This window comes from Pleurodeles waltl, chromosome 11 (assembly GCF_031143425.1).
Source record: "Pleurodeles waltl isolate 20211129_DDA chromosome 11, aPleWal1.hap1.20221129, whole genome shotgun sequence".
Classification (NCBI taxonomy): Eukaryota; Metazoa; Chordata; class Amphibia; order Caudata; family Salamandridae; genus Pleurodeles; species Pleurodeles waltl.
In genome coordinates, this window is record NC_090450.1 from 492,872,942 (window position 1) to 493,017,120 (window position 144,179).

Genomic DNA, 144,179 nt, shown 5'->3' on the forward strand with positions numbered 1-144,179 from the left:
GTCCCACAGCGTTGACCCTGCTGCACCTGTGAGCCAAATAGCTGTGGCTCTACCCGTAGGATTTCCTCCACCATGACCCGGAGCTCCTCCTCGGAATACCGGGGGTGTCTTTGGCATGACATGGGGTGTGATGTGTGGGGCGGTGTCAGTGTTGATGTGTGTGGTGATGTGTAGTGGTGTGTGGTGTTTTGTGCGTGGATGTTGTGTGGGTGATGGTGTTGTGTGCCTAATTGTGGTGGGATTGTCTATTCTGTGCTGTCTCTCTGGCCTTCGTGACTAATTTTTGGTCGTAGGTGTTTGTGGGTGATGTGGGTGTGTGTTTTATATTGTATTGGGTGTGTGGGAGTGGTGTTTGTATGTGTATCAGGTGTGTGTATTTGGAATTGTCCAATGTGGCGGTGTTTTGGAGATGTGTGTGTATTTTGAGCGCGGCGGTGTGTACCGCCAATGGAATACCGCGGTTGAAAGACCGCCTGCTTGGATTCGTGGGTCATAATAGCATGGGCGTGTTTCTGTTGGCGTGGAGGTGGAGGTTTTGTTTTCACCAGTTTAACACTGACCTTTGCTGTGGCGGACTTGTGTGGGTGTCTGAATTTCGGCGGATTCCGAGATGTGTGTCATAATTGTGGCGGAATTCCGCGGCGGTGTATTGGCGGTCTTCTGCACGGCGGTAAGTGGCTTTTACTGCCAATGATGTAATGACCACCACTATCTTTATTACAAGGGGTACTAGAAGGGCTGTCCCTGCTCGCCTTTACATTTTGCCCGTTACATCAATCCTTTAATTAGGAGGCTTTTTTACAGCAATTTGATTCCGCCCATGGCAACGGTAGAGTTAGATTAACGGCTAACTTGGAGCAGATTGTTGAGACAAATTTTACCCCCGTACTTGCTAAAACTAGGAAAGAGTTGTTTCACATGAATAATCTACATTTGACGATTATTGAGCAATGTAACATCATTAAAATGCTATTTATTTACCTAGGGTTTTGTATCTTTTTCGTACCATCCAATTGGAAATTAGCAAGGATTGGTTTAAACATATGGAGAACCTAGCAAATAGTTTTAAATGCTCTATCTCCAAAACACGGCGGGCATATAAGTACTTAGTGCTCCCTAAAGAGAAAGGTGGGTGGACTGCTCCTAACTTTTTATTTTATTATTGGGCAATCGTTTTGCAATTTCTTCAACCGCTAATTACTCAATATTTGGACAATGGAGGTGCTGGGGAAATGTGCCCATCTATTTATAATATGATTTGGGGAAGTCATGCTAATGCAGCTTTTATGAGAAATGTTGAGCCCAGCTATTTAAAAAAAGTTACGTTTAATACTGTCTGGGCGGCCTTTAAGATGTGGGCCAGCATTAAAACCCATATGGGAATAGAACAAATACAGTTTTACACCCCGATTATGAATTCATCTATACTTCCTGATATTTTTAAGGATAAACAATGTGCCAAATGGGGGTGGTTTATTGGTGATTTTTATGCAGGTGGCCATCTTAAATCTTTTGAGGAGCTGATGAAAGAATTCAAACTTGATAGTAAAGATTTTTTTAAATTCCTACAAATAAGGGATTCTCTGTTGAAAACTTCCACCTCTGTACGTGGATCATTGGGGGACAGAATCCCGATTTTTGAGGTATTACATAAACATTCAAAACGGCGGGTACGGTCTTTGGACCCTCTTTTTTTGGAATTACTCCTAGATGATCTGGGTAATCATGCTGAGAGGTGGGCCCGGAGCACTGGGGCTTCCGAAGATACATTTTTGGCCTCTTTAGATATGGGTCAGCACTTTTTGCTTGCGGCTGGCCCCCAAGCACAGCATTATAAAACAGTATTTCATTGATATTACACGCCGGCCCAGCTAGCTAAATGGGGTAGCTTGAGGGGGGTGGTATGTCCCCGCTGCAAGAGTGAGATGGCTGACCTAGTACATATGTTTTTTAGCTGTTGTAGATTACATGAATTCTTTAAGGTTGTGACTAACTTTGTCTCTAGGCTCAGTCATCAGGAGGTGGTGATTACGCCCCAGCTTGTATTACTCAGAGTTGACGGAGCTGTGTATCCGGATCAGCTACGGAGGTTTCTGTTCTTAGCTATGTCAGTGGTGTGCTGCTGTATTACATCGGATTGGCTAGAGCCGATACCCCCATTGTTTAACCGATGGCTGGCCCGGCTATGCTCAACGCTTTACCTTGAGATGAGCTCCTATGCGTTTAAGGACTCTACCCGAAGGAGGATTGGTAATTCTATCTGGGCCCCACTCGCACAGTGACTTGATGATAGTTGAGTATGGGTTGCAGGCGATTTGCACTAAATCTAATCTTGCACTTTATCTGCACTTGATCATCTGTTTTTACACTATGTAAGGATGGTTTTATCGAATCTAATTATTAATTGCTGTTTTGTATCTATGGATGAGATATTGTAAATGTATGTATTTGTATTTTTATGCCTTATTATTTTTGCTTTGTGCTTTTTATCTGGTGTGTATCTTCATCAATTACTATTAAAATAAAAATAAAATAAAAAAAAGGACAACACAGTACACATTGAGCACAACCCCAAAGATAATCTCACACACAATCAAACTGAAGCAAAATATGCTGCTATTATTACAGTATTTAAGCGACCCTTGCCCAAGGGTCACTCCCCAACACACAAAACTGAAATCCGTGCTGTCTAGTAGCCATCTGCCAACCTCCCCAACCCCCATATGGCAGATTGGCCTAAAGTGAGCAATCTGCTCTGTGGGAGGGGCAGAATACATGATTAAATGCCCCCCAAAAGTTGCTATCCACAATCAATGAAAATCCTAAAAATTCCTGGTTTCTAATGGGTTTCAGCCCCTGCGGGGGATGAATCGGTCTAAAAGTGGCTGAATTAGCCCCCGGGGAACCAAAACACAGATGTAATGTTCCCCCAGGGAGCGACCCTTACCTATGGGATTGCTCCCCTAACAATAAAAAGGAAAATCCCTAGTGGCCTTCCCACCCGCCCCCAGATGGTGGATTGGTCTAAAAGCGGCCGATCTGCACTCTGAGAGGTGCGGAATACATGCCCCCAAATATCACAAAAGAAGTCCCTGGGGGCCCAGTGGTGTGGATTCCTGCTCCATGATCACAGCACCACCCATGATTGTGGAGCAGGAATCCACTGTTTACAGGTGCAGGGGGAAAGTCCTTTCACCCTGCTTCTGTAAAACCTAATCCCCGAGGGAAGGACTCAAGGACTCACCTTTGCAATTTCTCACTGGATGAGCTGGAAGCAAATGGCTTCCAGTACTTCCCCGGCTGCATGTGATGATGTTAGCGTGCCAAGCTCATGAGATCACGGATGGGGGGTTTGGGAGTGGCATCAAAAGCACTTATGTTGCCTTTCCCTGTGGGAATGAAAGTGGGCTGCCCACGGGGGGAGCACCAGCGCTTCCCCCATGGGAACGTACGAGGACGGAATGGTTCCATTCTCAGCATACGCCCACAGATGCTCATGACCGAACCATTCCATTGTGAGCACCAAAGGGATTATGTAGTCGAAGATCTGCTGCAGCACAATTTTATCATCTTAGACAGTGGTAAATGGTTGTTTGTCAAATGAACCGTCAAGGCATGTGCTAGATTTAGCTGGAAATATGGCAGCATTTGTTGACATATCTAAAGTAAACAACAAAACATAACTCAATAATAAGCACAAATCAACATAGCAACACATAAAAGAACACAACATAACAGCTGCCGTACAATAAAATAAGATCACATTGCAATAATGCAGCACAAATGCACACCAGAATAAAACACAACAGACCACATTAGCACAATAACAAAATATCATCACAAAAATATGCACATTGTTACACATTAAAACCCCCAGAATTTCATTTTCATTACACAGTGCTAAACATGAACTAGTGCCAATCAAAAATGGTCCCAGGGTTACAAGCCTAACTAAAGTCCCATAAATCCAATTTAGTTGAGGAAAGCAATGGGATTCCACAGTGTAGCAATGATACTCGGCAGAGGCAAATTGATTGAAGAGTTTTATTTAATATCCAGAAAGCCCACATTGCATCACGTCCTGGATCCTGGCAGCAAACTGGTCGCTGTACCGGAATCCTTGCTGACCATTCATGAAGCACTTGGAGAAGTACATTAAAACACAACAATGCACAAGTGTACACATGTGCACACAGCATATGCCCAACGTTCTCAAAACCTTTGAATAATGTATTACTAAACATTCATCAAATCACCTCCCCCTTCAAAATTGAAAATAATAATAATAATAATAATAATAATAATAATGAAATGCAAAGGACATATGTAGATATATATCACAGTAAGATTATATCCAGAATAACAACAATAGGCATAAACAAGTCGTCAAATCTCTAGGTAACCCTTCTGGTGAGGAATCCCACAGAACTCATACCTTCCATGTGCACATTGAATCTACTGCACGGGTGCCTAAGTCTAACTGATCACCCATTGGCTGTAACCACTATGACCAATCTGCATTGAACTTTTCCTCTTGCCCATGATGTTTACCTACTCTGACATAAACTTCACTAACTGCCTCCTGTTCCACCAGTCTTTTTTCCCAAAACAAGTGCAGCACCTTTACTGACTTTATCCATTTGTACAGGCGCAGAAGACTTGGACTCACCTTTCCTAGTTTTGATGGGGTTCTTAATCATTGCCCCGTTACCTACCTCAAGATCTGCTTCCATTTGACCATGTTTTTTGCTTCATGTAAAATTGTTGTACTCACACCTTTAAGGATATATCATCTCTGGTGCGATCGGAATTCATACTTTTGAGGACTCTCAACCATGAGGGAAACAATGATGGGTGTACCTCACTATCCCTTAGTAATGAAAAAGGGCTCACCACGTGGTACAATGTGGGGACATATTATAACTCCAAACCTTCTGAGTAACAAACATGCCCACATCTAGTCCTGACACTAAAGCAGTCTGTACACCCTTCTTAATGATTTTGTTGCCACGCTCAACCAAACCATTAGAGGTAGGTGAGTACAGGGCTACTTTCAGTTGTTTAATATCCATGACAAAAATCTTCTCGTACAATCAGACACAAAGTATTCACCGTTGTCTGTAACTACAATATTCGGTGTACCTTCCAACAGAAAAAATGGGTTCCAAGAATTAGATAATTGTCTCAGTGTCAGGGGATTCTATGAATGAATGATACATTTACTTCGAGAAGAAATAAATAAAAAGCAAGCTGTACCTCATATTACCTCATATTACCTAGTAGTGTCGGGTAAGGACCTGAAAAATCTAATCCTACTTTCTGCCATGCATTCTAAGGAAAAGTTATAGTGTGTAAGGTGTATGCATGATCTTTCAGTGCTTGTCACCCAGGACAGCTATCAATCTTGAGCTTCACTTGACTGTTCCAAGCAGGTCACCAATAGTGTTGTTTGAACTTCATGCATGTCTTTGTGGCCCCCAAATGACCTAAATTGTCCTTGGATATTATGAAATTGTGAAATTTTGTGGGTGGAACAAAGCAATCTCGTCTGAGTAGAACTCCATTACCCACAGACAAATCATCAGCAATCTGAGGAAAGGTTTTCATATCTCCTTCTAAACACCTCCCCTTTGGCCAGCCATGTACAATGTACTCAATAACTTTTCACATGAGGTCAACTTCTGCATAAGCATTTGTCTAGTCTTGCTCACTCATACTCAGTCCTGCATCTACCAGCGGCACACACTCCTCAATATCCAGTAAAGGCTCATCATCACCATGTATTGCCATGTGAGACAAACAGTCCGGGTGAAAACTTTTTTCACCTGAAAAAGTTTAATGGTGGAACTGTACTCCTTCAATTTGGAGATCAGTCTGGTGAGCCTAGCAGACATGTTACTGTGAGTGCAATTTGTGGAAATGTGCACTAGCGCTTTATGGTATGTGTTCAACTCAAACCTGCTACCCCATATATCTGCCTTAAACCTTTGTGCAGGCCCATATGCATGCCAGAGCCTCCCGCTTGATAGTGCTATACTGGCATTTGTATGATCTTAGAGACCTGGATGCAAAAGCAATTGTTTTTACACTGCCTGCGACCTTTTAATTCAAAACAGCACCAAATCATGAGTGCTAGCACCCACAGTGATAATAGAGGACTGGCTTTCACAAAATGCACTTAAAGCTGGAACTGTAACAATTAATTTTTGATGTTCTCAAAGGCTTTAGACAATTTATCTGACCATGCACTTCTGTACCCTCCTAAGTAACACCCTTGTAGGTTCAACAGCCTGTGGGTACCAGGGAGAAAGTGTGAGTAGTATTCCACTAGCCCCAGGAATGAGCATAATGTATCTTTATCCACTGGTGCCTTTGTGTCCTTGATTGTCTTAATGAGGGACATTTTAGGTTTTATACCATTGCACGACAGAGTATGACCAAGATATTCTAGTTCGTTGGTGGAAAACTTGTAATTCTCCAGTCTGATTGTAATACCTCTTTGCATCAAAATAGACAAAACCGTTCTCAGGATCTTGTTTTGTTTCTCAAAATCCTTAGCAAAAACTAAAATGTAATATTGGTACGTCTGCACACCAGTGACGCCTCCAAACATATTGTTGATGATTTTTTTGGCTACAGATGCTACACCGAAGAGCAATCTAAGACATATTTAGGCACCATAAGGCATCAAAAAGGTTTTTAAATCCTGTGACTCAGTAGTCAGGGTAACTGGATGATAAGTGAACCTTAGGTCAATTATGGAAAATCACATTGCGCCACCCAGGCTGCCTGTTAGATCATGGACCTTAAGAAGTGAGTGGCAATCCACTATATTGCTTTTGTTGAGGGCACGCAAGTCGGCACATAATCTGATCCCACCAGACTTTTTGTGCACCACCACTATGGGTGTCACCTATTGGAAAGAATCTGTGGATTGAATGATATCTTGAGGCAAAAATTCATCAAGTGGTTTCTATAATACTTCTCTTTTACCTTGTGAGCTATTGGTTGTGCATTTGGAATCAACTTGATTTGATGTTCAAACCCTTTGACTTTGCCCACATACTTACTGAAAAGAGGTTTAAAATCTGCTAATATGTGGGCTACAGTTTCCTCTACATCACCAACAAATGAGACTAGAATATCTTCAACCACTACAGGGTTGCTCAAAATTTCATTCCAAGAAAACTGAGATCCTATTTTTTTGGCAATAAGTCCTCTCCTGGTGCCAGCATTTGGTGGGTACGCCTCTGTCACTTGTTCCAATGGTTGGGAATCTTAGGATAAGATTTGATTCTAATCTCTTGTTTGAGCCACAAATTAAGCTTCTATCCTTCTAATGGTTTGCTACCTTGAGGGCTTTTCATAGGATGCTTCACCTGATTCCGGAGGATTGCCAGAAAATTACTGTACATCCTTTAGTCACATGTAAACTGGATTATGCCAATAGTTTATATTTAGGTCTGCGTGCTTTCTTAATTAACTGCTCCAAATTATTCAAAACTCTGCTGCCCATTTATTCCTGAAGCTTCCCCACTACATGCCTATTTCTGATCATGTACAGCATCTTTATTGACTTCCTATTGCTATGAGAATTCAGTGTAAAGCTCTTACTCCAGCCTTCAGAGCCTTCTCCCACAAAGGTCCGCTGTACCTGAGGTGTAGACTGAAGCCATATTCTCAAACCAGTGCTTTAAGATCGAATATTATGAATCTGGTTTTCATTCCTCACATTCAAAATCCAGGAGAGGAGGGAGCTCCTTCTCATACTTTGTTCCCAAATCTCTACCACTCAATCTTCGCTGTAGCCCTTCTGAATAAAACTTCAGGGAGAGTCTCAAGGCTATGCTCTTTGATTCTGTTCTATCATACTAACTGCCCACTCCCTCTAAAAGCCCACGATGTGTCATGTCCTGGCAGTTTGGATCCCGGCACCAAACTGACTGCTGCACCCAAATCCTTGCTGCTCAATCATGAAGCATGTGAGGACATTAAAACACAACAATGCACACTTATACAGATGTGCACACAGCATATGCCTAACATTCCTAAAACCTTGGAATAATGCATGACTATACATTCATCATACACAAAAACAGTTGTAGGTAATAATCAAGTAATCAAGGTGTATCAATTAATGATGGGATGGGGTGGTGACAACAACTTTCTATAGCTAGAGATTTCACTGGGATAAAAAGCCATTAGTCTGTAAATATGTTCTCATTCAGAATTCATGAATGGAAGAATTTGCTCATATACTGAGAAGGATTGAGTTCCATACTTGAGAAAAAGACTTTGCATAGTGACACTGAGGTGATTGGTGATATATTAGGGTATGTAAGAGTACTTCAGGAGGTGTGTGAAGTTGAAAGAATGTGGAGATGAGGTGTATTTGATTGTGTGTTTGTTTGGGTGCATCTGTATGTGTTTTGGAGGGAGTGATAGCTGGGTGTGCCTGTGTTGCAGTGGGATTTCTACAGAATTAAACAGCTTAATTGAATTATAGTTTCATGCTTTTCTATTACTCATTTGCGCTCCTCAAAATTGCTAATTTTCTCCCCAAACTTAGCAAATTTTGATCTGTTAGGCAAATGCTAAGTTTTGGAAAGAAAATCCCAAAAACATAATTTCTGACGAAATGCTTCCCTCAGCCCCAAAAACACTTTTAAAACTGTTTGCATAAAAAAAAACAGTTTGCAGGATGTCTTCTGCAAAAACGTTTATTGCTGGTTCTTTCACCTTCAACTTTACGATATCAAAATGTCAGCAAAACTATAATATAGCACATTCTTAACACTAAGAAAAGGGCAAGAGATTACCCGAGCAGGAGTTTCTCTCATCTGTGGAGGCACAGCTTCAATTTGGGTGGAACCAAAACAATCTCTCCGGTATTCAAAACTAACCAGAATGGCTGGAGAGATCCTACTGAGGTTCCCTAACACACCTAATGCCCCATGACAATACATGTGATAATTAAAATAGCACAGAGTGCCCATTACATATTTAACCTTGTAAATAATTTAAAAAGGGCAGACATAGAATTCCACGCAAGGTGCAACAGACACGAGATAATGATCTAGAATCACCATTAACTGACATAAAGTGTGACTTTGCTTCTGTACAAGTTTATTAGGTATCTAGCAATGAAAGGTTCAACTCATTCATCTTACTTTTTATATCACACACAGTTGATTCCTTTGAAATTGCTTAGGATCTACCCTGACAGATTCTCAACATGTAAGAGATGTGGAGAGAGAGAGGCCAATTTTCTCAATCTGTCATGGACTTGTAAATATCTTACTGAGTACTGGGGGGCACTGTCAACCTTGGTAAAAACCGTAACAAGTATACAAACCGACATGACTATCAATCACTGCCTCCTAAATGCTGTCCTAAGACTCAGGAAATCATGGTTCAGGTATAGGTTTCCTTTGCTGTGGCTGGTATTAGTGAAACATTGAATTGTTATTCACTGGCTTAAAAGCAAAGGTCCTACAGTGGCCTCTCATGAGAAGGACTTCCTGGAGTGGGCAGCTGTGGAAGAAATTAGGATGAAAATAGACAGGACAGATGACACACAGGTAGATGACCAGGAGATATGGTTAGCCGCTGTTGAGCATGTTCAGATTGTGTAAAGTAAGTTACAAAATTATAAGTGAAGTGTCTGAAGCTGAATCACTGAGAAATAAGTTTTGTTATTTTCATTACAGGGTCTGCGACAAAGGAAACAGTTAGGGATTACTTGGTGCTAGAAGTGGGAGTTGTCTTAAAATATGTGATGAAAGGGTGTGTAAGTGTGTGAAAGAGTGCCTTTGTAATCACATCAATGATCCTTTGTTGTTAAGTTGACCAGATTTTTTAAATGAAAAACTGAAACATTGCACAAACATAGAAGTAGGACTACAATGTTGCATAGATAGAGGGGCACAGGATAACTTAATTCACAGCACTCACAAACATAGAAAACACAGACAATGTGGCACTGAAGGGAATTAATTGAAACGTTTACACACAGTATAATCTTTCTGATAGGGACTGCTAACTAATTTGGCACTGGAACAAATGAATACCTACTGCGATGTTCAATTGACCTACTCTGAAAACCAGGACATTTGGTGAAGAAAATTAACTGCTCCAGGATATCTGGGTTGCCTGGTCACCCCACACCCAATGAAGGACATTATTGTACATCTAAAAACCCAAGGTTACATCACCAAACAAAGCAACATTCTAAAAGTCCTATTTTTTTTGGTTCTTAGCAACCTAGAGATAGATACAGAGATATGTTCTCAACAGGGCATGGCCTTTGCAAAGAAAGGACATCTAAGGATCCTTTTGAATGCCTTAATATTGGCAAATGATTACTAGAAGTGTTTGCATTATAGACTGTCGGAACTTGATATGGGCACTGTTTCTTGTGATGTCTGCTAGATGGGATCTTTATTTAAGCCGCATCTGTTGGTTCTTTTCTGAGCTTACCTGCCAGCTGGAGAAAATAAGCACAGATAGGAAAACAAAATTTCTTCCAATTATCATTGTCACTGGAATTTGAAAGCACACAACTGCTACTTTTGTGGCCTCATAATGCTGTTACCTTGCCTCAGAGTTTTACAAGAGAAGCTTGCGTAAGTACAAGAGGTGCACAGTTCAAGGGTGCTCTACATTGGATGTATTTGCAGCTTTGCATATAGGTCAGATGTCTTCCAATCTAGTTCCTGCATTCTTGATGCTCTGGATGAAAAATGTAGGTGTCTAAAGAGGTAAGATGACAGGCTAGAGATAGCTGCTTGCCTGGAGTGGTGCACTAATGTTGTAGTTACCCTGTACAAAAAGATCTAGGTGTCTTTTGCGAGTTACAGAGATTTGCAGATCGTGTCACTGAGATCTTTTAACATACTAGAATCTCAGAGAGGGCTGGTAGATGAAAAGACTCACTCCTTTATACAAGCCCCATAACTATTGTAATTCAATCAGAGATATGACTCAGGAACGATAGCCTTAGGGCATTAGGCTAGCTATAAAGCAGTAAGCACAAACACCTGATTTAGAAGTGAGAGTGACTAGCCACCAGTAAATGTATATATTGTTCTGCGTTGTCTAAGACACTCCAGCCCAGATTTATAAACATTTTGCATTGGGTTTGCATGACAAATGTGTTGCAAACCGGCCAACCAATGTTTTTGTTTTATTTTCTTCAATCAATCAATCAGTCAATTTGTATAGTGTGGCTTGTCACCAGCGAGGGTATCCAGGTGCTCTCAGGGTCCAGGTGGTCAGCCAAAGGGACAGGTCTTCAGGGCTCTATGGAACTCAGGCAGAGAAAGAGTGGTCTGGAGATGTGGGGGAAGTTTCTTCCAAGTCTGCGCTGACAGGTAGGAAAAGAAGCGACCTCCTCTTTTGGGCTGTCGGATTTGGGGTAAGTGTGGGCCATCAAAAGGGAAGCAGAGCAGAGGTGTCTAGTGGGCCAGTGAAAGTCCAAGCGGTGGTTCCTGTGGGCGGGACCACAAGTATGCAGAGCCTTGAATGCATGTGTCAGTAGTTTGAACCAACATCTTTTCTAAATGGAGAGCCAGTGGAGTTCCCTGAGGTGAAGGGTGATGTGGGTCCTTTTAGGGTGGTTTAGGATGAGTCTGGCGATGGCAATCTCAATGGTCTGTAGTCTGTAGAGGAGTTAGGCTGACTCCCTGCATAGAAGCATTGCCGTAGTCCAGTCGGCTGGTGATGAGGGCCTGGATGATGGTGCGTCTGGAACTCAGTGGAAGCCATTTGAAGTTCTTGTGAAGCAGTTGGAGGATGAAGAAGCAGGAGGAGGAGATGAAGTTGATCTGGGCAATTAAGGTTAGCTTACTGTCCAGGATGATGCCTAGGTTTCTGGCGTGGTCAGTCAAAATTGGTGGGTTGTTCGAGATCCGTGATCAACTAGTTGGCATCCCACAGGGAGTTTTTGTTGCCAACGATCGGTACCTCTGTCTTGTCTGTATTTTGCTTCAGACAGTTGTCCCTCATCCAGTTGGCGATGTCTGCCATGCAGTTGTGGAAGTTGGTCATGGTGGTGTCTTTGGAGAGGGAGAGGATTAGTTATGTGTCATTGGCGTAGGATATGATATTTAGTCTGTGGGTTTTGATGATGCTGGCTAGTGGTGTCATGTAAGTGTTGAAGAAGGTGGGATTGAGATAGGATCCTTGTGGTACTCCACAGTTGATTTCTCTGGGTTTGGATTTGAAAGGGGTTAGGCAGACTTTCTGGGTTCTTCTGGTGAAGAATGAGTGATCCATCTGAGAGTGGCTCCCTAAACCTTGCTATAGATTTCATTAAAAATAAAATCCATGTATTTTATAACCCATATAAGTGAAAAATGGGCCTAACCAAATGCTGCATTTTCAATGTGTACTTTCTTTCTAAACTCTGCATGACCCACATTTGCTTGATTTGCTCAATTGTTAACATTAATAGATTCCAAACTGCGCTAGCTCAACAGAAATGTTTAAATCGTGACTTTTGCATGGCCTTTTCATGACGCAAACTTCCTATGCTAACATAAATGTTTCTATTCTTTTTAACCACCTGCATTAGAATTCTGAAACTTGCTAAACTAATCTTAAACTTGCTTCTTCATGAATGGGCTTTTAGTGTGGAAATGTGTGAGAATCAAAATGATATAAGCTGTTTGTGTGTAAAACGTACATGAATGTTCTGTCTTTCAGAAACCAGATGTATGTGAAAATATCTGAATGTAGCAAAGTTGTTAAAATGTAGTCTATTGTTTCTTCTGTGAAGAAGACTTTGGGCCCGATTACTATCTTGGGAGATGGGATACTCTGTCACAAATGTGATGGATATCCCATCCGCCGTATTACAAGTTCAATGATAGCCTATGGAACTTGTTACATGGCGGATAGGATATCCATCACGTTTGAGGTGAAGTATCCCATTTGCCAAGGTTGTAATCAGGCCCCTTATGTCTGAAACTTACCACCTTGACGGAAACTGTTCCTGTCTCATGATGTTCTCATCCACTTATTGGTCGATTGAAAAACTTATCTGAAACTATTGTTAATATTTGTCATCATTGTATTTAGATATAAAAGTGTCCCAGTGAAAGAAAAGATAGAGACATTTTAGACCTTTAGACATTCTAGGCTGGTTGTGCGTGTGAGCAAGACTCAGAAACTCTCTTGCCTCTCAGACAGACTTTGCTCTCCACCTTGACTATTCTCTATCAGAGTCTGATACTGCATTCTTTATGAGTCCTGATAGAGTTACTTGTTAGACTAATTCTCAGATGCTTGTTCCTTTTACTATTTTCCAACTAAACTGATTTATTATTACTGATTTAAAACAATAGAATAGGGACTAGATTATGGGACACTCTTTATGCAATGTTCTATAACTTGTGTTTAATTAATAAAGATAAGATTTAAAACTAATGATTAAAAAAACGTTTAAACTTTAACTATAACTCTCATTATTAACTCCTGAGAATTTACTAAGTTTATGAAAATATGTATTGGTGTCAGAATTGCAGTTTCATTTCTCCCACTCTTTTTCGAGCTCCCCCTACTGGGTATCTAAGAGTTGCAGAGTATTTTATAAATGTAGGATTTTCTGCTCTCTCGATACATATGTTGTGCAGCCTAGCTATAAGCGTGTGGTGAGAGACTGTATTAAATGCTGCAGAGGGGCCGAGGAGAATCAGTGCTACTGTCTCCCCTTGGTCAAGTAGGGCTCAGTTGTCATCAGTGACAACAAAGAGGGTTGTCTTGGTGCTGTGGTTACTGCAGAATCATCATTGGGAGGCGATGGGAAGGTGGTGCTGTTCCACATGAGAGGAGAGTTGGTGGTTGATGGCTTTTTCTAGTACCTCAGTTGGGAACTGCAGCAGGGAGATTGGGTGGCAGCTGTTGAGCTTGTCAGGTTTGCTGAAAGTTTCTTTAGTAGGGCAGTGACCACTGCATGTTTCCAGTCCTTGGGGATGGTGGCCATGGCTATTGAGGTGTTGAACAGGCTGGTGAGTTCATAGCTGATTCTGGCTCTTCTTTGGTTGAAGATGTGATGTGGGCATGAGTCTGTGGGGACCCCTGAGTGGATCAACTTCATGATGGAGGTGGTATACTGGGTGCAAGCTGGTTACAGTTGGTGGTCTGCAGAGGTAGCGAGTGGGGCTGTTTTGTTGGTTGAAGAAGTTGGATGTTATTAGAAACGGGGTCTCTAGTTGGCAGAAGCAAACACCCTTGTCCAAGTAGGTACCACAATCCTAGTCAGGGTAAGTCACACGCAATCCAAATTATCCTGTACCCACCCTCTGGTATCTTGACACTGAGTAGTCAGGCTTAACTTAGAAGGCAATGTGTAAAGTATTTGTGCAATGAATCATGTAGTAACACAGAGAAAACACCACAAAAAAGCACCACACAGGTTTAGAAAAATAGATCATATTTATTTTATCAATAAAATAAGGTAAAAACGTCAAAGATCCATTAAGCACAAGGTGAAATATCACTTTTAAAAGGTTTAAAGGAGTCTCAATCTCATTGTTACACACAGTACCATGAATGCGTTAAAAATAACGACGCATGGAGACCGTAGAAGAGGAGATGCGTGGAAAGATAAGTCAAATTTTCTGATGCAGCAGACAATGTGTCATTTCTTTCCACACTGCAAGGGGTTTGCATTGCTTTTCGGCACGCAATCTGCAGGGATATTTTGACGCCCAGTGACGATACATTGAAAATCCTTGTTGCACTGAAAGAAGGAACAGGCGCTTCGTCAGTCTGGTAGGTGATGTGTCAAATTTTCCGTCACAAGGCAGGCACTGCATTGAATTTTCAGTCGGGAAGTTGGGGCTGCATCGTTCCGGACGGCTGTGTGGTGATTTCTCAGCCACAGTGCAGGCTTCGCCGTGATTTCTGCAGGTGTTGCATCGATTTTCAATGCCTTAGGAATTTCTTGGAGAGGTGAAGTCTTTGTAGGCCCTCAGACTTAAAAATAACAGGAGGCAAGCTCAATCCAAGAACTTGGAGAGCACTTTTGGGGAAGGCAGAGTCCTTCTCAGCAAAGTCAGAGGCCAGCAGGGCAGCAGGGCAGCAAGGCAACAGCAGGGCAGCAGTCCTAACCAGCAAAGCAGTTGAGATGAGAATTTTGGGCAGCCAGGCAGCTTCTCTGACAGAGTGCAGGTGTAGGTCCAGAAGTGTCTGAGTTGGTGGGGTTCAGGGACCCAGTTTATATACCCAAAAATGCCTTTGAAGTAGGGGAGACTTCAAAGAGTGGTTTTGAAGTGCACATGTTCCCCTTTCAGCCCAGTCCCATCTGCTAGGGTTCCAGTTGGGAGGTCTATCAGTCAATTGTGTGAGGGCAGACCACTGGCTTTTGAAATGCAAGTGGCAGGCCCTCCACCCTTCCAGCCCAGAAAGACACATTCATTCAATATGCAGATGAATGCAGATGTAACTGAGTGCCCTGTGTTTGTGGTTGTTGGGGTGAAATTCACAAGGGAGCTGTCAACCAACACAGACCAGACATTGATTGGAGTAATATAAAATCCAAGCTCACCAATAAGCAGGATTTTCTATTACAATTTTGGCCATATTAAATATGACCTGGTTACCCCTTTCAGCTCAGAATCTACCACTCCAAAAGTATATGAGGGCAGTCCTAATGCTAGGCTATGAAAGGAGATGGCCTCACAGTAGTGGAAAACGAAGTTAGGAGTTTTTTCACTACCAGGACATATAAAACCCATATGTTAATGTCCTGCCTTTTACCTACCAAGCACCCAGACCCATAGGTTATCTCGGGCACACCTTAGGGGTGACACATGTAGAAAAAAGGGAAGTTTAAGGCTTGACAAGTGCTTTTAAATGCCAAGTTGAAGCGGCAGTGAAACTGCACACGCAGGCCTTGTAATGGCAGGCCTGAGACATTTAATTTACAGGCCCTGGAAACCAGTAGTGCACTGTACTAGGGGTGTATATGTAAATCAAACATGCCAATTAGGAATTAACCAATGTTACCATGTTTAAGGGAGAGAGCATGTGTACTTTATTACTGGGTGGCAGTGGTAAAGTGCGCAGAGTCCTAAAACTAGCAAAAATAGTGTCAGAAAAGTAGGGGGAGGCAGTCAAAAAGGTTGAGGGATGACCTCCCTAAGGCTGTCAAGTATAACAGTCGTCTTGGGCTGGGGGTTGAAGTTCTTATAGATGTTGGTGATCTTGTTGTGGAAGAAGTTAGCAAGCCTATTGCAGAGTTCCTGTAAGGTGGTGATGCTGTTTGCTTCTGCTGGGGGAGTTGGAGAATTCTTTGGTGATGTTGAAGAGTTCTTTGTGATTGTTGGAGCTTGATTTGATGTATGATGCTATGACTTTTTTCTTTGAGCCTTTTAGCCGTCAGTGGTAGAGGTTGAGTGTTGTCTTGAAGGAGGTCATGACAGTGGTGACCTTGCTTGTGTACTATTTTCTTTCTGGTTGTTTACAGTGGCGTTTGGTGAGTATGAGGTCTTTGGGGGACTAGCTTGCCTGCTTTCCAGATCTCCTGTGTGTTTCGGGTGAGCTTGTGGGTTCAGTTAATGATCCACAAGTTTTAAGATTCTGGTGTTTTGGTCTAGCTTGTTGGTGGGAGTGGGGTGTTTAATGGTAAGAGCATTGGCACATTGACCCTCTGGGACATTGCTCCAGTTTCAGTGGCTTTTGCTGGGCAGGTGGGGGAGGGGATTCGTGGGCTGGTGATCTTGAAGTGGATGGTGGAGTGGTTGGTCCATGTGAGTTCTGAAGTATGGCTGTACTTGATGTGGTTGCTGAAGGTGAATATGGGGACGAGAGTATGGCCTGCAGTATACGTTGGGCTGTGGATAAGTTGGGCGACGCTGATGGTGTTTATGTTGTCGAGCAGGTTGGTGTGTTGGTATCATTGTGGTTGTCAAGATGGAAGTTAAGGTCTCTGAGGAAAATATAGTCTTTGGTGTCTAAGGTAAGGGGGCCTTGATGAAGTCAGTAATGAGGTAGCAGAAGGTTGGGCATGGTCCTTGAGGGCTGTAGGTGAGATTGCCCGTGATGGTGGTCTTGCCGTCCTTCTGAAGCTGGAAGTTAAAGTTTTCCATGGCTGGGCAGCAGTGACTAAAAAAATATAAAAGAAACTATTAGTTTAACTTCTGTGGGATGGAACAATGGTCATATACACACTCTTTCAATGTAAATGAGTCAAAGTTAACTTCTGCAAGATTTAAAAATTATTTTTTTAAACTACAAATTCCTAGATTATCACTAAATTGACAAAGTGTGATAAAAATGCAACCAAAATATTGTCTTACAGTCGGTGGCAGATTTTCTATCATTTGACAACTTGCTGTGCTGCGTCGAATGAAGAGGAAAGGAGCGTACCATATCTACTGAGATATGGCAGATTCCTGCTCTCTCTCTTTCTTTGCATGCGCACTAGTGACTGCCAAGCGCCAGTGCTGGCACTCTTGTACCATGGTGAAAGAGTGTCTGCATTGTAGGCAGGATTGTTTTGGCAGTAAGCAACATCTTCCTACACAGAGAATAGCCTTTGAGGCTTTTTCATCTTTTTATGTGTGCTGCAGAATGCACCAAATGTAGAAAGGGGAAAAACATGCATAAATAAATCTATTTCTCCTTGTTATGGCTCCTGTAGGAAGGTGTAGCACTTTGACACGTTCCCAGGTTTACTATTGTTAGTAAATGTGGGAATATGCCAAAAACATGGGAGGATGCTTGGGAACGGCTCCACTCCACCAAGTGAATGCCTTCTCGGGGCAGAGTAAAACAAGGCAACACCTAGTGCTGCCTTGCATTACTCTAGTTTTACTATGTCACGCAGAGCCACACAAGGTGGCACTTCATGTCACAGTAAATCTCACTGAAGGGCGTGCATCGCTCCTGCATCGCATTTCATGACGCACGGGCAACGCAAGACCTTAGTAAATCTTCACCTAGGTTTTCTGCAAGACTTAAAATCTACAATTTTTGACATCATACTCAGTCACGGAGATTACTTTTCCACTCATCGCCAGGCTTTCAGACACAGTGTCACTGTTCAGTATAGCAGTTCCGTAGAAATGAAGCAATGGGACCTGATGCAATCAAGAAAAATGGCCTCTTTGACTCTGTAGGGTAGTGAAGTATTTAAACTATGGGGGTTCAGTGGGCCCCAAGGGCTCTGAGCCACGGTGCCATTGCACCTACTGCACTAATGATAGCTGCAACTGCGTGTAGTTTACCCGTTAAATACACGATTAGAAGGGAGTATGCTAGGTGGTAGAAGAGTATGTATGGTTGAAAAATAATGGAACACCTTCGAAGCAGTAAAACTCTATGAAACCATGTTAAAAAAAGTACAAGAACGTTATGCTAATCTAAAAGTGCCATAAATTACGAGGCAAACATGGCTTCATTTCAGATATATAATGAATCCAAGGAACGAGTGGGCGGAGAAATAGGTCTCCAAACGGAAATCCTCCATCGCTAACTTCTTTGCCAAATTACATTGGTTTACTATTGCCAAGAGCTATATCTAAAAGTCAGTTTACTTACTTTAAAGCACTTAACGATGCTGACCCAGTTTTCTACCAGGATGTTTGTTTCCTATGCTCTACATCGGCTAAGATTCTGCCGTTGCCAGCAATGTGCACAGTTTCTTAGGCTGACACGTATTTTCTTACTTGATAGTAAGCACTGGAACCTATTGTCTCATCACAGTGGCGTAACAAAGGCCCCTACACCCCCCGCGGTGCAGAAGGGCCCGAGCTCTGTGGCCCCTTCAACACACCTGTGAGCTCCTGAGTGAGTTCAGAAGGGGGCCTCTCGAAGCATTTTGCAGGGGGGCCCTCTCAAGTTTCATGCCGCCACTGCCTCTTCAGGACGGGAGTTAAACCAGTTTACTTGCCTTCTGCAAACACCTACAACCTGGTCATGTTCCCTTTAATTTTAGCCACTGCAGGCTTCAGCTTGTGGACTCCCTAACTGGTAATCATGAGATTGGAAAATAAAATAAATGAAAAAGAAACTAAAAAGCAAGAAAAAGCTTAGAGGAGAAAATGTGCTAATATCGTAAGGAAGGAGACATGTTTTGATATCTATTTATTTATGTGAGACTTTTACATATCGCCAGATTTCATTTTACCATAGCCTCGGGCGCTAAAAAAAAGTAAGGGGTCGGTTGTGTGATGAGTTAAAACATATAGAAGTCGACCTTAAAAAAGCACAATAATATAAATAATATTTTGCTTTCCTGGAATTACTACCGAAATATATGGTAAAGTGAAAGACCAATGGGATGGAGAGGATGCATGCTAGAACATTTACAAAGGTATTTTTCTGGAGCCGGCAAAACCCGTGGTGGATAAGGAAATGGGACAGATGGACAGCGTCATAGTATACTGAAACAGTTAGCAGCGTGGTGGTAGTATCCTATGAACAAATATTGAATTACTTGAGGAACGTTGTGCGGGGCTAGAGAAAAACAAATGTAGTCTCACTCTACAAAACTGGGCACAGGTAGAGAGAAGTCTAGACATTGCTGACCGGTCTGCATGACATCAGTGACAACACATTGAACAAACCACTTGCAGAGCATAGTACAATTAAATACATTAAACAGAGAGAGTTACACCTTCTGTGACAGAGGGGGCTCACAAGAGGAAAGTGATTCCAGACAAATCGTGGAGAGAAGGGGGCAAGATGTCCCCTGTTGCAGATTTGCAAACAGCTTCACACATAAAGCGTGTAAACAACATTAGGTGGATTGTTATGGCATACGAGGTCGCAAATGTTGTCCATCTGAGACTGGGTTTCTCAGTCCAATGTCCTAAAATACACTCATAACTGATTTTGCAAAAACTGCTATACAAGGTCTGACTCTTTTAAGTGATACGTTCAGGGCAGTCGAGTAGGTGACTGGTGAGTAGCCTTTGGAGGCAGATACGGTCGATACCTGGATCACATTTTCCCTGCACTCAAGAAGTGATCACAGAAGGGACCATGACACAGGCTGTATGTCCCTTTTGATTCAGTGACTTATTTTTGGACTGTAAATGATACCGTATGGGGTTCTAGATATACCTGATGAATGCAAGTGGCTTGGTTTAGCTTTCTAAGGCCAGAAACATGCTGTTTTTCTTGATGGTATACTTAAGGTTGGGAAAATCCCTGCCGATGTCTCTTGTGTTTCAAACTTCTGATGCCCAGATCATAATAAGGCGGACTGAAAAAGACTTGACCTACACAATTTTAACTCAATTGGCAACACCCCCTGGTGAAGTACAATCTTCGCCAGTCAGCTATGGAACCACTAGACACTCACAGATTTTCTTGCTCTCATATCAAGAAGTTCACTGTGGTTGGACATCCACAGTTAGCAGTGGGCTTGATGATGAAGAATGTCACAAGATGTTATTAGAGGGTCCAGTGTCCTTAAAAAGATGAACATTTTTACAAACAATGGCAGGAAACGTGTCCCTTAATTTATATTTTTCATAATATAACAATTAGCATTAAAGGTATAGGGATCTAGGCAAATACATGATTGTTCACCACAGGGTATGGAAGAAACAGGTGTCTGATTCATAAAATGCTTGAAAAGGTGTCTAGTAGGTTGAAGCTAACGCTCATTGCAACCAAGTGAAAATAGATGCCCTGCAAGGCAGGAAAATAATATGGATGAATAACACATGATGAGAGATAGTACCTTAAACATGAAAATCCAAAAGAGGACCATAGGGTTGCCATATTGAGAAACCTCTGAGGAACATCACAAAGGGTCATGAAGAAACCAAAGGTAGACTTTAGATGAATGGTGTATTTGCTTCCCACTTAAGGATGAAGGGACTTTATGTAATATGATAGATTTCTTCTGCCAAGCACTGCTTTGAGTCAAATCTGATAGTTCCTGGAGGGTAAAAAACTCATTTCTTAAAACCACACATGGATTTAGCTTTTTAGTAGGTAAACTAAGTACAAGGCTCTTATTACCAAGAAGTAGTGAGTTCGCAGGGATGACATGACGTCCAAGGAACGTTCTATGACAGTGGTTCTTCACCTTTTGATTTCTGTGGACCCCTACTTTATCAATACTGGAACCCTAGGACCCACACTGAATCATCATTGGAATGTGGGGACCCACGTTTGAGCCATTACTCAAAGCTGGGTTTCTAATCTGTTAAAAATATAAAATCTCCTAAGCAATCACAAACTCACAGAGGAGGCTTTGCGGGCCCTCAGGGGCCCCCGGATCACAGGTTGGGAACCACTGTTCTATGACAATTGTTGAGTAAATAACACCTATATCGATCACTAACATTTCTATGCATCTCTGTAATTGATATTTTATGCTATAAGTTTAAGTCTAGGATCATTTTCGTTGTGCCTCTCCAGAAGTACTTTGTCCTGAACCTATATCTGTTCACTTTGTGGAACAGAAACATCATTCAAGTTCCTCTCTCTTTCACAAATGGATACCTGAACTCTCTAGGAAAAATCATCATTTGTCCTGAGACCTAAATAGTCTATGCTCCATTAACTCCATTGTTGTACCTTCACAATAATAAAATGTTTATCTCTGACGACTGAGTCCAAGGGATATAATTTGGGCATAATTCATGGAGCAGGGTAATTTTTTGTAACTACGAGTTGTTACGTTTTCATGAATTTGCATTGCATGAATTTTAGTTGCACTAAATCTTATCCAGCATGATATCATCAATGCATCAGAAACAGGGAAAAGAAACCCCTCTCTCTACAACTTCCATCTCAAGACACAATAGCATATCCAAGTACATTGTTTCCTTTGTCTTTTTCAGTCTTGTAACTAATTTGCTACCAGATTCTCTATGAGTCTCCACCTTCTCTTGTCCATCTTTCCAAGGCCATAGTGGTGTTAGAGGTTTTTTTGATCAAACATTCGCAGTGCCCATATTTTTGGAGGCCATGTCAGCTTCCCATATACCCCGTCCATATAGGATAGTACTGGCTTTCAGGTGTGTAGAAAGTTGCCTCTATCTTTGCCGAAGTGTTTAATCAATTGTTCCATCGCCCGTGTTTCCCACACTTGCCAGCTCGACACATACCAAGTGTTAGGTTCTTACTTGAATGTACTTCAATGGCATATTGAGTAGAAAATGTGTTGGGGTCTAACTTGATGGGGTATTATGATGCATGTACCATGATTACACGTGAAGTAGAATATAGAATTAGAATGTAGAGGGATTTGCAGTGTTACTATGTAAATAACAGGCAGTTGCTATGTTTCTGCTTTCCCTGCCAGTTGTGTACTTACATGCTCCAATAAAAAAGATTACTTACCTTAGCATACAATCATAGCATTTTTTCATCAAGTTGTACCCGTTTTTTGTTTCCATTACTTGGCAATTAGCATTCGATCTCTGAGTAGTAGTTTATATATTACCTTCCGTTTCCCCAAAAGACCTCCTTTCCACTCAGGCGGTCGCATACCTAAGATCCTGGCATTTGGGCTGGCTGGTATGGGAACTCTGGAGCCCGAGGAACTGATGGTTGTGCTACACGCCCATGCAAGTGCATGTGCTTAATTGAATGATAGGAGCCATTATGACACCATAGGTTGCAGATGTCCATTGCCTCTGATAACTCGAAGAAACAGTCATATTTCGAGCGGTTCCTTTCTCTTTAATGCAATACAAAATTGAATTAAATTACAAGGTAGTACATTATATTGTTCCTATTATGTACAGTTGAAAATGTCCATTAATTACTTACCACTCATAACTGTGGTCACACTAATCACAGATGTTTCATTGCATGACTATTTCAAACAAACATCTGGTCCCCGAGTGTGATTTTTGCTTCTTTATTGTAAAAAGTAACACGCTGTCAATGAGACCCCCTTTTTTATTTCTTTTCACGTACCTCTACCCAACAATTGACCTGACCTAACTTTCTTCCCTTATATATGGAATGGCATCTTCACCATTGCGTGTTGTAATAGCGAGGGCTACACTGTAAACCAATATGGAAGCATGATTACATATCGTGTTACATTATAACGGTGGTTCCGTTGGCATTATTCGAAGAAATGTTGACTTTGTCCTCTGCAAGTCAAGATATATATATATTTTTAGAACAAAAATACAGTTAATCAATGTTATGGTGGCAGATAGTGAGAACAGGTGAAGCTCTAGGGCGGTACCACCTGTGCCACCGCGCAGGGTGCTGACTTTGGCTGTGGGTGCCTTGTTTGCAAGTATATTACGACTTTAAAAACACCTTCTGCAGTGTTCCTTGCTTCCAGCAATTTTCAGACAGCAATGAAAATGTCAAGGTAACTCTGGTGATTAATGTTTAGGGTGGCTGGAAGGAACATGGGTAAACTTTATACATTTGACATTGGCAAGAGCAATTCGTGAAGAGCAGGGAAAATAGATTAATGCACAAGCCAGGCAAACCAGGAGGAAGACGAGTCCTTGAATTGTGGTGGGAGCAAGTATTTGAGGTCATGACGTTATTATCGAACATTGACCTGAAAACGACCATGTGCTGAGACTTTGCCATCTTCAGAAGAACTAAGAGATACTGTGACCACAAACTCAGTGCTTCCTATACATGAAAGGATACATGAAGTGCTATTGTGACAGATGGCACCGTAAGATGTGAATTGCAGTATGTAGCAGACTCCAAGAACACTGTTGATGCCTGGAACTCACATTCGGAGAGGCTATGTTAGGAGTGGTCTAAGGTATGAAATGACACCTGTTGGCGACTATCGTTTTAGGTCCAAGACCTCTTGCTAGAGGCAAAAGCAGACTTTAAAATGTAAAAGGAGGGAAGTGGGAAGGGACCAAGCTGAGGAGATCGGAATGAAAGCTAACTTATGGAGACATATGTGAAAGCTGTTTTTCACAAGGCTTCGAAGTCAGAGAAGAACTGGGCTAAGATGAAACAAAATTGAAACTGCCAAATCTGTGTCATGCTGCTGTCCTAGCCGAACAATGGATGTATGGTCATTCTCCTTTCATTACATTGCCCCTATTTTAACCTGAAATGACCTTCACTACTAATAACATTGGTGAACTTTGTCTGGGAAGAAATTCTAGAAGGGGACTATAATGCCTCATTATGTATATGAGGAAAAGCAAGGGTCTCGGAGATGCACGAAAAGGATTGGGATCACATTGAAGGGTGAGGATCGAAGGGTAACATGAGGCATGTTGATTCACTTGTGCTGTGAGGGAGACTTTAGGTCTGATGTATTATTATTATTATTATTATTATTATTTTGGTCTTATAAAGCACAAAGCTACCCCACGGGGTTTCCTGGGGCTAGACCAGACAGCATCCTTACACTAAAACTAACTAAAACAGCTAGGTCTTTAAATCCTTGCAAAATGCCATCAAAGAAGGACAATTCCACAAAGACTCTGGAAGATCATTACACAGCTTGGGGCATTGATATGCAAAATAGTGATGTTCTATAAATTCTTGGCACTTTGCACAGGGATTGCAAGGATGACCGCAGCATATGAGTAGGCTGATTAGGAATCCCCAGATCTTGTAAATACTGAGTGCTGAGCCACATCTAGCTCTGTGCATAAAGCACAGAGCTGTAAACTGCATGTGCTTGTCTACGGACAACCAGTGAAGTTACCTAAGCAAATGAGATACCAGTGCATATTTTGGGAGCTGAAAAAGTAGCCTGACTGCCGCATTTTGTACTATTTGCAAGCACCAGACGATGGCCTTTCCAGTACCCAGGTATAAGATGATTTAGAACTTGGTGGATGGGTTACTCTGTCCCAACAGTGACAGATGTCTCATCCGCAGAAATTGAAATCCCATTGGATATAATGGGATTTAGATTTTGGCAGATGGGACATCCATCACCGTTGTGTTGGAGTAACTGTCCGCCAAGTTCTCAATCAGGCTTTTTGCCTCTTATGTTTGCATGGACAGGGTGCCAGTCTCGGCTGGGCCTATGCCATTACCTGACTATGGCTCCTCTGACTTTTCCTCATTCATCTTTGTGAGCCTGTAGGAACACGAGAGGGCCTTGGTGCATAAATCACTGCTCTAAATTTTGGTTTTCTTCCACCTAGAAAGAGAAGGTGGTGTCTGGGTCTTTTGAAGGTTGAGTAAGTGTTGCCCAAATTGCTAGCCTTGGTTGCTCTTCCACTTCTTTCCACGCTCATGTGTTTATCCAGCTGTATGCAGCATATCCTATCTTCAGAAAAGGTTCATGGCAACCTCTCATGTCACTAACCTCCATCCTTGCACAATTTCTTTCAGTTGCCTGAGCACCTTACCATATAGTTTATTAGGGTTTGTCTGATTGCACCTTTTTTTTCAGGTACACAGATATAGCACCCCACCGCCTCTCTAACTAGGTGCGTTATAGCAGGTTGTATGTTTCAGTACCACTGTCCTCCAACTTGATTATCTATAAGACAGACCATCCAAGCAAATCCCTGCATCTTTCCCGAGCCTCTAGCATTAAAGAAACCACGAAACTCAACCTGGGACCTGCAAAGTAAATGATAACATACAACTAATTGCAACTGATATTTTGAGCACCAATGTCTCACACCTCCATCTCACTGCTAGGCACTGAATACTAAAGCAAGATAGCCATGCACTCGACCCCCTGCAAGCGCTTACCCTGCCATGCACTGCCTTCGGCTGTGTGTGGCATAGGGTTGAGCAAAGGCCAGATCCTGAGCCCAGCTCCCCATGGGCTCCCACTCCCCCATCACATATGACTTTTGACAAGGGCACCCACAACATGGAAATGGTTGGGGGCTCCGGGGAACCTCAAGACACCCCCCAGCACTCAGCCTGCTCCATTCCTTTGCTCCTGCTCAGGCCGAAGAAGGTTATTTTTCTGCTCCTGCTGGGCAGAAGCAAAGTTGTATTCCCTGTGTTGGAGAGTGTGGGCAAGGAATTACATTTGTATTCCCTACCTGAACTCGCCTGGGTAGGGAACAGTAGTGTGCAGGGACATGCAACAATATAAAGGGTGTTATTTTAAGTAAGGCAGTCCTATTGGATTGGTCAAAGGATCAGAGTACTAAAATATGAAAAGTGGCAGGGCTACTGGCTTTATCAAGTGTGTCAGCACATCAACATAAAAAGCAGACTTATTGGCTTTGTCAAAAAGTCATCAATAACTACAATCAAATGTATATTTCATAAATTCACACACTGCAGCAATGTTTAATAATAGTGAATATCAAATAATATTTTCAATAAAGCAATATTTTAAAAAACAATTAAACAAGCCTTTCAGACGTTTTTCGCAATTTTGTGGCCCACAAGTGCAGTTGTAGAACCAACCACAAGGAGGTCCCTTCACCACTTCAGCTGAAGAGCAAAAAGCTCCAGCTTGGAGTGCTTTGAAAAATAGGGAAAGCTGTACCAGGGTCATGGATTTAATTGCCAAGGAGACTTACTATGTTTTTTGTTGTTGCTGGGGTGCTGCTGATTCCCTGAAGCCCTCCACAACATTAATAAAAAACATGCTTGAAAAATGTTTGGAGGTATCCCGCCCCTTCTAGATAACATAAATAATTGCCTGTGTGACTCATTCCAAAGTTGGACTCCTCTGAGTCATTTGAAGGATGCCACCACCTAAAGCACAATTCCCTAGAAATATCACTTTCTCCCACAAACCAAGGGAGGGATTTTCAACGGTACAGCCTCATTTAGGTGTTAGGATCTCTTCAGGTCAAAGCCATCCAACTACTGCACCATGATGGTGTGAGTCCTGATGTAAGAGAAGTAGCATCCACTGGATCTCCCTTACAATATTCAGCCGAAGTGCTTGCATCAGCTGTTTAAATGCTCAATAACTCACAGGTCACCTGATTCCTTCAATTGTATGATCTGTAGCTCCTATTGTAATTGGAGAGCATTTGACCCTTATTCACAACTGGAAGGGTTCCGTCCGCAAGCAGTGAATGCATCCCCTGCTGCCTATGCCACCAGGAGTTCTACACATGCATCGACAACCCCTCCCTCTTAGTTTATGCAATGACGTGCTATTTCTTCAGATTGTAAACCAACTCACATTACCCTAGTAAGAATTATTATAAATTATGCAAAAAAACAGTGGGATTCATATAGTGTCTTATGTCATATGTGTTGTAAATATATATTCTGTTTTTGAGCACTACGTCGTCTGCACTATAATCACCTTTTCACATATCTTTGCATATGAATTAGTTAAAAATATGTATTTGACAGAAACTACAAGCAGTCCACTGTCTCTTGTTATTAATTTACATGAAGTGAGGAGTATTTAAATTGGGTATTAAATGGTAGATTCCTCGAAATCACTGACAGGTGTCTAAAATTAGGAGCCCTACAGGACAATTATTTATATAATATGTATTGACCCTGGTCCATGTGGCTATATAGAGTTGTCCTTGTCTTCTGATTGTCTGGCACCCCATAGCAAAGGATGGGGTGGCAGGCATCTTAGGAACCGAGACCAAGAAAAAAAGTAAAATAAAATATAAGGGGGCAGGGTAGAGAAACCCTGAAACCCTCGACCTCGTGGGGGGGAAGGGGGGGGCTGGAGTGACCTGGCTGGAGCCAAAATTGTTTTTTTATTTTATTTTACTGCAAATATGTGGTAAAACAAAACAAATGTTTGGCCTCTTGCACTTGAAATGAAACCCTCTTCCATCTCGGCCAGGTTCTGAGGGAACAGTGTGTTAAATTTATAGGTAAAAGGAGCACGTGGTCCCCCATCTCCGAAACTCTATAAGGCTCCGGAGTCCCCAAACCTCCAGAGCTTAGTTAATAATAAGGGGTGATGGGGGGCATGCAGGCCCCTTCCCTGTGCCTCAAAGAGGCCTTAGGGACCCCATTTCCTGGGACACGGTTAATAATAAGGGGAGGAAGTTTGCAGCCCCCCTTCCTATGCCCTGGGGACCCAATGCCCTAGGGCTGAATATTCAATGAAGGGGAGGGGGTGAGTGCCTCTCTCCCCTGCCCTAATATCCCCAGGACCCCATCCCACAGGGCTGTCCCACACACTGTGTCCTGGGCAACCCATCCCTGATATGCAGTAGTCTTCCCTTACTGCATTAGTATGGACAGGGAAACAGAAGTCTGCTTCCACCTGCCGGGAGCTTTGAAAATGCTCCCGTCAGATGGTAGCAGACATTTGATTCCCTGCCCGCGCTCCTTCTTCAGAAAATAGACCCCAGAGGATGGGGTCCCCAGTGCTCAAGGAGGTTCAGGTGGGGGGTGCACATGTTCCCTCCCCTTTTTTAATAAGAGAGGCCCCAGGCAATGGGGTCAACTGGGCACAAGGAGGCTTGGGTGAGGTGCTGCACGCCCCTCCCCTTTTAAAAAAAATAAAAGACCTGGGAAATGTGGTCCCTGGGGCTCAAAGAGGCTCAGGAGGGGGGCCTTGCATTCCCCTCCCCATAAATAGTAAGAAAGGTCCTGGTTGATGGGAGCATGTGCCATAAAAGCTAGGAAGGAGGGTTGCACATCCCCTCAATAATTTTTTAGTTAAAGGATGTCCCAGGTGGGCACCGGGACACAAGAGTAAATAATAAATTAGCGCCTGGAGCAGCTAATTTATTATTCACTGCTCCAGCATAGATCACCCCGTAATGCCTTGAAAGGCCTTTTTTGTTTCTTCATTTTTTAAGCTCAGTCATGCCCTAGAATAGGGTGGGGCACCGCCATGCCTTTTTAAAATGTTGCTGGGGACTGCTGAAAGTGAAGCTTTTTAAAAAGGCTCAAAGACATGTTACTTTTATTTATTTTTTAACTGATAACACATCTGAATCTTTCTTTTTCACATTTTAGCACACAAATTACAATATTAAAAACTATGTTAAAAGAAAAACTCACAGACATGCTTATTTTTTATATAACTTTATTGAAAAATTTTAGAATAATCACTTATATTAAACATTGAAGTTTGTGAATTACTGAAGTGTACACTAGATTAAAAAAACTGGTGATTTTTGGAAAAAGATAATAATACAGTCACTTTTTAGGGTCGATCCTGCGTTGCATGTGCTCGCGCATGCGTATCGCAGCGAGACTCTTTTGTATTTAGAAAAGGGCTCGGAGCCCTGTCAACTTCACGTCAGTGTTTTTTATTGGTTCGTGGGCTTCACTAATAAAATCTGCTTGCTTTCATTAGTCGAAGGTACGCAAAAGTCATGCCTTTTCCGGTGGCTAGCCCTCCTCGAGCGCAGCGACCAAGTACTGAAAACATGCGAGGCTCGCTTTTTTCCATCGGGCTCGTGGACTTTTTTTTCTCTAATTTACGAGCACGATCTCGCTTGGCAGAAGTCGAGCGCTTTACATACTTGATTTCACTTTTTTTTGCGGGTTATGTACATAAATGCACTTTTGCCCGATAGCTGAAAAGTCGGGTTAAGAGTTTACAACGCGATCAGCTATAACATGAGCAAACGCGAGACCCGTTGCATTGTAAATGCTTGTTATATTTTGTTGTTGTGATTCTATGACAAAGTCAGTAAGTTTACTGCGCATGCCAGAAGGCCAAATAATGTTTTTCTTTCATTCTTTGTTAAAGTACCTTTTATTCTCTTCTTCTTGATTTTATACAGGTCATGAGTAACCATTTCATGAAATTGGTAAATTTTGTTTCCTGGTTGAAGAATTGGACAAATGTGGGACATAGGTACCCATTTTGTCTCGTACTTTTGTGAACTAGATCATGTGCACGTCTTGTACTTTGCACAATTAATTATAGTGAAAGCAATTTGCACACACATTCACAAAGATGAAAACACAGGGTGGATGATATCATGAGTTCATTAAGTGTTACTGGTGTTTCACACACAAAAGGAAAGAAAAGATTATATGCAAATAAAACAGGTGTAGCACAGTTGCGAAAACATCCTGTGATCAAGGTCGTGAGACCGAAATATGTAGGGTTTTGTGAGCAGCCCCAGCAGAATACATTTGCACCATGAAGCCACTGGAGAGTGTGTTCCTTATTTTACTTTGGTTGAAGAGGGGTTTATTGATAATTTAAGGCATTAGCCCAGCTGAGGAGACATGCACCACCGCAAGGCGAGCAAAGTGCGGCGAACATGCCATACGGGCTATTGAGTAAAAGGATATATATATATATTTTTTTGTTTTTGTTTTTTCCCCTCAGGTTTAGTCTGTATATGGAATCAAGGCACACTTACAGAGCTGGATTGGCAAATGTGTTTTTTATTGTGCAAATGCTAATCTTATGTGTTTCGGCAAGTCAGTGCCTATAAACATACAGGATAGATCCTGCAGTCTTATTCCTTCATTTTAGTGTAAGGCTTATAGTACTCTGCAGGGGCTCCAGTAAATTCCAGACACTACATGCCTCCTGTTCCATACGCCACTACGGTTTAGTGACTTACAGGGAGAACCATGTGAGAGCTGCTGCTAAATGTGTTGCCATACCTATTCAGACCAGGGGTTCCCAGTTCACCTTCAGATGGCTTTCAATAAAGTATGAATTTCATTACTATGAGAGTTTTATTATCCTGAATCATAGTCCATATCCTTTTCTGTATATTTTAATGACTGCTGACGGAATTTCCATCACTAAGGTCCTTGTTACATATAAAGGTGAAATTAATTGATATGGAATTAAGGGCCAGATGTAGGAAGCCGTTTGCATGGTGCAAACTGCGAAAATCACAGTTTGCGCCATGCAAACAGCCTTCTGCGATGCACATTTACAATTTGCGAGTCGGTACCGACTCGCAAATTGTGAATGCGACTCGCAAATAGGAAGGGGTGTTCCCTTCCTATTTGCGACTCGCATCGCAATTCGCAGTTACCACCAGTGTCACACTGGTGGTAACTCATTCGCAAAAGGGAAGGGGTCCCCATGGGTCCCTTTGTGAATGTTGGCAAAAAGGTTTTTTAAGAGCAGACAGTGGTCCAATGGACCACTGCCTACACTGAAAAACCAAAACCAAATGGTTTCGTTATTTTTTTTATTTTGCAACTCGTTTTCCTTTAAGAAAAACGGGCTGCAAAATAAAATAAAAAAACTGCTTTATTGAAAAAGCAGCCACAGACATGGAGGTCTGCTGACTTCAGCAGGCCACCATCCCTGTGAGTGCAGGGACTCGCTATGGGGTCGCAAAATGCGACCCACCTCATTAGTATTAAGGAGGTGGGTCTTTGCGACCCCATAGCGAGTCGCAGACGGTGTCTGAGACACCGTTCTGCATCCGAATTTGCGATTCGGAAATTCGAGTCGCACCGACTCGCAATTTCCGAATCGCAAGTTCTGACCTTGCTACTTCTGGCCCTTAGCTTCTCTGTCCATTATATTTCCTGCTTTCCCCCTCTACGGAGATCTTTGTATAACGTCTTCAAAAGTGTGGGCAAATTAATATTGTACAATTTTGTAACCCTAGGGGTATTATTACACCCAGAAATTCCAAGCCATTAGGGGCCCATGTGAACCCATGAGATTTAATTGCTTCCTTGGTGCTATTTAATGCTTTTCTAACTTCCTGCCTCTTGGATTTCTGGTGGTTAACTTTAAAACCTGATACTGTATGAAATGTATGCAATCCGTCAATTAAAGCTGGGAATTGATTATTAGGATCCATGGGGAAGCAGAGAATCTAATTCTAAAAAAAAAGCCAATTTTAGTTGACCTCATTGCAGGAGACATCCTGACATTAGATGATTATTCATTACTTTTTGTAAAAGGGATTGCATAATCATAGCAAATTTTGAGGAAGAATAAGGGCAATCTTGTCTTGTTCCTCTCATTAACACCCCTGACCATGAAAACAGGGGTATTTTGCACTGTTAAGAAGGGCTAAGGCCTGATGGGTGTTATATTTCTTTGGGTCTCTGTGAGCTTTATGTTGACTCCCTAATGATTAGTGTCACCGGTCCAGTCCCTGAGAAACAATTCAATTCTATAGTCCATTAGGATGTCATTGAATTCTTTATAAAATGAATCTTGACACTCATTCAACCAAGAGACCTTATTATTCAGGAATTATTTTATTGCTTGTCTACAGTCTTCTATTGTGATAGGCTCTTCTAATTCCTCAAATTCTGCTCCTACAAAGGTAGGGAAAGTTATGTCATTCAGGTATTCAAAATCTTGGATCTGGAGATCTTGGAGTTCAGCTTCATGGAAGCTTGTATAATATAATTCAAAGGCATCATTGACTCCCTGATCTGATACCTGAATAGTCTTCCACTGCGTGTATACATTTTTTGCTTTTAGCACCTTTTGTAATAACCTATCCCCCTTATCTCCCTTTTTGCAATAGGGGTACCTCACATATAATAATTTATGAGAAGCATATTTAGTTAACAAAGCCTTCAATTCCTTTCTTACCTGATGCAGTTCATCATGAACTAGCTGTTCCAACTGAAATCTTCTGTCTCCAAGTCCACCCTGTTTGCTTTTGCCTGGCTCACAAAAGTAGTTGCTTGGGTGACGAGTTGGCTGGTGATTGCTGCTTTAGCAATCATCTGGCACATTCTCAACAAAATAATGCTCTAGAACTTTACTAATATTATTTCCATGTACTAGCTGCCGAAAAGCTACCTCACACATTTTTCACATTTTGGTAGGAGACATTTTCATAGGATTGGTATTGAGCTTCATTGCGACTGGCACATAATCAGATAATAATTGGGTATTAATCACTGTGGATAAGAACGTGTCTTTGGGTGTTGCCGAGATTAAAAAGAAATCTATGCTCAAGTGGGATATGTGAATATAAAAATGTATAAAGTCTCTCACTAGCATGTAGTGTATTAAAGTCTCTAAGGCCTTTTAGAAGAAATGGAGAGAGGCCTGTGTGCTTCTACAAGACGTTGGATCTTTTGAAGTGGGGGTCAAGTGCTATATTGAAATCCCCACTGATTATCATGTGTTTCTTAGCAAAATGCACTATTATTGGGAGAGTTTGTGAGTAAAAACATTCTTTATGATTGTTTGGGCCATGAGGGAAATGACTGTCCAGGCGGTATTATGTTTTGTGACTTTGACTTCCATCACCCTAGCTCCCATATTTCTATAGGTAGACGCTATCCGAAAGTGAGTACTAGCTCTAAATAGGATTGCTACATCCCGCAACTTAGGCCCTCATTATGAACATGCCTGTAAACACCGCACCGGCGGCGGTAACAACCGCCAACAGTTGTGCAGCCTGGACCGCCAAATTATGAACCACCTTAAAAACAGGCAGCCTGAAAACTACTCACCGCCAGCAGAGGAGTGGCGACAACGACGGCAGAGCCCGCCCACAGACCGACGGAAAAGCCCTACCCGCCCATCAAATAATGAAGCACTAGACCGCCGTCAGTTCTGGGTCGGGAACCACCGCCACGCAAAGCCAGGCTGAAACGAACCAAATATAAGGAAACATTCACTGGATGCTCACACAACACGCCAAAGCAGACATGGATAGAGAGTTGCAGATGATGCCAGCCCTGCTCCTTGCCATATACCTCCACGACTGAGACCGCTGACGAAGACGATGACAGTAAGTACTGCAACCTACTAAAAAGGGAAGAAAGGGCACAGTTACATACCCACCCACTTCAGCCACCCTGCAACGCTCCCACAACCCTTCACAGCAGCACAAGCCATACCCCCCACAGCAAGGGGTACTTAACCGACACAAGGCAAATCCAACCTTCCCAAACTACACACATGTGCTCAACACCCCCAAACAATGAAACGATAAACCACAGATCCAGAGTGTGCCATAAACAACACAGACCACACATTAACTTTTATTCTGCTCAATGAGCAATATAAGTTCATATAAGGCCAATGGCCAGTCCAGAGTAAAAGTAGTCCGATGGGCCACAATGGCCCCAACTTGACTCCCACAAGTGCAACGGTACTCCACCTCATAGGGGCAACAATGGGGCATCCAGGCACCTCAGGGAATGGGACAGGGGGTGGTGGGGGTGGGGACTTACGACTGGGAGGGGTGGGCTTAGATTTACGTTTGGAAGGTGGAGGGGGCTTGGGTTTTGTGCTTGCAGCTGGTGGAGCAGACTTTGCCTGGGGTGCGGCAGATGTTCCTGGGCCAGCACAGGGTCTTTTCCTCACAGGGGAGGTAGCACAGGAATGGGAAGGGCGGACAGGGGCGGGCTGTGACGTGGGAGGAGTGGACAGGGCAAGGAGTTGGGCACGTTTAGGGACAAGATGAGGTGGGCCAGTGGGTTCAAATAGGTCTACACGGGATAGAAAAAGTTTCTTAGGTGCAATTGGGGTGGACCTGGAGGAAGACATGGGAGTGGAGGTAGAGGGAGTGGTTGTAAGAGGTGTAGATATGTGTGACGAGGGTGTAGGTGACTGGACAGTATGCTGAGGTATGGTGGATGTGTGATGGGTGGGTGTTTTGGTGAGTTTGAGTGTGTTGGGAGGAGGGGGGTGGACACGGTGGGACAAGACAGGCTGCCAGTATAAATGTATGTTGTCTGGGTGTCTGCAAGTCTGGTGAGTGTGCTGCATGTGTCAACTAAAGTCACTGTGGTGACTGCAGGTGTGGTGTCTGGGGTGCATGAATGGATGTTTGATATCGCGGTGACTGCAAGAATAGGGTCAGCAACATTGAGGGTGCAGTGCCTGTGGGTGTGCATGTAGAGGGGACAGACATGGAGGCGGAAGAGGTGGACACACTAGGGGAAGTGGATGTTGGTGTGTGTTGGCTGTGTGTGTGCCTGTGGTGGGAGGTGTGGTGCTTGTGTTTCGAAGTGTGCTTCTTGTGTGTTGTGGTGTGTGTGGTGTGTGCCTGCATGTCAGAATGTGTGCTTTGGACGGGTGAAGGGAGTAGGGTGCTGGAAGGGGTAGAGGTGTTCGGAGGGGGGACGGAATGACCAGGGACACTGGCTACCATCAAAGAGGAGGTCAGAGCCTGAAAAGATCTCTGTAGGCCAGACACAGCACTGTGAATGCCATCCAGATTGGCATTGGTCTGCTGCACCTCTGATGCTAGCCCCTGGATGGCATTGACAATGGTTGTCTGCCCTACAGAGATGGTTCTCAGGAGGTCGATAGCCACCTACGTGAGGGCAGCAGGGCTGACTGGAGCAGGGGAGGAGGTGCCTGGGGCAAAGGAGACGCCCACCCTTCTGGGTGAGCGGGCACGGGCAACTAGGTGGGGAGCAAATGGAAGGGCGGTGATGGTATGGGGGGTGGCAGAAGATGACACAGAAGGGGTGGGCCCACTAGGGTCCGCCACCGCCAGGGAGGTCCCATCGGAGGAGGTATCAGAGTCACTACCTCCAGTGGTAGTTGCCTCCCCGTGGTACTCACCTCGCCTTCCAACCCACTGGTCCCCTTGGCGTCGGACGACTTTGCCTCTGAGGAAGCGTGGACCTCTGCATTCCCACTCGCCGGTGCCTCAGCTCCCTCATCAGGTGATGCTGATGTACACAGACAACACAAGAGAACAGGGATGGGGAGACAAAACAGGAGAGACACTTGTAAATAGCAGAATGGAGGTACATAACTGGTTCACACATACACCCACCCTGGAAATATTCCATCAGGCAGCACCTACCGCTATAAATATGGCTGTGCCCCTGACTAGTGGCCACAACCCTGCTCTAGAGCCATTCTCCACAGCACTGAAGGACCAGATGTACTGCAGACTTGACCCTTAAACCCTACTCCCCACGGGGGCCATTATGTAGATGGACATCAGTCAGAGTCCCTGCCACTAGACAGCATAAATACGACCGCACACACACACATCCATCAAGGAGCCAAAGTATGGTATTTGTACACACACCCTTGTGACTGCTGTGCAGCCTTCAAGGGCCCATACAGGTCCGAGTACACCACCGCTAGAATGCGGCACGTAAGGGGGGTCAGTGCCCGATGGGCACCCCTTCCTCATTGGGAGGACTTCCCCATCTGGGCCTCACAGATCTTCCACGCCCAGCGCTGCAGGTCCTCCCACCTCGTCCACATCTCCCTGGTGGTGGCATGCCAAAGTCCCCTCTTCTGGTGGGTGCTTACCTATAAGGGACACACAGAAAAATGAACAGTGGGGTCAGACAATGGCCAATTATATTCAGCTGGTTATATGTCCACTATGGGATGGACATTTCACACAGCCTAACAGCACACACACACACACACACAGCATGTCAGGAACCCAGGACTATACAGTGTCACATGTGCACACATGTATGCAGCCATCTGCCACCATTACACACATCCATGCCCCCAATCCTCCTACTCACCTGTACCTCGGGCTGACCGTAGAGCTTGGCCTACAGGGGCAGGACCCCGTCCACAAGCTTCTCCAATTCCTCGTTGGTGAAGACTGGGGCCCTTTCCCCTGCCACACATGCCATTTCCATGACCAGAGGCAGGACACAGCAGTACACTCAGTGGAGTACCTGCATGCACGAAATCCGGGAGTCAAGTGAAGTTGGGGTGACAAGTTCACATACGCACCGCGGCGGTGTGCACCGTCACCGCCGACGGCGATCATGATATGCTAAGAATGCCCATTGACAACCATGTAAACGAATGCATTTGCACACAGCGGTAAACACCGCCTTACGCTATTACGTCAACTGCTAGCGGTAGGAGGTCACTTCCACCACGACACTTCCGGATTACAGGGGACAGACATTTTGGCCTTAACTACGCAGTTGTAAAACCATCTTCAGCACCATGCAGGCCCTATTGTCCCCTAAACACCCATAGGCATGAAACAATATAGATTACCTCACCTGAACAGTCCTGATATATCATTGTGTTCATGTTGCTGTAATGTCACAGATACTAAGCATTTGTGTCGTCGACAATCATGCCAGCAGTGCTGAATAAGAAACAATGTGTGCAGATGTATATGTGTTCCTCACATGTGTTCTCTACTCCTCCTAGGTACAGACCCTTGTGGCGAGGGAGAGCCCCTTCGGTGTACAGACCACTTGTTGATTTGCGGACCATGGTGTAACGTCACATCATTATCAATTACAGACTCACTTGTGCTACTATTCATGAACTTTGTGCATTACTGGATCCAGCACTGAGACCGGCTAATCAGAAACAGCATGCCATCCCTACTGAAGTACAGGGGCTCTCTGCACTCCATTTCCTGGCCACGGGCTCATTTCAAGTGACAGTGGGCATGGGTGCAGGTTTTTCACAGCCAATGTTTAGCATTATACTGTCCAGATTCCTGAATGCATTTGTACGACACCTGCAGTCCTATGTGAGATTTCCCCAAAGTGCTGACCTCCCTGCCATCAAGTCGGACTTCTATGCCTTTGCCAACATACCCCATGTGATAGGTGCCATTGATGGCACCCACATAGCTATCATCCCCCCAAGAGTCAGTGAACAGGTGTACAGAAACAGGAAGAACTTTCATTCCATGAACATTCAATTGGTGTGTACTGCAGACCCGTACATCTCACATGTGAATGTCATGTTCCCTGGTCAGTCCATGATTCCTTTGTGCTAAGGAACAGTAGTGTGCCACACAAGATGGAACAACTACAAGGGGACAGAGGATGGTTCATAGGTAGGTGTTTCTGACACTTATTGCCACATAGCAGACAGTCAGGCTGTCTGCCACTGAGGGTTGTCATTGACAGTCCTGTTTTTCCCCCTTTTTTAGGTGATTCTGGCTACCCCAACATGTGTTTGCTCCTGATACCAGTGAGGAATCCGGGAACAGATGCAGAGAGGAATTACAATGAGGCCCATGGACGGACTAGGAGGGTGATAGAGCACACAATAGGCCTCCTGAAGGCTAGATTTTGTTGCCTACATATCTCTGGCTGTTCCCTGGCCTATGGGCCTGAAAAGGTATATAGATTAGTGGTGGCCTGCTGCATGCTGCACAACTTGGCTTTGAGGAATTCTATCCCCCTCTTGGAGGAAGATGGTGCTGTATATCCAGACCTGCCTCCTCAGAGAGGGGATGAGAGTGATGGTGATGATGTGGAGGGGGAAGATGTACATTCCAGGACCCAACTAATACAACTCTACTTCCAGTATCTATGTGGGACTAATCGATGAGATTGCTGTCTGTGCAGCATGCTGTCAGTGTGCCTTTTCATCAAGGGGGGGGGGGGTGTTGGGTCAATAGTCATTGCCACTGTGACCAGATCTGCATAGGACAGGTAACATTACAGTATAACAGTTTGACACATCTGTAGGCACAACAACATGTTCTGCTTGTGGTCCAATTCCTGCTACTCAGATAATAATAAATGATTTATAATACAGTTGCATCCTTACTTCACTTTGTTTAAACATAATGACAGGGGACATTGTAATAGGTGAACTGTTGTTTTATTTGGTGCAGGGATTATATTGTGCAGTTTACAGTGATGGGAGTGGGCTACTGGTGGTTGTACAATATGGCAACATGTTTGCAACATTTGTTGGCAGTAGTGGTATGTCCATCTATGTTTTCAAGTGTTTGTTGTTGTTTTCACAAGGTTTGGTCGTTGGTTCAGTGGGACACTTGGAGGACAGTTCTTGGCAGAGTCACTTCTTGAGGGGCCTTGGTCTTGTCAGGTGTTCCAGTGCCATAGCTGGGCCTGAGGGACCGTTTGGGTGCCTGGTGTTGGCCTGTAGGTGTTGAGATGCATATCTTCTGTGTGTCCTGAGATGGTGGGACATGTTCAGTTGCTGCTGCTGCTGCTGTTGTCCGGTCTGTAGCTTGGCCTGTGGCAGGGTCTTCCTGGTCTGTGTGTGCCTCAGGCTGTGTTGGGACAAGGTGAAGCAGTGCACCTGCTATGGTGGCCATTGTGGCATTGTGCAGTTTCCACTGCTCCATGGCCTCTTGGTAGTGTGCTACCTGCATCCTTTGACTCTGCTCCAGGGTGGATAATATCTGGGCCAATCTGTCCTGGGTATGGTGATATGCTCCCAGGACCTCAGAGATCACGTCCTGGCCTGCAGCATCAATCCTATGGCCTCCCCCCTGGGCCAGTGATGCCCTCCCACTGGGCCTTGCCACCTGTGCCTGTGTCCCCTGCACAGGTCTGGCAGTACCACTTGTAATGGGGCAATCGTCTTCCTGCCTGTTGGTAGGGGGTGACTGTGGCCTCTGTCCATGTGTCCCACCAGTCTGTGGCCTGGATGCACAGGTGTGGGGACAGTTGCCCTGGGCTAATGTTGTTGGCTGGGTGGTAGGGGTGTCAGTGGTATCCTGGGTGGGGCTGATGGATGATGACAGTCCAGGACTGTGCGAGGGGCCAGGGTGATCGTCAATGTCCAAGGTTCCATCCCCAGTGTCCTGGGAGGTGCCTCTGCCTCCCTGTGGGACACTGCCACTCCTTGTCCTGTCCATCAGGGTGGCATGGGTGGTGGTGCCTGTTTGGGGGAATGGACATGTCTGTTACAATTGCATGATCGGATTGGGTGCACAGGACTGGGCTGTTTTGTGCAGGTTTTCACACTTTGGGGCCATGCAGGGTGCCTTTGTGAGGTTTGCATTGCATTTTGCTTTGGATATGGGGGTGCCTTGTGAGTGGTGTAGTCCCTTTGTGATTCCTTGAAGGGGTAGGTGGCTGTGCACAGGGGAGGGATGTGGGACTGTTAGTGGGTTTGTGGGCATGCAGGGTGACTGGATGTAGTGATTGTGGGCTGGGTGGGGTAGTGGTCCTGGTGGCTATTGGAGGGGTGGGGTGGTGCATGAATTACAGGTGTGATGAATATGGGGTAAATGTAGACAACTTACCCGAGTCCATTCCTCCAGTGAGTCCAGTGAGTCCCTCAGGGTGCAGGATGGCCAGTACCTTTTTCTCCCAGTCAGTGTAGTCAGGTGGTGTTGGTGGAGGTCCTCCCCCAGTCTTCTGGACTGCATTGTTGTGTGGGGATGCCATGGACCTGACCTTCCCACGCAGGTAGTTCCATCTCTTGCGGATGTCATCCGTGGTGCGTGGATGGTCTCCCACTGCATTGACCTTGCTGACTATTGTCTTCCATAGCTCCATCTTCCTGGCGATGGGTGTGTGCTGGACCTGTGTCCCGAATAATTGTGGTTCATCCTTCAGTATCTTATCCACCATGGTCCTTAGCTCCCTTTCTGTGAAGTGTGGGTGTTTGGGGGGGGGGCATGGTGTGTGTTGTGAATGGTGTCTTGTGTGGATCTAGGTGAGGGTGCTCTTGTGTGGTTGGGTGTGTGAGTCGTGTGATGTGGCGTTCAGTGTCTGCCTCTAGTGTTGTCCGACTGGCTTCTTCTATTGGCGATGCAAAGGATTGTGGAGTGTGTCTGTGACTGTTTTATAGTGTTGTGGATGTGTGTCGGTGTGTGGGTTTCAAACTTGCCAATGTATGCATTTCTTACTGTTGGGTCCACTTGCCGCCCTTGGCGGTCTGTACTGCCAATGGTCGTTCGGCTTCCACTGACAGCCGCAGTGATTTGTGCTTCATTATTTGGAGGGCGGGGTGTTTGTGTGCTCGGCGGTGGCGGGGTGGGAGGTCCAGCATTTCTGCCGATATGGTCCTAGCGGTGACTGGTGGCAGGGAGATTTTTGTCGGTTTCTTATTTTTGCATCATTATATGGCAGGTTTCTGTTAACCGCCAATGGCGATCTTCTGTTCGCCGTCGCCAAGGCGGTCAATGGAGTTTACCGCCATGTTCATAATGAGGGCCTTAGTCTGGGACATAGAATGAAGTTGCAAAGGCAGTAAACTGGACTTAATTCTGGCCACAACTGTCAATATAAAAGTGTTTTCTGGAGCAGAATCACATCTGCCTCCATAGTATACAGCCATTTTAAAAGTGCTGTATGTTTTATTGGGGATTTCAGGGTCTGTGCATTTAGTGTTAAAAATGTAATATCTCAGTTACTTGGCTAACTCATCCTATGTGGAGTACAACAAGCCCCTTTCCATTTATATGACCGCAGTTCCCCAGCAGGTATCTAGTGAAATCTTTAACATGCGATGTTCTTTCATTTTTGCCCCTAATATAGTAACTCTCATGTTGTGCTAATCCTGTATCTGTTTCCTCAATGTCCTCTTGATTAACTAAGCTTTTAGATGTTAAATCAATACTGAAAACTAGCACCAAGCTCATGTCTGACCACATCAAAACAACTAATGTCTTTTCATAGTATCTATATCAATACCAACAAGTAAGTAGTAGACAAATAAAGTCTTTCTTGAATTCAGTTCTCTGGGAAAGCCCCTAAATCACTTAGATTCTTTAAACTGCTCCAGCGTTCATTCCAAAAATAGCCAGTTGATAACTAAAAAGGTACAGCTTCTATCCTGACACAATATGGGATTTGTTGCTAAAACATACTTAAAGTATTCCACTAGGACATTCATTGAAACCAAAATTCAACTGGAAAGGTGATTCTTCTTCTCTTACCATGACCACGGGGCATATTCTACAGTATAAAAGTAGAAATGTACCCCGCATTGTCTCGCCCATTTTAATTTTTCAATGAAATCTTGCTTAAGAGCCAGAGTATTCCATCCATGTAACTTTCAGAGGCTATTGCAAAGTCTAAAGTTCAAAAGTATAGACTAACCTGAAGTTTTCAGTGAGGGAGTATTAGAAGTCTAGAAAAGCATCTTGTACCATTTCGCTTCATATCCTCTCTTTCCTTTGTCATTTTTGATTGGCCTTCCCACTTGTGCTTCTAAATCTGCCATTGTGGTCTTTTGCCTACCATGCTCTTACTAAAGAATCTTTGTTCAGTTTCCAGATTAAGTAATTCAAAGACTTCCTCTCTGGCAGTGACTGACAGGTGTTTATTGTTAGGGTGAAAGATACATTTAAAAGGAAACCCCCATCTTTGATGCTTTGCGTTTCGCTAGGGGCAAGGCTTGTACATCCTGGAAAAGAGAGACTGTACATCCTTTGAACCCTAGGGGTTCCATCTTCTAAGTTCCAGTTGGAGTATCAATCAACTGTTTATCTGGAGCACTCAATTTAGAAACATTTGGTAGATGTCATGTGGCTTTCAGCTTATGCGAAGACAGACGGCGCAGGAAGCTCGGGGATAACACCTCTACATGAATCCTCTAGCCATATCCGTTCAGTTGTTTTTTTAAGCAACCTAAAATACAAACCTACTCCGATATTTAAGAGAAGTGCGTTACATTATTTACTGCCAAATAAGTGAAGGACTGACAGCCATATAATAGTGTATAATGTCAGTGGGCCTTATCTCTAGTGTGTGATGACACGGGGTTGTTTTAGTTTATATTTCCTAGAGCAATGACGTAATTAAATTCTACAGTGTTCAAAAATATACTGACTTCTTCAAGCAAACCAAAACAAAATTCGGAGAATAAGAGAAAACATTATTTTCAGAGCACATACCTGTAAAATAAGCCTGATGTCATGTAGACATTAAAGGATATCTTACTTTAAAATACTGTTCCAGATAAACCAAATGCCAGTCTCTCTAAGGAAGACAGCAAGCTAGAGTCACTTCCTATATGATTCATACTGGCGGTACTTCATGCTTCCACGAATTTAATTGAAAAGACACACCTCGCTCTCAATTCATGAGACAATAAAACAGTCTGAAAGCCAGTCTCCTAAGATATTCTTCTATTCCCATGTTGGAAGGAAGTATGCCTACCGGTTTTGCAATGTATTCCAAGGCTCGTTGACATGAGTCTGCTAAAATGGAACAAGTTTTGCCAAAGCTCATAGATCTGGCCTTGGCAATCTGGTGCAAAGGCATTTTTAAATATGTTTTACTGCAATGTTTATGTTACAAAATGAAAAAGAAAACATGGCATGGAGTAAACGTGGCTGTTATATGGTTGCACATATAATTGTAAAAGAACAGTAAAGGTGCGTTATAACAGGCACATACATTTTTTAAATTGTAATGCTGATCTCAGGAAAATATGATTCTTGTTGACTCAAAGAAAAGGTAATATTGTCTTTGCATGACTATAACTGGAAGGCATACTTTAAACACACAAAATGACTATGAAAAATACAAGGCTAAGGTATGCAAAGAAAACAGCTAAGGCAAAGTAAAGTTTTGGACCACCAGCCTTCATGATACTGTACCTCCCTTTAGGCGATAAGTACATATGATCAGACTATGGGCCAGATTTAAGGAAATTGGTTCCGCACCCAGTGCTGCACCACTTTTCTTGTGCCCCTTAGCACCCCCCTAACACCACGATGTGTGTACTGCACCATAGCAGTAGTTAGGGAACTAGCGTCAAACATTTGATGCTAGTTTGGAGCTTTGGAGGATTAGCGTAAAAAATGGTGACCCTAATCCTGCAAAGCCCATTGAGGCCCATTGTAAACAATGGTGTGCCTCCTTTTCACACCTGCTCTGAGCAGGCATTAAAAGTGCTGAAAGAAGTGATGCAAAGAAATCTGTAAGATTTCTTTGCACCATTTATTCGCCCCCCCTAATGGGGGAACGCCCCCTCTGCATACATTATGCTTAGCTCAGGCATAATGTAGCACAAAGGGTTACAAACTAGCACAATGCATGCATTGTGAGCACTTTGTAAATTTGGCGCAGCGATTGTGGCCTTGTTGGGCCACATTAGCACAGAACAAAATGATGCTAATGTGGCGCAAAGAGGCGCTGGGGCTCTTAAACCTGCCCCTTAATGTCATCACTCGCAATGCAGGACAGATAATAGCTGAAGTGGGCTAACTCACTGCTCTATTTTGTATGATTAGCCAGGTGAAAGCAAAATGTGAATGACATTTGAATAGATCAATCGATGTGGAGACATCTGATCCAAAGCCCCTCAATGAATGTGTTTGTGTATGTATTTTTTATTTGTAATTTTTTTTATTTACATGACTTTTGGGAAACTGTTAAGCAGTCTCTCATCCATTTTTCAAATGGATTCTTGCCTTTGTGCAGGGCCGGCTTTAGGGCAGTGCAAGCGGTGCAGCCATACTAGGTGCTGACCTGGATTGGGGGGGGGGGCTGACCTCAGGGGGTGCTGTTTAGCAATAACTTAGATTTAAAAGCATCTGCTGAAAATGTCCTTGTGCATCCTGCCTTCAGGAAACAATTAAAATGTTAAGATACCTCTGGGGATTAATGTTCCTACTAGATAGAGAGATGGGAGTTTTGTCTAGTGGCAGCTTTGACTCGCCATAAAGTAGCGTAGATGGTTAATGTACCTGCTGCAAAGAACAGAACTATCATTAATGTGGATAGGTGAGTGGATTAGTAAAGCCAGCCTTTATACACACTTTTAAACAAATTAATGAATGTGAAAAGTGAGGCTATAGAGAGATGAGGGACAAATTTGCAGGGTGGTAATGAATGAATCCAAGGAGGTGGTCATGGGGTGGAGGGCGCCAAAAAAGACTGTTGCACAGGATGTCACCAGCGCTACAGTTGGCCAGGCCTCTGTGCAACCAAGCCTCATTTTCTAATCTAGCGGTCAGCTCGTTTTATTGTTCCATGGATACAGACATTATTAAGCTCTCATCTGTTCTTGAAATTTGCACGGCAGCTTGAGGGATTGTCAGACAGCATCATCGGACATTATTCTAACCTTTACAATTTAGGTAATACATCAATTAATAAAACATTTTCACTTGCTTTACAATGGGAGTATGATCCTTTTGCAAGTTTTCTATGTATAAGTGACAAACCTTTGGACTCGTCTCCAGTGCAAGGGTTCACCTTTTTAGCTTCTATTCTGCCACAGTATAATGCTGTCATATGAGCAATACACTTCAAATTGGAAATTGTTCTGTGAGGGAGGGGTTTGCACCTGATTTCTGCTCCTGGTTCAACCTTTTACAAGTGATCAAAACATTTGATTGGTCCCACGTCGTTATAAAGGCCATTGTTTTCATGGGGAAGTGGCACCATCCAAATTAAGGTAACTATGTAGCAGTGCCATATTATAGATGCAGGGTCATGGGAAAACACTTTGCATGGATGTTGTAACTGTGCATCACCAAGGAGGAATCACAGAATAATTCACCTCTCGTTATGCCATTAGAGTTAGCAGGAAAGGACCCAGATTTCCTAAACGAATCTGCCCTCCTGGAGTCGGCATGGTAGGCACAGGGTGACTCTACAAGGACACTGAGAGGGCTGCCACTGCAAGGGCTGCACTACCAGTGTCTGTTCAGATGTACACTACATCCCACCCACTGTGACTTTCATGAGCGGTAATGTAATATTTGACTGCATTTACCCTCAGGTGAACAAACAGGGCTTCCCTCGGGAGTTGTGGGGCTCTTATGTAGTATCACAGCTTGATGGTGTGGCACTGCTCTGTGTTTCTATGCTGTCTGATGTCTATAGGACATATGCTAACTCGTCAGGCTCCAAGAGGCCCTATTCACAAAGGTATTTCAGCCATAAAAGTATGTAAATGGTTGGAAAAACCTGATTTACACCTGCCAGAAACTTAGAAAGGGATTCTGGTAGGCATACGTGGATCTACTACTGCAGATTTTTCTACCACAAGCTGGCTATATTCGCAGCCATACGTCTGTGGGAAGGGAATGATTCAAAGCATGGTTTGCTTGGAGTTTTGGGAACGCCTACAAACGTGCACATGTATAGGTATTCCCGATCAGTTATAAATACCTTTCCTATCTTAAAAATGGTCAGTTTCACTCTACAAAAAGGACTGAAGGTTATTCCCCTTCTGTGGTGAGTAAGGAAATACAATGCATACAGGAGCTCCATTCCACTTTTGGGGAATTGGAACTTAGATAGGATTCTACTAAACTATAAAGGACCCAACCGATGATTTCACATGATATTCCCTGACGTATGTTTGCAAACCGGTGCCTGCACCTGCATTCCAGCTGTATTCCTGGGAATGCTTGTGAACAGCACAAAACGTAAAAGTACGCTGGGACAGAGAAGTAAATCTACACCTGTGCTTTTATAGGTTTTTCCTTGAATAGGGCACCATATTGATTTTTGATTGTTGCTCATTGCGTCACGTATTAAAACTGCACCCGGAGAGGATGCCTACTCACATAGATCACAGTTCTGTACCATACTCCAGCCCTTGGTAATTAACATTTACTTCTGCACATTATATTTTAGAACGTTTTTATTGATTTTTATTTTGTCTCTGACTACTGTAGCTATACATTTTCTACTAGTTCTCACGTTTCAATACATATAAAATGTTTGAACAAAATAAAAACAAAGTAACAGAAGTAACATTCAAAGGTTAATTAAAAAAGCCAAACGCACCCTGACATAAAGTAAGTCTGAGACAGGCTGGTAAAATAGAAGGCGGTTAGCAATGGCACTGCCCGATGCCCATGAGTTCATAAGACCTTGCGAGTGACAAATTGATGCCCCTTTGATATTGCTATTGCTGGACCAGAGAAAACAATTAAGTTTCGGCTCATCATTTTGCAGCGAGTTAAAGGAGGCCGAGCTCATATAGAGAGCTGTAAGTCAAGCTGTTATTTCTGAAATCAATTTTCACGCTGGCAACGAGCCAGCGAAGTTCTCACTGCAAAGGAGTCACGGTTTCTCTCTTTTTTTCAGCGCATGAGAAAGGTAGGCTGCAGAACTTAGGTCTGGCTGAAGGCAGGTAATCACCACCAGAAGCAAGAATACAAATGATATGCGCCAGAATACAGTTTATTTTGGATCTTTCATGCAAATAAAACTCCTAGAGCACTTGCATGGGAAGGAAATCTGTGTCCTGATTGTGACATGTGCCTGCTGAGTTTCGGAGTGAACAGACTGGATAGAAAAGGGATTCGTTACAAGCAAGCGTTTTCTTGTTCCCTTATTTTCTGAAAAAGTGAAGCTACCTTCCCACATTAAAGCGGATCTTTCACGAGTCAATCGGTGTTGGGTTTACCTTACTTATGACTTAAGGGCTGGAGTATAGCTATTAACGTGCAGCACTAGGGCCAAGGGGAGTGGGAGCACAAATGGCACGGGAGTTTAGAGGAGTCTGGGGTCCGCTGCACTCTAATAATGGCTGTAGTTTGCCACCCTACAAGAGTTATGGGGCTCATTTACCTTGCTTGCGTTAGGGCCCATGGCACTCATGCTAGGCGGCTGGTTGAGCCCACAGCAGCTCATGCTTGGCCTGCACATACGAGACACAGGAAAAATCCCAGTAGGCTGAACTGGAGCACAGTGGGAAGCTTTCAGAAAGGATGGAGTACTGGTGAGAGAGAAGGACATACTGGGGCATATTTATGAGGCTTGAACGTGCACAGCCACTTTACGTGGCTTTGAGTGAGTCCTTATAGATATGGGAGTAAGGCAAGGAAGCACAAATCACTATGTTGCCTTACTCTGTGCATGGGCATTGCAGTAGGTGATGTTACGCAACACACATGGATTTTGACACATCCCCAGATTTATAAGAGCATGTAAACCTGGGGATGCGCCAAAACCTTACGCCTCCCCAGAGGAGTTGGAACGAGGCAAAATATCTATATTTATCCTTGTTTTTCCTCTTTCTTTGTGTGCTGTATTCTTATGAGACAACCTCTCACACAACATCTACTTGCTAATGGGCTTGCTAATGGGTGGAGATGTTAAGTTCGTGGTAGAGGCATATAATGCATATAGAACAGAAATGTTCTATTCATGAGTCACCTTTCCTGCAGCGCATGCAAATACAAACACTCTTCATACATACACTGTAGCAAACCCACCTGCACAATACATAGCTTATCCATATTTATCAATACCACTTTCATATAAAAAACACAATTGGTTTCAGGGTGCCTTTGCACACATTTTTGATAATGTTAGACTAGGTCCCCTTAGTAATGATGGATCTACATGGCCATATTTGGCTAAATATACACCATTTCCCAACAAACAAAATTTACAGTCAGCAGACCTGTGCCCACTATATAATAATTTAGTTAAGTTATACAGATGCTTACAACAAATCATGATGCAGGCTCTAAATACTGCCCTACCGAGGGCTGCTCCAGCTGCTCCACAATTGGCTACACCTGGGACAAACTCAGCAAGTATTCACACAATAATGGGTAAGGTTCCCCACCAAACACAATAAAATTCACTTTTAGATAGCACAAAAAAACAAATCAGTTGGAAGCAGTGTGTTCCTGTACGGACCCAAGAAGATTGTGCCACTTGGGGAACAGTATTTGTTGCAATTTATACTGCCACACATGGTACACCAACACTTGCAAATCTTCTGAAAGTGTTAAAACAAATACAAAATGAGCACAGAAAGTCCCAGCCCTGGATTTGGGGATGAAGTTAATGGTCAATTTTGCAGGAGTCTCCTCAATTATTCTAAGTAATATTAAAGGGGAAGCTGCTGCACTGGAAGCACGCCAGTGGCTCTGAGATGTTCCTTAACAAGATTGGGAATGTGAGTTGCCAAAGATTATTGCAGAAACTTCTATTAGTATAGGTTGGAGTAGTCTAGGGGACAGACCAAATAAGCCACAGCTTCAAGGTAATTCTGGTGAAGACAATAGAAAGAAAGTGTGGGGTGGTTCTAAAAATGCTGGGATAAACAAAAATATAATAAAGATAAAATAAAACAAAGAGTAGAATCTCTGCATTTGGAGACCTAAGAGAAATTATATAATCTTTTAAATTGTGACAATTTGCAATTTCCAGACAGATATCAGAAGGCTGATACACTCCCTCCATGTACCTTTCAGGACTCATCCGACAAACAGACAGAAAGTTGTGGGTGGTTAGAGCACTAAAACAAGGACGTAATATTAAAAAAGGACTCACAACATTTCTCAGACGTCACAATAAAAAAGGAAGAAAAACTTCTACAACAGAAACCTCAATTTAAAAATAGGAAAGTTGCATTCTTTGGCTAAGTGTGTCACACATATTGAGAACATTACTGAAGAACAGGACGTGGGCAGTGACTCTGCTATAAAGCGCAGCAGAGGTCATGATAGTTTTCCAGAATCTTCAAGAGCTTCTAGAGGTGTCAACAACTAACTACTACCTTGAAGTCGAAAACACCAGATAGGCGTGCCGTCCCACCGACACCGTAAAAAAATTCAAATTGAGGGAGACATTAAGTTCCCAATAAAAATAATCTTCTGGGAAAGATTCATGCTAAGTTATGACATTATACTGGCAGAAAAAGATTAGCCTTAGAATTTGTCTTTCTCAGTCCTTGTTCCTAATCCAGTAAAAGACACCTATGCTGCAGATTGGGCTCTTGCAAAGGTTCCAGAGATGTTCGGCAACCACAAGGGTTGGGATAGGAACTCTCCGTATCATATCATACCAATATGGTCCAATCCACAAATACAACCTGGATATCTAACAAAACATGAGGCCCAAGTATGAATGAGGGATATTCTCTCACAACTTGAGTACCAGGGAGTAATTGAACCCTGTGTATCACCTATGAATAACCCTTGTTTTCCGGTGCTAAGCAGGACCATTCATATACAATACAGGCATTGAAACAGTTGTGCACGCACATTTGCAATTCAAATTTCACATAGCACAACACTTATGAAGAACATAGTGCACAAAAAACACAAAACAACCCTGGATTCTTCCAACTGAGTTTTCTGCCAAAATATAGCACCTGAAAGCTGGGATTTAAGCTCATTCTCCATGTTAGCCTATCAGGGCCATTTTTGCTGACTCTCCCATGGGTTAAGAACAGTCCAGGATTGTTCTCAGCCTGTGTGACATCACTATTGCATGATATTGATCCTGAGGCATTGTCCTGTGTAAATGACATCTATCTGACAGATGATGACAGAAACACACTCTTAGCCAGGATAGATCGCCTTGTTTTGGGATTTGCCCACCATGGCTATAAATATAACTGGAAGAAACTTAAAATTGCCTTTCTCAGTGTCCTGTGTCTGGGGTACAAGCTTTCAAGTGTGATGAAAAGTCTGGCACCACAGTTTCTAGATATGTGCACTCAACTACAACCACTGAATAACATAAAGAAACTGAAATCTTTGCTAGGTTTCTTTAATATTGGCAGAACTTACATACCAGAAAATACATAACGTATCAAACCACTTTATGACCTAATCCATCCTGGTTTCTCAAGCAAACTCTGGACACCACAACATACACAAACACTTCGATCATTACAGACTGACATGCTTGAAGCAAAACCTCCTCACACACATGTAAAGGAAACAAGTTTGGTAATCCTGGTCATTCCAGGTGCCATTGGATTCACTTATGTCACATTCAATGAAGGCGACACAGTACCTAAAGTGTACCAATCAAGCTTATACTCCAATGCAGAACTGTGTTTTTGCATGGACAGACAAAATACTGACATCAGTTGAGATTGCGGTCATCAAGGGGAGATCACAAGCCCAGGGTAAATGCATCATTGTCGCGACCTCGAGCCCAGCCCTTGAAGCTGTTACCAAAGGCAGCATTCCTAATGCACAAGCATTACATCCACATTGGATACAATGGGCTTCCTACTTGACTGCCACTGATGTTGAATATATTTTGACCCAAAACTAAAAACCCAAGAGTTTCTCCAGTATGAACTTGAGTACACCTTTGCACACTAATGTCATGCCTCTGGACCGTTACAGAATCATCATTTACAATGATGGTTCAGCTCAACCAGCTGTAAGTACCAAACATCAGTATTCCACAGCTTTCACAGCCATTGGAGTGATGGGGGACAGTGAGTTCTGCCCTCAGCAAACATACATGCAGGCCCTAGGGGATTGCAGAGCACAACTGTAAATAAAGTTTTGCAAGTCTTCATTGGGGCATATGCAGTTGCAATATTCCACCCAGACTAGGGTCCTGCTTTTGCCTCCACGGCATACAGGGATGCCATGGGAATGATCGGTGTTGCGGTGCATTTCTCTTCACTGTACCATCCTGAGGGAAATTCACTATTGGGAAGGAAAACTGAGACTTAAAGCTATCCATATCAGCTAGGGTATTAGGTTCAGGTCATAGTTGGATCCACAGTTGGATCCATCCAGAGCGCATTAAATACTCTGCCTAAAAGTTCTTTGGAAAGTTGTACACCCTATGAAGTCCTGTTCAGCATTCCTATGTACGTCCCAGATCGTGATGGTACTGGCTCGCTCACGGCAGAAACACCTTGTGACATAAATGGAACCTGTCACTGTCTTGCATTCATCAGCACATGCTACCTTAGGAATGAGGGATTTAACAACATCTAAAGGCCAAATTCCAAAAGTTGGGGCTTTAGTTCCAAAAAACCTACTTACCCATTCTACAGGACACTGGTGTTGATTCTTGGAATGTATGGTACGAGAACTGTCATCTTATCGCCACTGCCTGGTTCCAAAGACAACCACTTTGTTTCCATTGACCACATCAAAGGGCATCATGTGGCCAATCCTACACAGTAGACCAAGAGCATTCTGGGTATCCTTTTACTATCATGCACGATATAGCTCTTCAAGCATTGAGCAACACTTAAATTGTTTCCCAGAGGTTAGGGAGGGTGAGAATGAACTTTTGTTGATTCCTGTCACTGCTGCATCAACAAGAAATGTCCAAAATATGAATCTACAATTTTCAAATGGATAGAATAATTTATGATGAGCTACCTTTGGATACATCTACCAGTTCTCGTCCACCAGCACCAGCTTCAGTTTTTTGCACAGACTGCTTCTGGTTATTTTGCCGACATTGATGATTTTTCTTCAGATTCTTCAGCACCAGCCACTGCCCCAGTGCATGGTATATATAAGCTTGTTTTCCACTGGTTTTAACACAATTATTTGATTCTCTCATGTTACTATCTGTGGATCATATTAACACTGCTTCCCTCATTTTATGGATTGGGTTTGTTATTGTCTTCTCTTTGCTGATTCATGGTCACTCTTTTCCTGACTGCCCTGCAGTTGAACTGTTGGATGAAGTTGTAAAGCCTTACTTGTCTTCACACAAACTGCGAAGAGACTTGTCCATTGTGAACATTTCTGCTGCTCCAGTTCCTGATGAAATTCTTTGGGATAAGGTAGCTTTTGATATATTTGGTCCCACTGAAATGATTCAAATTCCATATGACTTCAAAATTTCTATAAGTTACATGATTACACCTGTGGATGTTTCTGATGACTGGGATGTGATAACAGTTGATTCTATGCTTTCCGAGCTTGAATATTATGCTGTGTTTGAAAGTGAAAATGTATATATGAACACCGCAACTTATGGGGAAACATTCTGTTACCATCATTGTGGACACCATTATTTACATCGAGCTAATACTGCAAGAGTAGTTTTTAATTACACACAATTGGAACACTGTCCAATTCCATCAGTGGGGAGTTCCAAAACATATGTAGAGAAATTCACTTATTTTTCTGGGCATGATGTTACAAATGCTGAGTCTTAATATTTAAAATGACCAATTTCAAAAGCAAAGAAAATACTGCTAACGGGCACTAAATCAATCTATTCTGATTCCTTTTGTCTCCCAGTTGGCCATACAAGGCTATGAATGTTGGGAAAAGTCGATTGGCTTAAAAAATGTTAGGGGAACAAAAGATCGGCAGATACAAGGCACAGAGGCTGTATTTAAAGCTTGTTTATTTCTGTTGCAAATAATCTTTCTAAATTACACCATCTAGCAAACAACTGGTCCCTGGTGTGCAAAAGTAAATGCAATGAATGTGGCCAATACTCCATCCGTAGCTAAGTTTGAAAATTAGTGAGAAATTTTGAATGTCACTGAAGAACAGCTCAATGGTTGGGTTCAGATCTGTACCTTTAATTCATCACTTTCAAGTCCCAACAGGTGGGTATTGTTGTCAGTTGACCCAAATGATTGTCATGCACATTTTATCAACTCTACACGGAGTTTTAGAGTGGGCAGACTCGACCCTTGATACGTCATCACATAGCCTCAGGTATCGTCACCACATACAGTGAGGTTAAATTATGTTAATAATGGTTGCTGTCCTTCACTTTAGCAAATGTAAGGAAATACCTTTCTCTCCTTTCTGAAGACAGTGACTTACAAGATTTCTTGTTAGGTCACAGAAAATCACGCTCTAAAAGATTCTTACATGCAATATATAATGACACATGGAAGCTTTTACAAACGGAAGCTGCTGCATGTTTAAGACAAATAGATAGCGAAAATTTAGAGAAAGTGTTAAATTTTGTCAACAATAGTATGAACACTCTGTCCACTCGTGTATACATGCTACACAATATTGTGTCCTCTGCTATTACATTCAAAATGATATGCCATTTTTACACCATGGACAAAAGCAGCTTAGGCACATTATGCAGTTCAGTTGGCCTTTATACATTCTGAAATCTGGTTGCGTGCCCTGGAAGCACATTAATTCTAAGGAGTTATTTGCCACATTCAACCTCACACTTAAACAACAGATAATGGCTAAGAAGGAAACTAGTTACATCATGCTTAAGATTGAGAAATTACAAAAGTTGCCTGTTAGTGTAGCCAGAACACCATCATCAGTACCAATAATGCCTTTTCAATTCACTTTGTGTTTAAAACACTTTCTATGATCTGCAAACGGGTGGCATTGCACAGCACATGCAATGCATCAGTAGCCAACTTAGCTTTCTACTTGAAGGGTATTTCCGTCCCTTTCATTCACTTTCAAATAGAAGCTACGTAATGCTGAGTGATCAATGCAGTTGTGGGATGAGAGCAGGTGTCGCATTTGGGATTTCTGTTTCTCAAATAGTGACCTGTTGTGGGAATGTGCCTTTCCCTCCCACACATGAGATAAAAGTAGTGAATTTGAGGCCTCACATTGCTACTTAAAATGTTATTTTCAACAAGCTGAGCAGACTGAAAGCACTTTTGTTTCAAAAATATTTGGCGCGCACTTCTGCCCCAGAAACATATGACCTGCAAGTGGTGAGGTCTTCTGCTGAGATACAGTCCCTTTTAAATACAAACTTTCCAAGACACTTCGGTGAATTGGTCAGTCACAGTTTTTATGCATCTAACACTGCAGGGATTGTACACTTTTATGAAGCTGTAAGATCTGCAACTGTCAGCATCTTCCAGACTGTGTTTGGAGTTATACCTTCAGCCATACACTCAGAGGTTTCCTGATTGTTTTAGCATTAATTGGGGGTATCTTGCTGTTGCTATTTTCAATTCACAACGGCATCCCCCCTCCCAACTAAGAGGAATGATGGAGCTCCCACCAGCCCAACTGTGTTGTTAATGCATTATTCAGCACTTTGGATCAGCACTATTAGAGGAACTTGACAAGAACAGATCATTGTCAGTTCAACCAGTTTTCTGTTGTGTGCAGCCTTTCCTCTGTTGCTTATGGTGACCTATCGAACATGCACTGGAAGTGTGTCTTGCTTTGTAACATATACTTTCTGTGGACATTAATCTGATTATGTTCTCGATGAGGGTTCATTGCTGTCCCCTGGGATTATGGTTGCTACATGGCACCTTCTATGAGCTGCCCTTTGTGGATCTAGTGGCTCCTGGTGTCCTAACATCTGGCACAGCACAGAGTGTTGCCCCCTCAGCCACTGCTCTGGATGAGGCAATGGATCACGTGTGCAATCTTTTGAACACAGGTTTGGTAGTTTTATCATGTGCCGAAGTGGGGTCTATCCTGGATTTCATCTCTACTGATGTGTTTGATGACCTCATGCGGGATTACCAAGGGTTTTAATTGGAACCTTTTTTCACTAATTGACTTGTTTTAATTCTTTGGCTTGGCGTGCCTGTCAAAATGGACATTTTATCTCTTTAATATATATATATACTGTATATACAGATATATATATATATGTATCTTTATATATATATGTATATATATATATATACACACACATATATATATGTATCTGTATGTATATATATATATATATATCAAAACAAATCCCTTTCAGGGTTAGAGTGACGCATAAATTACGCGCATTATTTTGCATAATTTATGCGTCACTCTAACCCTGAAAGGGATTTGTTTTGACTTATACTGGGTGCTCCTTTGGGTCTGGACAAAGCTAAACCACTCTGATGAGTTCTAATGAGAGCAAAACACGTGTCAGGGGTTGCTTTTACTCATTCCAGGTTGGCTTGGACGGTATTTTACAGTCCAAAGCTGTAATACTGTGCCTGGAGTGGTAAATGGCTTTTGTCATTTTACAGCTCGGCAAGGTTGACACTGTGTCAACCCTATGCTTAAAGACTTTGTTGTACAAATGGCAAAAGGCTTTGTCTCTATTTAGCTCGGCGTGGATAGCACTGTGCTGATCAAATGCTTAAAAACTTTGCTAGATAAGAGGTGAGCAAATCTGGGCCCATATTTATACTTTTTTAGCGCCACATTTGCGTCATTTTTTGATGCAAAAACAGCGCAAACTTGCAAAATACAATTGTATTTTGTAAGTTTGCACAGTTTTTGCGTCAAAAAGCGGCGCAAATGTGGCGCTAAAAAAGTATGAATATGGGCCTTAGAGTGTCTCTTAGAGTTATATGTATATAAAAAGCTGCTTTTTATATTTTGAGGTGTTTAAGGTCCTGAACCTGATGTTCTTTTACCAGGAAGGGGAGAGTGTTGTGGGTTCTCCTTAGTGCCTGGGTTAGACACCCTTTGACACCCTTATTTCATCATTAGGCCCTTAGCCTGTGCCTTTTACATGTAGACATGCATTCATTCAGTTCATATTTTTTAGCACAGCCAGCTTTCGTTGTATTCATATTTTAATCAGCTGCTTTATTCTGAGAAGACAGAGGGCCTCAGTATGAGGCTGGCGGTCTTGAGACCAACAGCCTCTCTGTGGCGGTACTACCGCCGCGGAGCAGGTGGTAAGGTCCACCACATTAAGAGTTGTGGGGCTTGGCAGATGCCAAGCCTCCACAACCCTGCCTGTGTGGTCACACCTCCACGGCCGGCGGGGAGCATTTCTAAACCTGCGGCAGGCCTCAGCCTGCCGGCCGGATTATGACCCTGCAAACCACCAGGCTTTCCGTGGCGGTCACCCCACCATAGAAAACACTGGTGATCATGCACCAGCCAACAGGAATCTCCCTTCCTGTCACAGGCACACACATGCAAACGTCCCTACACATGTACACATACCGCCACCCATCCACACACTCACAAACACCCCCCTAACCCTTCATGCACCCATGCATTCACATACAAACCCATTCAGCATACGCATACATGCACACAGACACCCCCACTCACTCTCATTCATCTACATAGATACCCCCATACATGCACACATACATGCACACATTCACATTCACTCGCATACACGCACGCATTCACCACCTCTCTCTGCAGACATGCAGACACGCACCGATGTACACGGGCACCCTCCCGCCCCTTTAGGATGCCCACTTGCCTTCTCCGTCGATGAGGACGTCTGGGAGGGGATGGGTCCTGGCGGTCTTCCATTGCCAGCAACACCACGCCAACAGGACTCCGCCATGTTGTATTACAGCTTGTAATATGGAGGGCGGAGTCCTGCTGCGTGATGGTGTTGGTGATGTACCCGCCTCTGCACCGCAGACCGCCAGCACGAATTCTGGTGGCTTTCCACCACAAAGATGGCGGACAGCTGCCAGCACTCGTAGTATGGAGGTCTGGTGGTGGGTTTGGGTATGGCTTTGGCAGTCAGGGGAATTGATGCATTCCTAGATACATTAGTACATCAGGCCCGCATTAGTACATTAGAGCACTGCAGGATTTGATTTGATTACTTATATAACCTGAATGCCCCAATCCTGGCGCTGATATAGTCTGAAACCTATCTTTAAGCATCCTGCCAGACATTAATGGACTATAAGTTAACATTATGACTGAACCATCATAGCGTGCACAACCTGGAAACTGTTGCAGTTGCTGACTGGAGCTGGAGTTACAGGTCACAGTAGCCTTCCTGGATACTTTGTTGCAGTACAGCGGTTCCTGGAGCAGTCTGCTGTTGATATGATGGTCAGAAGCTGAAGCAGAGGATGCAGAGGAGTCCTGGTGGAGTCTTATAAACCGAATTTTAGGAAACACCCAGAGGAGAAACCATAAATAGCCCTGAGAGGGAGATTGGCTACCTACCCAGGTATGCACCTATCAGGAGAGGTCTTTTATGTCACCTGCTGGCACTGGCCACTCAGATGCTCCCAGAGGATCCCCACACCTTGGAATCCAAGATGGCTAATGCCAGGGACACTCTGGAGGAGCTCTGGCCACCACCCCTGGGGTGGTGATGGACAGGGGATTGGTCCAGTTTCATGCCAGCTCAGGGACTGGGGGTCCCTGAAACCGTGTAGACTGGATTATGCAAGGAGGTACCATTTGTGTCCTTCAAAGTATTTCCAGAGGCTCTGGGAGGATACCCCTCCCATGCCTGTAACCCCTATTTCCAATGGGAGAGGGTGTAACACCTAAAGAAATCCAAAAAGAAATGCATTGTTCTGCCTTCCTGGGATTGAGCTTCTCAATCCCCAGGAGGGCAGAAACCTGTCTGTGAGGTGGCAGCAGCTGGGGCTGCAGTGGAAACCTCAGGGAGCTGGTTTGGCAGTATGGGGAGTCCATGGTGGAGCCCCCAGGGTGCGTGGAATTGGCCCCCCAGTAACAGATTTGGATTGGGGGTTCAATTTCACAATCTTAGACACCTCACATGGCCATTTACGGAGTTACCATTTTGAAGCTACATATATGTATTGACATATATGTAGTGTACGCTCATAATGGTGTCCCTGCACTCAGGAAGTCTGGGGCATTGGCCCTGGACAATGTAGGGGCACCTTTGCTAGTGCAAGGGTGCCCTCACACACAGTAACGTTGCATCTAGCTTTCAGTAACTGAAGGTTAGACATATAGGTAACTTACAAGTTACCTGGTGCAGTGAAAATGGTTGTGAAACAGTGTGTACACTATTTCACTCAGGCTGCGGTGGCAGTCCTGAAGGAGTGTTTGTATGAGCTCTTTATGGGTGCCAAAAGAAATGCTGTAGCCCTTAAGGATTGCCTGGAACCCCAATGCCCTGGGTACCTAGGTACCAAATAATAGGGACATATAAGGGGGGGTCCAGTGTGCCAATTAGAATTGGTATATGGAGGCACTAAACTATAGTGACAAATTTGGTAAACAGAGAGAGCATAAGCACTGGAGTTCTGGTTAGCAGAACTCCAGTGACACAGTCAAGCATACTGACAACACACATAGGCCACAAACTATGATCACTGGGGTCCTGCTTAGCAGGATCCCAGTGAGACAGTTAAAACACACTGACAAATAGGTCTCAAACTATGAGCACTGGGGTCCTGGATAGCAGGATCCCAGTGAGTCAGTGAAAACACACTGACAAACACTGACAACCAGGCCAAAAATGGGGGTAACCATGCTAGAAAGAGGCTACTTTCTCACACCCTTATTTGCTTTCTTGAGTCTGGGAACGATCAGTGGTAGTGATGATGCTGAGAGGCGAGCTCTTTGTGGTAAATATCATCTAAAATTATTTCTGAATAACTGGTCCAAATCCATGTAAAGCTTTATGTGGTAAACATAATGCTTTAAAAGCAAATTATTTTTGTTTGACTGGCAACCAGTGAAGCTCTGAAAAGGCCTTTTTTTCAGATTAGCATTTAGGAATATTTTTGAGTAAGCCACAGGCAGTATTTTGCAGCATTTGGAGCTTGGTTAGGGGTCCCTGTCTCATGCCAGCATATAGCGCTTTTTAGTAGTTCAATCTGGATAGGACTAGGACAATAACCACTGACTTTTCCAGATCTGGAGAAATAAATGGTAACATGTTCCTCAGCATTTTTATGATAAAAAGCTAGATAATACTGATTTGTTGGTCAGCTCCACAAAGGATAATTCAATACAACTCCTACATTTCTGACTTTCATCTCTGGTATAGGGAGGGGTCTGGGTGATTGAGGCCACCAAGAATTATTCCGTAATGTGAGCTTTATCCAGAAAAGTAAAACTTCAGTTTATTATACCATCACCACATAGGCCTGAAGGGGGCAGAGGACATTCTAGTCATGGCTGTCCTGGGCCACACATCATTACATTGAGAGCGTCGCTGATCCTGGTGCTGACTCTTTAGCTACCTGAGAGGATTGCCATCCAAATAACAGACAGACGCTTGCCAGCCTCTTAAGGTATGGGGTTGGGGTCAGGGTCCCTCCCTTAGATCGGAACAGGCAGAAGGGTTACCTCTTCTATACTCTCAGATTTTAGACATAGGGTATATGTAGGAATCTTGAGGCTTTTAGGATCATTCAAAGATGGTGGGGTGAGATTGTTTATCTCCCTCACACTGATTGTAACAATGATCGTTGTATTATGTTTCATCTACCTAATTATCACAGCTCATGCTTTTTTATACTAGGATGCAATTGCTTCAGTAAATGCATTGAAATCCATTTTGCATCTCTTATTGTGCCTTGGCTTGTTTGAGTGTCTGAGTAACTGGGCGAAAGGGGTATGATCTGTCCACCATGACTTCCCTGAGGAGTCAGAGTGTCAGTTTTAGGTTGTCACAAGTCACCTTTCCTTTAAAGGGTTGGGTGAGGAACTGCGGGCTAGCCAGGAGTTAGGCCGACAACTTCTAAAGCGGTGTAGGACTGACTCGGTCACCCAGACTTGGTGGTGCTGCCGCCCTAAAACACACATCCTTATTACTAGAATAGGAAGCGCACATTATTGTCACCTGACTGCTAATGGCTTCTCTATAGTGAGATGTGGATTGCTCCCAGGCAATGGACTAAGGGCTTGGGTGTGAAGAGGTGTTTTTCTTCCTTGAGTACAAAGGCCATTGGGTTGTGCTTCACCCCTTCCTGAGCTTCCAAGCATGCTTACCCTGTCACTCCCAGATGCAGCTCGAACCCAGGCTTTCCGGTCTTTTGTTTTGCTAGACAGTTTGGCTCCAAGATCAGGTGGAATGGCAAGCTGCCTAAAACTAGTTAGTTTAGAGTTACCACAAAGGAGGGTTTTCCCAATTCAATAGCCTCACATATGGAAGGGCACAGGGAGCTCTGACCACGTGCAGAATGTTTTTTACATGTTGGTTTTAGGAAATATGAGTACTGTGGGGTAGCTTACAGTAAAATACACCTTAAGTACTGCTTAAGTTGGATGGGCCAACAATGGGAATTTTTATCCCAATGGTCAGGGAGTGGCCAGACGTTTCTGACACTGTGGGCTGGCACAGGGCATAAATGTGGTACCCCCAGTATCCCGTTCATGATACTCCTGAATCTGTGGAGAATTAGAAGAAGCACTGCCCTGAAGAATCTGAAGGAAGACTGGACGCATGCCTTAAACCTAAACCCTCATAAGTGACCCATAGGGTCAGTTGGCTGACTTCCTTTTTGAGTTACAGAGACACATCAAGCTTCCAGAGGCCTTTCCCTGCCAATGCATAGCTGACCAGTACCAACTGGACCTGCTGTGGACCCTGCTGCTGGTTGCCTCTGTTAAAGTGAATCCTAATGCTCAAGTGGTGCCTCGCAGGTCCTGGACACTTGGCTGGTGTTAGAGTGTACTCCTACTGTCCCCAAACTGCATGAAGCTGGGAGAACTTGCAGAAGACTGGGACTGCCATTGAAGCAAAGCCATCAACATTAAATCGCTGGTCAGATACAACTTGCTGGTTTTCCCTGATGAAGGACATCTGATTCCACAAAAGTTTCTATTTCCAAACATAGAGAGCTTCATCGGGACAGGTGCTGAGCAGCATCCCATTGATGTGGAGACCTCTACAGTCCAAACTCTGGACTTCGCCCACTCATAGCTTTCGCGCCATCATCGATGACCACACTAGAATCCCGATCTCTAGCATTTAACTGTTATTGAACTCTGCTTCAGATTCAGCTTGCAGCTTGCTCCACCAATCACTTATGGACGACCACCTTTTCTCCAGAAACATTTCTAAGTCTGAAGGTAAACCTTCCACTGGGGTGAAATTTCTCCATCACTGTTGGCCTTGACCTTTGACCCAGAGTAGCATGACTAGATGACTGCGGTTAGAGCTTTGTGCTTTCTGTCGATTTTTTAATTAACATTTTTAAAAATCAATATCTCTGGTTTTACTTATTCGATTTGTGTTTTTTTTCAGTCATTTTCTTCATTATCATTTTTTTAATTTAGTTTGGAATTTTTCTTGTGTTGTGCTTACACTTTATTCCTGTTTTAGTAGTGCATAAATAGTTTACGTATTGCCTCTACGTTAAGCCTGACAGCTCTTTGCAAAGCTACCAGATGGTTAGGCACAATTTATTTAGTTGTTTGGCTGTTTAACCATGACAAGGAGTGTGATTATTGACAAGGAGTGTGAGTGTGATCATCACCCTCAATTAATACTCCAGTTGCATAGGTTGGTGTTCAGTGCGGGTATGATCTTACAGCGCCAGAGGAAGAGGTCCCTGGGCCAGTAAAATAAAGAGGGCCCACAGGATTCAGATTCCCTACCTTGTCCAGAGCAGAGACCAGTATGCCTTCCTTCAACCTGAACCCTGCAGAGATAGAGAACAGAAGGACTGGGAGGGCTCTGACACTACAACTGACCACTCTAACCATGAAGGAGAGGAAAGCTGAGTTTGCAATGAAAATAGCCCTGGAGGAAAAGAGGTTGGTTCTAGGGGAGAGTAATATGTTTGCGGCTCATAAGGTATGTCAGAAGTAATTGGACCTGAAAGCCAGGAGAAGTACACTACAGGAAGTAAAAAGGTCCACATCCCCAAAGTCCTGGTGCTGTGTTTTATGGTAGGGTGGTGACTTTCACAAGGAATTTGAGGCCTATGAGGTGGCCTTTGAGATGTACAGAAGAGGATCAGGGGCTAGTCTGTGGAAGCATATGTCCATTTTGGGGATTGATACCATACTGGCCTGGGCAATATTAACAGGATAATGTATGGCCCCATGAAGAAAACCCTTAAAATATGGTTTAACCCCAGAGGAATACTGTTTGAAATTTAGCTACAGTCAGAAAGTGTCTAAGCCGTCCTGGGTAGATTTTGTGGAGTATGTGGAATACTCCATGAATGCACTCAAGGTTGGCTACAGGGCAACAAACTGAATGACTATGATGAGCTGTGCAATCTATTTTTGAGAGAGAGCACAGGTCCATTAATTGCTTTTTAGAGTTGAGACAGCACCTAATTGATTCAAAGCTCACTGGTTCTAGTGAACTTGCGAAGGAAGCTGACCTCTGGACCAGAACCAGAGTTTCAAAGAAGATACCTGATGGTGACTGAAAGAAGGGTGGACGTGGTCACCACCAGATGAAAGAGTGAGGAGATATAGAAGAAAACAAAGGAATTCTCTAGAGCCCCCCTAAAGTGTTCACAGTGCATTAAATACCAGTCCAATACTAAGCAGAAAATGGGTGCTTTTATTAGGAATAAGTCATTGGACCACCTTTGGTCCAAGTGCCATGAATGTGTGGGCACTTTAAGGGGGTGCCATCTGCCCCAGCTGGAGGCAGCCCCCCACTGTAGAGTTTACCCTGGGAATTGCCAGTGTGGTACTCCGGGAGGAGGTTGCCCTACTACATTTTTGAGGGAGTGCAGATACTACTCTAGTGTGCCTGGGTGACAAAGAGTGGTGCCTAAGGCTCACATGCCTCACAATACTAAAAGGTATAAGCAATGGGTCAACAGCAATGGCCAGAGGAGCCAGTATAACTCTGTTCAGTGTCATATAGTATCGTCAGAGCAGGTAGCTCCTGATGTAGTTCACCAGGTTGTGACAGCAAACAATCAGGTGAGTCCTTCTGTAGTCCCTGGTCCGGTCCAGAGGCCTTGATAACCAAGACTGCTCCAACGAGCACCACCTCAGAACCTAGGTTCGGTGTGGATTACAGGGGCCTCAATTCAGTCACCAAGACTGATGCTCACCCTATCCCCAGAGCTGATGAGCTTGGTGATTGGTTTGAGGCTGCTAAGTTCCTCAGCACCTTTAACTTGACCCCAGGGCATTAGTAGATCACCCTGACTGAGTAGACCAATGACCCACCTCCATAATTGCTTCAGGCCTTGCAATAGGCAGGTCTATCAAGGTGAATAAGTGCCAAATAGGGTAATGGTCCTGTGGTCTACTTGGGTCACCAAGTTGGTGGAGGCAAGGTTCAGCCTCTTCACCCAAGATACCGTACAGACTATCATGGCTTGGGAGCCTCTCAGGACCCAGACTGAGGTAAGAGCCTTCTTGGACCTCACAGGTGCTACAGGAAAATAGTTAATGGATATGGCACCATTGATGCCCTTTAACTGAGCTGACATCAGAGAAGCAGCACAAGAAGGAGATCTGGACATAGATGTACAAGAAGGCTTTTGATACCCTGAAGAAGGCCATGTCCACAGTGACCGTGCTAAAAGGCACCAAACTTCACCAAAGAATATCTAAGTCAGACTGATGATTCAGAGCATGGGGTTTATTGGGACAGTTGAATAATGAGGGCTTGGATCAACCTGTAACCTTCTTCAGCAGGAGGCTACTTTTGAGGACAGACGTAGAGTGTAAATGAGAGGGAATCATTTGTAGTGGTCTGGACACTGAAGAAATTGAGACCATACCTGTTTGGGACGCACGTCTGGGTTCAGGCAAATCACAGACCCCTCACGTGGCCGATGCAAATGCGTGTGAGCATCCAAATTCTTGAGGTTGTCTATCGCACCACAGGGATTAGACAGGTGAATATTGCCCTGGGACTGACCATGCCACTGCTGATTGTCTTTCCAGGTTTTTTCTGCCTTAGCATTCCCCAAAAGAGTAGGTAGTTCTCCCTACTTTCTGTTGGGTGAAGGGGACACCTGTTGGAAATGATCATCTTGTGCATGGTACTTCCTCCAGATTTGTGCCTTCTGTTGCTGAACCAGTTTCTGTTGGCCATAGGAGTTACTTACTTTCTTTGATACATTTAGGTCAGAAACAAAGGACCTCCACTTACGTCTGTCTTGGGTATGTTTCTGTACAGTGCCCCAGTCGGGTTTAGGATCTTCATTTTTGTTTACACAGTTCGCGTCCAGGTGTTCTCCATACCATTTGCCTTCTGGGGAGAGCTTTTCTTGTGATGGAGCCTTGCTCTCTTCAGATTGCATGTCCTATTTATCTCCAGCATTTTCTCATAATGAAGGTGTCCATGCTCCCTTGCTGGCCTCCAGTGAGCAGTTCCTGGCTGGAGAAGGCTTGAAGCCTGAAATGTGAATGATTCTTCTCAGTTTACTGGTGTGGAAGGCTGACAGTTTGGTAATGTCGCTCTTAGTCATCTGCCAGCATTCTGATCCATACAAGAACGTGGACAGAAAACAGGTCTGATAAAGCTTCAGCTTGATGCTATGACCACCACACATTATTCAGCATCCTAAAGGCATTCCTCTGCTTGTTTCGTCTGCTCTTGATGCCACCACCTGCCCCTCCATAATGTCTGATAGTACTCATTAGGAGGGTGAACTCTTTAGTCATGGCTAGGTCCTTGCCACCCACTTTGATTGGTGAGGGATTTGGGATATTGAGTGGCACAGCTTCTGTTTTTTTCTTGTTGATCTTTAGACTCCTTGCTGTACACAGATGTTGAGGTGCAACATATTTTCCTCCATATGTTGGTGTGTGGGGAGAGCAAGACTAAGTCATCCACATAGTCAGGATCCTCCAGTGTAGCAAAAAAAGGTCTAATTGATGCCTCTGGCTTGGTATTTTGTTGTGCATCGCATCACCCACTTGATTACTAGTTTGAAGAGCAACTATGACATCAAGCAACCCTGTCTCACACCAGTCTTGACTTCAAAGTTGTGCTCGCTATTTACCACCATGCAGGTAAAATGATCATAGAATACCTTGATGAGCAAGACTATCTGCTACAGCATGCTATAGGTTCTCAGTATACGCCAGAGACTGTCACAGTAGATACCATCAAAGGCTTTCTCAAAGTCAGTTACATTGATGTATAGTTGTGTCTGCCAATCTGGGCACTGCTCTATGATGTTTCATAGAGCAAGGATCTGATCAATACACCCTCTAACCTTGCAGAACCCAGCCTGTTCTTTTCTTAACTGCTTCTATGCAGCATCAGAAATGCAATATATAATGATTTTCACTTCGTTTTTGTCCTTTGGAGTAACAGAAGAGTGATTCCACCCTAATTGTTACACATGGGTAATGCTCCCTTCTTTGATATCTTGACAATGATACCTTGGTTCCAGTCATCCAGTATGTTGTTTCCCTCCCAAATTAGTGGTAAACAGTGTATGGAGAATCTTGCTTGAACATTTGTAGATTACGGTTGTCTTGGCCAGGACCTTTTCCATTCTTGAGAGGAAGGATGGCAATGATGATTTCTTCCTAATGTAGTGGGTCAGTGTTCACATCCAATATTGTGTCTGCTTCTTGGATGTCTGCTTTGTTTGTTGGTACTGGTTTGTTCAAGACCAGCATGCTACCTGTTCTTTCTCTGTTGTAAGTACTCTGCCTTGCTTGTCCATAATGAAGGTGATATATGTTGCACAAGATTTACCACTGACTTTCTTCATAATCTTGAAGATCTTCCCTTATTCTCCCCTACTGGCTGCCTCCTCTGCTTGACTGGTAAGGCTCTCAATGAACACCCGCTTCTCTGCTCTTATCATTCTTTAGACTGCTCTGTTTGCTCCTGTGTACTGTTGCTTGTACCTCTCCTTTAACCTCTTAGAGTTTTCCCCCATGAGCTTCATTTTTGCTGTCCTCCTGACTTCAATAGATTTGCATGTGTATGGTCTGATCCATTCTTTCCTCTTCTGTATCTTCGTACCTAGGCATGTTTAACTTTTCTTCACATACATTGAAGAGACCTGTTGATTTCATCTGCATCTGGCTCAGACTGATTGTGTCTGTCAGCATTTGGAACCTGTTTTTGATTTAAAGGCCAGATGCCTTCTTGGTCTTGGGATTCTGTAACTTTGCCACATCGAAGTGCTGCTGTCCTGGTGTTTTGTGTTCTGTTCTTCTGAGCTTCAGCTGTGTGTTCGGTGGTGCTAAGTGGTCACTAGTTGGTGATCATTGCCGACATCTGCTACCTTCTTACTCTGACATCTTACAGTGAGGATATCCAGGTGCCACTTAGAATCAGGTGGTCAATCTGATTTCTGTCTCTGCCACTGGGTGAGCACCACGTTAGTTTGTGTATTTCATGGTGAGGAAAGAGAGTCCCTCCTGTGACAGGATCAGTTGTGGTGCAAAATTCCACTAATCTTTCTCCATTTATGTTTACTTTGTTCCACAATTTTCCTTGTCCCTTGCTCTGCCATGGTTTGTGTTAAAATTTCCCACTTTAGTTCCGGAGTGTATCATTGTAATTTTGAGGTTGTGGTCGGGACACCTTCAAGCTCAGCTTGATGTCCATGACTGTTTCTTGATTGTTTTCTCTGCATCTTTTGTTGTAGCATAGCCCTTCATAATGGTGAAGTCGATGGGTCTACCTTTAAACTCAGCTGTCCTGTCATGAGTCTGCTGTTGACTAGCTTCCATTCAAGTAGGCATTTCTCTGTCCCCTTGCTCAGGAGTAAGGCTACTTTGTGATGTTGTACATCATCCTATCCTGAGTACAGTACCATCCCTCTTATGGTGCTTTTCATTCTGCTAGATCCAGCCCACCTACTTTTGTTGATCCCAGGATGTGTAGGTTACAGTTCCTCATCTCAGATGTTGCTTAAGCCTATATCATATATATTCTGCACATGCTAGATTTTGTTCTGGTTGTGCATTAGGCATGCAGCACATTGGTCATTTTGTTAGTAGTTTCTTTGCGGCTTTGACTACTGTCAAGCATGCATGTCTCATGAGACTAGACTTAGGAATTCCCTTGTGGCTAGACGATTTAGTGGTTCTTGTGGCTGTTTCCATAACAAACACTTTTTATGGGATAATGTTTTTGCCTTGTGCCCCACCTCCAAGTGGAAAGACTGGTGGCAACCGGACTCTGCACACTTTATTTCTTCTAAGCAGTAGTAAAGTGTTTGTGCTCTCCATTTAAGCATAGTAAAATTGACAAATTCCTAATTGGTACATTTAAATTACTTTTGAGTTTCTGGTATAGGGTACGACATGTACTTATGGCTTGTAAATTAGAAGCTACTAGTGGGCTGCAGCAGTCATTGTGCTACCCACTAAAGTAGCACTATAACACACATCTCCAGGCTTGCCCCACAAGCCTAGGCATTCAGTTTTAAATTGCCATTTTGACATAACAAAATAAACTCTTTTCCAGACCCAAAACTTCCTTTTTAATAACTGTAAGTCAGGTGTAAATTAGGCCCTGATGCATACAGGGCAGGGTGCATGGTATTTAAAAAGTAGGACATGTATATTTAAAGTTCACCGGTCCTGGCAGCAAAAATACGTTAACGCTTTTTTTCACAGTGGAAGGCTGTCTCTGCCATAGAAAAAACACAGGATTACACTACAAGTACTTCTATTGCTTAGTTTCAGTTTGGGAGCTGCTAGAAAAATTATTTAACAGCTTATTTTAATAGTAATTTAAAATCCAACTTAATGGTCCAGTCTGGTTTTATATTACTATTTTAGAAATTACCATTTTAGAAAGTTGTAATTTTCCTGCCTAAGCCATATGGATCTTTCTGCCAGTGAACAGTTTCACCTGTCAAACTCTAAATAACCACTGGAGTGTCAACTTGTTCACAACATAATGTAAGTTTGTATTATTGAAAGGGGACCACCTGCCAGGTTGTTTGATAAAAAAAATCCCAAAACACCAAGATAAATTCATTGATACCTCTTCTGAATCCCAACAATGCATGATTGTAAGAAATGGGGTCTTTGGTTGGCAGTCAGGTTACCCCCTGTCCAAGCAAGGACCTTCCTTGGGGAACCCCATGTGGGTAAAAACCCCCATCAGTGCACGACCCACCACAGGGGAAGTGACTGACCTCAGAGGAATGGCTTCTGGAACACTGGGTGGCATGGTCCACCAAGACCAGGATGAACCTGCTGCCCAAGGCTGTCTTGGGGTCCAGAGGCCCCACAATGTCAATACCTACCCTCTCAAAGGGAGTACTAACCACAGGTAAAGGTTGGAGGGGAGCCTTACATTTCCCCCCACTTTTGCCGCTTGACTGGCAAGTTGGGCAAGACCTACAGCATACAGCAGAATGCTTGCTTATCCGGAGCCAATAGAAGTGGGAAACAAGCCTCTTATAGGTCTTGTCCTGCCCCAGATGTCCTGCCAAAGGTACATCATGAGCCAACCCGAGTAGGAAGACCCTGAAGCACTGGGGTACCACCAGCATATGAGCTGACCCAGGCTGAGGAACCTCAGGTTCACAATACAGGAGGCTATCCTCCCAATAGGTCAGATGAGTGCTGGGCTCCTCAGCAGCCACCTGGGCTGCAGCCTGCTGCCACAGTCCCTCAAGAGTAGGGCAATTCTTCTGTGCTTCACAGAATGCCTACCTGGCGGGTCCCCCTTCCTGCTGCCACTGCAATAGCTCAGGGACCTCCCTCAGTTCAGCCACCTGCTCCCCTGTAAACTCTGGGGGGCACCCTCAGGCTCCACCTCCTCCCGGACCGTGGGAACTTCTGGGGCTGGTTTCCCGTGCCCCCTGCACTTCCTCTTCTTGGCGGTCCCCTGGGCCATGGTTTCAGGCTCCAGGGGCTCTTGACTACCCTGACGGGCTGCCATTGACCAGATGGATACGCATACCCACCCATGGAGACCCAACATCTCCAAGTGAGACCTGTGTTCCACCTACTTCCAAGGGGAATCCTCCAGGCCATTGCCTAGCAAACAATCAACATGCACGGTTGGACTCACAGCTATCTTCAAGGAACCTGAGACCCCCTCATTCATAGGGAACCTGCGCCACTCTGCACAGGTGCTCAGAGTTGTCCACTGCAACTACTTAGTGAAGTACCCGGGGATCTATCTGCTCCTCAGACACCAGATGACTCCTCACTGTAGTCACACAGGCTCCTGTGTCTCTCAGAACTCCCACCCTCTGTCTATTAATGGTCACCCACTGCCTGTACTTCTTAGTGTTTTCAGGCACGATGGTTCTCACTGTCCCCTAGTGAGATAAGGGTCATCTCAGCTAGCTCCCACCCAACTGGATCCAACTCCTCCCCAAGCGATACACTGGCCAAACCCGAGACGGTGCACCAGTGGGTGCCGGTGTACTTTTGGGGCATTTGTGGTCCCCCCTCACATGACTCACCTGGTCACAAGCATAACACTTACGTGGGGGACCACCCGCCACTGGCTTCCCTTTGGAGAACCATGGCTTCTTCTCACTGGGGGGTTAGGAATCCTTACCCTGGGAAGCAGTTTGGGGCCCTTTAGAGAACTCCCCCTGCATACCCTTACCCCCCTTTCTTCAGAGAGAGACCCTGCCCACCCTTGGCGTGTTCTCCCCATACCTCTTTTGGACCCTGGTGCTCTCCCAGTGGTCTGCTTCCTGCGTAAGCTTCCTGGGGTCAGTCAGCTTGCTGTCAATCAGGTGCTGGCGCAGCTCTGGAAAACATAAACTGTAAAGGTGCTCCCAAGCAATCGGATAGTTATCCTACTGCCCTTCACCCAACCATCCAGTGACCTGTAATAAGAATCAACACATTCCAACCATGTTTGGGATTCCTTCTTCTTTTAGGACCTAAACTTATCCTTATACTGCTCAGGGGTGAGACCATACCTTGTGAGTAGGGCAGCCTTCATGATAGTGTAGGTGAGATTCTGAGCATCGCCTAGGGCTGTCAGTGTATCCCATTCCTCTACCTCAAAGTGCTTCCACAGACCCACCCTCCAATGAGCTTCATTGACCAGATTCATATGGAAAGCAGACTCATACCCCTTAAACCACACGTATATGTTGTCCTCCCTTTTATAATCCTTCACAAGATCTTTAGGAATGTGCACCCTCCTTTCAGGCTGCATTGTGATGTGGCTGCCACCATCCCTACCAGACTGGCTCCTCTGATTCAGCTCCCTCAAGCTGAGCTCATGAGCCAACAACAACTTTTTCTCTTCAACGGCCATCCTCATTTCCTCCAAGTCCCTTTAGTGCTCCCTCTCTGCCTGTCTGTCCTGCAATTCTTCAGGGGTCAGACCCTTAGATGAGACCCTGCTACCTACCCTGGAGACCCTCTCCCTGGACATAACAGGCCCTCCCACAAAACCATTGTGTATGGAATGCCCATCCTCCTCCTCATCCTCTGTGTGCCCTTCAGTGCTCTTGGCTGTCACCCAGACCCTCAGCGCCTTTTGCAGTTCCTCCGTCTTGGATGAGCTCTTAATGGGACAGTAAAAACATTTACAGAACTGCTTTAACTGAGCCTTGGTATAGCTATCCAATTTCTCTAGGTCAAAAGCAGCTCTAACTGACGCATCTCCAGATTGGGACATGATGAAAAGTCAACAAAAGTGCAAAGTTCCAAAAGCAGAAAACAAGTTCCCAAATGAAGTTCAGAAGTCAATCAAAGATTACCACAAAAATGGATGTAGGGAAAAATCCAAGCAAAAGAGACAAAAACAAAGATCACAAGACAAGCAATATGTGGTCACGTAGTGATCTGCACTCAATACAGTAGTGTACACTTAATCAATGTATGTCAAGTACAAATACAAGTCCAAATCCCAACCGCTGATCACCAATGTTAGAAATGGGGTCTTTGGTTGGCCGACAGGTTACCCTCTGTCCAAGCAAGGACCCTCACTCTAGTCAGGGTAAAAGAGAATCACCCTCAGCTAACCCCTGCTTACCCCCTTTTTAGCTTGGCACGAGCAGTAGGCTTAACTTCAGAGTACTAGGTGTAAAGTATTTGTACCAAAACACACAGTAACTTAATGAAATCACTACAAAATGACACAACACAAGTTTAGAAAAATAGGAATTTTTTATCTAAACAAAACAAGACTAAAACGACAAAATCCACAATAAACAAGTCAAGTTATCAATTAAAAAGCAAAAAGAGTCTTCATGTAGTTTTAAACACACACTAACACTGTTAGCGAGAAAATGTACCTTGGTGTGTCAAAAAGAAAGGGCTTGCGATGTGTCGACTCCACTCATGAGCGAGACCTTGCATCGTTTCTCCTTTCATCGGGTCGGGCGCATCGTTTCTTCTCTCTGCATGAGAGCGATGCGTCAATCTGGTCAGCACTCTCGGGTCCGGGCAGGCCTTGCGTTGTTTTTACACTCCCAGCAGTGTTTGAGTTGGAAATCCGGCCGCACAATGATCCTAAAACCACGAAGCGAAGGTTGCAATCTCACCAGCCTCAATCGGCGATGCTGCGCGTAGGAGTCTCTCCATGCATGGAAACCACACTTCAAGAAAACAGAAAAAATAGCCAAATCGCTTAAATAACAATTTTGGAGAAGGAATGTTCTGTTAGTTACCATCTACAACTAAAGCAAAAATTGTCCTGATTGCTACCTGTGCTGTGTAGATTTGGTCAGCCACGGAGAGAACCTCAGGCCTGGAGGTCCCTGGGAGAAAAACTGTGGAAATCTTTGCTCTATTATCTAGCTACCATAATCAACCCTGATGGCAGCTCCACTGGGAGACTCTGATATGCCCTGGTTGAAATTGAATTTCCCCCAAAAGAACAGTTGGATATGTGACCCAACACACTAAAGCACGCTCATCTCACCTGATATATTCTTGCTGGAAGGAAGTTACCCGCCCCAAAAACAAAGCGATCAAAAAATCCAGTAATTTGAGGAACCTAGGATTCTGAATTTGCCACACCAGATGTTCCTTTCCCAGAAAGTCCCATCAAATCAAATGGCTTATAAATCAATACTGATAAAGGACTATACTTTACTCAATAACCACGAACAACAGGAAAGGGCTGAAATAATCAAATGCATTCTAAGTCTTGAGGCCTACTAGCGGCATTTACAGCAGCAAACAATCAAGGCTTTCAACTCTGCTCAGGAAGGTCGACCACAAGGTATATGTTTCAACAAGATATAACCTGATGAGTTTACACGAACAAAGTAACAGATGGTATCAGATAGCTCATGCAGAGTGTGGCCTCAACAGAAATTCAAATAAAAACTTGTCTACATTTTCTTTGAGTGCAAATGTTACTCTAAAACCAGAAACGTTTTTTTCGAGGAAATTTTGAAGATACTGATGACTACTTTGTATGTTCGTATTCGTATGGCGTGACCATATTCCTGAAATCGGGCAAAAAGTAATGGCTTTCCGCAGCGCAGTACACAAATTAGGAAATTCAAAACTTGTCAACAAAGGCTGAATTGTGAATAATCCAGCAGCAGCTCAAAAAGTTATCTTTACATACCCACGAACACTCTAAGTATATGGGTATGCCTTTTACCTTGGAATGGCTGATTTCTTATTTACCCGATCACAATCAGTCAAGAGCACAGCTTCTGCACAGCTTCTAGACTGATTTGTAACAGCACACGAAACAGCTCTGCCACTCCCTGTCCGAACACACGTCATTGGCTCCCTGTACATAAGACGGCCACAATTAAACTACTTTGTCATGTTCAGAGAGCACTCTGTGAAACTGGGCCTATCATTCTACGAAATCTAGTCACCCTTTACAAGCCCAAACTGGCTCTTCGATCTATTTCAGCCAGTGTGAGAGACGAGCTTATCAGGAAAGCGTGAATGGGCGTACGCCCTTTCAGCCATTTAGCAGCAATGCATTGGAACTCTTTGCTTCTCGACCTTCATCTCATCCCTGACCTTCTTATATTTCCAAAGAGGATGAAGTCTTGGCTATTTCCCCAATAAAGGTCTTGCAGAGTACAGGCATTCTTTGACCCTACCTCGAGATATCCCTTCGGGGATGATGGTAGTACTTTACAAATTCTGTAAATAAATACAATTGAACCTTAAAAACACAATAACCACTGCCATAAATCAAAACCAAGACATAAGGAGAGAATTATCCATCCCTCCTACACTCTCTCTTCCTCCTTCCCCTTACTTTTTTAGAGCTTGCACATCTGTCACATCTGTCATAGCTACCCCACCCCTACTGATCCTTCTTTTTAATAACACATTTTATTTCATTTTGTCAAATAAACATCTGTGCATTACTCATAACCTGCCGTATATGGGTGGTACAGCAAGTGGATGAATAATATTCCAATAGTCAGTTCAAAACAATATATTATGCGGTACATCTTTACATTGTGGGTAAAATATTGCAACTCAACATCAAACTCCCGTTCCCGCCCCGCCTTAAAGGTTCATGTCATCTAGTTAGTTATTGTTTGTGTGGTACAGCCGTGAGGTGGTAGTTCAGGTTTGTCGGTTCATTCATAGGAGTGGGCCGTTATAGCAGCCCCCCCATAGAAATAGACAGGTGCCCATGACGGAGGTCAACGACCGATACGGCTCCAAGGGATCGCGTTGGGGACTCCCTCCCCCTATTTTGGGGCTGCTCATCACCAAACTCTATTGACCCTTTTACCTCTTAATTTCTTTTCCATTTTCTCTTTCTGGTCAAGTTTTCAAATGTGTTGTTAACATTTATTATGCAAAGATTGAAATGACAGAATGTTTAATAAAAAAGTAAAAAAATAAGTAAAAGGCATCCTTTTCTTAATGCTAGATTCCATGCCTCCATCACTGCCTGTGTCCACTAATTCCTCCAACTGATTGCAGAACAACCTTCTAGATGATTGTGATCACAGAAACATCACCACAGGCTATGAGGATGCCCAGCTACCAGTTAGACGTGGCATTCAGCAACATGTTGTCTGAATGAACAGTAGGCACACAATCTTCCTTTGACTGCAGACAGCCTTCATTAAAACTAGGGCCGAGATGTGACACCCCGGTCATTATTGGAAGCAAAACATGGCACCGTCCTACAGAGTCAGAGAGTGCACCAGGAGCACTCAAGATATGAATCTTTCTTCTGTTGGTGAACACAATTTTCCTTCTTCCTATATTGCTGTGGGGGTCAAACATCTAAGTCTTGATTTCCAGGATGCAAATATGTGGAAACCGTTTTAAGGAATTTAATTATCATCATAATCAAAACTATTCCTTTCGCCTAATGATCAATATTCTCCCAAAACTCTCAAAACCTGGAGCTCATGCACCACAACCTCCAGAGGACTTGGTAATCATGATCAAACACCTCAGACTGGCTAAATATTTTCCAGATGCCCTCATAGCAAAAGATGCCAAACAGCAATTTCATCTATTTGCCTAATTCGTGGTCCCAAGTAATACATGTATTAGTGTTGCAGGTTGCCTTCCAGCCACTTTAAAAATTGCCCAACTAACTCCTCTTCTAAATAAGTCCTGCCTATGAGTAAGACCCTTAATGAATTATAGATCAGTAACCAGCTTTCCTTGCTTCCTTTTTTCAGGAAAATTAAGGAGCACTGTGTTTTCCTCAATACAGTGCCTACATCTAGATGAACAAGCTAGTAGTTGACTATAATTAGATTTCAGAGTAGGTTACAGCACAGAATCAGTAAATCTTAAAGTCCTTGATGATAGTCATAGTATGCTTGATGAAGGAATTTCTTTTCTGCTGACCTTCCATCAGCATGAACCATCATAAGCTGTTAAATGCACTTACACACAGAATGGGTTCAGAAATTAGGTTGGAAATGGATTTAATTGGTTCATCTATGAGTGGAAACAAATAGTGAAGCTGGGCGTAAGCACATCTGAAGACTCTCATATGGTATGGGGGCTCCTACAGGTCTTCATTCTCCCTCTACCACGTTTGACCTAAACATAGAACCACTCAGCTCATCTCTTGCAGATTCTAAATTTAGGATTAAGCAGTTCAGTGCCTTGAGACCCTTATGGGTGAGTAGTTGCACCCTATAAATCCTGATTTGATGGAAAATACACTAATGCATTGAAATACCTAATCCATGGAAGATATACAAATACTAAGATCCTACGTCATGAGCATTCAACGATGGATTTCGGAAAATTGCTGATCTTAAATTTACAGAAAGCTGAATTTCTTCCAATGCCGCTGGAGCACCAAAGCAAATTCGATCTGCGTTACAGGCTAAATTGAAACTTAACGATTCCTCCACTACCTTGTCACCTTAAGAAAACTCACTGGGAATTACCTCAGACAATGCCTCCTCTCTCTCATGTCATAAAAACAAACTTGCAAAATCAGTAAACATTTTCCTAAGCTTGCTAAGAAAACGATGGGCCTGATTTATTAAGGTATTGTGTTTCCTGTGCGCCAAGCCATGCAAGACCACAGTTGGAAATAACCTTTTGTGCAGCGTTATCCCCGAACATTTTGCTTTTGACCTCCTGTTTTTGATCCTGTGCTGAATTTCATTTTTGCTGGCTTTAGGACTCTGGGCACTTTATCACTGCTGACCAGTGCCAAGGTGCAAGTGCTCCCTGTCTAAATGGTATTGGTGATTGGTTTATCCATGATTGACATATTTGATTTACTAGTACGTCCCTAGTATAGTGCACACAGTGTGCCAAGGGCCTGTAAATCAAATGCTACAAATGGGTCTGCAACACTGATTTTGCCATCAACATGAATATCCCTGAAACATGGCCCAGGCCTGTCATTGTAGTGTCTGTGTGTGCAGTTTTAAACTGCTATTTTGACCTGGCAAGTACACCCAGTTGCCAGGCCCAAATCTTCCCTTTTACTACATATAACTCACCCCTACGGTAGGCCCAAGGCAGCCCTATGGGTAGGGTACAGTGTATTTAAAAGGTAAGGCATGTACTGGTGTGTTTTACATGTCCTGATAGTGAAATACTGCTAAATTTGTTTTTCATTATTTCAAGGCCTGTCTCTCCTATAGCGTAATACGGGATTGTCTTGAAATATCTTTTAAGTGTAATTTCCCGTTGGGAGCAGATAGAGATGTGGAGTTTGGGGTCTCTGAACTCACAATTGAAAAATGCATCTTTTGGTGAATTTTGACGTTAAATTGTAAATTTGAAGATGTCACTTTTAGAAAGTAGGCATTTTCTTTCTCAACCATTCTGTGCCCCTGCCTGTCTGTGGAATACATGCCTGGACCAGGATGACAGTTGGGCTGTTTGTGAATTCACTCCAGACAGTCACACAAAAGAAGCTGAGGTGTGTCCTGCATATACTGATGGGTCTTCCTGAGCTAGAGTAGTGGGAGAAGCTGACACTTGCACCTGAATAGGGTATGCCTATGCTCACAACCCCCTGGAGTGTGTCTGGTACCAGGGCAGGAAAGGCAGGTTATTGTGCACTCTTTTCTTTGATGTTTGCCTACTTCAAAGGCAGAAATGAGTATAAATACTGGACGTCTGACACCAGATAGTTAGAACACCTCTGGACTGAGGACATTTTGTCAGGAAGAATAGCTGGATGCTGTAGGCAGGGCAGCTACTCTGTCTGTTGCTTTGTTGTGCTGGCCTTATGCTTGCTGCTTCTGGCCTAGGAGTGAAAGGACTGGACTTTGCTTTCTACATCCTACTTCCAAAGGTTCTCCAGGGGCTTGGACTGAGCGTGCCTCCTGTTAAGAAATGTCAGGGACATCAAAGACTTCGTCTGCCAGCACCTGGGTTCTCCTGCTGAGAGTCCTGATTTGCCAGGTGGTGCCAAGTCCAGTTCCTGGGCTCTTGGGTGTGAGTTCTGGTGCAACCAAGAAGAAACCAAGCACATCGACTCCAGAGCGACTTCAGAACTGGCATGACTGTCCGACTCTGCCCCGCAGCCTTTACCGGATCAGTGGTCACCACTGAGAGCAACAAGCACGACCACCACAGGCCTGATGCCACCAAAGTGCCTCTGAAGTCCCACCACAGCATGAGTCTAGAACGTGATGTCAGTGACATCCGTGGCACCTGGCTCCAATTCCGCTCCACCACCTGTGGCCCCTTGGTGTAATCGCAATACCGGGAAGTCAACACCTCACATCTTGACCTGCTGGATTCATCAACCCCGCTGTGTCGTTAGGAACTGATGCCTCACTGCCAAAGCCGCATCACCTCTCCTGCAACCGTAAAGAACCGATGCCTCACCTCCCTGCCTAGAAGTACGGAACCAGTGCCTCACCCCCTCAGCGGAAATAAGGAACTGATGCCGCACCGGCTTCAGCGACGCCTCAACTGCCCAACTCTGTACAAATTCTTTGCTTCCTCCTCATCTTACAATGTACTGTACCTGGGATCCATGCAACTCCATGACCAGCTCACACTCCTGCATGAGTGGCATTGGACTTTTGGGAGCAACTCCGTCAAGATGCTGTGGTAGCCCCATTTTGGGCTATTTAATTTCTAAGCGCTTTACTTAGCTTTAATCTTTGAAAATTTGTATCTTTGTGTATGTTGGATTTTTGTTGTTTTGGTCTTGTTTTCATAGATAAATATTGGCTATTTTTCTAAACTGATGAGGAGTACTTTTGTGGTGCTTTCACTGTGTTACTGTGTGTGCGTACAAATACTTTACACATTGCCTCTGAGATAAGCCGGCCTGCTCGTGCCAAGCTACGAAGGGGGTGAGCAGGGGTTATCTTAGCTGTTTGGCTACCTTGCCCTGACTAGAGTGAGGGTCCGTACTTGGACAGGGTGCAAACCACTGCCAAACTGATACCCCATTTTTAACAACCACTTTGCATGGCCCTGCATCGGTGTGCAAATTGCTGCCTTGGTTACTCTGCCCCAGGGAATGCATAACAAGTGTTGTAGCGTGGGTGTTCCTACGCAATCACCCATTTATTTTGGCACATTCCCAGATTTACCATTAGTGGTAGACATGGGAAACATCCAAATCCTATGTATTTGTCCTATTTTTTTCCTCTTTCCACATAGAAAGAGGAAAATACCTCTCAGATTTGTGTTTCTGCAGAAAGGGACATGTTCCTGAACAAGAACAATCCTGCCTGTATCACAGGCACCCTTGCTCAATGGCGCAAGGGTGCCTGCATTTTGCACTAGGCTGCTAATTGTGTGCCAGCACAAGCAGAGGACAGGAATGTGCCATACCTTGATAAATGTGGCTGATTCCTGCCCTACCTCTTTCGCGCAGTGCAGCACAGCAAGATGTCTTCCTGCGCTGTGTGAAAGTTTGATATATCTGGCACTACATAATTATTGCACATAAACATATTTGAAATCTACAGCTCACCTCTTTGTGAATTCAGGATTGGTAATGCCCTGCTCGCTGGGGTTCTTCCAAACAACTTCTGCCCCAATGAAAGCAATCTTTCACTATCCAGCAATGTTCTCCTCCTCCTCAAAGAACTTTTTGACCACATAACGCAAGTATTAAAAAACTTAGACCTGATGCTATTAGAAGCAAGGTTGAAATTTAAAGTATGCTGTCTCACATGTCATGCAAGTCATCTGTATAACCATCCATAACTATCTAATTTATTTGATGACTGTCACAGGAGGCCTACAAAGATCAAGGAACAAAGGGCCAGATGTATGTTCATTTAATTTTGCGAGTCTATTATTGTGACTTTTTGCGAGTCGCAATTAGAGACTCGCAAAATGAAATATACAAATGTGTCTCAGGCACATTTAGCAATTCCCAATAGCGTCGCAAAGACCTACCTGATCAATATTCATGCAGTAGGTTGCAATTTGCGACCCCATTGGGAATGGCTGAACTCACAGGGATGGTGTCCTGCTCCCAGCAGACCTCCATGTCTGTGCCTGCTTTTAAATAAAGCAGTTTTTTTAAAAATACAGCCAGGTTTCCTTGAAGGAAAATGGGATGCATTTCAAACAAAACATGAAAAGTTTTCTGTGGGACTACTACCAACTCTGAAAAAATATTTACACTTCCATTCACAAAGGGGAAAGGGTCCTGGACCCCTTCCCATTTGCACATAGGTCACTACCAACTTGAAGTTGGTAGTAACTGTGAATGTTTTGCGACCACATTTCGGTCGCAAAAATTCCTACTTGGCAGTGCGATTTGGTATTAGGAAGGGATGCCCAAAACATGCCCCTTCCTATTACCAAATCACAAAAGCACTATGTGATTTGTTAAACAGGTTACCGAGTCACATTTTGCATTGGTACATAGAAAAAAGCTTTTTTCCAATCCATTTGCGACCGGAAAAATGCTTTGTACATCTGGCCCATAGACTATTTCCTACTCAAAACGTTTGAATTGAAAACATACCTAGGCTTGATAAACTCATTGGCATTGCCCCAAAATTGTGATTCTCTATACCTAAAAAAACAGAGGACCATGCCAAAAAAGCTGTAAGGCCCTAAACGTCCTTAAGATTGCTTGCTGGTACCTTAGTTAAAACTTAAAAATGTTGTGCTTTGCGGGAAGTAATGGTCGCAGCAAAATTAAATTAACAACCAATGCAAATGACAGGTATCCTTTTTGTTTCTTATCCCCCTTCCATTTATTCTTTTTCACGCTACCATGACTGTATTCTGTGTTTTGCATGTTGCACTCATTGTTTCAAATAAAGCACACTTATGCTGCAATTGACACTATAAAAAATAATGAAATACTTATTATCATAATAAGAATAGATGTAATAGCATAAAAGATAGTCAATTTTGCTTTACTTTCAACTGAAATATGTGTGAAAGTATACATAAAAAAATGCTTACATTGTAAAACGTCTGCCAATTTTCTAAATGTACTAAAAAATATAGCTGAAGCAGTGTAATTGTGGCTTCAATCCTACACATTATAAAAGTAATACAAATATGTAACCACCATCATATACTCTGTGGTGTGCTCTAACATTATTAATGAAAAGTGAACAACCAAATATGTTATTGAAGATGTAGAAGTTAGAGTTTTATATATACATGTGTTCTAATGTTTAGCCTTAACATGAAGATTTGCAGTTCCCATTCACATTTTCTTAAACCTGGCATACTTGGCATGGTCTCTCCTGTCTTTTTTTGCCTCTGCTTCCTTTGTTTTGACTGTGTGCTGGACTTTGTTTTTGCAGTTTTTGGTACTCTGGGCACTTTACCACTGCTGACCAGTGCTAAAGTGCAAGTGCTCTCTGTGTAAATTGCATGTGTAATTGGCTTTTCCATGATTGACATGTTTAATTTATTAATAAGTCCTGAGTAAAGTGCACTAGAGGTGCCCAGGGCTTGTAAATCTAATGCTACTAGTGGGCCTGCAGCACTGGTTGTACCACCCACATGAGTAGCCCTGTAAACATGGCTCAGACCTGCCACTGCAGTGTCTCTGTGTGCAGTTTTAAACTGCCAATTCGACATGGCAAGTGTACCCACTTGCTAGGCCCAAACCATCCCTTTTTGTGCATGTAATGCATCCCTAAGGCAGGACCTAAGTAGTCCCTATGGTCAGGGTGCAGTGTATGTTAAGGGTGGGACATGTACTGATGTGTTTTACATGTCTTAACAGTGAAATACTGCTAAATTCAGTTTTCACTGGAGCAAGGCCTTTCACTCTTATGGGTTAAAATAGGGCTGCCTTTAAATACCTTTTAATTGCAGTTTCTCTTTTGGTAAAGTTGTTTTTTATATTGTCAGTTTAAAAATTGCACTTTTATAAAGTGAGCATTTTCTTGCTTAAACCATTCTGTGACTCTGCCTGCTTACGTATTCCCTGTATGGGTCAGACTGTCAGTTGGGCTGTTTGTGAATCTCCACTAGACAGTGACACAAAGGAGGCTGGGGTGTAGTCTGCATATCCTGATGGGCCATCTGGGCTAGAGTAGAGGAAGGAGTGGTCACTCACACCTGAAAGGGCTGTGCTTGCACTCACACAATGCAGTCTCCAACCCCCTGATGTAAGTCTGGAGACAGGCCTGGGCAAGGCAGGATCTTGTCAACAACAGGGACTTTCCTTTGAAGTTTGCCAACTTCAAAGGCAGAAAGGGGTATAAGTAGTGGACCCAAACCCCTAGATTTTTAGATTACTTCTGAAGTCAAGATGAACCTCTGCCAAGGATAAGAGCTGAAGAGCTGGAGTATTGCCCCTTTGCCTGTGACTTTGCTTTGCTGGGTTGGCTCGCAGTTGCTGCTTCTGTCTGAAAGAGCACAAAGACTGGACTTTGTGGTATAATCCTACTTGTGAAGTGCCTCCAGGGCTTGAACTGAGCTCGCTTCCTGTTTTGAACTCTCTGGGTCATTAAGGACATCCTCTGCTAGCACTTGGACTCTTTGCTGAGACTCCTACCCTGCCAAGTGGTGCCCTTTCCAGTCCCTGGGCACTTGAAAGGTGAAGCTGGTTGAACAAAGACTGAAATCTATGCACAGGAACTGTGTGGAGAAAAGTTTGACGCACCACCTGCAATGCAGCTGTAAAAACGACACAACACCCGCTTGCAGCTACTGAAAACACTGCAAACCTTACACAGCGCGGTTTTCCATCTCTGTAGAGCCAGATTTTGCACACATCATCCCTGGGCATCCAAATCAATGTGATCCTGCGTGGATCTGTGGTACCCCCTCCGGAAATCGATGCATTGCTCTCTGGTGGGAGAGAAAAATGATGCATTGCCTACCCGACCAAAGAAGAAACAACACATTGCCTCACTTGTGAGTAAGGAATCAAAGAATCACTGACTTTTCCGATGCACGCTCGTCTGTGCGGTTTTATTTTTGATGCAAACTAGGTGCTTTGTGTAACAACAACGTTTCATTTGTCTTCTATGGAGTAAGATTCTAGTATTTTAAAATTTCATAACTTTACTTGTTTATATTGGACTTTCATTTTGGGCTTGTTTGAGTTAGATAATTATTGGATATTTTTCTAAACTCTCGTGGTGTCCATTTTGTAGTGTTTTCACTGCATTACTGTGTCCCTGCTTGGACATAGTGCAAACTGACTGCCAACCAAAGACCACATCTCCAACACTAGTGATCAGCGGTTGGGATTGAACTTGTATTTGTACTTGACATACAGTGATTATATGTACACTACTGTTTTCAGTGCATCACATACTACTTGTTTTTGCTTCTTTCTCTTTTTGGACTTTTCCTCAAATTTTTAGATTACTTCTGGAGTCAAGAGGAACCTCTGCCTTGGAGAAGAGCTGAAGAGCTGGAGGATGAGTACTGCCCCTTTGCCTGTGACTGTGCTTTGCTGGGATGGTCTGCAGTTGCTACTTCTGCCTGAAAGAGGACAAAGAGTGTCTCCAAGGGCTTGGACTGAGCTTGCCTCCTGTTTTGAAGTTTTCAAGTCTCAGGGCCATCAAAGACTTCCTCTGTCAGCACCTGGACTCTCTCCTGAGACTCCTACCCTGCCAAGTGCTGCACACTACAGTCCCTGAGCCCGTGGAAGGTGAAGCTGGTGGAACAAAGACTGAAATCCATGCACAAGAACCGTGCCGGGAAAATTTCGAACACCACCTGCAATGGCGCTTTAAAAAAATGACGCAAAACCTGCCTTGTGACTGAGAAATCAACACACCACCTACATCACGGCTGGGAAATCGATGCATCACCTGCATCCCGGCTGGAGAAATGACGCAACACCCGCTTGTGGCTGCGGAAAAGACTGCAAACCCCACGCAGTGCAGTTTTCCATCACCGTGATTACTAATTTGAAATAAGCCTACTAAACTTTCAGCATTGATTTCTGGACATCAATGTGTGGCCAAATTGGTTCCACAAGCTTTAAATTGTAAATTTGTTAGTAACTCCCTTGCCTCCCAGTCTTCTGCAAGATCTAACAAGTGGAGACCACCATCGTTTTCCATGCAAACTCCCTCAGATGACAGCAGAGGATGGTTAGTTACTAGAACAGGGAGTTAGAGTGAATCTAGAAGGAGTAGCCTAATACCCCGGGATAGTAATAAGTTATTTGTGTAGAAGATACTGTACTGTAATTGTCTACTAAGCTTGTCGTGAGACATCGTCGATGGCACAATTGAGATAGAGTCATTTATATTTGCATATGAATAAGGTGTGGTTTCAGTGTGGCGAACTGCAAGAAGAGAGAGAGAGACGTCACAGTGTGCTGTGCTAGTATTAGTCAGTTGGTGTTGAGCCGCACTATTATTTGATATCCACGTCTTAGAGTGTTGTACTGTTATTTACTGATAATGTGAGATGAGAACTGTGGATAAAGAGTTATTTCCTGATTCAAAACGGATCTCCAATTGTGATTTTTGAAGTTATTGTTTAAAAATGAAATGTCTTAAAGCTTTAAGAGATCTATTGATGGGAGATGTGACAATACCTGTTTGTGAGGGGGAAGAGGTACCACCCGAATATACCCCTCTTCATTATATGGCTATAAATGTTCGTCTCCATACATGCACTTGGCTGAAACAATGGCAAAAGTTCAACAGAGAAAGACGATGTATTGAGGTTTCCATGCTGTGGCACATTTAATTTGAGAACCATTGACAAGAGAGTATTGTATGAGATGAAACCACAACCTAGACCTGCACAGTACGAAGCACTTAATGCTTGGGAATGTGCAGCCCATACTAGACAGATAGAACGAGGAGAGTCAAAAAAGCAATGCGTACTTGTCCAGATGCTAGGTGGAATGCCGAACAAAGAAGGTGGAGGACTGACATGATAGAAGGAGCTAGATTATACCTGGTATTGACAAGCACATAGACTGATGAGGAGAAGGAAAAGACAAAGACAAAGAAGGGGGAAAAGACAAAGGGCACAGTGAATATAGATGAAGATAGTAATACTGATCCTAAAGATGATATTCTGGATATGTTGCTATTGGCACGTCCGCCCCATATAATAAAACCCAACGTGCAGAAATGAGCTGTGCAGCTCCTAATGGGAACTGCACTGATAAATAGGGAGTAAATGTGAGTTAAACCACGATGGAAGGGTGTCCAGGGAAATGCCTCTGTTGACCCCACTGTTCACAGTGCCCCAGATGCAATTGTCACTATTGCTCTTGCAGTTCCATTATATAGCCCTGAGTCATTGGGAGGTGTGAAACATGCTTTGACGGTTCCTACTGGTATAATTCCTCAACTGCTCTACCTGTTGTCCAAGGACGGAGTTGCATGGGAAATACTTCATCGTCAGACTAAGGTGAATATGCCCCATGCCACTTCTGTGTCCACAACAGCAAACCAAGCAGGATTTTCCCCTATAGGATAATCAGCCCAAAGATCACAACCTTTTGACATGTCCTTTTGAAATCCACCTCCGAGTGTTAACCATACTATTTCCAGAGAAGGGATAGTGTCTAATGCCCATGCAGCGCCAGTTGGTCTTAATGCTAAAGAATATGACGACTGGCTTAGAAATTTAGTCAAGACTTCGAGAGGAGGTGCAAGCCTTGGATTTAACAGAAAGACCTCTCAGTCCACGATAATGGAAAATGCAGTGGATGTGGTCAAATTAAAGGCTAGGTAAAATGATATCAGGCATTCTTGATATTTCCCAATTGAACAACAACCAAGAAAACAAACTTGTGTTAATGTGTAAGGATGTCACAAAGCGTGCAGTACAAGCACATGATAAATTGCCTGAATTGTCTAAAAGAAATGATGTAGACCTAAATAGATCCAAATCATTGCAAAGGATCTACCATGTCTGTTTTGATGATAATGACATTTGCAGCATGAGAATTCCAGGAATGAAAACATAGATAATGTAGTAGATTCATGACATTTGAAAATGGAAGGAATTAGATGATGGAGGGAATGCAGATGGGAGAAGAAGAAAGATGAAGACAAAGGGAGAAATTCATCCATCCACAGTGGAAGGAGTGTGCATGTCTGCCTATCTATTCAGGGAAGGGCCTGGTGGAGGTTATGTTCATGTACCTTGGCGCAGAAGTGATTTTGCATCATTTACAAATGATTTCACCTAATTGAGAGCAATGACAGTAGAGTGGTACATGCAGGTTGAACGGTTTGTGAAGATCTTGTAGGTCCTGTGGGTAGATTTGAATGCCCTTTTCGACATTGTGGTACCAATGAATTTGTGGGCAGAATGTTAAGTAACAATACAGTGGCGAGAGAAGGAGCCACAGAGAAAACCAGTGACAAATGCTCCATCACCAATAGTGATTGTATAAGAGATTGCTACAAGTGTTTAAGCAGCACAGAGTACTCAAGACCCTTAATGTGAAGGAATTGGACATTTTGTGTCTAGATTTATAACAAGCTTGAGATCTGAGATTAGCTTGATGACTCAACAGTATTTGATTTGTTGGCAAAATAAACAATTGATGAAATCTTGAGGTGTGTGAAGTATTGCAGTGATGAACTGGAGATGAAACAGAAAAGTCTTAGGGAAAAAGTTATGGTAGCGCAGAAGAAAGCTGCACAGAGAGGAGGAGGAGGACAGAGCCATTCTTTCATAGGGAATGCTCGTCATATGCTGGAAGTGTAGCAACAGGGAATGCTGATGATGCAAGGTAGTAATGAGTTTCCACAGCAAGGTAGAGAATGTGGTGTTCCGATTGATCTGACTATTGGACCAGATGTGGTGACTTTCAAAAGGATGATTCCTGGTCATTATTTGGGTAATAAGAAGGGGCATTGGAAGCAGGAATGTCATCTTAATCCTCAAAATGTAAGAAACACAGAGTGATAATACTGCACAGTCACAGAATGTACAGAGACCAAGAATGAACAATTTTAATGTGCCCCAAGCCCGAGTAATGCAGGTTCCCCAGGCACTGATTCCACAGCAGAATGTAAATGGCCCTAAACTGAAATCAAATCAGGTCCTGATTCTGAACCAAAAATCTTCCCATAATCAGGGTGCATTCCAACTGTTTCCTAGGTTTGAAGATTTTGCGGACTACAGCTTTCACCCATTCATCTGACGGTGCCTTAGAGGGATGGAAGATTGCATTCTTGGCACAGTTTTAAAGGTAGACCAGAGTGGTCCATTCATAGATGGTGAGGTGAATGGCCACCCCTTATGGTTCCTGACCAATATTGGTGCTCCCTGATAGAGTAGTAGAGGTTCCTAACCTATCCCTCTTGGTAAAAAAAATTCAAGTTGTAGGACTTGCAAACAAACAAATGAAAACCCTGTCACAGAAGAAATACCTATCAAAATAGGGTCCTTTGAAGAGAATCATCAATGTGTGGTATGTGATTCTAGTTCAGTTAGTCTTTTGAGGAGAAATCTCTGGTGTAAACTTAACTGTACCATTTACTGTACACCAAGAGGTGTTGAACTACAGACTCCTGAAGAGGACGTTGTCTTTAAAATGGCAAGAGTTGGCCTTTTTGTTGACCTGCTTCCCATGATGATCATTGATGAGTTACCACCTTATCTTACTGTGAAGCCTGAAGTCTGGCACTTTTCAGAAAGGGACATAGTGCTCATCAAAGGTGTTGAGCCCATCCATATTAAAGTGAAACCTAATGCTGAGTGCCCAAGGACACCACAGTACCAATTGACCACTGAAACAATTGCAGGGATTACTCCAGTGACTGAGTCCATGATACCAGCAAGGCATTTTGAGGGAGATAATGGGAAGTTAATGTAACTCATCCATTATGGGCTTACAGAAGCCTAGCGGTAGGTACTGCATTGACCTGAGAAAAATAAACATCATCATTGTTTCATGTTGTCCTGTGGTACCAAATCCAACTGTGATTTTATTCCAAATTCCATGTGAGGCTTAGTGGTTCACTGTTATAAATTTATGCCAGGCATTCTTTTCCATACCATTGCACGAGGACAGTCAGTTCCTCTTTGCCTTCCAGTTTCAGAACTGTGTTTTGGCATGGTGCTGAGACCCACAGGGGTATACTGAGAACCCCTCCATTTTTAACCAGAATCTCTAAAAGTGTCTTGAATCCTTAGTCATGCCCTGAAACTCAGTTTTAGAGCAACATATTTATGACATGTTAGTGGCGTTCAATACTCAGGAAGCTTGTAGGCAAGGCACTGTTGCCCTGTTAAACCAGGCTATCAATGGACATACAGTGTCCCTGAGCAAGTTGAATCAAAAACAATCTTGAGTACTTCTTCATGCCTCACAATTCAGATTTAGTGCAATATATCGATGACCTGTTGGTGCTGCCGAATGCGCAGGAAGCTTGTAGGCACTGTTAAGCCACCCAGCTGACAATGGGCATAAAGTATCCCTGAGCAAGTTGCTGTACTGTCAAAAAGTGGTCCAGCAATAGAGATCTTGCATTGAGAAAGGAGCGAGGAAGGTGTCACAAGAAAGGATTTCAGCATTACGGAAAATGAATCCACCAACTCCTAAGAGAGAAGTCAGGATGTTTTTGGAAATGGTGGGCCACTGTCGGTAGTGGATACCCAACTTTTCCCTAGTGGCCAAGTCTTTGCAGATCCTGTCACACAAGGATGTATCAGGTCCGGTACCTTGAGATAACAATTGTTTGGTCATCTTCCTAGAGTTGAGAGAAAGTTTCTCTCATGCCCTGCCACTAGGAATTCCTGATTACAACAAAGCATGTACTCCCTTTTGCAGTGAGAGGCAGGGGAGCTCTCTCTCAGTGCTTGCACAAATACATGGAAACTCATGGAGGCCTGTGGTTTATTTTTCTGCTATTCTTAAACCCATAGCCGTGGAGCTGCCTGGATGGCTTAAAGCTGTGGTGGCTGTAGGTGTCAGCATCCAGAAATGTGAGAATATTGTGATGGGGTTATCCCATTACTGTGTTTCTGCATCACTCAGTCGAGTTTCTGTTGTCCCGTACCCAGCTTTTGACCAATAGCTGTTTAATCTGCTATGACAAGGTCATTCTGGCATCATAAATGTGAGTCTGAAATGCTGTACTACCTTGAATCCTGCTGCACTCAATCAATCAATCAATCAGAATTTATAACTGGGTATACAGGCTCTTGCAGGCCCAGAGTAAACGGTGAAAAGTGGGGAAAAGCAAGGAGAAGGCACTCAAAAAATGAGGAAAAAGCAAGGAGAAAGCAGTGAAAATGAGAGAAAAGCTAAGAGAAGGTGCATAAAAAATGGGGAAAATGCAAGGAGAAAGCAGTGAGAATAAGGAAAAGCAAGTAGGTGGAACAAAAATAGGGCAGAAGCAAGGAGGAAGCAGGGAAAATGAGGGAAAGCAAGGAGAGGGCGCATAAACAGTGGATAAAGCAAGGAGAAAGCAGTGAGAACAAGGAAAAGCAAGTAGGGGGAACAAAAATAGGGCAGAAGCAAAGAGGAAGCAGGGAAAATGAGGGAAAGCAAGGAGAGGGCACATAAACAGTGGATAAAGCAAGGAGAAAGCAGTAAAAGCTAGGGGAAAGCAAGGAGAAGTTACCCAAAAAACAGGGGGAAAAGAAAGGACAAATCAGTGAAGAACAAGGGAAACACAAGGAAAAGATGCACACAAAGCAGGAAAAAGCAAGGAGAAAGCAGTGAGAATGAGGAAAAAGCAAGGAGAAGGCACACAAAAAAATAAGAGAAGAGCTAGATCAATGCAGCAGCACAAGGAGAGCTGGGCCTGGGATCTTCCTTCCCACTGTTCCAACCTAACACTTTTATCCCTTCCTGAAGCTGAAAGAGAGGTGGGAGAAGTAAAAAATGACTGTCTAGATGTCACTGAACTTTCCTTCGAGGTGAGCTGTTTGAGATGAGCCACTGTCTGAGTCTGATTTCATACTGGTTGTTGATGGGTCTTGTTTGAGAGACCATGAAGGAAATCTAAGAGCTGCCTATGCAGTCTGTACAGTCTCAGACATAGTTGAAGCCTCCAAGTTTTGTGGAGCTCTATCCAGATAAGTGGCTAAACTGATTGCTCTTCCTAGAGCATACTGTAATTCTGAACAGCAGGGAGTGACAGTTTTCACTGATAATCATATTTGCTTTGGTGTTGTCCACAACTTTGGACAGGTACGGTCAGAGAGAGGTTTCATGACTTCTTCTGACTCTCCCATAAGAAATGTGGAATATGTAAATAATCTTCACAAAGCCTTGCAATTGTCTACCTAGATTACGGTTGCGAACTGTTTTTCACACTGCAGTGGAAATGACTATGTGACAGTGGGTAACAAATATGCAAACTCAGTTGCAAAATGCTGTGCCCATGGAGCATGTACATTTAATGGTGAATATTCCAAGTCTATATATGAGGTCATTTATAACCTTTTTCTAACCACAGCTGACATATGGCAAGAAGTTAAGAGGATGCAAGAAGTGGTGCCAGAGGCAGAACAGCAAGGTTGAATTAGAGCAGGTTGTGTCAAAAGGGATGATGACATTTGGGTTTCAGCAGATAGTCTGTTGTCCCCTCTGGCTAGACATTTTCACAGTTCTGCCCATGTAGGGAAGGATCCATGGTGCGGTTGTTTCAGCAGACTTGATTTAATCCCAGGTTTAGACTGATGCCTGAATTGTTGTGTCACAGATGTGTTGTGTGTCAACAGATGAACGTAGGGAAGAGAACAGCAGTAACACCAAGGCTCTCATTCCACTTACCACCACGCTGACAGCCACCAACTTAGCGCAGTGGCGGCAGAAATCCGTTCGCCATTTAATGACACACACACACACCAATCTGACAGAATTCAGCCACACACACAAATCCGCCACACCAAAGGTCAGTGATAAACTGGTGGTATCAAAACCCACACCGTTACGCCAACAGAACAACGCCCACCACATTATGACCCATGAATCACCAGAGCGGACATTCAACGGCAGTAAACCATACCACCGCGCTCACAATGGACACCCACATACAAAACACACTACATTGGCCAATACCAAAAACACACACCTGCCACCCATACACACACCACTATAAAACATACACCCACTTTACCCACAACCCTTTACGACTACAAAGCATTGCCACCAGAGAGACACCAAGACCACTGACACAACTAGAGCCACACACTACTCACACCTATACACCACTCACATGCTCCACATCTCACACCCCAACACATTACCCAACACACCTTCACCAACGCACCTCACATAATATCCATGGCACCACAAAGAGACCCCATTTCACAAAGGAGGAGCTAAGGGTCATGGTGGAGGAAATTGTCAGGGTAGAGCTACAGCTATTTGGAGCACAGGTGCAGCAGATATCTATAGCTAGGAAGATCGAGCTATGGTGGGGAATCGTGGACAGGGTCAAAGCCGTGGGACAGCACACCAGAACTAGGGATGACATCAGGAAGAGGTGGAATGACCCACGGGGAAGGTATGTTCCATAGCAGCAAGACACCAGCTCGCTATCCAGAGGACTGGCGGTGGACCCCCACAACTAACAGCATGGGAGGAGCAAGTCTAGGCAATACTGCATCCTGAGGGCTTGGCTGGAGTTGGAGGAGGACTGGGCTCTGGTAACTTAACTCTCTACTATTATCATCCCTGACCTGCGTTTCATCACATACCCTCCCATCACTTCACTACATCCCACACACTCCACCCTCACATCTCACTCATCCCAATGCCCATTCCTGCATGTTGTACCAATGCATGGACACCCCCTCACAGCCCTGCATGGACACTCATCACTAAAGCATGCACACCATAGAGAACTAACAATCCCACCATACACTAACATACACAAGTAAAAGCTGGCAGGGCAAATCCAACCATAGAGGGAAAGCCACAGATGTACAATATGTCAGACACATAAACCAGAACACATCATTTACATCCCCACAGGTACCCCAGCCAATGTCAGCGGAGAAGAGGTGCTGGCAGTATCCAGTCCCCCTACAGAAGAGGCCTACAGTCATGACAGTAACTCTGGTCTTCAGGATCTGGATGACCTACCTGGCCCATCAGGGACCACAAGACAGCTGGTTACTCAAGCCCTGTCACACACCACCACAGAGCCTCCCCATCAGGATCCAACACCACAGCACCCACCCAGTGTACCCACACCTCTGTCTCCAGGACACGTCAATCAACAGTGTGTCCACATCTACAGGGATCCCAGGCCACACCTCGCCCCCAAGACAATCAGGGACCTGGGGTCACTGGCAGTGGGCACACGGTTCAGGGGACAGAGGCACAGGCCAACAGGGAAACTGGGAGGAGTGCTGTGTGCCAGGGGGAGGACAGGCCCAGGGAACCAAATCTCCAGGACGTACTCTTCGAGAACCTGGGAGCCTACCAACATTCCCGGGACACGATGGGCCAGATCCTGGACAACGTGCAGTAGAACAGGCGGCTGCAGGAGGGACAGTACCAGGGGATCAGGGAGGACTTGCAGGCCATTAACAACACCCTGATCTCCATAGCAGGGATCCTGGCAGACATGTCCAACTTTATGAGGGAGGCAGTCTCAAAGCAGCAGGCCCCTGCCACTAGCCAGACATCTGAACAGCCTTCCACTTCTGCTGCCACTAGTGGCCAGGAGTCCCCGCACAGGACTCACAGGCCACCAGCACCCCTCCCCTCCAGAAGGTGAACCACCCTGCAAACGTTTCCTGCGATCCAGACAGAAGCCAGAGACACTTGCCAAGACCCCGCCAGGAGATGAGACTCTCCTGATTGTCACCCTTGTGTCCCACTCAGGCAACCTGTCCACCTTGAACTGCCATTGCTCCCCTTCCTATGTCCCCTTGGACAATGCACCTGTGCTACAAACAGACTGGAACAATACCCTGGACTTTCCTCCATCATCACCCCATCCTATTGTACTTTCCCCCTATATGTTAGCACTTCAATAAAAACCCTTTGAAAAAGATCAGTTTGGAGTATGTCATGTATATCAAATATGTATTACTTGAAACAGGTACAAACATTGCAAATTAACTGTACATAGAATGAGCATAGATTAATGACCAGTAGCTGGCTGTAGTGATCACACCAGGAGTATATGTCAAGTCACCAACATCTGCAAAATGAATTGCCAGAGGGAACAGTAAGTGTGCACAGAAGTGGGAAATATCAGCATGCCATTGCCACACAGATTATAACCAAAGTCATTGAAATGTAAAGTTACACTGTCCTACCTGTGTGTCATTGGAAGTTGTTGGACTTTTGCTTATGCAGGGTCATCCCGAATCTTTTTGCCTCCTGCCTCCTATTTTTTTCAGACCTGTCGCTGTTGGCTTTTGAACTCTGAGCACTTTCCCACTGCTAACCAGTGCTAAAGTGCATATGCTCTCCGTGTAAATTGTATGTAATTGGTTTATCCATGATTGGCCTATTTGATTTACTAGTAAGTCCCTAGTACGGTGCACTAGAGGTGCCAGGGCCTGTAAATCAAATGTTACTAGTGGGCCTGCAGCACTGGTTGTGCCACCAACACAAGTAACCCTGTAATCATGTCTCAGACCCGCCACTGCAGTGTCTGTAAGTGTATTTTTACACTGTAAATTCGACTTGGCAAGTGTACCCACTTGCCATGCCTAAACCTTCCCTTTTCTTACATGTAAGGCACCCCTAAGGTAGGCCCTAGGTAGCCCCAAGGGCAGGGTGCAGTGTATGGATAAGGTAGGACATATAGGGGGTGATTCCGACAGAGGCGGGCGGCTACGGCCGCTCCGCGGTCGAAAGACCGCGGAGGCCATTCAGGCTTTCCCGCTGGGCTGGCGGGCGACCGCCAGGAGGCCGCCCGCCAGCCCAGCGGGAAACCCCTCCCCACGAAGAAGCCGGCTCCGAATGGAGCCGGCGGAGTGGGTATGTGCGACGGGTGCAGTTTGCACCCGTCGCGTATTTCAGTGTCTGCATTGCAGACACTGAAATACACAGTGGGGCCCTCTTACGGGGGCCCCTGCAGTGCCCATGCCATTGGCATGGGCACTGCAGGGGCCCCCAGGGGCCCCGCGGCACCCCCTACCGCCATCCTGTTCCTGGCGGGCAAACCGCCAAGAACAGGATGGCGGTAGGGGGTGTCAGAATCCCCCATGGCGGCGCAGCAAGCTGCGCCGCCATGGGGGATTCCAAGGGCAGCGGAAAACCGGCGGCAGACCGCCGGTTTTCCTTGTCTGACCGCGGCCAAACCGCCGCGGTCAGAATGCCCGGTGGGGCACCGCCAGCCTGTTGGCGGTGCTCCCGCATCCCCAGCCCCGGCGGTCATGTCCTGACCGTGAAATACTGCCAATTTCGTTTTTCACTGTTGCAAGGCCTGTCTCTCTCATAGGATAATATGGGGGCTACCTTTAAATATGATTAAAGTGTAGAATCCCCTAGAGAGTAGATGGACATGTGGAGTTTGGGGTCCCTGAACTCACAATTAAAAAATACATCTTTTAGTAAAGTTGATTTTAAGATTGTGCGTTTGAAAATGCCACTTTTAGAAAGTGAGCATTTTCTTGCTTAAACCATTCTGTGACTCTGCCTTGTTTGTGGATTCCCTGTCTGGGTCAGTTTGACAGTTGGGTTGTTTTTCACCTCGCACCAGACAGTGACACAAAGGGGGCTGGGGTGTAACCTGCATTTCCTGATTAGCCATCTCTACTAGGAGGGAGGGGTGGAGTGGTCACTCTCATCTGAAAGGACTGAGCCTGCCTCTGACAATGCCGGCTCCAACCCCCTGGTGTGTGCCTGAGGCCTTGCCTGGGCAAGGCAGGATTTCACAAGTAGGTGTGAGTCCCCTTTGAAGAAAGGTGACTTCAAAGACTAAAATGGGTATAAGAAGGGCACCCAAATCTACAGACTTTAGAAACACTTCTGGAACCAAGAGGAACCTCTGCCTGGAGAAGAGCTGATAGCTGAGGAAGAAGTGCTGCCCTGCCTGTGACTGTGCTTTGTGGAGCTTTCCTGCAGTGCTGCTTCTGCCAGAGTAAGAGGGCAAAGACTGGACTTTGTGTGCCTTCCATCTTGTGAAGAAATCTCCAAGGGCTTGAGTTAGAGCTTGCCTCCTGTTTGTTTGAAGTCTCAGGGACAGCAAAGACTTCTCTCTGCCAGCACCTGGAGTCTCTGGAGAGACTCCTGCCCCGACAAGTGGTGCCCTATCCAGTCCCTGGGCCCTTGAAAGGAAAGCTGGTGGAATCCAAGGAAATCGACTTCGGATGACTTCGGACCGACACCGCTGCTGAATCCGGTAACGCCGCCTGCACCTGATGCCGTGACCTTCACTGGAACGCAGCGCTCTTTGCAGGCCCGACGCCGCAGCAGCCCCGCTGAAGTCCGCGACTTCCGTGGAAGTCACCACACCACGTCGTGACCAACGCTGCTCGAAGTGCACGGATTCAACGTTTCGCACAGACGCCGGGATTCCCGACTTCGCGCATCGGCTTGTTTTCACTCTTCACCAAAGGTACTGTACTTGGGGGTCTACACGACTCCATGTCCGGCGCCGCTGGTGTCGGCTTGTTGGGAACGACTCCGTCACGACGCCGTGTTAACATCTCATCGAAGCATTTTTGTTTCTAAGCGCTATTTTTTAGTTTAATCTTTAAAAATTCATAACTTGTGTACGTCGGATTTTTGTCATTTTGGTCTTGTTTTGTTTAGATAAATAGATAACCTGACTGTCAACCAAAGGCCCCATTTCTAACATTGGTGATCAGCGGTTGGGATTTGGACTTGTATTTGTACTTGACATACAGTAATTAAGTGTACACTACTGTTTTGAGTTCAGACCACTACGTGACCACATACTACTTGTCTTGTGATTCTGCTTTTTGTTCTCTGATGTCCTCCTGGAAGTATTGCTAATATTTTTGGACTTTGGTTTTTGGTTGTGAAGCCTTTGCAGAATGGAAGTCAATTTCTGGCACCTATTTATGTATAAAAAGTGACAGCTTAAAGCATTCTGCATGGAAAGGGGACTGGCTGTGAACAAGAAATCCAGAAGGGAGGATCGTGAGTCAGCGCTGTTTCAGTATGAATTGAAACGTTGTCAGGCAACACCACCAAATGAGTCTGAGGAGGATAACTACTCTGAGGAGGAGGACTTCTCTGAGGAGGAGGGCAGTGGCCCTGAGGAGGGAACAGAAAGAGATGATTGGCTCCTAGCTCGAATCCAGAGTCTGGAAGAGCTAGATGCAGAGCTTGAGAGGGCTGAGGAGAAGAGAGCCTTAGTCCTGGAAAAAGAAAGGATTACAGCTCAAGACCTGAGCTGTGAAGAGCTGAAGCTGGAGGCCATGAGGGCTGACTCTAGTTCAGATGGTGGCAGCAAAAATCTTGTATCCAGTACTGCTGAAGAAGTGCACATGCCCAGAGATGTGGTGCCCTACTTGAAGGAGGGAGTTAACACACGCCAGGAGGTTCAGGGGTATGAGGTAGCTCCAGTGATGCACAGGGTCCTTGAGGTGGATGGGGAACTGGCATGGGGAGTCATATTCCTACTGGTGGGAGGGACACTCTACTGACTCTAGGTGAGAGTGACAGGGAGAGGGGTTCCCACCAGGTAGAAGTCCTGGTTATGGAGTGTGAAGACATCCCAGAAGAGTGTGGGTTGAGTGTCAGGGACAGTCAGGTACTGTCTCACCAGTCTCAGGAGGGTGATGTGGGGTGCATTTTCAAAGCAGAGTCACTGGATGGTTGGGTGAAGGGTACTTTGGTTAATTCATGTAAGGGGCTGAGTGATGTAATTGCTGGAGAGCATATGTCTAGTCCTTATTTTCCAGAGCTACGCCAACACCAGGTGGAGTGTGAGTTCTCTGACCCCAGGGAGCTTACAATGGAGGCAGGCCTCTTGGTGAGTACCAGAGAGTCTGAAGAGGCATTTGGGGGGGCTCCTGAGAGGAGTGGTCTAGGTATTTCCCAACCAGGTGAGGTAGGGAAGGATTGTAGTGTCCCAGCTAGGTCCCAGTGTAGTGGGATGGGTGAGGGACCCCATGTCCAGTCTCTGAGGAGAGGGAATGGGGATGGGCTGAGGTCCAAGGTGCCCGAGATCCGGTCCCAGGTCCTGGAGGGTTCCATGAGGGAACACCAGTAGGGGAGCCTAGCCTGTACCATAGGGCCATCTGTTGAGGGAGATCCCACAGTGTCAGGAGAACTTGGGGGGGCGGCTGTAGCCAGCGTCCCACCAGTTCTGGTGTGTGGCAGTACCACTCCTAGTGAGGGGGTGCAGAAGTCCAGACAGAGGGTTGAGAGGGGTTTGCGGACCCCAGTGGAGAACCTGGAGGGTCAGGGGTCAGCTCTGAGAGCAGAGCCCCCCAGGAATGACCTTGGTGAGACCATTTCTGGGTTGGGGGGAATCCAGACTCTGTCAGATGGGCAGAGGTCAGGAGACCTGCGCCAGCCAGACTCTTGTATGGCCCTTGGGGACAGTGTGTTCCTTGAGGGGGGTAAGTGTGCCCCCCTGGAAGTCCTGGTGTGCCAGGCAGTGGTTCAACCGCAGGGTGGTGACCCTGGGTTGGATGACCAGGTTCAGAGGGTAAACTCTTACCTGGTGGGGGGTAGGTATGCCCCCCAGGAATTCCTGGGTTGCCAGGCAGTGGTCCAGTCTGTGGGTACAGACCCTGGACCGGAGGATCAGGTGCAGGGGATAAACCCTGACCTGAAGGAAGGGGCTACTGCAAACAGTGCCCCTACCAGGTTGTCTTCTGGGGGGGCCACTCCTAGTTGGGTGGTTCAGGACCCCAGAAGAGAGGGCAGGGGGAGGGAAGCCTCACCCCTGGCCCTGGTCCAACCTGAAGGTACAGACCCCAGGTTGGAGGACCAGTTGCAGGTTAACACCCCTGCACTGGTGGAAGAATTGTGCAGGACTGCTTCTACAAGCACCCTGACAGTTTTTTACTCTGGGGGTGCCTGCTCCTGGAGGGAGGGTGCAGAGCCCCAGAGGGGAGGACCAGGATCAGGTTATCTTCTCTGACCTGGTGGAAGGTAGAATGGTCAAAGGGTGTCACGCACCTGGGGCTAACGCCCCCCACTCTCCACAGTCACAGTGGTTGGAGAGGCCCGAGGTCAGGCTCTCATCCCTGACAGTTGTCAGGGGTTACTGTGGCTTGCTGTTCTGGTGGACAGAGCTGCCCCTGGGGGGGGGAACGAGAGTCACACCGCAGGGGTGGAGTGGGCAACACCACTGTGTTGGCCCTGGTGGTACTATCTGCCCATTGCAATACATCTGTGAGCAAAGTAAAGTTAGGCACTGCACAGATGGTGTCTGCAGATGTGGAGAAGGGTTCCCCATGGTTTAGCTTAGTGGGCCCTGAGAGTATGGACAGAGGGATCCAACTGGAGTCAGGAAGGCGTAGAACTGGAACATGCCCCTGCGGTTGTGGGCCTGGGTCCTTGTTCTATCGCCCCAATCAGTGAAGTACTTCAAGGTATTGATTGTTCTCCCCTGGCTTTAGGCTGGTAGGGGGTCGTGTTGGACTTTTGCTTATGCAGGGTCATCCCGAATCTTTTTGCCTCCTGCCTCCTATTTTTTTCGGACCTGTCGCTGTTGGCTTTTGAACTCTGAGCACTTTCCCACTGCTAACCAGTGCTAAAGTGCATATGCTCTCCGTGTATATTGTATGTGATTGGTTTATCCATGATTGGCCTATTTGATTTACTAGCAAGTCCCTAGTACGGTGCACTAGAGGTGCCAGGGCCTGTAAATCAAATGTTACTAGTGGGCCTGCAGCACTGGTTGTGCCACCCACACAAGTAACCCTGTAATCATGTCTCAGACCTGCCACTGCAGTGTCTGTATGTGTATTTTTACACTGTAAATTCGACTTGGCAAGTGTACCCACTTGCCAGGCCTAAACCTTGCCTTTTCTTACATGTAAGGCACCCCTAAGGTAGGCCCTAGGTAGCCCCAAGGGCAGGGTGCAGTGTATGGATAAGGTAGGACATATAGTAATGTGGTTTATATGTCCTGACCGTGAAATACTGCCAATTTCGTTTTTCACTGTTGCAAGGCCTGTCTCTCTCATAGGATAATATGGGGGCTACCTTTAAATATGATTAAAGTGTAGAATCCCCTAGAGAGTAGAAGGACATGTGGAGTTTGGGGTCCCTGAACTCACAATTAAAAAATACATCTTTTAGTAAAGTTGATTTTAAGATTGTGTGTTTGAAATTGCCACTTTTAGAAAGTGAGCATTTTCTTGCTTAAACCATTCTGTGACTCTGCCTTGTTTGTGGATTCCCTGTCTGGGTCAGTTTGACAGTTGGGTTGTTTTTCACCTCGCACCAGACAGTGACACAAAGGGGGCTGGGGTGTAACCTGCATTTCCTGATTAGCCATCTCTGCTAGGAGGGAGGGGTGGAGTGGTCACTCTCATCTGAAAGGACTGTGCCTGCCTCTGACAATGCCGGCTCCAACCCCCTGGTGTGTGTCTGAGGCCTTGCCTGGGCAAGGCAGGATTTCACAAGTAGGTGTGAGTCCCCTTTGAAGAAAGGTGACTTCAAAGACTAACATGGGTATAAGGAGGGCACCCAAATCTACAGACTTTAGAAACACTTCTGGAACCAAGAGGAACCTCTGCCTGGAGAAGAGCTGATAGCTGAGGAAGAAGTGCTGCCCTGCCTGTGACTGTGCTTTGTGGAGCTTTCCTGCAGTGCTGCTTCTGCCAGAGTAAGAGGGCGAAGACTGGACTTTGTGTGCCTTCCATCTTGTGGAGAAATCACCAAGGGTTGAGTTAGAGCTTGCCTCCTGTTGTTTGAAGTCTCAGGGACAGCAAAGACTTCTCTCTGCCAGCACCTGGAGTCTCTGGAGAGACTCCTGCCCCGACAAGTGGTGCCCTATCCAGTCCCTGGGCCCTTGAAAGGAAAGCTGGTGGAATCCAAGGAAATCGACTTCGGACGACTTCGGACCGACGCCGCTGCTGAATCCGGTAACACCGCCTGCACCTGACGCCGTGACCTTCACTGGAACGCGACGCTCTTTGCAGGCCCGACGCCGCAGCAGCCCCGCTGAAGTCCACGACTCCGTGGAAGTCGCTGCACCACGTTGTGACCGACGCCACTCGAAGTGCACGGATTCAACGTTTCGCACAGACGCCGCGATTCCCGACTTCGCGCATCGGCTTGTTTTCACTCTTCACCAAAGGTACTGTACTTGGGGGTCTACACGACTCCGTGTCCGGCGCCGCTGGTGTCGGCTTGTTGGGAACGACTCCGTCACGACGCCGTGTTAACATCTCATCGAAGCATTTTTGTTTCTAAGTGCTATTTTTGAGTTTAATCTTCAAAAATTCATAACTTGACTTGTGTATGTCGAAATTTTGTCTTTTTGGTCTTGTTTTGTTTAGATAAATATTTCCTATTTTTCTAAACCGGTGTTGTGTCATTTTGTACTGTTTTCATGAAGTTACTGTGTGTGTTGGTACAAATACTTTACACCTAGCGCTCTGAAGTTAAGCCTACTGCTCTGCCAAGCTACCAAGGGGGTAAGCAGGGGTTAGCCGAGGGTGATTCTCTTTTACCCTGACTAGAGTGAGGGTCCTTGCTTGAACAGGGGGTAACCTGACTGTCAACCAAAGACCCATTTCTAACAAAAGCATTGTCGTATAACTGATGTTCTGTTGTTCTCATCCTCATCCTCTGCCTTTTCATCCTCACTGTCCACAGGGTCTACTGCTGCCACACAGGCATCTCCAGTCTCTTCCTCCTGCAGAAAAGGGACCTACCATCTGAGGGCCAGGTTGTGCAACATGCAGTATGCCACTACTGTCTGGCAGACCTTCTTGGGTGAGTAGCACAGGGATCCACCTGTGAGATGGAGGCACCGGAACCTGGCCTTCAGGAGGCCAAAGGTCCTTTCAATGATCCTTCAGGTTCACCCATGTGCCTCATTATAACGTTCTTCTACCCTTGTCCTGGCATTCCTTACAGGGATCAGCAGCCATGATAGGTTTGGGTAACCAGAGTCACCTGCAAATTGAGGAACAACACTTAGCCACACACTATCCTATATGACCCACATCATACCCATACACCAACATCTACTGGGTGGGAACCATGGCTCACCTATTAGACACACCCTGTGCCTCTGTAGTTGGCCCATCACATTTGGATTGCTGCTATTCCTCAGTACAAAGGCATCATGCACTGACCCAGGATACATTGACATGGGAGATGTACTGGTCCTCCAAGCACACCATCTGAACATTCATGGAGTGGAAACTCTTTCCTGAACACCTGTTCATTCTGCCGGGGGGGACAAATGCAATATGTGTACCATCAATCACTCCAGTTATGTTGGGGATATGTCCCATTGCATAAAACTCGGCCTTCACTGTGGCCAAATCCTCAACCTGGGGGAAAACAATGTAGCTGCACATGTGGTTTATCAGGGCAGGCAACACTCTTGTTAGCACTATTGAAAACATTGGCTGTGACATTCATGCTGCCAAGCCCACTGTCACTTGGAAAGAACAAGTTGCCAGGAAATGGAGTCCAGATAGCACTTGCACAAAAGGGGGATCCCAGTGGGGTGACGGATAGCAGATATCAGGTCAGGCTCCAATTGGGCGCACATTTCTGGGATTGTGGCCCTGTCAAGTCTATAGGTGAGGATAATGTGCCTGTCCTCCAGTGTTGCCAAGTTCACCAGGGGTCTGTACACGGGGTATGTCTCCATCTCCTATTCATCCGCAGTGGTAGGTATCTAAGGGACACAAGAGTGAGGAGGCTGTCACAAACTTAACATTGGAGCCACAGCAAGAGTTTTCAATCTGTAAACTTGTAATGGGTCAGTGTGATTTGTCCAGTATGTGCCTATTTCTCCTTTGACGCAGCAGGAATCCATAGGGCTGCCCCCCCCAAATGGCGTCCATCTGTCCTGTGTGGAGGGACAGGTGGAAGTGAGGTAGTTCCACTGAAGTTGTGTGCTGTGGCGGGAGGCGGTCGGGAACCGCAGTGCAACTCCTCATTAGTTAATATTGGGCCCTATGGGGTAGTGGCCAATGGTGATCCATGCCAGCGGTGACGGTATGCACCGCCCGGACGTAATTGCCATTTTCTATCATATTCCTCACTTGCTACCTGACCTTCCATAGGAGAGGACCTACACTGCATGTGCTGCTGTGACTTGTGTCTGGAACCTACCATGGCCCCTGTGACCGGGGAAATGGCGCCAGCCTTCACTTCGGAGGAATTGGAGAGACTGGTGGATGGGGTCCTACCCCAGTACAGACTGCTGTAACGGCCTGCAGACCAACAGGTGAGTACAGCGTGTGCACGATGCATGTGGCATGAATGCATGGAGTTGTGTGTGTGTGAGGGCCTCGTGTAGGGGGGTGGATGTCTTCTTTGCGGTGTACATGCTGTGTGCTGGGATATGTGTGTGCCAATGGTGATGGAAACTGGTATGGTGGGCCACATGTGTAACAGGCTGGACTGTTTGTCTAATGGTGTTTTCCTGTGTGTATTGCCTCTTCAGGTCAGCGCCCATCAAAAGAAGGGTATATTGCGTGCCATCGCCAATGAGGTGAGGACCCTCGGGTTCTATGGCAGGCGGAGCACCCACTGTTGCAAACGGTGGAGGACCTGAGATGCTGGGCACGAAAGACGGCGGAGGCCCAGCTGGGGAGGGCCTCCCAACAAGGAAGGGGTGCCCATTGAACCCTGACCCCCCTAATGGCCCACATACTGGCGGTGTCCTATCCTGAGCTGGATGGGCATTTGAAGGCATCACAGCAGCCACAAGGGGGTGAGTACAGTGGCTATCATTACAATTTATGGCTGGTGGGGTGGTGTCCGGGTGGTAGATGTGTGTCAGTGGGTGCCCCTAGGCGAGGCCTGACATAGCAGTGTAGGTCCTCTGGTGGCTAGGGTTCTGAAGGGATAATCCTCCCTACCTAGCTTGTAATCATCCACTACTGGTCAGGGCTGCATGGGTCCCAGGTGTGCTGCAGTTGGTTGTGTGTGCCCCTCCTCATACTTTGGTGGCTAGCGATATCATGCATCATGGTGCAATGCATAGTGCGTAGGCCTGTTCCCTGTGTGTGAGGGTGCTCTGTACACCAACAGTGGTGTTGGTGCAGCCATTGACCCAGTGTATCCTTTGGCTCTCTTCCCCCCCCCTTTATTGTTTTGCAATCCTGTCCCTATATGCAATGCATCATCTGGCGGAGAAGCAGAGGCACCAGTGATGGAAGGAGCTACATCCCACAGGAACCAGGAGGCAGAGTCCACTGACGCTGAGGCACCAGTGGGACGGAGGCTGAGGGGAGCACCACGGCGGAGACTGGAGGGGACAATTCAGACATAGATACCTCCTCCGATGGAAGCTCCCTGGTGGTGGCAGACACTTCTGTGTGTTTCTACCGTCCCCCCTCCAACTTCTCTTCCCAGTCCCATTCTCCTCCACCCCAACCCATCCCAAGCACACAGCCAGACAAGCATGCACAGAGGACAACACCCAAGAGTGTTACAGCCAAACACAAGCACCATACTTCATCCCACAAGCACTCACGCAAACACCATACAGTTGCAGACACTACAACATCCACTTCCTCCACTGTCTCCCCTCCTCCCCCTCCACCACCTCCCTCCCAGTCACATCCACACTCACACCTGCATGCACTACATCAGCATCCACTACCAGCACCATCACCACACCAAGCAGAACACACACCTCACTGGCAGACACCTCCACAACATCCATGCACACGTCCCCTGTGTCCTCTCCCACTGTGTCTGTCCCCCCCTCCTAAAGTACACAACGCAAGCACTCAGACACCCATCAGCCATCCACCTCACAACAGCATACAACCCATGCACCTGCACCCAAATCCAGCAGACAGACACCTCCAACAACCACTCCCTCATCCTCCACTCCCATTCCTTCTTCCTCTTCCCGCCCCAATGTCCCAAAGAAACTTTTCCTATCCACCATTGACCTCTTCCCTACCCCTCCCCCCTGTCCTGCACGTATGGCCAGGCTATCACGAACCCAGCCAAGCACCTCAGCCACACAGTCCACGGGGCCAGAGTCATCCGCACCTACCCGTGGTGGAAAGGATTCCAGGCCACATATACTGAAGAAGAAGGAACCTACCCCAGCAGGCAAGAAGGGGAAGGAGCCTGCACCTGCCACCCAAAAGGGCAAGGAGCCTGGACCAGCAAGCAAGAAGGGCAAGGAGCCTGTCCCAGCAGGCAAGAAGAGGAAGGAGCCTGCACCTGCCACCCGAAAGGGCAAGAAGCCTGCACCAGCAGGCAAGTAGGGCAAGGAGCCTGCACCAACAGGCAAGAAGGGAAAGGAACCTGCACCTGCCACCCGAAAGAGCAAGGAGCCTGCACCAACAGGCAGGAAGGACCAGGAGCCTCCACCAGCAGCTGTCACAGAACCCCTACCACCAAGCATGGTTGTGCATCCATCCGAGGGTGCTGGGCCTGTGCAGGAGCCTCCCACCACCACCACCACCACATTGCATCCATCCAAGGGTGAAGGGGATGTGCAGGAGCTACCCACCACCCCTACCACCAGCACCACCACAGTGCAGCTGTCACCGCCGCAAGCTGCAATGTGATCCTGCCTCCATGGGCTGCTGTGCGGCCTGTCCACTCCCAAACCAGTGGGCAAGACACCCACTCGAGAGACTGTGACCTTGCACTCCCCAGGACAAAACACAGGACATGCTGCCCCCTCCAGAACTAGTGGGCAAGACACCCACTCAAGAGACTGTGGTCCATCACTCCCCTGGACAAAGCACAGGGCATGTTGCCTCCTCCAGAACCAGTGGGCAAGACACCCACTCAAGAGACTGTGACCTTGCACTCCCCAGGACAAAGCACAGGGCATGTTGCCCCCTCCAGAACCAGTGGGCAAGACACCCACTCGACAGACTGTGGCCTTACACTCCCCAGGACCAGGCATAGGGCATGTTGCCCCCTCCAGAACCAGTGGGCAAGACACCCACTTGAGAGACTGTGGCCCATCACTCCCCAGGACAAAGTGCAGGACATGTTTCCCCCTCCAGAACCAGTGGGCAAGACACCCACTCAAGAGACTGTGACCTTGCACTCCCCAGGGCAAAGCACAGGGCATGTTGCCCCCTCCAGAGCCAGTGGGCAGGCAACCCACTCGAGAGACTGTGGCCCATCACTCCCCAGGACAAAGCACAGGGCATGTTGCCCCTCCAGGCCAGTGGGCAAAACACCCACTCGAGAGACTGTGACCCATCACTCCTCAGTACCAAGCACAGGGCATGTTGCCCCCTCCAGAGCCAGTGGGCAAGACACCCACTTGAGAGACTGTGGCCCATCACTCCCCAGGACAAAGCGCAGGACATGTTTCCCCCTCCAGAACCAGTGGGCAAGACACCCACTCCAGAGACTGTGACCTTGCACTCCCCAGGACAAAGCACAGGGCATGTTGCCCCCTCCAGAATCAGTAGGCAAGACACCCACTCAAGAGACTGTGGCCCATCACTCCCCAGGACCAAGCACAGGGCATGTTCCCCCCTCCAGAACCAGTGTGCAAGACACCCACTTGAGAGACTGTGACCTTTCACTCCACAGGACAAAGCACAGGGCATGTTGCCCCCTCCAGAACCAGTGGGCAAGACACCCACTTGGGAGACTGTGGCCCATCACTCCCCAGGACCAAGCACAGGGCATGTTGCCTCCTCCAGAACCAGCGGGCAAAACACCCACTCGAGAGACTGTGCCTATCACTCCCCAGGACCAAGCACAGGGCATGTTGCCCTCTCCAGAACCAGTGGTCTTGTTCCCGCATCTGGCTGAGGTGCCCCCCCTTACCCTGAGGTGCCTGCCTATTTGCCAACTGATGCCCCTGCAATGTTATCTCCGTATTGATGCAGGTGACAAGTGGGGCCTTGGACTTTGCCCTGTGACCATGAGGCCCGCGCTAACTGAGGACTGGGCATTGTCCCTTTTTCTGCACATTTGTAGATATCTGTAACATTGGCTAAGTTATTTTTATACTGTGTTGATATTATGACACTCACTTTAGTAAATTCATTTTATCCTTGCATTATTCAGCCGATTTAGGGGGATTAACTTGCTTTCTTGTGCATCTGGTTGTGTGTATGGGGTATGTGTATGGGGTGTGTATGGTGCATGTGTGTGTCACTGTTGTTTTTCTCCCCCCCTCCCATTGTGTGCTAGGTGGCTGTACTGTTCGTGGTGGAGCAGAACATAGAATATCATCGGAAATACATGCAGTCCGGGTTCCATGGCGGCGTGGTTGTTCCCTGTGCCTCCAATGGTGAGTCCTTTCACTTCTGAGCTCTGTTTCCGCCAGGCTTTTGATGTCAATGGCACCGTCCTGGGAAAGGTGGCGGTTTGCAGGGTCTTAATATGGTGGGCGGAACTTTGATTTCCACCTGGCTGAAGGTGGCTACAGTCGTGGTGGCTGTTTTTTCTGCCCTGTTGGTCGGTCTGGTACATTGGTGTCTTTCGGAGATCTTTCTGCCATGGTCATAATTTGGCAATAATTACCGCCGGCCTGTTGACGGTATTACCGCCACTTTATCACCGACCGCCAGGGTGGTAATGAGGGCCTGAGTCACATAGGAAGGCCAGGCGGTTCCTTCAACAGGGTGCAGTTGGATCTCATCAAAATGCCTGGGTGACACAGGCTGAGATATATCCTGGTGGTTATGTGTATCATCTCGTGTTGGGTCGAAGCTTACCCAACCAGAAGGAATGACACTCTCTCACTAGCCAAACTGTTGTTGAGGGAACAGATCCCAAGGTTCAGTGTCCCGACTTCCTTCAAGTCAGATCAGGGGTCCCATTTCAACCACGCATTCCTAAAACTCTTGTGTGCAGCAGTACAAGTTATGCAGAGACTACATTGCAGCTATCAACCTTAGGCTTCAGGGATAGTGGAACAGGTGAATGGCTCTCTGAAATCCAGACAAGCTCAAATGTGTGCTTCAACATCTTTGAAATGGCTTGATCAGTGGTGGCTCCTCCGCTATGGAGGAGGTGTGTCGCCCCATCCCCCGCCAGGAGCAGCAGCTGCTAAACTTTACAAGAAAATTATAATAAACTGTGTTTATTATCGTTTTCTTGTGAAAGGCGTGGGGCCATGGTCTGTGATTAGCACAGAGAGGGTGTGCACAGCACTCCCCATCAGTGCGCACGTATGTTTGGCTGGTCATCTTGGGCCCCCAAACACACATACGCACTGTGCTCTCTCCAGCCCGGCACTGTGAGTACTAGAGAGTAGACATAAGCTCCCAGTTTGGCTGGCAGCACCCAGCCAGGGTGCTCCAGCCAATCCTCATGCTGCTTTCATGCAGAGTTAGGATTGGCCACAGGGCAGGCTGGGAGCCTGTGCCTCCAGTAACCAGGAATAAGGAGCGGCGGCGAAGCAGGTATTTTTTTTTATTTAATGTTTATTTTGCCCTACCACCTCCTGCTGCCCCATCCCTTCACCGTGCAGCATGCCATGACTGGGCTTGATGCTTTGCCTCTTGAGTCTTCTCAGTGTTCCTGACCTGACAGGACTGTCCCCCGTGAGATAATCATGGGCAGAGCAAAGAGACTGCCAGCTGTGCCTGTAAATGCACCTGTGAACATTACAGATATGATTCTTGATTATTGCAAAGGATTGGCTGATGTGGTGCATTCGGTGTCTCACCAGGTCAGAAGAGTCACAGCTTTGAAACATCAGGAGCAGTGCCATGACCTCAGCCCGGATGACTGGTTCCTGGTGAAGAAATATATGAGGAAATAATGTTTGGAACCTCATTGGCATAGACCTTACCACAGTATCATCATCATCATCATCCTTTATTTCGATTCATTTGAATCAAAAAGGTTAGAATAAAACCAACAAGAATTAAACTATGGTAACAGACATACACCCGGTTCCTTGTGGGATTAAAAATTTAATACAATATAAAAGTATATACAATATGTTAAAATATACAAAACGTGAATGTTCAAAAGTTCATTTTTGACTCTGGTTTTAAAATTGTTCCTTGGTACTTAAAGAATTTGCTCTAATGTGCTATATTGCTGCTAAAAACTTTGCTACAGCGCTCACAACAGTACCATGGGTGTTAGTTCTGCAAACCCTGAGGGCTGAATGACGATCCCTAAGCCCCAGCCAACTGCAGAGGGGTCCAATCCACCAGGCCCTCTGCTTGTCATACACAGGACAGTAAAATAAGACCTGGATGATGTTCTCTTGGGTCTTGCATGCCACAGGGCAAAAATCTGTTAATCCACAATTCTGCTTCCATCTGTTAGGTAAAATCATGCAAAGGTAAGGATCCAAATTTAAATCAAATATAAAATGCACATGCTAAAAGCTGTAAGATAATATCAAAATAGTGTTCAAATTCACAAAAGCACTAATAAGAAGCTATCTGTCAAGCTTTGCCAATATGCACCCTTCAGGCTCTATAGAGCATTATAGGGTGGTGCAAAGGGTCCAACCAATAGGAATCCAAACCTAATTTAGTGAAGCTATTTTTTACATAACTGCACCACTCAATTTCCTCAAATTGTGAGGCCCCAAGGAGCCTTCTTAGCCATACCTTGTATGGTTCTGGTTCATTGTAGACCAGACCCTGATCCAGTACTGCAATGGCCTCAAAGCAGCAATATCTGCAATAGATTGCAAGTTCAAATCCAAATGGATAGGGGGCCTGGGCGAGCTCAATTAAATCTTTTAATGTAATTGACCACGACCCCATAGCTCAGCACCATACTGAGCCTTCCTCTGGCTTGACTTTTGTATATTTCTATTGCTGGCATGATGGGAAAGTTTGAAGATCTTCCAGCATATCTTAAGTTTTCCCCTGCCCTTTGTCTTAACGACATGGTACACCTTAGTCGTTGACCCGTCCATTTATGGAAATTCTCTAACCTAACTCCCAGGTAATTGAACTCTGGTACTCCTTCAAGAATCTCACCGTCTAGCAATACGTTTTTCTTCACTCTGTGCGTTCTGTCTCCAAAAAACATATATTTGGTTTTAGTACTATTTATTTGCAAGCCATGGTCTCTACAGAACCCAGAAATTTATCCAAGAGCTTAGACAATCCGGACGGTCTTTACGGTAATAATACAGTGTCATCAGCAAATAGCAAACACTGCCTCTTTCACCCACCATTTTAGGAGCATCATTGTCATATAAGTAAGGAATGCAAGCATTTATATATAGAAGAAAGAGTGTGGGGGCCAACAGACAGCCTTGTCTAACACCTTTCTGAATGGGAAGCTCCTCTGTCAATTCCCCATCTGCACCCAATCTTATTCTGACAAAAGTCTCAGAATGCAATTCCTGGATCAATCTTAGCAAAGCCCCAGGGATGCTGATTCTGCCCAGGATCTCCCATAATTTGTGTTGGGGGACTAAGGCAAAGGCAGACTTAAGATCTACAAAGGCAACGAACAATCTTCCGGCATCAAGATCAACTTGTTTCCACTTTATTGTGAGAAACCTGAAGATCTGGTCCACTGTGGTTGTCTTCTGCCTGAAGCCCATCTGTAGGTGGCTTAGGACATCATTTTACTTAATCCAAGCCGAAGCCTACCCAATACTTGATAGGAGAATATTTTCTGCAAGTTGTCTATCAGACTAATTGATCTGCGGTTGCTCAGGACCAACTTGTCGCCCTTTTTATAAATGGGTACGATGATTGTGCCTTAGCAGGAATGGGGAAAAGCCAGGACAGCATTTGACACACAGTTTATGTAAGGGCCCCAGAGCTCCAAATCAGATCTGAACACGTAGGACGCTATCCCATCGAGCCCAGGCGCCTTCCCCATTTTTTGTGGAATAATAGTTGCCTCTGTTTCACTTATGATAAACGGGGTAATTGATCCGGTCCCTGTATTGCTCCACTTGTTTAGGATTACAGGTCCTGTAGAGGAAACGGGCTCTTGCCTATAACGTCCAATGAAATGGAGAGTCCAGATTTCAGCAGATATGGCATTCGGGTCTAGAGTTTTCATTACACCCATTTTGGGAGACGAAGGTCTGGAACCGCTTGGCATTATTTTATTTCACTGCTATTAGTAATTCCTGCCATATGCCCTCCTCCCACTGTGCCTTGCTAGTCTTAACAGCAGCAGCATGTGCGCGCCTTGCCAAGATTATCATAAATCTATCCTTATGTCTTGTTGCTTCTAGAAGTCTGCGCTTGGCTTTTTTGGATCTATTGTCAAACCATTTATTGGCATTGCCCAAGTTCACCTGACTCTTCCTTTAACATTCCTAACAAATAGGTCCTGCATGGAGGCGAACAACTCAACGTGCTTTGCCATAGTCTGGTTTGGAGGATGGAGGTTAGATATAAGAGCTGGCCATAGGCTGGAAACTAAATCGTGCATCCTGGCTGCTAGAGCATCTGAATTCCTAAAAGTGTCAAATTTTATGGTGAGCTCATTGCTTGACACCACTAAAGTAAGCGTGGCTTTTTGCTTGCATGGGTTACCCCCCTTACTAGCGAACCACCTTTCACTGTTTCATTGCTTTCCCACCCTAAGGGCCTTATTTATACTTTTTGGTGCAAAACTGCACTAAGGCAGTTTTGCCCCAAAAAGTTTTGCACCGGCTTGCACCATTTTTTAGCACCAGCTGGGCACCATATTTATGGAATGGTGCAAGCCGGTGCAAAGGGTAGGCTAGCTTAAAAAAAAATGACGTTAGGCAGTTTTGAGTCAAAATAAATGATTCTGACCAGATTAACATCATTTTTTGATGCTAAGGGGCATATTTATACTCTGTTTGCACTGAATTAGTGTCATTTTTTTTTACTCTAATTCAGTGCAAAACTAACTCCATATTTATACTTTGGTGCTAGACCCGTCTAGCACCAAATTTATGGAGTTAAAGTCATTTTTTGGAAGTGGAAACCTACCTTGCCTTAATGAGATGCAAGGTAGGCGTTCCCGTGCAAAAAAATGACTCTATGGACTTAACACCATATTTATACTCCCATGTAAAAATGGTGCAAGGGAGGGAGGAGGAGTCAAAAAATGGGGCAAAGTTTGATTTGCCCCATTTTTTAAGACCTGGGTCAGGGCAGGTGTTAGGGGACCTGTGGCCCTATTTCCATGGTGGAACACCATGGAATAAGCCCAGAGGTGCCCTCCCTAGGCCCTAGGGGCACCCCCACCCACACTAGAGGGACTGCAAGGATGGGGGACCCCATCCCAGGTAAGTACAGGTAAGTGCATTTTATTTTTGAAAGTGCCATAGGGGGCCCTGAAATGGGCCCCCATACATGGCACTGGGTGCAATGGCCATGCCCAGGGGAACCCTGTCCTCTGTGCTGACCACTGGGGTGGTGGACATGACTCCTGCCTTTTCTAAGGCAGGAGTCATGTGGTATGGTAGGTTTAGCACCATAAAATGACGCTAATCTGGTTAGTCATTTTTTTTTTACTCTAGCCTACCCTTTGCACCGGCTTGCACCATTCCATAAATATGGTGCCCGGCTGGTGCACAGAAATGGTGCAAGCCGGTGCTAAACTTTTTGGTGCAAAACTGAGTTAGTGCAGTTTTGCAGCAAAAAGTATAAATAAGGGCCAATATTTTGTAAGTTTGCGCCACTTTTGTGTCATAAAATGACGTTAATGCGGTGCAAAAAAAGTTTAAATCAGGGCCTTGGTGCTAGATGGGTCTAGCACCAAAGTATAAATATGGAGTTAGTTTTGCACCGAATTAGAGTTTAAAAAAATGACACTAATTCGGTGCAAACAGAGTATAAATATGCCGCAGAGTATAAATATGCCCCTAAATATGGCGTTAAGGCCATAGAGTCATTTTTTGCACGGGAACGCCTACCTTGCATCTCATTAAGGCAAAGTAGGTCTCCACTTTCAAAAAATGACTTTAACTCCATAAATTTGGTGCTAGAGGGATCTAGCACCAAAGTATAAATATGGAGTTAGTTTTGCACCGAATTAGAGTAAAAAAAAATGACACTAATTCGGTGCAAACAGAGTATAAATATGCCCCTAAGATCCTTGATCTCCTGCTATATCCTTACATCTATGAATACATAGGGGCATATTTATACTCTGTTTGCACCAAATTAGTGTCATTTTTTTTAACTCTAATTCGGTGCAAAACTAACTCCATATTTATACTTTGGTGCTAGACCCCTCTAGCACCAAATTTATGGAGTTAAAGTCATTTTTTGAAAGTGGAGTCCTACTTTGCCTTAATGAGATGCAAGGTAGGCGTTCCCGTGCAAAAAATGACTCTATGGCCTTAACACCATATTTAGGGGCATATTTATACTCTGCAGCGTATTTATACTCTGTTTGCACCGAATTAGTGTAATTTTTTTTACTCTAATTCGGTGCAAAACTAACTCCATATTTATACTTTGGTGCTAGACCCATCTAGCACCAAGGCCCTGATTTAAACTTTTTTTGCACCGCATTAACGTCATTTTATGACACAAAAGTGGCGCAAACTTACAAAATATTGGCCCTTATTTATACTTTTTGCTGCAAAACTGCACTAACTCAGTTTTGCACCAAAAAGTTGAGCACCGGCTTGCACCATTTCTGTGCACCAGCCGGGCACCATATTTATGGAATGGTGCAAGCTGGTGCAAAGGGTAGGCTAGAGTTTAAAAAAATGACTTTAGTCGGGTGGGGCTGGCAGTATAGAAGAAGAGGGTTTAGCACCAAAAAATGGCTTTAGGCAGGTTAGAGTAAAAATAAATGACTCTAACCAGATTAGCTTCATTTTATGGTGCTAAACCTACCATGCCACATGACTCCTGCCTTAGGAAAGGCAGGAGTCATGCCCACCACCCCAGTGGCCAGCACAGAGGACAGGGGTCCCCTGGGCAATGCCATTGCACCCGGTGCCATATATGGGGGCCCATTTCAGGGCCCCCTCTGGCACTTTCAAAAATAAAATGCACTTACCTGTACTTACCTGGGATGGGGTCCCCCATCCTCGCAGTCCCTCTAGTGTGGGTGGGGGTGCCCCTAGGGCCTAGGGAGGGCACCTCTGGGCTTATTCCATGGTGTTCCACCATGGAAATAGGGCCACAGGTCCCCTATGACCTGCCCTGACCCAGGTCTTAAAAAATGGGGCAAAGCAAGCTTTGCACCATTTTTTGACCCTTCCTCCCTCCCTTGCACCATTTTTACATGGGAGTATAAATATGGTGTTAAGGCCATAGAGTCATTTTTTTGCACGGGAACGCCTACCTTGCATCTCATTAAGGCAAGGTAGGTTTCCACTTCCAAAAAATGACTTTAACTCCATAAATTTGGTGCTAGACGGGTCTAGCACCAAAGTATAAATATGGAGTTAGTTTTGCACTGAATTAGAGTAAAAAAAAAATGACGCTAATTCATTGCAAACAGAGTATAAATACGCCCCTTAGTGTCAAAAAATGATGCTAATCTGGTCAGAATCATTTATTTTGACTCAAAACTGCCTAACGTATTTTTTTTTTTAACCTAGCCTACCCTTTGCACCGGCTTGCACCATTCCATAAATATGGTGCCCAGCTGGTGCTAAAAAATGGTGCAAGCCGGTGCAAAACTTTTTGGGGCAAAACTGCCTTAGTGCAGTTTTGCACCAAAAAGTATAAATAAGGCCCATAGTCTATGTAGCTACTGTAGCTCCCTCTAAAGAAGGTTGGATTGGCTGGACTATCTGAGGGAAAACACCCATTTCCTGCCTGTAGACCATGCGTCAACATTAAGGGCCTTATTTATACTTTTTGGTGCAAAACTGCACTAAGGCAGTTTTGCCCCAAAAAGTTTTGCACCGGCTTGCACCATTTTTTAGCACCAGCTGGGCACCATATTTATGGAATGGTGCAAGCCGGTGCAAAGGGTAGGCTAGCTTAAAAAAAAATGACGTTAGGCAGTTTTGAGTCAAAATAAATGATTCTGACCAGATTAACATCATTTTTTGATGCTAAGGGGCATATTTATACTCTGTTTGCACTGAATTAGTGTCATTTTTTTTTACTCTAATTCAGTGCAAAACTAACTCCATATTTATACTTTGGTGCTAGACCCGTCTAGCACCAAATTTATGGAGTTAAAGTCATTTTTGGGAAGTGGAAACCTACCTTGCCTTAATGAGATGCAAGGTAGGCGTTCCCGTGCAAAAAAATGACTCTATGGCCTTAACACCATGGCCCATATTTATACTTTTTGACGCTAAACTGCGCTAACGCAGTTTAGCGTCAAAAAATTTTGCGCCGTCTAACGCCATTCTGAAGCGCCATGCGGGCGCCGTATTTATGGAATGGCGTTAGACGGCGCAATCAGACCGGCGCTGCCTGGTGTGCGTGGAAAAAAACCACGTAGACCAGGCAGCGCCGGCGTGGGGAAAAAATGACGTTAGGGCGTCTTAAAATGGCGCAAGTCAGGTTGACGCAAAAAAATAGTCTTAACCCGATTTGCGCCATTTTTTCGACGCCCAGACGCCATTTCATGACTCCTGTCTTAGTAAAGACAGGAGTCATGCCCCCTTGCCCAATGGCCATGCCCAGGGGACTTGTGTCCCCTGGGCATGGTCATTGGGCATAGTGGCATGTAGGGGGGCACAAATAAGGCCCCCCTATGCCACAAAAAAAATACAAAAAAAAAAAAAATTATACTTACCTGAACTTACCTGTACTTCACTGGGATGGGTCCCTCCATCCTTGGGTGTCCTCCTGGGGTGGGCAGGGGTGGCAGGGGGGGTCCCTGGGGGCAGGGGAGGGCACCTGTGGGCTCATTCTGAGCCCACAGGTCCCTTAACGCCTACCCTGACCCAGGCGTTAAATTCAGGCGCAAATGCGGGTTTTTTTGACCCGCCACCTCCCGGGCGTGATTTTTGCCCGGGAGTATAAATACGACGCATTTGCGTCGCCGTCATTTTTTTAGACGGGAACGCCTTCCTTGCATCTCATTAACGCAAGGAAGGCGTTCACGCTAAAAAATGACGCTCTTTCTTCATACTTTGGCGCTAGACGCGTCTAACGCCAAAGTATAAATATGGCGTTAGTTTTGCGCCGAATTTGCGTCGAAAAAAACGACGCAAATTCGGCGCAAACGGAGTATAAATACGGGCCCATATTTATACTCCCATGTAAAAATGGTGCAAGGGATGGAGGAGGGGTCAAAAAATGTTTTTTAAGACCTGGGTCAGGGCAGGTGTTAGGGGACCTGTGGCCCTATTTCCATGGTGGAACACCATGGAATAAGCCCAGAGGTGCCCTCCCTAGGCCCTAGGGGCACCCCCACCCACACTAGAGGGACTGCGAGGATGGGGGACCCCATCCCAGGTAAGTACAGGTAAGTGCATTTTATTTTTTAAAGTGCCATAGGGGGCCCTGAAATGGGCCCCCATACATGGCACTGGGTGCAATGGCCATGCCCAGGGGAACCCTGTCCTCTGTGCTGGCCACTGGGGTGGTGGACATGACTCCTGCCTTTTCTAAGGCAGGAGTCATGTGGCATGGTAGGTTTAGCACCATAAAATGACGCTAATCTGGTTAGAGTCATTTTTTTTTTACTCTAACCTGCCTAAAGCCATTTTTTGGTGCTAAACCCTCTTCTTCCATACTGCCAGCCCCACCCGACTAAAGTCATTTTTTAAAACTCTAGCCTACCCTTTGCACCGGCTTGCACCATTCCATAAATATGGTGCCCAGCTGGTGCACAGAAATGGTGCAAGCCGGTGCTAAACTTTTTGGTGCAAAACTGAGTTAGTGCAGTTTTGCAGCAAAAAGTATAAATAAGGGCCAATATTTTGTAAGTTTGCGCCACTTTTGTGTCATAAAATGACGTTAATGCGGTGCAAAAAAAGTTTAAATCAGGGCCTTGGTGCTAGATGGGTCTAGCACCAAAGTATAAATATGGAATTAGTTTTGCACCGAATTAGAGTTTAAAAAAATGACACTAACTCGGTGCAAACAGAGTATAAATATGCCGCAGAGTATAAATATGCCCCTAAATATGGCGTTAAGGCCAAAGAGTCATTTTTTGCACGGGAACGCCTACCTTGCATCTCATTAAGTCAAAGTAGGTCTCCACTTTCAAAAAATGACTTTAACTCCATAAATTTGGTGCTAGAGGGATCTAGCACCAAAGTATAAATATGGAGTTAGTTTTGCACCGAATTAGAGTAAAAAAAATGACACTAATTCGGTGCAAACAGAGTATAAATATGCCCCTAAATCCATAATCTGCAATGCCTTAGTACTAGTTAGCTCTGAAAAAAGAGAATTAGGTTCTAAAGACACATTAAAGTCTCTGGCTGTGATAACAAAATATGTGGGTGATAGCTCTGCCACAAGTGGGCTCAAGAGTCAAATGGTTTTCATGGTTTGGCTAAGGGGACCTGGTCTTTCACAAAGATTTACATACAGGAGCAAGGTCCCTGTTTTAACTTGATAGAAACCGCCAGCATGTCAGCTGAATCAACATGTATTTCCTTCATTATTCCTCCCTGGGAAATTTGTATCCATGTAATGAGGCCCCCTCCAACTCTCTCCACTGATGATGGAATTGACTCCTTTTAGAGTGAGAAATACCCTTGCCTATGCACATTCTTGGTGGCCCGTGTTTCATGAAATAAGCATACACTAAAACTATCAATAAACAAACCCCACTCTACATTGTCAATCTCATTTTGTATGCCCGCTACGTTCCATGTGATTAAAGCAGGGTTAAACGACCCAGTTCTGACATTCGTATTGTATATATCCTTTGCATTGGTTGTTGCATTCAAGCTCCTGATGTCATCAATCTCGCTAGCAGTCCCAACATGTTTGGGCCCCCTCAGGCTATTATATTCTGAGAGCCCTTTAGTTTCCAGTTGGGAATTTTCACCACGGGTCAATATATTCGTGTTCTGGGGGGCTGCAACTTCCCAGATTCAGTCAGTGTCTGAAAGATCATCTTTGCACATTTTTCTGGGCAATCTATGGCTCCTGTCCTGGCCCTCATAATCCCTCTTAGCAATGTTCTTGATACAGCTCTTGGGGGTGATGCTTGCTCCACATAGCCCATGGTGGGTGCCCTCAAAGATGGGATATATTGCTCTGGCCGAAAGTTTTTAAAAACAATATTTGAGCATTTCTGTATTGGATTACGAGCTTCCATATATATCAGGTCCCTTACTAGGTCAGGGCTAGACAATTTTATCTGGATGGAATCCCATTGCTTCGTCTCCCCTGGATATCGCAGAAATGATGTCTGAGTAAATGATGGAACCACACTGTTTGACATGTCTTAGCCAATGGATAACTTTGTTTGTTAGTGACAAACTATCCTTCCGAGCATTTGATGGTAGTGCGGGGACCTTACACATATATATTGTATAACCAATTTGTGATCTTTAGCAAAAGTTTGCCCTTCCATGGGGTTTGTCACTTCCATGTGAAGGCGGGTTTGGATGGTGAAACAACTGTGTCTGTTTTCCCTTTGATTCTCTATACAGTATTTCTTCCCTGGAGTACTCTTGCCCTAGCGGCTCTCTGAAAGGGGCCTGCACTCCGTTAACTTCTTGGCTTAATGGAGCAAGGCATGACTTATGTTGGAGTTTTGTCAGGAGGGCTCTCTGTATTCCCTTCCTTTGCTGTTGATCGAAGTAGGGAGAGTGCCTCTGTCAGCATTAGTTTGAGTTCATATACCTCTTTTTTCAGACCGATAATGAGGTTTGCCACCTCTTTCTGAGAGCTGTAGTCTATGACCTGGTGGCTGGATGTTTCCAAGTTTGCATCAGCGTTGCTAGTTCCTGGTGAGTGGCCCAAGTTCTCCCACAAGGAGAAATTATTTGAACAGGGTATTTCGTGCCCAGCTATACTTCTGTCCAGGCCGCTTGCATCTATTTTCTGTGAAAGGCTTGATCCCCTTGCCTCAGTATTGGCCTCTTCATGCTTCCCTTGTACTAGTGATGCGATGGGGGCATCCATGTCTCAGGCTATTGGTCCCTTTTTAGAAAATGTGGTTTTAGAAAAGATGAAAGTGTGCTGCTTTTTACCCTCTTTGACACTCGTCTCTCGTTCCCTTTCAATATAGATTCTACTTCTTCGATTAGAGTATCAATTTCAGTAGTGACACAGTTGGATGATTTGGTGGAAGATTTAACAGAAAACTTAGAAATTTTCAGTAAGGCAGCTTCCACCATAGGGTTCCCTTGAGCTATACGCTTCCCCATCCTCTAATCTATGATTATAAGTAGCTTACCATGGTATTTTGCTGACAACTAGTGTTGTTAAATGTGGAGGTCTCACAAACTGGATCCATGTTTCCCATACTCACAGAGTTGAAAGTCCCCTTGATGATATGACAGCACCTCTCCCAGCAGTGCCAGTGGTAAAAGAGAGACAGTGAAAGAAGGTCAGACAAGCTGTTGGGGATGGGGAAGAGTCTGAAACAGCACGTGTTTAGACTAAGGGGGTCTGGATGAGTTCACAGACGAAGTTGAGACAAGAATCTCACCCTGTGGTGATGGATGAATCAGATTCAGACCCTGAAAAAGGACCTAGTGTTGTGAAAACACGAGTGGTAGCTGGAGACAGCAGGCTAAGAAGGCAAGAGAGAAAATGATTGAGTTTGCCAGAGGAACATGTATTTCCAACTATTCCAGAGGATACTGAGGAGTCTAGCTTGAGTGACAGTGAAGATGAAGGGTCTGCACTAACGAGGCCGAAAAGAGCTAGGGTACCCTGTCACAGGTACCCTTCACCTAAATGGAAATACTTTGCTGCTAATGCCAGAGAAATTAACTTTTGTGACTTTGAGGATAGCAGTGTTAATACAAGTGAGCCTACCTGAACTGAACTTTATAACTGGACTGTGTTTTGAAATTACGTTGCCAGTTAATGGGTTGACCCCATTTGTAATTAGTATTATTTCTGAAGTGAAGTCAGACATTTGAACAAACTTTGTTAGGGAATTAAAACGGTTACAGAGGCCCAAAGCAGGTGAAAGAGTGTAAGGATGTTATTTAGAAGAACATGGAATAGGTCTAAGGAAACCTCATGAAGATTTGTGAATATCATCGTATTTGTTTAACTCTGTTTTACAGTTTGAACAAGTGGAAACTGAAATAGAAGACTCTGCTGCTACTATATTCCACCCAATGGTCTAATTTTAGAGAAGTAGTGGAAATTAACCCTAACCTCAGTAGACGTTGGTACATAATGGCTAGCACATTAATATTTATAGTTGTAATATTAACTTTTTTGCTTGTAGGATTCTACCCACCTACATCTAGTTCAGTGAAGGACAAACCCAAAGTTAATCCCAAACCATCGCACCCCGCTGATAATAGTTTGTACTCGCTTGATGACAAAGAGTTACATGTTTATTTATCTAGATGAGGTTAGTGCTTAAAAGCTCATACTAAACTGCTTTATGAATATGTTGACAATATGAATGTGAGGGGCTCTTATGTATGCATGCAGTTACCCACATAATTTGCGGAAGGTACCACCTACGACCGCATACCTTTGAGTATGGTGTCATTAGTAGTCTTTTGCTGAGCCTTTTCTATGGAGAGGGTCGCTTTCAATATTATTATTTTTTAAATTATAATTTGGTCCTTTCATAAAATCCCTTATTTAAACATTTGAACAGACACACTTATTGCAAAACAGCTGATGCAGGTAAAAATAATTTTACACCCATCCTGACACTAGATTCTTCCTATGCTCATAGACCTAACTTAACTCGCAAATTGGCAGAAGTCGACCAGAAATGTTTAAATTTGGTGGAACATAGGAGGAGGGAGGTAAAAGTTAAAGCAACAAATCTAACTAGGATACCTAAGTGGATTCAAGAGATTGATCATCATGAGGCAGGAAATCAAGCCACATTAGCTTTGGATTGAAAAGATAAAGGGAAATTGTGTGTACAACTGACAAGAATGGATATAACGTTCTATTTCTGAGAAAGAGTGAATCCGACCACACCTTTGAAGGTAGAGGAATTTAGGGACTATTTTTAGATGAAAACAATCCTGAGATTCTTGGAGTTTATTTTATTGGTGGAAAGTATTCCTTTTTTTTCTAATTGCCCAAGAAATGGTATGGTACCTGCTATTTTGGTGTAGTCTTTCTAAAGATTTATCTTGTTGAACAATTCAATTATCCTGTGTGGGAACAGAATTCCAGACCCAAGCAAGGAGCTAGTGCTGGTGAAATTGTAAGAGATATTTTTGGTGCAACAATTCCATCTGTAGGGGTGATTTTGAATGACAGGAAGATTAGAACGTTGTCTACTGTAGTTGACATGTTGGCCACTAGTACTGCAGTAGCTTAATTACTTATAGATACTGCAATGGCAGCTATAAGATCTATGGTTTTGCAAAATCATCTTGTGTTAGACATTCCCCTTGCAAAAGAGGGTGGAGTCTGTCATATATTAAAGGTCAAGCAATGCTGCACCTACATCCTTGATAACAGTAAAGACTTGAGAAAATGCATTAAGAACATCACTGCTCTACAGAAAGATTTAAAGGAGTTGTAAGCAACAGATGCTTTGGAAGCAATTGGAGATGGGCCGGCGGCAGTTGGCAGATGCTTTGGAAATTTAGGTCGTGGAATAGTGGGTTCCATTTTGAGACCACTTGTGATAATTGCTCTGTGTGTGTTAGCTTTAGTTGTGCTTTAGTTGTGCTCCTTAAGGTGCATAAAAGGATACAGGCAAGGAGTGAAAAGGAAGAGAGAGGACATAGAGTTGGAGGAGAGTCAGTGTAGCCATTATGACAAGATGAAACACCTGGAGGAGACTAGATGGAAATACATGAAAACTATGAGGTTTTGATTGGTCCATCTGATAAAAGTCTTATCTTGATTGTGATGGCTTGATTCACCATTGGAGGGAGGACTGGAGCGATGTATTTGTGGCTTCGCACCTCCGTGTCATAGAAGTAATACAAATATGTAACTGATATCATATACTCTGTCTGGCTTGACATTGTTAATGTAAAGTGAAGCATCAAAATTAATTATTGAAGGTGTATTCACTGTAGACTTTAGAGTTTTATATATACATATGTTCTAATATTTAGCTTTAACATGAAAATGTGAGTTCTCATTCACATTTACACTGATATTTTGATATGTTGCTTTTATTGAAAGCGCATTGCGTATGTAATCATGAATTCATTCATTCACATTTTGCTTTTGCATAACGTTTGCACCTACAATGAAATTGTATTTATCCGTGCTCTGCATATTTTTCTTTTGCAGATGTTCATTCGTGATTTCTTACCAAGAGAAGGAGAATTGTTTATTAGAGAAAGAGAGGCCTGAGAATAGAGAAATGTTGGCACAGACTGAATGATTTAATGAGCAGAAGAAGTCTACTTTTCTTTCTAAATCTGAAATTAAAACACTCAAGGTTAAGCTAGTCAGTGAAGCTCTATGGGATGGGAGATGTGTCCAATGTTGCTAGAGTGCTCTGTGGGAAAGAGAAATATTTGGGTTTCTGGTGACATGTTTAGAGATATGGATGCTCCTGGAACTTCTACTTCAAGTTAGTGTTCACATTGTTAGATATACGGCAGATTTCTTTGGACTTTGAGAGGTACAGGCCTTTCTACTTTCCTTTGCCCTTTGAGAGTGTTTAACTTCATGCTAAGATGGTTCCCATCTTTCTTAAAGCTTCTACTGTTGCCTGTATGATGCTGACACCTGCCTTGCTTCATTTCTGAACCTCTTGAAACCCTGTAGCTTGAATGTTCCTGTCTTAATTAGAATCTGAGCTGGAATATCTTGAATCCATTCATGTTTAGAAGTAGTAATGCAACTTCAATTAAGGAATCTCAATTACTGTTTCTTTTTATTTGTGTCGCTGTGATAGTAATTTCTGTATGCCTTATGCTATTACAATTTCATTTAATCCAGCATTTCAGTTTGCCCGTTTTGATTCTGTAATTTTACTATTTGATCTTGATTTGTGCATATATTGGAGTAATTACTCATTTGAAATAAACCTACTAAACTTTCCATATTGATTCCTGGTCATCATTGTTTGGCCAAAATGGGCTTCATGAGCTGTAAATTGTAAATGTGTTGCTAACTCCTTTGCCTCCCAGTCTCCTGCAAGATCCAACAAATGGAGACCACTCTCTGCTTCCATGCGTGCTCCATCATAACAAGATAATATATTCATGTTTGGTCAACTCCTTCTTAGCAAGAATAGCAGAGTAGCAGTGACTGTCCCATTTAGCATTGTTTCAGTGGATTTCTTTTTTCGAAAATTCCTTTTATGACTGGATTGCTTTTTGGCTTCACCTAACTTGTGAATTGCTGATGCTTGTGTGATAGTATGAGTAAAAGTTGCAGTGGTTGTTCAGGGGTAATACATGCTGAGATATAGGTAGAGAAATTGTCAAACAGAAGGGTGCTGGTGGCACCCAAGAGAGCAGTTTGCTTGTGGTCCATTAAAGCACTCTAATCTGTTATGGTTATTGTTATTACCAACGCTGTATTACACATTTATTGTGCATTCTTTGTTTCATGGCGTGCAACTTTACACCTATGAAGGAGGGCATTGCTGGACATCATAATCATAAAAAAATAACATGTTAAGGGAAAGGTCAACTCAAAAATGTGACTGTGCGATTCCTGAAACTTGATGCAGCGGTATGGGTCAGGAGTAAGGAGTGCCTAATCTCTGGAATCTTATGTAGAAGTTGTGACCAACCAGTGTTTTGTGGAGAGCCCAAGACCGGGTGAGGCAATGTGAAACTGCAAAACCCATCACTTTTAGGCCTCTGCATTTGAACCGTTAAAGCTTTGCGACGTTCAGGAAAAATCTTGAATTCATTCTGACACCTTAACATAGGGCTTGTAGACATTGGAAGAAGTAGTCAAATTCTTGAGCAGACTCAGCCACCTTTGCAATTAAGCTTTCATTTTCTGCTCTGAATGAAGCTTCTTTGCCAAGCCTAGAGGATACCTGCAGAGAGGTCATTCTATAAGGGATTACTAATTTTTGCATAAAGTAGGCAAAGAGACAAGTAGATGTTCATTGTTAATATTTTTATATGTATACCCCAAACCAAAATAAGGTTTCAAAGTACTTCATTGAACACACCCTTGCAGCTCAAAAGTTTAGAGCACTGCACTTTGACTACTGTCAGTGTTAAGGTTGAGGTCTGTGGTTGCATGAGTCTAGTAGAGGGTGAAATGAAGGTTCCAATAGTTGTATGTAACATAATTGATGGCCGAAACATTGACCTACACATACATCAGGACCATATTATTGACTTATGAAATATCATTGTTATTAGTGTAAATTTCTATTATTATCCCTACTGGGAAGATATTTTGGAAGTCAGTATTATAATCTTTATAGATGTGTGGGCTGATATTTTTACCATACCAATGAGGTAGTATAGGAAAGTGCCCTTGTTGGCATGGTTACCCCCACTTGTTGCCTAATCTTGATGCTAACTTTGATTGAGAGTGTGCTGGGATCCTGCTAACCAGGCCCCACCACCAGTGTTCTTTCCCAATATCGGTACCTTTGTTTCCCCAATTAGCACACCCATGGTCCACAGTTAAATCCCTTGTGAAAAGTACCCATGGTACCAAGGGCCCTGTGGCCAGGGAAGGTCCCCATGGGCTACAGCATGTATTTATTCCACCCTGGGGCACCCCTCACAAAGCAGATGCACACTGCCCTTTCAGCTTGTGTGTGAGGGTGGGGAGAAAAAGGCAAAGTCGGCATGGCACCCTGGTGACTTCCTGTGGCATAGGTAAGTCACCCCTCTAGCAGGTCTTACAGCCCTCAGGCAGGGTGCCCTATACCACAGGTGAGGGTGTAGCTGCATGAGCAATATGCCCCTACAGTGTCTAAGTCTGTTATTAGATATTGTGAGTGCAGTGTAGCCATTTTGAGTACATGGTCAAGGAGCTTGTCTTTACGCACACCACAGCTCCATAATGTCTCCAGTGAATACTGGGAAGTTTGGAATCAAACTTCTCAGCACAATAAACCCACACTGATGCCACTGTAGGATTTATTGAAACATTCACCCAGAGGGCATCTTAGAGATGTCCCCTGTATATTAGCCAAACTACTAGTGCAGGACTGACCGATCTGTGCGAGCCTGCCACTTCCAGGTGAGTTTCTGACCACATGGGGAGAGAGCCTTTGTGTGTTCTGTGGCCAGGGTGGAGGTGCTTCACAGGTCCCCCTGCAGGAACTGTAACACCTGGCGGTGAGCCTCAAAGGCTCAAGCCTTGTGTTACAGCGCCACAGGGCACTCCAGCTAGTGGAGTTGCCCGGCCCCGGACAAAGCCCCACTATTGGCAGCAAGTCCGGCGGGAAAATGTGGGAAAACTACTAGCCAGTCTTCAGATGGGATCAACAGAGTGCCTAGAGCAAATCAGGGTCCACACTGAAGCTACTCTAGTCTCTGAGGGTGGGGTGGATGTAGCCACACTTGCTGTCTGGCAGCCTAACATGCAAAAATACAGGCAGCAGCTCTTAATTAATGGGACAAAAGTAGAAACCCTGAGGGATACAGGTGCCAGTGTCCCCATGGTGACATAGAAACTAGTCTCCCCAGGACAGTATTTGGCTCGGCAATCTTATTCAGTCACCAATGCTGATAATGTAACTAAGGTCCATCCCATGGCTATGGTGACTTTAGAATGGGGAGGGTTTAGTGGCCTGAAACAGCTGGTGATCTCTTCTGCAATCCCAGTGGAATGCTTGCTAGGGAATGATCTGGAGTCCCCAGCTTGGGCTGAGGTAGAGCTCAAACCCCATACAGCAATGCTGGGAATCCCTGAACTGGTGTGTGTGAAAACCACAGCACAAAGCAGAGCACAGGGTGAAAAAGAAGTATTGGAGCCTGGAATAATGGCCCGACCTTCCAAGAGAAAAGGGAAGAGGACTGGGGGAGCAGTCTCTTCACAGCAACAGAAGTAAAACCTCTCCTCTCAGGAAGATGTCTTATCCCCTGAGATAGCTGAGTCCAAGGAGCTGGAGCGTTACCAGGTAGAGCTCTTGGGCAAGGGAACAGCTGTGCCAGGGACAAAAGACTTGTCCCACTCTTGAAGGCCTGATGCAGGAAGGGAGATATCAGTGGCTCCAATGGGTTCTATTGAGAACATGGACTCCTTGACACTGAGACCGGCCAGAAACTCCAAATTTGGTGCCTCAGCAGTTTAGGGAGTTTATCCTAACTTTGCCCCATGACATCCCCCTAGCTGGACATTTGGGACAAACAAAAACATGGAGTAGGTTTGTCAGCTACTTCTATTGCCCCAATATGTCCCAGAAGGTGAAGGAGTTTTGAAGCTCCTGTGCCACCCGTCAAGCCAGTGGCAAGACAGGTGGCCACCCGAAGGCCCCCCTCATTCCACTTCCTGTGGTGGGTGTTATCTCTGAAAGAGCTGGTGTGGACATTGTGGGGCCACTTGAGCCACCCACAGCCTCAGAGAACCAGTACATGCTTATAGCAGTGGATCTTGCTAACAGATACCCTGAAGCAATTCCCCTTAGGTCCACTACAGCTCATGCAGTAGCCAAGGCCCTGACTGGTATTTTTACCTTCGTGACTTTTCCTAAGGAGGTGGTTTCTGATAGAGGTACAAACTTCATGTCAGCTTACCTGAAACACATATGAAATGAGTGTGGGGTGACTTACAAATTCACCACACCATACTATCCAGAAATCAATGGACTTGTTGAAAGGCTCAACAAGACATTGAAGGACATGATCATGGGGCTCCCAGAAAACCACAAAAGGAGATAGGATGTCCTCCTGCCATGCCTGCTTTTCGCTTACAGAGAGGTGCCTCAGAAGGGAGTAGGGTTTTCCCCATTTGAGCTTCTATTTTGCCACCCTGTCAGGGGACCGCTTGCACTTGTTAGAGAAACCTGGGAGAGACCTCTCCATGAGCCTAAACAAGATGTGGTTTACTATGTGCTTGGCCTCTGCTCTAGGATGGCTAAGTACATGGAAAAGGCATACAAAAACCTTGAGGCCAGCCAACAGCTTCAGAAGCTGTGTTATGACCAAAATGCTGCACTGGTAGAATTCAAACCAGTGCAGAAGGTATGGGTTCTGGAGCCTGTGGCTCCCAGGGTACTTCAGGACAGATGGAGTGGCCCTTGCCCAGTCCTGAAGAAGAAGACTGAGGTCACCTACTTGGAAGACCTCGGCACTAGCAGGACACCCAAGAGAGTGATTCATGTTAATCGCCTGAAACTCTCTAATGATAGGGCAGATTTAACCATGCTGATGGTTACTGATGTGGATCAGGATGCAGAGAGTGAACCTCTCCCTAAACTCCTCTCAACTGACCCTAAGGATGGGTCAGTGGATGGAGTTGTCTATTCAGACACCATCTCTGCTCAACAGAAAGCTGACTGCAGGCAAATCCTACAGCAGTATGTTGGGCTCTTCTCTGACCCCTGGACAGACACACCTTTGTACCCATGATGTGGACACATGAGACAGTTTACCTGTCAAAATAAAATTATCCAGGCAGTCTGACCAAGTCAAAGAGAGCATCAAAGTGGAAGTCCACAAGATGCTGGAGTTGGGGGTAATTGAGCACTCACACAGTCCCTGGACTAGCCCAGTTGTCTTAGTTCCCATTCCTCATACAAAATATGCCAATAGAGAAATTAGGTTCTGGGTGGACTATAGAGGTCTCAACCCTGTCACTAAGACAGATGCACACCCTATACCCAGAGCAGACAAATTAATTGACAAGTTAGGTGCAGCCAAATTATTAAGTACCTTTGACTTAACTGCAGGGTACTGACAAACTAGGATGGTACCTGGAGCAAAAGAAAAGACAGAATTCTTTACACCTGATGGGCATTATCAGCTTACTGTTATGCCTTTTGGCTTAAAGAATGCCCCTGACACCTCCCAAAAGTTGGTGAATCAAGTCCTTGTTGGCTTGGAATCCTTTAGTGCAGCATATCTAGATGATATTGCTGTTTTTAGCTCCACCTGGCAGGATCACCTGATCAACCTGGCGAAGGTGTTGCAGGCCTTGCAACTAGCAGGTCTCACCATTAAAGCATTAAAATGCCAAATAGTGCAGGACACAGTTGTATACTTGGGCCACATTGTAGGTGGAGGCTAAGTGTAACCCTAACAGCCCAAGATCCAGACAATTCTGGACTGGGAAGCAGCAAAAAACCCAGACTCAAGTCAGGGCATTCCTTGGCTTGACTGGGTACTTACTGCAGGAGGTTTGGTAAGGGCTTTTGATCCATTGTGACTCCCCTCACAGAACTGATCTCCAAGAAGATGTCCAAAAAGGTAAACTGGACTCTTGTCTGTCAAAAGACCTTTGACACCCTGAAGGAGGCAAAGTGCTCAGCACCAGTTCTCAAAGATCCAGATTATTCTAGGCAGTTCATTGTGCAGACAGATGCCTCTGAACATGGGATAGGAGCAGTTCTGTCCCAAACTAATGATGATGGCCTTGACCAGCCTGCTGCTTTCATTAGCTAGAGGTTACTCCACAGGGAGCAGAATTGGAGTGCCATTAAGAGGGTGCTCTTTGTTGTGGTTTGGACCCTGAAAAAGCAGAGACCATAATTGTTTGGTACTCACTTTATTGTTCAAACTGACCACAGCCCTCTCAGATGGCTAATGCAAATGAAAGGTGAGAACCCTAAACTTTTGAGGTGGTCCATATCCCTACAGGAAATGGACTTTTCAGTGGAACACAGAACTGGGAATGCCCATGCCAATGCAGATAGACTTTCCAGGTTCTTCCACTGAGATAATGAAGATTCTCTTGGCGAAGGTTAGTCTCATCCTCTTTCGGTTGGGAGTATTTTGCCTAATATTGATGCCAACTTTGATTGAGAGTGTGCTGGGATCCTGCTAAACACCCCCAACACCAGTGTTCTTTCCCAAAATATGTACCTTTGTTCCCCCTATTGGCACACCCATGGCCCACAGTTAAGTCCCTTGTAAAAGGTACCCATGCTACTAAGGGCCCTGAGGCCAGGGAAGGACACCAAGGGCTGAAGCATGTATTATGCCACCCTTGGGGACCCATCATCAAGCACATGCACAGAGCCCTTGCAGCTTGTGTGTGCTGGTCGGGAGAAAAAGGCAAAGACGACATGGTACCCCTCTCAGGGTGCAATGCATATAAACCAATGCCTGTGGCATAGGTAACTTACCCAGCTAGCAGGCCTTACAGCCCTAAGGCAGGGTGCACTATACCACAGGTAAACGCATAGCTACATGAGCAATATGCCCCTACAGTGTCTAAGTCCATTCTTAGACATTATAAGGGCAGTGTAGCCATATTGAGTATATGGTCTGGGAGTTAGTCATTACGAACTCCACAGCTCCATAATGACTCCACTGAATACTGGGGAGTTTGGTATCAAACTTCTCAGCACAATAAACCTACACTGATGCCAGTGTGGGATTTATTGAACAATGCACCCATATGGCATCTTTGAGATGCCCCCTGTACGTTAGGCAAACTGCTAGTGCAGGACTGACTGATCTGTGCCAGCCTGCTGCTTCCAGGCGAGCCACCCTCAGGGACATTGGTCATTGGCAACTGCCCTCTGACCCCTGAGGGCCCCCCTGAACCCAGATCATCAGATTCCTGGCAACCTCACAAGAAAGAAGAAGGACTGCTAAGCTGAAACCCCAGCAAAGAAGAAAGAAGATGCAAACTGACTTGGCCCTAGGACTACCGGCCTGTCTCCTGCTTCAGAGAACCTGCAACAAGAAAGCGACAAATCCTGCGGGACCAGTGACCTCTGCCACACTCCAGAGGACTGCCCTGCATTACAGAGAACCAAGAACTCCTGTGGACAGCGGCCCTGTCCAAGAAGAAACTACAACTAAGGACTCTAGAGCCTCCCTTGATCTGCGAGAACTGACCACTCTGCACCCGACACCCACGGCCCGTGTCCAGGCTGCCCAACCGGCTAAAGAGGATCCTCAGGTGATTCAAAGCAAGTGCCCACTCTGGTTGACCTCTGCTGCCCCTCACGATGATGTCTGCATTGTGAATCCAGAGGACCCCCCACGACCGCGAAAGCTCTGGACGAATATATCCAAAGCCTAAAAGTACACTGCACCTGCAGCACCCAGACCTTGGAGAACCCGACCAATGGTGTGCAATGTTCAGCAGGCGGCCCTGCTACTTGTCTAGCCTGTGGTTTTCCTGAACCGACCCCCTGGAGCCAGCCTGCAGCATCTAAGTGACCCCTGAGGTCCCCTCATAGGAAAGCATTGGTAGCTTGACGATCTGTTTGCACCATGTACCCGGCCTCCCTTGTGCCGCTGATGGTGTGTGTTTAGTGCCTACTTGTGCCCACTCCCAGTGCTCCTCTAACCCCCCCAGGTTTACCCTCCGAAGACGGAGGTACTTACCTGCTAATAGACCTGAAACCTAGTGCCCGCAGTCTCCCTAGGAGTCCATGTTAAAGTTGCCCCGGCTGGCCCCTAGTTACTGGTGGTTGGTGTTTGGGGTTAACTTGAACCCCAACCCATGGACTTCCTAACCCCCGGTGACTGGAACTGTAAGTCAGCAACTTACCTGTAAATCTTACTAACTTTTCTTCCCCCCAGGAACTGTTTCTGAAAATTGCAGTGTCAACTTTTAAATCAGATTATTGCCATGTATTCTTAAACTGTATAGTTTACCAAATCCAAACAAAGTCATATTGATTTATTTGTGAAATAGGTATTTATTAATGTACTTACCTGCAACTTGAATCTTGTGGTTCTATAAATAAATTAAGAAAATATATTTTTACTATATAAAAAGCATCAGTCTAGAGTTAAGTAATTAAGGGCCAGATGTGGGTAGACAGCAAATTGCGACTTGCAATTTTCGAGTCAGAGCGACTCGCAAATTGCAACTCGCAATTTGCTATGCAGAAAGGTGTCTCAGACACCTTCTGCGACTCGCTATGCATAGCGAGTCTGGGCACTCACGGGGATGGTGGCCTGCTGGAGACAGCAGACCACCATGTCCGTGACTGCTTTTAAATAAAGCAGCTTTTTTTTCTATCTGCAGCCCGTTTTCCTTAAAGGAAAACGAGCTGCACATAGAAAAATTACCGAAACCTTTTGTTTCGGTTTTTTTCCTTAAAGGAAAACGAGCTGCACATAGAAAAATTACCGAAACCTTTTGTTTCGGTTTTTTTTCAGAGCAGGCAGTGGTCCATTGGACCACTGCCTGCTCTGAAAAAAGAATTTTGTGATCATTCACAAAGGGGAAGGGGTCCCATGGGGACCCCTTCCCGTTTGTGAATGAGTTACCATCCACTTCAAGTGGATGGTAACTGTGAGTTGATTTGCGACCGCTTTCGCGGTCGCAAATCAACTTACATCGCGGTGCGAGTCGCAAATAGGAAGGGAACACCCCTTCCTATTTGCGAGTCGGAAACACATTTTGCGAGTCGGTTCCGACTCGCAAAATGTGTTTCTGCATCGGGCATGGGCATTAGCGCCTCCCAAACAGCGTTTTTCGACGTTTGCGAGGCGCTAATGCCTTGCTACATCTGGCCCTAAGTGTGTGCATCTTATATTGTCTGCGTGTGTACAACAAATGCTTTGCACTGTCCTCTGATAAGCCTAACTGCTCGACCACACTACCACAAAAGAGAGCATTAGTATTATCTGCTTTAGCCTCTGTTAAGCCTCTGGGAAACCCCTGGACTCTGTGCACAATATATCTTATTTTGATATAGTATATAAATATTCAGCTTCCTACATGTAGAATTCCCAATAATACCCTTTCACATCTTCAATCACTGTCCCAACGCTACAAGTTAAAAATGAGCTCATATAAATTCACATGCAGGACATTCTGATATATCGATATATAGATTTTAGTTAGGCAGTTTGAAATGGCTGCGTGCATCTTCCCTGGAAATGTGGAAAGGAGACGTGGGGTAGTTAAATATAACTTACTGTCTCTAAAGTTGGGAGTTCCTTCTTTTAATTGGATTGCTGAATAAAGGAAAGGTTGTAGATCCACCCTGTGGGTGGTCTTTAATTTGCAACTCCCTAGTGAGACCACTGGCTGGAGTGCAGAGGAGTGCAGAGGAGCCCCATGGACCCTTCATTTTGGCGCAGTCACAAACTGTACCAATTATTGAAGGGGTCCTGGCGCTAAAAATGAACAACTGTCCAAGGTCTTTGAAAGGGGCGAGCACACCACGGCAAAACATAAGTTGGATATACCGGTTCACAAAAATGAAATGGAAGCTAGATGCCTCATTAGCATGAGCGCCTGGTGCTATCAAGAGAAAGTGTGAACTTATGAGCTGGTGAAACACTTTTCTAGAGGGCACATAGAAGCAAGTAGGGTGCAAACTCTTACATTTATAAGTTACAATTGTGTTTGCCTAGCACCAGGCAGTATGTAGAGTCTAGCAATCCTCTGATATTATGACACTGCATTTGTAAGTCATGAGAATAGTAGGGGCACTGAAACCCACACACCCATATGATATCAATCAGCATGTTAAGTAGATTTTTGAAAAACAGGGGCTAGTCCACAGACCACTACATCACTCCATACAGGGCATGCTGGGTAACCATCGGACACTGAATATTTGGATTTGTATCAGAGTAAAATGATGCATCTTTGACCAGTCCACAAAGTTAATGCCAGTGGTTCTGTATGGGAGCCACCAGCACTCATATTTGGGACTGGGATTTACTTTTCATAAGCAGACTTAAGCAGAGCCAGCAAAAGAAATTCAGAAAAGCGAGAAAGAAGAAATAGAAAGAAAAAAAACAGTGACAAAGAAAGCAGGGATGAAAAAGAAGGAAGAGGATGTGGCGAAACGACCAGAGCTGCTGACTGTAGAGCAGGGGAATTGGAGGTTCAAGTCTCGGCCTCAGGTCAACATCCTATAATTCTGGACAAACGACTTATCTCTACATCCCTCCCTAAAAACAAAAAGGATGAATGTGTCCTTGGGTGTTGTAACTGTAAAGCACCCCAATACCTTTGGGTCGATTTAGCCCTTTTGGTAAAGAAAAGGCTGTAAGAATGACATAGAAACACAGAAAATTGGGGTAATGGAAGTAAAAGGCATGAGGTAGAATCATGGTTGTATTGTGAACCCAAAGAACCATAGCAAATTTGTCAGACCAGACCCCATAGGTTGCGTAGCCAGTGAGCCTACCCACCACAATGGGTCTTGGGGGTTCTCCCTCCAAGTAAATTTGGAAGTAAATGGGAAACACAGTGCATTCTATAACACATTTTTCATTATAAATTCAATTGTATTAGTTTTAACTCATAGTAAATGATGACCTTACAGTATACTAGGATACGGCAAACTTTATTGGGGCTCTTCAATTATTCCTTTACCATCACCATCTAACAGTGTCTCTCATTTCTCCAAAGCCCTTCTGTCACATGTATTTAATTTGTTTTATAGTGCCTCTCTTACCAGCATAGGTTGTTGGAGCACTTTACATCACACACATAGAAGAGACAATGAATCATACATGTGAAATCTGTGTACAAAAAATATCACATGAGACAAAGGGGACTACAATCTGTAGGATTCACATGCCATCCATACTGGCAGTCATTTTTTTAAGAGTACTTGGTCTGGAGAAGCATAAATCAGGATTCAGAACATAACACTGTGGTTAGGGTTGGCTTTACTAATAACTTATTTCTTTCGAAACAAACAATTTTAAACAAAATTAGAATACTCAAAGACTGGGAAAGAAACATAGCTTTCTGACCTGTACCATGCAGTTTGTGGTATATTGTGATACAATTATGATTTGTATTATTTCCCTTTCAGTACTCATGGAACGTTCTACCAGTTGTATGGTAGCTTCCCTTAGAATGTTAAGAGAATCTAATCTGTTAGGCGGTCACTGAGGAGAATTGAGGAGACGTGATTAAAGGCTGAGTTATTCTACATATGTGACTCATGTTATGATTACAACACTGGCAATGAGTCAGTCTGCGAAAGGGAGCAGAGTCATCGTCTCCATCCCTTCTGCTTTCTCCAAATTGTTTAAAATGCCCACATCACCTAATTTTCTCCTGGGCATGTCCACGTAGGCCAACACAGGTGCTGTGTAATCTGTTTATGTTACGTCAACAACATACCTCACATACCTTAAACTCCTCACTCAGGTTGAACAGCGCTACGATTTCTTGAAACCCTGAAGTGATTTTCATTTGGTTGTCTGCACTCTCCACTACTTGTGCATTCTCTGCCATGTCTTCCTGAGAAGCCCTGCACCTTCTTTGAGGAGTGCTCCTCTGCTTGTGCAATCTTTGATGTTTTGCCATCCTGATGAGAGCTGCACCTTCATGGAGTCAAGTAACTTTCTGAGCTAGAGTCTTGCTGGAGTCTGCTCCCCTGGGTGTGTATGCACTGTTACCACCTGGATCGTGTCTGCCGGAGTCACCTTTGCTGTGGGTGTGCTAGTGTTCAAGACATTCTGTCTGGCGGCCCACCTCCTGAGTGTGTCACATGCTGTTTCCTCATCCTGGCCAAAACTGTGCTGAGGATAGCCCCTCACTAAACATGGTTTTGGGTACATCTAGAGCTCATCTGCCTCTTTTACAGTGATGCACTCACTATTCTGATGTGTGCCACCAATTAGGTGACATGCACACCTTAAGTTGTGATTTCTGAAATTTCCCAGTGTACCACACAGTGACACACACTCATTTAAATGTACAAATAATCTGTTAGAACTTGCGTACATGCTATTCCCCATTAAAATTAAATGGTGTGTCTGTCAGCTTCTCCTCTGTGATATGTACACCAACTACAACTATCTCCAACTATTTCAGTTAATCCTTAACAAGTGTATGAGTCCAGTGATCCGCGCATTACTAATTTAATTGACTGTTGCAGTTCCATCGCTTACAAATGACATGTTGGTTTTCTCTTCGGTGACATGAATACCTTATGTAAATTAAAGAACACATGCATATTTTTGCACTATACTCTATAGATGGTCTCCCTATTTATATAGTACATGTTACAGAATTACTACGAGTACAAATTTCACATGTATATGGTCGCGCGTTTGGCTGCATTCCATGAAGGACGTTTGCCGGATCCCTGGGGGAGGGGCCAAGACCCCTTTAAAAAACACACAGCGCGCCCGCTTCGCGGGTCGCGCGTTTGGCTGCATTCCAAGAAGGACGTTTGCCGGATCCCTGGGGGCGGGGCCAAGACCCCTTCAAAAAACACACAGCGCGCCCGCTTCGCGGGTCACGCGTTTGGCTGCATTCCAAGAAGGACGTTTGCCAGATCCCTGGGGGCGGGGCCAAGACCCCTTCAAAAAACACACAGCGCGCCCGCTTCGCGGGTCGCGCGTTTGGCTGCATTCCAAGAAGGACGTTTGCCGGATCCCTGGGGGCGGGGCCAAGACCCCTTTAAAAAACACACAGCGCGCCCGCTTCGCGGGTCGCGCGTTTGGCTGCATTCCAAGAAGGACGTTTGCCGGATACCTGGGGGCGGGGCCAAGACCCCTTCAAAAAACACACAGCGCGCCCGCTTCGCGGGTCACGCGTTTGGCTGCATTCCAAGAAGGACGTTTGCCAGATCCCTGGGGGCGGGGCCAAGACCCCTTCAAAAAACACACAGCGCGCCCGCTTCGCGGGTCGCGCGTTTGGCTGCATTCCAAGAAGGACGTTTGCCGGATCCCTGGGGGCGGGGACAAGACCCCTTTAAAAAACACACAGCGCGCCCGCTTCGCGGGTCGCGCGTTTGGCTGCATTCCAAGAAGGACGTTTGCCGGATCCCTGGGGGCGGGGCCAAGACCCCTTTAAAAAACACACAGCGCGCCCGCTTCGCGGGGCGCGCCCGGGCAAAGCCCGGGCCAAGGGCAGGCCCGTCCTTTGCCCGTCAGTGGCCGGATGAGGCTGGGCTGGGCCATACCCCTTGGTTTTTGATTTTTCTTTGTGCTCCTTAGGGGTTTAGCGCGAGCCTCCCCCCTTTTCTTTATTCCCTTTTTGAACATGGGGAAGCGTAAAGCGGGAACCAGTCCTGATCCTGCAGTGGCTAAATCCAAATCTTTAAAACTTAATAGAGTAACTCAAGTCCACTCAAACTGTGTCTCCAGAGAAATCGATAATTTAATCGAGGAAGTGGAATCCATTCTTAAAGAAAAGGAAGGTAACGCCTGCAAGAGACTGAAACCTGAGACTCTGCTTCCGTTCCTAACAACAGGCCCTACCATTTCTATCGATGCCCAGCCTTTGATAACTTCTGTGCAAGCTCCTGCCTTACCTAGGCAGTTGTGTTTGCCTAAATCCCCCTCTCTACTTGGTCCAGTGGATAATTCGGATGCTACTCTTCTTGATCCTATCCTTTGTGGCATTCCTTGTGTTAATCGGTTTTCCATTTTGGACTGTTCTGATATGGTAGGGGATAAACAACCTTTGATTCCTCCACCAGGAGAAGATGTGCTAATAATAGTCTCCAGTTTAAAACGAGAAGTTAAGGAGTTGAAGGGTTTATTGTTTGAGGTCCTCAAACTACTTTGAAAAATTGGCTCATCTCCTCAGTCTATTTCGATTCCAGTGCCAGCACAATCTTCCTGTTCTCTGGATCCAGTTGTTTTGCCAGTTATTTCTTCATCATCTGGGGATTCCAACAAGGGCCCTGCCAATAAGCCATCTCATGGGAAACATTTGGCCATTTCGACAGTACATTCGATATCTCCTTTCTCTAATTCTGACCAAATAGTGGCCCTTTCTGCTCATGTGCCTAATCCAAACTGTATTTATCTGTGTAATGTCCCTCCTCTCACATCTTATACCAGAGAAGATACCTCCTCTCTTATCAACAAGGTGTCATATTTGATCCGCCATACTAGGGGCTGTGCCTCTATTATTCATTCTGATATTGTCTTTGCCTCTCGTGTACGCAGCTGTCCGGGTGGACGCGATACCATTAAAATTATCCTTGTTAATTCTGAGTTAGTTAGGGGACTTTTGCAGATGGACGCCCGAAACATGTTAAGAACTGACTTGGACATGCACTTTAGTGAACGTTTGCCTGTTGTTGGCCACAAGATCTTGCCCGCTCATTTTTTTAGGTCCAAGAAAAATCCCTGTAACGTTCCAGTTTCTGCTGCTATGTCTGGTTTACTGTCTTTTCCTGTCGATGGGGCTGCTTTGGTCCACAATTCTAAAGGTGCTGATACTCGAGACCCCATTTTTTTAGGGGACACATCTGACGTGGATTGACTACGCCCCCTCAACTCCTGTAATTTTAGTGTTCCCCACGAGCTACCTCCAAGCCCTTCAACCAGCCTAGGTGGTCCCACTCTAAGTGCCTTATTTCGTACTCCTACATTAATTCCTATTCCAGTTTCGGACGTTGTTTCTGGCACGCTCACTTGTACCACTCCATCTCCTTCAGGGAATTTATTGTCCTGGAACGTGTCAGGTATTAAGAGCAAATTGGTTGATTCCGAGTGGGGGGATTATGTTGAATCCTATTCTATCTGCATGTTTCAGGAAACTTGGGCAACGTATGGTGTGTACAGGCAAGGCTACTGCTCGTTTACAAAAAAGGCAGTCCAATCCTCTAGGGGAAGGGCGGTTGGGGGCCTTTGTACTTGGGTCAAGTTGTCGGAGATGGGTAAGGTAAAGGAAATTGCTGTTGACTCTTGTGATATTTTAGCCATAGCAATACAGCCAAAATCTGGTACGCCTGTGCTATGCATTAATATCTATAACAGACCAGGCCCTTTTAATCAGCAGTCTGACACTATCCATCTTTTGCATAGTTTTTTATCTGAATTCCACTCTAAATATCGTATCATTATTGCAGGTGATCTCAATGTTCAAATTGAACTTGGCTCAGCTTTTGCTGAAGTGTGGAATGTTCCCCAGATTTTATCTCATCCTATGTCACTTATTCCCTCCCATAGGGCGTCTCAGATAATAGACCTTGCACTTACATACGGCCTTCGTTTTGGAAATGGCCGTTTTCCAAACGATAATCCTGCTAGGCCCACCTTTTTTAGAGGTCACTATAGTAGCTTCTTGGATTATGTTATTGTAGATTTACGAGTTTGGCATTTCATAATTAACGTAGAGGTGGGTCTTCCCCGTACTAGTGATCATGCCCCTCTGCAAATTGCATATAAGACAGCCCTAGTTTCAGTGTCTGATCTGCCCACTGTTTTGGTTGAATCCAATCATTTGCTGGAACTGTCCACTAATAGGCGTGCTGTAAAGTGGCCCTCATTTCGGGAATCTAATTTGTTGAATAACAAGCTTGGCGCTATGGTGTCCTGTCAACAGCTTTTTGATGATTCCATTGTATTATCTCCTTCAGAAATTATGTCTTCCCATGCAGTTTTCTTTGCGGAACTTAAGGAACTTTTTACCAAACCTTTTAAAACTCAATTAGAATCTTCTGCATCCAAATGTAAATGGTTTGACAAAAAATGCCGGGTGGCCAAGCATTTTTTATCTGAAGCCTTAAAGTCAAAGAACCGGGATGCCATTATACAGGCGAGAAGGAATTACGCATCTGTTTGCAAGTTATCGAAACTCAAATATGAGGATCACTTATGGGAGTGCCTGGCGGAGGCTGCTAGTACTCGCGATACCAAGCTTTTTTGGACGTTGGTTTTATGTAGTGATTCTGCCCTGTCATCTACTCCTGAATGTCATATTGATTCAGGAACCTGGTTCTCCTACTTTGGGGAATTGTATGGCTCTCAGCCGGATTTCGATGACACTCTCATAGATTTCGCATTGTCCCAGCCTGAAATGCCGCCCTTTACCTTAAAAGAAACAGAGTTGGCAATCTGCGCTCAAAGATTTGGTAGGGCCCCTGGCCAAGATGGTATTCCTTCGGATCTGTATAAATCGGATCTATCTGTATGGACCCGGTACATTAATAGGGTAACAAACACTGCCATGACAACTCGATCTTATCCAGTCTCGTGGAAGATGGCAATTATTGTCCCCGTTCATAAAAAAGGAGACAAGAGTTCCCCCGGGAATTATAGACCTATTAGTTTACTTGATAACTTGCAGAAAATCTTTTCGTACCAGCTGTTAACTAGATTAAAACACTGGATAATGAAAAACCAGGTCTTAAGTCATCTACAGGCGGGATTTAGGGACAAGGTCAGTACCATCGATCAGATCTTCTGATTTATTACCATCAAGTGGAAAATCGTAGACGCAGATAAAGGCCACTTATTTGTGGCCTTTGTTGATTTGAAATCTGCGTTTCACCTTGTCCCGCTTGCCAAGCTTTGGGAGGTCCTCAGTACTACTGGTGTTCCGGGTTCCATGATTAATATTATCAAGGATCTTTATTCTGACAACTGTGCTAAAGTCCGCTGGGGTGCCACTGGCGACCTGACTCCAGCTTTTCCAACTGCACGTGGTGTAAGGCAAGGGTGCGTTTTGGTGCCCACCCTGTTTCTCTTGTTTATTAATGCTTGTTTACCATACCTTTTAGATTGCCAAAGCGATGCCCCTAACTTGGGTGGGCAGAAGCTCCCTTGTCTCTTATTTGCAGACTATACTTTATTACTATCACGTACTGCCATGGGCCTTTCTAGATTGCTTTCCAGGTTTGTGGAATTCTGTACTGACCATGGGCTATCAATTAATTCAGCAAAAACAAAATATATGGTCCTTGGGGACATTAGGCACAAAATGAAAAGGCCTGTATATTTAGACGGTGTTCCCTTGGAAAGGGTGGGCACTTTTGACTATTTAGGCATCAAAGTGGAAGATTCACATATTTGGCATGCTCAACGCCAAAAATCTTTATTATGCCTGAAGCAGAGGGCGGGTGGCATTGTTAGATTTGCCTCCAGATCCCCCAAATTTTGTATTGTCCCCTGCCCTCGAAATATACAAATCTCAAGCTAGGCGGGGGGCGCCTTATATGGCGCCGAACTCTGGGGCCACTGCAACTTGGCGAGTTTGGCAAGGGCAGAAAATCAGTTTTTAAAAATGCTACTAAAGGTCCCATCGAGCACTCCATCTCTGCCTATTCGTCTGGACCTAAACCTCTTCTCAATCTCGCAGATTGCTGCTTTAAGGCCTCTGCTGTTTTGGATTCGGTTATGGACAACAGATGCCCTAATTCCTTTTCGATGTGGGCTTCTTAATTTGGTGGGCCGTGATTCTACTATCAAAATCAAATGGTGCGCCTTTGTCGAACAATCTTTTTTCCAGCTTGGCTTAGGGTCCTATTGGCAGGATCCTATTTCCATTCCTAAAAACGCTGCACAGCTGTTAAAGGATGCTTTTTTAGCATAATGTTCAGGTTGACCAATTTGCTAGTTCTATTCCATTATCTATGTCTGACAATTTTTTATCTGTCAAATGTCATTATGAATTTGAGCCTTTTATGGATGCAGCATTATCTCCATTTGCTCGTGCCCTTTTTATTAGGTTCAGGATTGGGTCTCTCCCCTTGTGCTGCTTAACGTACAAATGGGCCAGCTTAACTAACAGATCTAAATCATGCCCAATGGGCTGTAAAAGTGAAGAGACTGGTCTGCACGTTCTTTTTCACTGTCATGCGTATCATAAACAAAGAGCATTTTGGCTCATTCCGCTTTGCAAACGAATAGGGGTTAGATCTAGTTTCCATGCTGAGAGAATTCTAAGATGAGACCCGTCCGTCCAGATAGTTTTATCAGTGGCAAAATTCCTTGAGTCAATCTGGCGGTTGAGATTAGCAGTTTTAAGGAAAAGATTAGGTAGTTAATCCTTAGTTTATTTATGTATATTTATTGAATTTGGATGCATGATTGTAGTTTCTGTTTCATAGGATATAGATATTGTTTTTTTATATTATTGATTATTTATTGAACTATGGAATAATCATTATTGTTTTATGTTGTAAGAATTTTAAAAATGTGATCGATATGTCTCGAAAGTTTTATCAGTGGAAAATTATTTCAACGGTTGAGTCTAGCAATTTTATGGAGTAAGATCGGGGAGTCAATTTTTAGATTTATTTATGTATATTTATTAAATTGGATGTGTGATTCTAGTTCTTACTCTATAGGATACAGATATGGGTTCATTATATTATTAATCATTTACTGATTAATGGAACCTGTCTTTTGCGGAGTGGACCTTTTTCATATCAAGAGGTGTTCATCTGGCTGTTCATTTTGCTTGATTTTAAAACTTTTTTATTATCGTTTTATAAATTCCTATTGTGTTCTTACTTTTAGTATCCTCTTGCTCTCAAAAAAGTTTTTCTTTTTCTCTTCCTTGATGTGTATTGTACTTTTATGGTATGTTTTCTACTTACCGAAATAAAGTTAAATGATGATGATGATGGTATTGATCATTTATCCCTTCTGTGTTATTACTGCTTTATTATTATGCCGTGCAACGATAATTGTCCTAATATTTCAGTATCTTTTCACTTAATTATCAGAAGCAGTAGTTCTCGAATTCATTGCATTCTCTGTCTATCTGCAATATATGTATTAAGTTTTCCTTGTACATTATGGCAGCTGCAAGTGTGTAATAACCAGTTTTAATTTAATGAAAGCAGTGAACCCAGTATGTCACAGGAGGATTGGGTGATGATTTTTGAGTAATACTTAGCAATAGGAGTAGAGAAATTCAGCCCAATAGGAAAATCATATTTTATCAAGTAATTTGGGCATGCATTGCTGAAAAATATTTGAAACACTCTCTGAACCAGAAATCCCACAGGAAGATGAAGATCTTGATGTATATAAAATACCATTCACGAAATTAGAGAATCATTTTGGGGACAAAGTAAATATTGTACTTGAGCGTCACAAATTATTCTGTAGTACTCAAGGTAAGTAAGAACGTGTGACAAATTATGTTGCTGCTCTCAGAGGATTGAGCAAATTGTGTAAATTTGGTGACTTTAATGATTCCCCTATAAGCGATCAACTGGTTAGCCACACCAACAACCATAGAATACAAGAGAAGTTATTATGGAAGCAACCTGACTTAGATGATGTGCTAGAAATAGCCAAATCCATATAACATACAGAGATTTGACTTAAATAAATTAGAACCCTACTACTACTAATACTGAACAAGTATCATCAAGTATCATCAATAAATGTAGAAAATACTGAACCTGAAACTTTACAATTAAAGAATGCTAAGAGTCAACACCAAAGAAACAAACCAGAGGGTAATTATTTAAATTGTTATTGGTATGGGTTAGTAATCACTTAGCCAGCAATATCAACTGTCAAGCGAGATTAGCCATACGTAGAAAATGAAATGTAATAAAAAAGGTCATTTTGCTAGTGTGTAAGCATATGTCTAAGGTGAATATGTGTAGTGATAATAAGGCACATGACCAAATTCACAAATTGTAAGGAAAATAGTTTTACAGACCAGAGGAAAGGAAGAGATTAACCAAATCATATACCCAGAGTGCAATGTCCTTATCGAAGGCAGTCTTGTTAAAATGTATGCTGATTCATGTTCTCTGTTTACACTTATTAATGTTTCCAACTTCAACAAAATTTCAAACAATGAGAGCAATAATTTACAAGTTCCTGGCATTTCACTTAGCAGGTACAAAGGAACCCATTCCTCTTATAGGAATGATCAAAACACATATAACTTTCAAAGATCATTCTACAGTTGGCAAGGTGTATGTGGTAAGGGATGGATACATTTTGTTAGGGTGGCAACATCAGAAAGAACTCAGTAGTAATTTACATCCTAATAATCCGTAGCAAGTTTTATTAGTGGACCAATCCTTAACTGGTGGCTTGGTATGTAATGAATTTACAGAAATATTTAATGATAAACTAGGTTTATTAAAAACAATTCCAACACAAGATAAAATTAAACATTGATTCCAAACCTATTGTACATAAAGCTAGATCTGTACCACATTTGATGAAGGAACCATTAGAGAAAGAACACCATAAGTTAAGAGAACTAGGTATGATAACCTATTAAAAGTTCTGATTGGCTAGCTCCCATTGTTATAGCAGAAAAGAAACATGGACCAATTGTGTGGATCTAACCAACCTTAATAAAAACATATATATTGCGATGTACCCTTTATCTAGTATCCATGGGATGTTAAGCATGATGGGGAAAGTCTCTGACTTAGACCTATCTATTGCTTATCACCAAGTAGTATTACACCCAGAGTACAGACAGTTAACTGTTTTCACTACACCTATGGGCACCTATGTGTTCTGCAGGATGCCTTTTGGATTAGCATCTGCACAGCAGTTTTCCAAAGGATCATACAGCACATATTGGAATGGATATCCAAAACATAATGATTTCAAGATAATGCTGTGATACACAAACCCGCAAGAAAGTTAAGAACAGTGCTGAATAGACCCGAAGAAGCAGGTCTCACATTAAGGAAAGAAAAATGTCAAATCAGTGTAAGAGCTGTCAAATACCTAGGACACACCATTTCCAAAGAGGGATTTAAACCAAAATTCTGTTTGTTAGAAGCAGACAAAAGAGCTAATGCCCCAAAGAAAAAAGACAAATTTAAATCCTTTCTAGAACTGGCTGAATTAATGTCCAAATAATTTTAAAAAATGTCTGACCTTCCATGTGATATTAGGGATCTACTTAAGAACAATACTAAATACAAATGGACCGAAGAACACCAAACATCTTTCAAAAATGCCAAGAAACCCATTCTAAATGCTCCATATTTGTGTCATTTTGATCCTAAACAAAAAAAAAAAACATTTTAACCCTCAACACTAGCAAAAAAGGTGCAACTTTATCCCAAATAATTGCATGCAAGGAGAGGATTTTGCCTTTGCATCAAGTACCCTCAAGGAATTGGAAATTAATTATTCAGTTGTAGAGAAACAAAGCCCTAGCATACTTCTGGGCAGTGAAGCATTTACAGTTTTATTTATGGGGTATACCATTTAATATTCACACTGATCATAAACCACTAGTTTTCATGTTCTCTACCAAGGGGGTCATCCAATAGCACTACCCGCATAACTTGGGATTAGAACATTTTTGTTTCAATGTATAATATGTCCCAGGTAATCAAAAAGAAGATGCTGATTATTTATCAAGAGTGCCTTTAGACAAAGAAGAAGCATATGAGACATTCAAATTTCCTATACTAGAAATTTGTTCACCTGTCATAAATAAGGAAGAAGAGTGGAGTAACAGTATTATAAATGATGTATATTCAGGAGTTACAGAAGCACTTCACCTACTGATTTGAGAGATAAGATCATAGATCTTGCAATTGAGAGTCACTTAGGCAGGAGCCTAACCAAATCTACACTTAGAGAACATTATTGGTTCCCCAATAAGGACTCTATGGTGGAAATAAAAGACTAGGACTGCATTATTTGCGCCAAAAGTGTTAATCTAAAGTCGTCCACAAAACATCTTTATTACCGGTATCTGTACCCAATAAACCATGGGAGAAGCTAGCCTTAGACATAAGCGGCCCAATTAATCACAAAGGAGACACCAAATGATTTGTGTTTGTTTTGGTTGATTATCATTCTCATTGGGTAGTTTCTAAAATGGTCCATCAGATCACTACAGATGCCCTTAATGATTTTCTAAAAGACACTTTTACTTCTGAAGGGATACCTTCTACTCTTATTACTGATAATGGGGCACAGTTTACCTCATCAGCTAGGACAGAATTTTTAATGCAATTAAATATCAACCATCAAAGGACAGCATTATATTGTCCCCTTGAGAATGGACTCATGGATAGAATCAATAGAATGATAAAAGAGTGCATCAACTTGCATGTAAAAACCATATGAACGTTGAACGAGCAATACAAGACATGCTATGGGTGTACCACACTACATCCAACTCTGTAACAGATATATCACCTTTCTCAGCCTTGAAGGGCAGAAATACCGGTGCCAAACTATACCTACCTGGTTGAGAGTAGGGGCCAAAGTAGAAAACAATACAACAGAAATGAGAAACAACATTACAGGCCATCAAGCCAAATACAAACCATAGTATGACTGTAAACATGATGTAAAACAACAAAATTGGAAGGCAGGAGATTGGCATATGTTATGAAGTCAACGGGCAGAGATGATCAAGTCTCCAAGTATTTTAAACCCATGCATATTGTCAAAACTAAACAAAACACTGCTATAATGGACAATGGTCAATTCTGAAGCATGGGCAGGCTAGTCAAATATGACTCTAATGCAATTGTTCTCAATCTTGACACCAAAAATAAGAATAACATGGTTGACCCTAACAATTCTGCGTGTAAAAAATTATGAGGCCTCCTGTGTAGTATAAGGACTATCTTGTAAAAACAGCAAAAAAAATCATTGTATTTTTCCTATATGTAAATTGTTTCTTTGTCTCTCCTAAATAATTATTTACACAACATTGTTAGTTATCTTCATGGCTCAATGTTTGGGCAGGCGGATGTCTTATATTGTGATAAACTTATTTTATAATTTGTATTATTTCCCTGTTTATTAATCCAAATGTCAAGATGGTACTGCCCCCTATCCCCCTGTTTCAGTACTCATGGAATGGAATGTTCTGACAGTTGTATGGTAGCTTGCCTTAGAATGTTAAGAGATTCTACTATGTGAAGCGATCATTAAGGAGAGTGGTAGAGCAGAGGAGACGTGATTAAAGGCTGAGATATTCTACATATGGGACTCATGTTATGATTACAATATGCATGCAGTTCTTTGATGGCAGTTATTAGCTCACTGTGCTAGATTACAATTGAAACTTATTAAATGCACAGTAACAACAGGATCTCTGTCGCAAAAGCAGGATCCCACAGAGTATTGCACATAGAATTCTGTTCTGTGATCTGCATAATACACATTCTTTGCAGAAGCTATATTAGCCTTCTGTGCTACATCAGATGAGTCAAGACTCCCACTAGACAAAACTCTGCAGATACATTTATTCTCCAGAGTTTATGTTGGCACTTTTATTGTTGCATGAAAACTGCTGGATATACAAGGGACTCTGCAGTGCTTTTAAAACGGCTGCACTGCTACAAAAGCGCCCCGTAACAAAAATGGCCCTCAACCCTTCCAGCCTCCCGGGGAAATGTCCAGTGCCCGGTACTGTCAGTACAGCCTTGGGTGGAATCAAAACTAGGCAGCCTTGGTATTCAGCATAAGTGGCGGCCTCCTAAAAAAACGATTGACTCATGACCGTTTTGTGTCTAAACAATTGTACAAAGCCTGCCCACATTAACTCAATGTATTTTCAAGCATTTTAGAAGGCATATAGCTGTCCATTCAGAATAGGAAATTGGTCAAAGACAACATATCCATCAATAGTTATTTAAGATGTACTGATCTGAACACCATCCAGTAACCTTTAAAGCTTCTCTATCATTTTGCTTCAAATGCTCATGAAGGATCGAGTTGATATGCAAGCAGCATTTTATAAATACACATTAATACTCGTGGGTAATGATATTTAGCACATCTTCAGAAAAGTCTTTATGCAGTGGACAAGGCGTACAACACACAATTGCATGTGCTGTTGTGCATGAAAATTGTTGACATCCATGACCTTACCACTACATTACATAGTAAGCATAGGTAAGAATATTAGATGAATATAATAGTTATTAGGGTTAGGCAGAAGATGTTAAAGTAAAAATGATAACAATATACTCACCAGGACTATGTAGCCTTTGGCCTTGTACTGAATACAATAAATTAAGGGTCCCAGATTTCCGTTTTACTGATTTTTAGAGATAAATACAAACAGAAAACTACTGATTTTCCGGTCTGTGCTTATTTTTTTAAATATGAATAAAAATTGAAATTACGTTTTTTTGAGTGATTCTAAATGCTGTCAGTCATGAGTGCCAGGTTA